Source organism: Desarmillaria tabescens (assembly GCF_030435595.1).
Source record: "Desarmillaria tabescens strain CCBAS 213 chromosome Unknown EV420scaffold_30, whole genome shotgun sequence".
Classification (NCBI taxonomy): Eukaryota; Fungi; Basidiomycota; class Agaricomycetes; order Agaricales; family Physalacriaceae; genus Desarmillaria; species Desarmillaria tabescens.
In genome coordinates this window covers 78,031-179,120 of record NW_026848329.1, presented here as the reverse complement: position 1 = coordinate 179,120, position 101,090 = coordinate 78,031, and the positions used below count along the sequence as shown (strand labels likewise).

Genomic DNA, 101,090 nt, shown 5'->3' with positions numbered 1-101,090 from the left:
TCACATGCATCGCCATTACATGAGTGATAGCCGCCCCTTACCCAGGCCGTCATTCTCTGACTTTCCCGCATGAGAGCTGGGCGAACGTTCTTCTGGAATATGCCCGCCTTTCACGGTTCTTTCCTTCCTTCCTTTGCTATTGACGAAGCGCTGGCTTCTTTTTTAGCTTAAATGCACGTCGGTCGAACATATCGATTACATCGATAAGCGGCTTTTGTAGGGCCCCAAGGGAAAATCCATGGTAGATAACAAGTTATGTATCCAACTGAAAAGGCCATGATGGTGGCGCTGATAATGGCTGGGTGGCGTTTGAGGATGAAAGCTATGAGCGTCACAAAAAAAGATAGAATATAACGACATACCATGATTCACTATCCCTTAAACCGCTACAATCCTAGACGCAAGAGACGGCACACATTGAATAACTTGTATGCCGTCACCCTCGGAGATTAAGCTTGGCTCCAGAATCTAGAACTAATAGGCCATTAACGACGGGCAACATGTTCAGAAGAATGGAAAAGTGCCTTCTTTGTACCAACGGTGCGCTTGGCCGATTCATGGAGCATAGACCGCTGTTGCTGTATAAGAGGGAAGAAACCTCTACGATGACTGTCATTTGATGAGGTTTGATCCCAGCCCTTTATTATCATTGAGGTTAATATTAAAAACATTCACTAACCTGTTGAATGAGAAAACGAACCGCATTTCGTTTTGTCTCTTGCCATACCAGTTGAACGTTGAAAGGGAGTCGCGGCTAGCAGGCAGCCGGCAGGCAATAATCAAGCCTTTTTGGTTGCCGCTACTGACGAATTGGTGACTACCGACGTCGTCAGCACAAGCCTCTACGATGATCGGGACATGCCGATTCCAGTCAATTCACTAACGGCGATAAGTAGTGAGCTCAAACGCCCACACAGGATGTCGTTCAACGACATATACAGCCTATGCGAGATGGAGATAAGCTATTGTCAAGGAGAAATGGCGTATATACGCACTTCTAGGTCGCTACATCGCCCGATTGCTTCACAGCACTTTGTGCACATAATAGCTCCACGCATGGTGGTACAACCTCTCTTGTTTTATGCTGCACGAAGTTATTCTTTTGATGTATCAAGTTCTTGCTGACAATGCCGTGTGCTCCGTTGCGAATCACGATATCTGTATCACGGGAAGGTCGATGGAATAAAAAACGATGTGTGGGCATTATATCGTTTTTGGAGCCTCACTGTAGGATCGGGCAGGGAGGGATTCAGAAAGGGCTGTGGTAGAAGGACAAGAAGCGAATGAAGCGAATTGAAATTCGGCTGACGCGACTGGTCACGGAGGTCACGCGCACGTGCACTGCGTCACGCCTTGGCAGGACCGAGTCAACCCGAGAAGTTCTCGTCGTTGAAGAGGCCCCCAGAAGCTCCCGCCAAACTTTGTCCGGATTTTAGCATATTTTAGGCCCCAAAAACGCAAAAACTTTGTCCGCAGTTAGCATATTTTGGGCCTGGCAGTGACACTATCGCCCTGACATCTGAACCGGTATCAGTCCCGATTTGGATTTCTGACTCCTCTGCGCAATATTTTCCCAGAAAATTCCAACGAAAATTTGTAGTCATGTCAAAAGCAGGTAAAGTCGGTCGTCAGTGCTAGACGGCGAAGTCCGCGGATATAGCCGATTCAGGCGACCAGTTTTGTACGGGCCCCGGCCCGGGAGGCCCGAAAGCGACTTTGTCCGAGTTAGCATACTTTGAGCCCCAAAAGTTGCATATTTGAGGACCAATTTTGGGATTTTTGCCGGACAAAGTTTGGTGGGAGCTTCTGGGGGCCTCGTTGAAGTTTTCGCTTGGTTTTCGCCAATGTCCTCAAAGGGTATATTACCTGAACCACTTCTGGATTCTCCTCTCTCTTGCTCTTCAATCTCTCTAACTGACCAACTTGGTGGCTCAATTTCAAGCTCTCATGACTTGCAAGATGAAGAAGACTTTCCAAACAGCGCGTTCAGTTTGACTCCACCTAATGATATAATTCAACATATTATTTTCTCACAAACGGCGACACGTGAGCTTGTATCCTAGGCTAGAGACCTCATCGATTCTCTCAAAGAATCGTGCCACAATATTCCTTCCTGGCTGACGGACTATGACATTGATTCCGGGACATTCACGCACGAGCGCCTTTTGACTGCGATGGCTGACTTTTCACAACACTTTTCAGGACACGAACACACTGAACGTAGCCAATGATACGTCGCCGTCTCTGTCTGTGCATGTGCCACTTTGGGAAACCTCGGCGCCCTCGCGGTAACATGGTTTGCCAAGTTCCTGTGGATTAGTAAGTCGTTTTCTAATTTAATTAAGCCGTTGTTAACCGTGAGTGTCCAAGTTCGCATGAGGCGCTCCCAGAATAAAAGTACAAAACCTTTCTTAAGAAGGGTGACGATTGCTACAGAATGGTTATACGACGAAACTCAGGGTTATCACGACCCTTCAAGCTCTATTCAGGTTGAAGATACTCATATCTATATTGTGTATCACCTAACCACTCTGAAGGTCATGAAGCGACAACAGTATATCTGCCCAGTCACCGGACGACATTCAACTTATTTCGCGAGCAAGGCCAAAGACCCGGAACAAAGTTTTGCATCCGTGAAAAGCACGCACATACTCAGACCCGCTGTTACCGAGGCTTTCAACGATGTGGGTCATCCATGTTCGCTATAAGACTAACATTAATAAAGATCTGCTCAGGACGAAAAGGCAATACAAATACTACGTGCTTTGACCGGCTCTGAAATGGACGCTATTTTCAATACTATTGCTATAGACGACCCGAGTAATGGGATAGGATTCGAACATAATTGCGGCACCTCATTTGAGCAATTCATGTTTTCCCTTCAGGCTACTGAGGCTAGCTTCCTGTATATCTGGATATGATCCCTGTACTAACTCATCGACTACAGGTTCCAAACGAATATGCCATTCGTACTCACCATCCCTCCCCGAAATTTGTATTCCCCATGCCTCCGACAACAGACCGTGTCGTCTTCAAAGATCACAGCAATTCAGACCCACCCATCCCTATCCCGAGCCCACGCTTGCTTCGTCTCCACGCTGTCGTAGCCAATATATTACATGCTAGCGGCGCTGGTCAAGTCATAAATCGCTTCGAATGGCAGCACGGGGAACACGGATCAGGCTTACTGGTTACATCTGGATACGACTTTGAAACCGTGCTCATGTCTATTCGAACAAGACAAATACTTGCGACAGATCAGTAGGTACGGAGAGCTTCGTTAATGATAAATCATCCACGACAGAATACACCTTCATGACTATCATCTTTATAATTTTTCAAAAGACCTGGAACTTGCGCGTTTCTTTCCGGTCTTCAAAATCATTGTCGATGTTGAGGCTGGAAGTAGCCCGTCCAATTATCGTTTTGCTCAAAATCAACTGGCTAGCTACATGGCGCTACATAGCACCCATTCTTCGTCTCACGGGTCCAAAGACCTGGGCGTCAAAGCTAGAAGAAGGGACGAGGCTCCCGTGTAAAGTACTGTAAAGACTGTCAGACATTCCCCGCCTGGTCACTTTCCGGTCTACTTGAAATCTTGCCCGGTGTGGCCCCGGAAGGAACATAAATTCGTTCCCATCCATCATCAGATCGCAATTTTACAGCACCGGAACCAGGACTAGCCACAAATATTCCCAGGCGTCCATTGTCGTGCCTTGATGCAGTGCTGGGAGCTATCATTAAATAGGTAAACTGAGGTGCGCCTGCTACCTGTAACTCTTCTACGACCCGAACATGTCCTTGTCCCCAGCTCAATCCGAGGTAACGCTAGTTGCCCCCAGCCACGCTCCTGTAAAGGAATTCACACTTGACTCGGATTGCCCCACGGACTGTTCTCTCTATCTTGATGGCAAACCCGTCTATGTCGTCGAATCAAATGATGGTAGCAGCAGAACAGCTATCCGCCGCACCTCCCAACCTGATGCTATCTGCGAAATTCACTGGAATAAATTCTCTCCGGACAAGATCTTGTTCAAGGGAGAAGAGAAAGTGATTAGCAAGTGGTTGCATTCGGAAAGCATGCTCGCTAAGTTGAAGACATCTTGGGTTTCTATATTGTTCGTCATCTCCCATGCACAATCTTTCACTTACTGATCGCATCACTTCAGTCCAGTGACTTTGGAAGAAGACGGAAGGCGATACGTCTTTCAGGGATCTCCAACGGGCAAACTCTCGGTAAAGTCATCCTTCCCCTTTCGAATTGGAATCAAAATTGAAGTAGAATTCATCAACAGATGCTCATTGAAGACCGCCCGGCGATAGCATGGTACACGCCTTCTCGCAAAAGGCTTGTAGAAGGACAGCTTTGCGACATTCCTGCCACGATTTCGCTTAGTACCGAAGCCGCATATATTCAGGATCTTGTCGTAGTTGCTCTCCTTGTGCTAGAACAGAGGTGGAGATCATCTGGTAAAATAGCGCTCAACAGTGGGCTTGCGAGGGCCCATGCTGTTGGAATTAGTGTTCCATTTGTTCGAAATGTGTAGTTGTCTTTCTTGACCGCCGTTCTGAATTTCGGGTCTATTGATTGCGTGTATTCATTTCATTTTATATGCATTATGGTTACTCATCGCATTTAATACATATTTCATAGGAGAGGGGCAAGCACTGAAAGGCTTTCATTCCTCCTTCTGAGCGACCTTGATCTTCAGGCGCAACAAAGAACCTTTCTCGATCTCGCCCTCCGTCTTAGGAGTCATAACGAACGTAGCTTCTCGGCGAATATCCTTATCCTCAGCTAGCGAGAACTCGAAGTTTCCCACTAGTTGGATCAAGAACATGTGCATCTCCAGTACGCTTCAAAACATGATGAGAAACGACCGGAGATCAAACAAGAAGAAGCCTCACGCAAATCTCCAGCCGATGCAGGACCTTGCACCACCAGCGAACGTGAACCTATATTTCATGTTCAATATCTTGATAGCAACAAGACCGGAATGAATACTCACAAGCTCCCGTATACGCCCAATGACGCAGTCGTTTTGGGGACGGACTCGCGGAGCCACCGCTCGGGATTGAACACATCGGCGTCGTCACCGAATATTTCTTTGTTCCTGCAAGATGTGAGTTTCAATGTAAACTCAGCATGACGCCAAAGACAAACCCTATTGTATGCCGCAACAGAGGAAATGATCTGCAGGCCTTTTGGTATAGGCAACTCGTGGAGAACTTTTCCGGACGTTGTAGTAATCGGATTGTTTAGTGGGAGAACGTCGTCTTGACTGGAAACCCTGAAAACATTGTACACCACGGCGTGATACCGCAACGTTTCCTGCGACGTAATTTCAGCACTGCGTATATATATTTATGAGCGGTATAGAAATATGTCAAACCTTGACAACAGCAGAGAGATATGGCATCGAGTCAAGATCTGAGGCTGTAGATTCAGTACGACCGTTATTGCGAATAGCCCGCTCGGCGGCGTGAATTTCTCGACGAAGCTTCTGCTGTATTTCTGGGTGCTTGCAAAATTCCAGAAGACCAAAGCAGAGTGTATTGGAGGTCGTCTCATGTCCAGCCAGAATTATAGTACTAAAGAAACCCTCAGCGTGCAAGACTTGACCAACGAATACGATTCACTTACTTCATCTGAGCAAATAGCTCGCGTGGAGGCAATCTAGTTTTCGCATTCTCAGACGCGTTCGCCTCGACTGATTATTCTCAGTATAAAGATTTACTATTCAATATATTGACTCACATACCGAGCAGGCTCATAATATCTCTCCGGCCTTTCCCTTCAAGTAGGGCCTCAGATTTCTCCTTGACCTAAATCTTTGGCAATGGCAGTCGAGAGCTTGTTGGTCAGCAAACCGTGGGATAGACGACCAGGAAAATTCCGCATCAGAAAGGCAACCATAGCCGGTGGTAAATGATCCATGACTGAGAGGGAAAGAATTGCGGCCTCTGTCGGTATACCAAAGATATCAAAACTACTACACTGAGCGGGAGCCACGATTTATAAATTCGGGACAACTCACAATAGATTGGCATAAGCCTTCGTTAATTGATTATCAGAGTCGTCCAGAGCGCCGAAAGAATAATCAAATGCAGCTAAATATCGAGTTAGTATTGTCGCGTTATGAAAATATAACACAACAGCCACCATAACCAATCGCATCCAGAGTGGCCCTAGATATCCAGGAAGTAACGTCTAGGACGATAGATTGGTCTGCGCTGAGCTCTATTTCATCTTTCCATTTGTTGCACATCTGAACGAAACATGAGTAGCGCCACCTGAATCCAAGTATCCGATCAAACCTTCTCGGCACACTGAGAGAACATCGGGACTGAAGGCTTTCGATTCTGGACCACCAAACCCTGGAAGCATGTCTTTGCGCTGGCGCTTATGAACGTCACCTATATATCATACCTTACAATCAACTCAGTGTCAAGCACTTTAACAGTTTTTGATGCAACTTACCATCCACGTTAGAAAGACCAGGTCCGAATAATAAGTGTGAAATTTGACGTCTCCCTTCGGCTTTGGGAAATCTGTAACTCGCGGTATGATATATATATTGAATAGCCTTTGGGTCTGCGATCATCAGGAAAAAGCCTTTTGCTACGTATCTGCCGCTCAGGTATACATAGTCTACGTATATCCGGTAGCGGCTGTAGCAGGTGCTCAGTAGTACGTAGCAGTACATAGTGTTCCATATGCACTGGTGGGGACTACATAGATAGCAGTATCCTTGAGCAGGAGCTACAGAATACTACCATCACGGCCGGTATTTATGAAGTTTCTTCAGACCTTTTGATAATGAAAGCAGACAATGGTTGCCATGTCGGCTATCGGACTGGAGGAAGTTGTTTATCAGACCACAGTCGGGAGCAGAGGATTGGTCAATGAAGCTTGTAGTGGATGTTTGACCTATGCCCCATAACATACGGAGCAGTTACGATTAGGGATGTGCACCGTACCGTTACGGATACGGCCGTAACAATACGGCCGTAGACCGTATCAAAATTCTTGTTCACGGTACGGTACGGTTGACTTCAAATCCGTACCGTGTCCGTACCGTTGTCCGTATACGGACAGTTTTACAGCGACGACGAATATCTGGAGTCAAGACATGAGTGTTATATACTTCATTAAGATCATCCATACTCACTTCAATGGTATTAGACTATCCCTAGCCACTCCCTCGATGACCGTATTTTAACCGTATGAATACGGCCGTATTTTGGGTCGTCGAAGGTGGCACGGTACGGGCCCGTATCCGTATCCACCGTACGTACCCACCGTAGTACGGATACGGTGCACATCCCTAGTTACGATGGACTCTATCTAGCTTCAGTGTGTACTGCAGCGAGAATTCGGAGTAGCAGAAATTTGCTAAGTCCATTTGAAACTCCGATTGTGCACGTGCATAATCAATAAGATCACGCCATCGGATTTCGATCAAATCCAACCAACCTTTCTTCCTTTCCTCCATTTCCGCGCACTCTTCCCCCTTTACTCTTTCCTCATTTGTGGTTCTATCTTCTTTTCTCTTAGCGATGCAGCTAGCTGATTGATACTTGATGAATCTCCGTACGGAATTTGTGCTCCTTGGATCCATAAGTGTGTCACACAGTTAGGCTTTGAACATCATAGCTACTTTTCAACGTGCGTGCCCTTTCTCTGACACGCTCTGACATGGCTTGTATTTCAGGCAGCAACATCTGGGTAGGATGTCCTGTACTAAAGGTTGCTGGTAAGTGCCTCAACCATAACGCCATGCGTCGTCGCTGATTTCGTGCTTTTCAGAGGAATCTTGTTCTATCGATGTCTTGGACTGGAACGTACGTACCTTGAACCGTTTCAGCATTGATTGTTCATCATTGTCTCCAGGGTTCAAACAAGCCACAGATGCCCAACGGCTGTAAGTGTAATGGTACCAAAGATCGGTGTCTCGCATCGCCCAAGAACCGGCCATCATCACCCCCATCCCCGAAGCCTCCCCCAGCAAACCCGCACCATCGTAAGTTGTTCTGCCGAGCTTTTATTGACCGCTACTCATGCCTCTGTCGGTAGACTGAAAGCCTACTTTATGATGGCGGGATGGATCGAGATGGTACTTACATAGATCGGCTGGGAATCAGAAGTTGTAAGTGGTCTAGTACAGGTGACATTGTATACCAGTGTAGTAGCTAGTTCCAATCTATCGATTTGCATCGTCTTATGGGCTGTATTCACCAGAGTATGTCTTGGTATGTAAGGATACAGTACTGATACAGTTGCGATACGGTAGCTTCAGTGAGGTGCTATCATCTGCTACAGGCTGCTACGTACTCTGAGTGGTCCGCTACAAGCCACTACATATGGGGGACTGTGCTACGGCGCTACCTGTGCTACATAGCCTACGTACCACAATGTAGCGAAGTGGGTTTTTCCTGATGATGAATAGGCGGTCCTCCTAACAAGGAAGCAAAATGAGATCATGAGTCTGCAACCGATGCTATACAACACTCACGCCTAACGGCCCCCGAATCTTGAATACGTCTCCATATTTATCCCGCCATTCGAAGTCCGTCTAATTGATCGAGTGTGAGTTTCTCACATAGACAACGTCGAAAAGAAACCTCATATCGCCAGCTTGACCTCCAAGGAATTCAGGTAAGTTTCCTAGAGTGCAAGTATTATGAATCAAGTAGAATGTAAAGAAGGAGGGACAAAACGAACCGTATAAGAACGACTTGCATTCCGGACCGGGAACGTCAGATATTGAGATTCTTCTCCATCGTCTATAGACCGCACAGGCTAAAGAAAAAGTGACGAGTGCGAGGATGGATACAAGCATGGTCTGTAGGCTTCTCCCTCATGACTCCGCGGGTGGGGTTAAATCCTCATTGCATGACGATCCATCACGGACAGACAGAGCACATCCACATAATGCAGCTCAATAGCAGGAGATATCCTATTGTAGGGTGACATCGATGTGGGATAATAAATCCATGTGAGGAACACTACAGCCCTTTAAAACCGCCTGCCAGACTGGGGACTGGGGTCAAGATCAGCTGGACAGAGATATATAGTGGAACTAACCATTTCCCTGGCTCGTTCGTTATACCGTTTCCGATATGTTTTTTGGAAGTAGCTTTGTTAAGGAAAGATGCCGAAGAGAGCAATCTAAGACGTATGGCATAGAACATGGCGGACAACATAGAGGACCAATGGGAACTATCTAGTTAAGTTCTCCGATTGATCAGAATCATCAGATCACTACGGGGAATTTACGAAGTACACCGGGAAAAAGTTTTCGCTGAAGTACCCACGCCCAGAAACTGACATAAAATCACAGATGATATACGAGCGACTCCGTCGGACGTCGGTGATACTGGATCAAACGTTCCAAGCTCGCAGCAGAAATGTCCAACTCGGCCCGATCCTCGAAGTGTATCCGAGCTCAGTCAGGCTCAGATGGTTCCCTTTACGAGGTGTGCATTTACCAAGAGGTTGGCAGTGAACCTGGCAGTGAAAGAGGCCCATTACTGGCGAGGTGCTTTACCCGTGGGTTCGTATATAACGCAGTCCAATTCATGATGGCAAAAAGAACGTGAAGTGTACGCCGGGACTCGCGTTTATAGAAACGGCAAATTTAGGGTCCAAAAAAGGTGCAGGGATGCGAGGAAGAATTAACGTCATGACGGTAACAAAGGAAGGACCAAGGCACAGCCACACCGCTTCCAGCCACTCTAAACTCTGATTCAAGTCAATAAGTTTATTATATATATAGAGAGATAGTACGGAAGCAATAAAAGTATACATGTGCGAAGATAACGTTTAAACAGTAATTAGGGCCCGACTGCAGCCCTCTAAATGATGTGCAGAAGAAGGAACCACAGGCGCAGGACGTTCTTCCGCTACCTCTTCCTGAGCCTGGATGTCCCTCATAAAGTCTTCTTTCCCAGACTTGAATATCCTGCCCTTGCAGAACGCGATAACTGTGAGCGTGAATAAGAAGAGCCATGTAATACACATGAAGACCGTCATGACGAGATGGAACGTGAAAAAGCCCTGGATTTGAAAGATGTCGCCGAGGGAGCGTGTGGCGTTTATCCATCCCACTGAGAGAACATAAATTTCAGTCAACGTACATATTTATGCAATAGCGCGTACCATTTGGAAATGTCAAAGCCCAGCCTGGATGGTAAGCGCAAGTGAATAAGGAATGAGATGATGCAAGAAAGGCATAGGTACGCACAATCAAGGATGCCGTCCAAATGTCTCCGTAAGGAGAACCGGTAGGGAATAACACCGAAAATGAAGAAAAACAATGCTAGCCCGTAAAGCAGCAGGCTTGCCATCACGCTTGCTGAATACCAGATGTCGCCTGTGGCTTCATTAATGTATCCGCGAGCGCCGAGGCTGTGTACGGATATTAAAACGCGAGGTATGAGATATAAGTTTTCAGCACATACATTGTCCTTGCATGATCACCAAGGCTAATTAATGTAAGGGCGGAAAAACCGGGCGGACTACATGCGACAAAGGCGACATTTGACTGTCTACCGTCCATGAACCCGTTCTAGGTATAGATGTCAGCCCAACACCGGCTTCAGCCCTCAGCACCATAGTACGCACCATCATAAGCCTGTGGATAGTTAGGAAGGATGATTCAACGAGATACTGAGAGCGTACCGAATAATGTAAATGACGAGAAAGAAGAAAGCCAAGAAGAGTCCAAGACCTGGCGCAAATGTTAGTACAACGAGCTCCGTCAGATATTGCGCGAACTCAACCATGAACGACATAGCCTACGAGCAGAATGCCCAAAGCCCTTGGATCAGACGCATCAATCACCTTCAAGGTATTAGCTGACACTAGCCCCGTAAGCATCTGCGAGAACAGACGCCATCAGATCGCTACATTCCGAAAACCTTATTATTATCACCCACCAAAGGGAACACCTAAACAGCTGTTTGTTTACCGTAGCCCATGACATAAGAAATTGGCGCTTACCGGAAACGCGTATGAGGGCGCAAAATGCGGCAGGTCGTGCGGCTGGCTGAAGGTTATTTTTATCATTGGAAAACACGTTGCAATCGCAATGACCAGGTATATGCTATAGCTCCCGGTAAGTCTCTCACGCAAAGCATGCATGTGAGCATATGACTGACCAAAACAGAGCGAAAACTAGGTTTGAGCTAATGTGGCCGTAGTTTAAGTCATAGTCCATGGTGCCGACAACTATGGTAGCAAAGGAAACGACCTAGGGAAATGTTTTTAGGCGAGTTGTCAGCAAATATAGGGATAAGAAAGACTTGCCATCAGCGGTACGAATGTTCCTTGTATTGGATCCTGAAGACGGGACCACGCATGGCGAGGGAAGACTACATGAACACAAGTATCAGCAATGAAGTCCTAACTGGCGGGGAGAGAAAACGCGCAGATGGCTTGTAATAAGAGCATGACGATGTTCGCAAAAAAAAGAGTAATGCTGAGGAAGAAAAACACCGTCTCTATGCTTGACACGAACGCAGGATGGTGCTTCAGGGCTGAGAGCGTCATATAAACCGCACTTGTACCCATCAAAATAGGGAACTACATAGACGACGGATCCTAGTCTCGAGTTGAAATTCCTAGATAGGCTGCAAGACACTTACCGACTGCCATGACCATCCATGGATGCGACGCGCGATACCATGAACTTGTGGCGGTGGCATATCCCTTTGGTTATTAGACTGAGCTGATGCGCCTACGTGTTGGGGATCCAAAGGAGGAATTGGAGGCATAAATTTGAAAAATGATCCTGTGCAGGAGGATATGGCAAGAGGATGTGGGGCTGTAGACTCAGAAAGCAGAGGCAGATCGAGCTTTAGAGTCGAAATTTTGTACTACGCGATCGAGATTCGAATTAACACCTTTTTAAAATGTTATTAAACAGACGCTAACCTTGTTCGATCACAGAGGCTCAACCGGAGGCTGGTTCACGCAAGTGCGCCAGGCTGCATTTGCTAGATCAACCGTCAGGAGCCGTGTATATTCAGATCGATTTCGCTAAGCTGTGAAAGGCGTCTCTTCTCCGCATCTTGTAGTTGATTAGCAGCTAAGGTTTGTCAATTAGATCCGGCTAGGACGAACCGGGATGATATCCATTTATATCTATGTCCGCGGATTATAACCTCGTTGGCTAGCTTAGGCTGAAGCTTGCTTTGTGTACCAATAGACTGTATTGGTGATGTAAGTTGTATACTTGGCTAAGATGATGGAGCTCACGACAACCATTTATGACCCACGAATTTGATGTTCAACGACGAATCGTATGCAGGATCCTCGATATAGACCGTAAGTAATATTACTGCATGCACTCCGTGCTGCTTGCCGTTCAGATTTTCGAGTGATAGGCAGAGTAGCCCAGCATAAGAGATTCTATAGTTTATATGAGATTGACGCCCTTCTGTACGTGTGATTGATGTAGCACGTACCATCCAGAGGGCGCGCAGATGAAACACTCAGCCTTTAGGCTGAGGTTCAGCTTCGGATGGATTTGAGGTATGGTGGAGATGTCATTGCAGGAGACAGAGGGATTGCATGGATCAATGCATGTTCCGTGTTCCGAATCAACGAGGAGTTGTGGTGATTCTTGTGAAAAGTGGCCGAAGTAAACAAGCTGCCCGAGTCCGATGAAACTGAGGAACGAGTTTGAAAAACAACAGAACTAAACGAGGGCCGATTGCTCACTTTTGACCACTGCCCTCCCATCAAGGCATCACTCATCACCTCACCCCTCAAAACAGAGAAATTGTTTCTATTGTCTGTATCATAAGCAGCTATGTTATTACGCATCCGGAAACTCAGCTTTGTATAGCATCCCGTTTATATGATCCCTGCGGTTCCCATGTGTAATCCCTCAAACGAGACTGCACGTCTGCAGGAGACCTTCCTCACCCTCACTATTCTTCAATGAAACGCGCCAACGATCACGACGATCGAGTCTATCCCTGGTGCTTCGTTGCCGCAGTGCAGGGATGCGGCTCGTCTTTTAGAAAGCCGCGGCTCCGAGCCGAGCTGCAGGGACGGCTCAAGGAGGCTTGCCCGAACCATTCAAAGCCGAGCTGTATCTGGGACCAAATATCTAACCCTGCTCGTACGTAAGTTCCCGCTGAATGACCCAAGAGGGCGCCGGCGAGGGAACTGGGTTATGGAGGTAGGGTGGTATGGTCGAGTAGCATCAGGATTGGGAGATGGAGGACAGCAGAGATATTGGGTTACCGGCAATCAACAAACGATGACGCTTCGATGGTTGATTTTAAGTAACTATTAGTACACGACCGAAGAAACCATGGTGATCACGTTGTTGGAGCTAAAACTATGCACGTGATCAGAGGAATCGAGCCGTGCCCAGAGTAGCCTGGCAAGCCGTCTTTATTATATACTCGCGGAACTCGTATCTGTATATAAAGCCTGGTACCCGGGGCGGGGGTCCATAGAGGAACCCTCAAATCTCAACGGATTTCAAACTCAGACGTGATCCGGTTTTTCGGCTCACTAATCCATGATGACACATCACCAAATTTCAGGACTTAGAACTTTGCACCGTCATACCCCAGTATTAAGCATTGATTAGAACATTGAATACCATATAATATTTAACTATGGAGGGGTGGCATAGTATCAGATGTCATTTAACTGAAGAAAACTTTCTATATGGCTCAAAAAGGATGATGTTGTTGATTATTTGTCCATTAGTGCTTCCGTTTCACTATGCTATGTGCAGCAGATAACTAGAGTAATAATGTCCTCATGGAGCGCCTCAAACAGGTGGGAGAGCTAATTGAACAGCTGTTGTTGCGCACAGTAGACTTGACAGTAGATGCACACTACAGCAAGGTAAGGAATATTCGTCACTGTGCATCTGTCTGACGCTTCTTAGATTCAATTCAAGACTTGTTCAAGATCGTGGTACGTACGTAATTCTGATATATATTCACATAATTGCGTCAGATAAAAATTAAAATCACCAGAAAGAGTCAAGATCAAGATGCCATCCCGTTTAATCAATTCATTGTCGTCAGACCTTGGTGGAGTATCCACAGGAGCGACCGTACCTAATCTAATAGTAAAAGTCCTCGCGAGACGGAAATATTCACTTTCCTATACCCAACTACGCGCCGAGATTATATCTGACTACTGTCGTGCTTCTCAGCATTGAATTTGAAAATTAAATCGCAGACTGGACCGTGAAATATGGCTCTCGAGTTCAAAACTTCCCATTTTCATGCCCCATGCACATTCCAGAGAAGGATAAACGTTAAACACTGTGCGAGTCTCTCACTAATTACACGCTTTCTGAAGAGTCGTCTGTTCCCTGCAACCAGAATTCCGACTGTCGAAGACGGTGCAGCAAAACTGTCTAGTTCTAGCTGACATTTCGTATAGTTATCATGCCGTGTAACGCTCTCCGCTACCACCTTACAACGAGGAGCAATCAGTATCAGATGCATACGCAAAATGAAGATTACTTTAAGGCCAAGCTGAACCTTTTACTAGTACATTTTCTCGGATCTCTCACATTCCGGTACTGTCAGCTAAAGGTTAGGTACTAGGGAGCTCTGATGACGCACCTATTGACCTTCGGTGGCACAACGCCGGACCTTAGAGAGACTAAGAGAGATTCTTTCAAATCCAGCGTGTCCATTTTTTCTTGTTTCTCCACAAGTTCCGAATGGCGCGTCAAAGACCCGCGTCAGCTCTACGCTTCTGGACAGTTTCAGGCTAAAAGTCTTCCGATATCGCTGGAGTATCTCATAATCAGATCTAAATGCATTCCATTGGTTGCTTGTTAAGGACACAGGTATAAGGACATTGAAGATATCCCCCAGGACGTCGCAATCTGCCTAGCCTCTCTGTCAATGGTGGGTATTGCTACTCGCGCTTTTCTCGCTCGTCTAGAGGCTCTCTTCCCCAAGCAGAAAAGGGGATTTACCAATCCCTGCTCTCTTGTCACTGCCGCCGCCTTCAGTTCCAGCAACCTACCAGAGGCCGTTCCTGAGGTCTTCAAGTATGCATCTGAGAGCCTGAAAACTCATGAGGAACGACTGCTCCTCGCACGAAAGATGCGCGAGGTGCTCTTCAAAGCTGGGATGCTGTCTGGATTTCCCAAGGTATGCCAGTTCAAAATCAATTTCCCCGGTGCCGCCATCATTGACGTGCGGTTGTAGGCTATCAACGCTCTTGGCAAGCTGCATGCCGTCGTCCCTTATGAACTGCGTGATACTAAACCCCTCCGGTAGGTTGCGTGGTATTTTCCTGTGTTTTGGTGCTCATATCGTCACCCTGAAGTGATGCGTCGATGTCAATAGAAGCTTTAACGGCGAACGGCCAGGGTTACTTTGACCAGACCTATGGAGAAACAGCGTATACTGTTCAACCTTTCCTGCGGGAAATATATCCTGATTTCGGTCAGTGAATTGTACCTTTTTTGAATCAACTGTTTAACCCACGATCACCACAAAGCTCTTTGCACTAGTTTTGTGTACGGTTACACCTACAGCTTTTTCGACATTCTCTCGCCTGCTGAGACTTCGTTTGCCATGGTGGCAGCTCTGATAGCCAACGACACACCACGTCAAATTGACTGGCACTTGCAGGGGTCTCTGAGGAACGGCGCTACACTGGAAGAAGTGAAAGCGGTTCGTCAAATTGCTATTGAGGTCGCCATGGCATCAGGCGTAAAGTGGAAGAATGCTATCCCTGATATCAGCTCCCAGTGAGGATTTCGTTAAGTCAGTTTTCTGTCATACCAGAGGCGTTTCGACGTTCGAGTTAATCGTCGTGTAGTATAACACTTTGTCGTCGTGGATTATAAAACTGGATATTGTCGAATTTACGAGAACAGTAGGATCCCAGAATCATAATGCCGCCGTCTCTACAGTGTACCATGCCATGTAATATGGTGATGATGATGAGCTCCGGATTCAACCGTCATGGTAGCACTGCAGAAGACTCGCCAGAGGCACAGCCACCTTGTACGCACCGCCGAAATCTGATCCGCGAAATTATATACACAAGGCAATTTACATAGTCTACAAGCAACAGAATCGGTATCCAAAAATAGCAGAGAACGATGTCCAGATAGTAACCGTCTGAATGGAACCCTCGGAATGATACCGTATGGTCCGAGCCACTAGATCAAAGAATACGTATCCAAAGATAGTAAAGAACAATGTTCAAACAGTAGCTGTCCGACTGGAACCCTCAGAATGATGTATAGAAGGAGGTATCATGGGGCTGTCTTCCGTCTTTCCTGCAGGCGTCCCTTCAGATTCCTCAGCGTGAATGTCCCTAATAACATCCTCTTTCCGCGACTTGAATATCCTCCCCTTGCAGAACGCGATAACCGTGAAGATGAACAAGAACAGCCAGGTGATGCACATGAGGATCGTCATGACCAGATGAAACGTCCAGAACCCCTGGATTTCGAAAATGTCCCCGAGGGAGCGTGTGGCGGTTATCCATCCCACTAGATATATTCAGCTAGCGTCCTTTCTTGTGAAAGTAAACAGCATCACATACCATTTGGGAATGTCAGAGCCCAGCCTGGGTAGTATACGCAATTCAGAAATGAGACAATGTAAGGAAGGTACGAGTACGCACATCCAAGAATTTCGTTCATATGCCTCCGTAAGGAGAACCGATATGGAATGATACCAAAAATGAAGAAAAATAGTGCGAGCCCGTAAAGCAGCAGGCTCGCTAGCACGCTTGCTGAATACCAGACATCGCCTGCGATGTCAGCGACGTATCCTCGAGCGGATATGCTGCGGAAATGTTAGACGCGGGTGGAAGATATGAGTCGCTTCGACGTACATTGTCCTTGCATGATCCCCGAGGGTGATTAATGTAAGTGCAGAAAACCCAGGCGGACCACATGCGACGAAGGCACCGTTAGCCTGACCACCGTGCATGAACCCGTTCTATATATGTAGCCTTTAAGTCAAGATCGGACGCAATCCTAGATGCAACTTGTACATACCGCCATCAAACTGCAAGCGACGAGTGAGGATGACATTGCAGAGAAAAGAAAGGAAATTCACCGAAGAACATATATAGCAAGATAGAAGAAAGCCATAAAAAACCCGAGACCTGTTGTTATCAGAGTTAGGAAAGAGCTTTGCCAGATGACGGGATTCGGTTTACCGTGTACGATGTAGCCTACCAGAAGAACACCCAACGCTCTCGGATCAGACGCATCAATTACTTTCAGGGTGTTTGCCGCCACGATTCCCGTGAGCATCTACCAATATAAGATCAAAAGATTGTACGGGGGCCATAAACCCGCTTACCAAGGGGAACACCTGTGGAATGTCTATTCATTGCCGGTTTACCAAACAAGAAAGAAACACTTACCAGAAATGCATACGCAGGGGCGAAATGTGCAAGATCATGCTCTCGACTGAACCATATCTTTAACATCGGAAAACACGTTATAATCGAAAAAGCGAGGTATATCCTAAATCCGCCGATTAGTCGAACATGCATAAACCTCCACGCGAATGCGCGACTTGCCAAAATAGAGCGTAGATGAGGTCGGAGCCAACGTGGCCGTAGGTCATGTCGTAGTCTACGGTACCGATAACTATGGTAGCGAGGGAAAGGACCTAGGGAATGGTTCTTAGAAAAGGGTACCCCAGGAGGGGAGGGGAGGGGGACTCACCATTAATGGTACGAATATTCCTTGAATTGGATCCTGGAGAAGGGTCCATGCATGACGAGGAAACACTGCAAGAGCAGGAATCCATTAGCAAGAGAACACGAGACACGAGAAGCCACAAGACGTAGAACGGAAGAGAAAAACGCACAAATAGCTTGCGACAAAAGCATGAAGATATTCAAAAGAAATAAAACGATGTTAAAGAAGAAAAACACCGTCTCTATCCTCGACACAAACGCAGGATGGTGCTTCAGGTTCGAGAGTGTCAAATAGACAGCGCTTGTACCCATCACAATGGGGAACTACACGAAAATGACAAATTCTAGTCTCGAGTTGAAATCCCTGGATTTGCCAATCGGACACTTACCGCCTGCCAGGACCATCCATGGATGCGCCGCGCGAAGCCGCTCACATGAACAGGTATGCCCTTTGCATTATTTGACTGAGAGGATGCACTGACTTGTTCGTGAAGGAAAGTACGGAAAGCGAGCATGAACTCGAGGAGGGGGTGGGTATCGAGCAAGGGGAGGGGGGTATGGAAGACGTGGGCTGGAAGCAGCGGCGGACCCGGGTCTATTAGTATTTGACAAGGCGATCAAGTTTCTTCTTTTGGGAATGCGTCCACGGGCACGTGATATCTGCGCGTCTTAATTTCAAATTTTTCGTCTTCCAGAAGCACTGAAATTGCCTCAAGTGGCCGGTCTGAGCATCAGTTCACCAAAAGAGGACTGCTACGACTCTCGGCTGAACTAAAACCCATTAATCCTGACGGTAACGTATGGCCGAGTATTCTTAGAAGCTGTGCCCTATCAGTAGTCAGGGTATTCTGATTACTGGTCGAGCAACGTGCAGTGCAGTAAGAAAGGAACGGAGTCCCACTGATACAAACAAACCCATGGTCCAGAAATGATGTATGTGAGAGAATCTAACAGGATAAGTAAGGTCAGATATCTCATAAAAATTCCACTTTCTTTGGATCAGTAGAAGCTATTCCGTACAACCTGTTACGCTCTAGCACCGCGACTGTATTCCGTCCGGAACGTAGTGACATGTCATCTCCATTGCTAGGGTGATACTCCACTGACACCAAATATAACAGAAGATAAGAATTGATTCACATTCGCCGTCTTTAGCCGAAGTACTTCACCTGATGCAGGGCAATGATACGCAGGCTGAACCGTCCTGGATCTACAGTTTGCCTCGTAGTAACAGGATTACGACAACGCCATGGCTATTACCAAACCTATACAAAACTGAAAATGGTGAAATGACATTGACCGTCGAGCAGCATACCTATGTACCAAAGGCCCGTTTGGCATGGTCCGTACATTTGTGCGACCTAGCCATAACAGGCCATAACGTCCGGCCTATATTGGTGTGCTACTTCGAGCGTGGCAGGATCATGATTAGATTCTAGGCTGGCGGAGCATACCTTGTAGCCCAGATGCCTGAGGATGCTGTCGATGTACATAGAAATCTTTGATGTGAACATGTCGCAAATGGAAGAGACAGAAACTAGAAAGAGAGCCACTTTTGGACTACAAGGGGGAGATGAAGGAAGCACGGCTCCCAGTTTGATGTTCCGAATATCAGGGCATGTATCATTTCTGCACAGAGGTGCATGAGTTCCTGAAAATACTTGACGATGGGGAGCGAACGACTTACGGACCTTGAAAGCATTCAGAGTGAATAATAATAATAAGCTTATAATGTGCAACACTGCCGGTATCACTATTCCATTCTAAGGCAATGGTGACACGGAAAAAGTGAAGCTGGTCCTTGAAAGACGGCGAATATGTAAAGGAAAACAAAGGAGCGGTCGAGCATAGACCTTGGTTATATCTCTTGATAAATGCTGACAACGTTATCAACCAAGCGCATAGCCGTGAAACGGCAATTTGGCATTCTTCCTCGTCCTATTAATCGAAAAGGTCCATTGTCTGGAGAACCAATCTGTTTCTCGAAGAAGACCAGCTCCTTTACAGCATACCAACAGTCTGGTCTGCAATGTGAATCCATTTTGCTTTATGAGTAAAGCATTGACAACGCCAGAAGTGATAGCATACCTCTTCAACCTAACGCATGCTCTGCGAAATGGGCATACGCCTCCAAGCAACCCTCCCCAGCCTTCAAGGTCTCTAGAAACGCATCCCAGCTCTGGAAAAGCGTCCGCAGCTCGACTATCTTGACAATCGCCTCCCAGTCCGTCACAGGCAAAAAACACAGACCATTATCGATGTAACACTTGGCATGTGTCCCAAATGCCTTGTCCTCCAGCTTGCTGCAGGTTTCTGCTGAGCCAAGAGCGTCTGGAACGAGTGCCTCTTGAAGACAATGCATTGTGTCCACCATCCACGTCTGTCCTTTGGCACTGAGCAAAGAGCGGTCTTCACTGAACTTTGTGCAGAACTTCTCTCCGTAACCGAGAGGGTAGCCAGCTGGACCACAGTGGTACCTCGTTTCCAAGCATGACGCGTAGAAAGAACAATTGTCATGGATAGGTGTTGCACAGGGATAGGTCGAGCCTTGGCTATTAGCTGTATGTCGCCGTCAATACGGCACTTCAAGCGCCAGAAAGGGAAGGAAAACATACTCATTGTACGGTACCATATCCACCCTATAGCGGCTAAAATGATAATTGAGTGGACGATAGGCCTGCCGGTGAGTAGAGCGAGCATGCTTGTGCAGGACCGAGAACACGCGTAACTTCGAAAGCAGATGCTCTGTCGATGCGGCACGCAGCTTAACGCTAGGAGACGCGTAATTAATAGGAGAGAGAAAGAGATAGAGGACAGATGAGGCGCGTTGGTGGTGGTCCCAGGGAAAGATGGGCTTGGGGACAAGCTAAGCACCTTGCCTGAGCGCTTCCTCTTTGAGAAGTACCACGTGGCGGCTGTGCAAGTATTCTTAGCTGCAATCGGTGCCGAGGCCCGAACTTCTCCGGACGTCACCCAGCAATGTTACCGCCGATGGACGTATGATGACACAGATTGTCCTGATTTTCTTGTTTGAGGGTCCCCAGATTGGGAGCGATCTGACCAAAAAATTTCCCTTCTTTTGGAGTAAATCACAAAAATGTGGTCACCACAGCTCGAGACAATCACTCGTTCTTTCTCGTCAGTGTCTCGTTCCTTCAAGCAGAAGAGGCGCGTCAGCATTCTAGGTTTACTGACTTTGGTACCAAAAGCATTGACGAGCGCCGTGTTCATCGTTCGCCATGCAGACAGCATTGTTATTGGCTGTATGATAGTAATACAAATAAAGAAAATAAACACAGCGCTCATTCCATCCTCACCCACATTCCTCCCTAGTAGGCAGTCAGAAATGCACCAAATACAGACGAGTCCGAACGACTGACCTTAGCGAACATAGTGAGATGTGTTCCGAACATAATTTTGTCCCTCCCCTTGAACTGATCTCCTGCTGGGGGCTTCGCCTCCGGTATTTGTGTATCCTCAGCCAGATTGAAGGATGAGAATGTTTGGAGGAGCCGAATGAGAAAGTACGACGCTTCGTTGTACGCGAACTAAGAATAGCACAGCAAGTCAATGACTCGGAAATCAAGACGAGACAAACCAGATCAACGAACCTGTTGACCCAGACAAATTCTTGGTCCGGCGTTGAAAGGCAAGAAGATGAACGGGTTACGTGTTAAATACTTGTGAACACGGGAATCCAAGAACCTGTCGGGGTCGAACTCGAGAGCTATTATCGTACCATAAGTCCGTGTGAAATGTATGAAAACTCAGCACACACCATCGGGACCCCACAGATCGACCCTACGGTGCATCCAGAAAATTCCCCATATGACCCTGAGAGGGGAGTTTCAGGATTGATATTCGAAGATGACGATAGATGTATTCTTACTTTGTACCCTTTGCTACATAGTACGGCCGACCTGTACTGTTGGGCAGCGTCGTGTCCACATTGGCAGTTCTGATCACATATATTAGCTGATTTTCGATAGTAGCGAATGGCACGTTTCCTACCGAGAATCAAAAGGGCTACACAAGTTTTTGCTTGGTGAGCAACGAAAATTGACAGAAACCGGTAGAGGTTCTTACACTGGAGGATAAAGTCTCAAGGTTTCTACGCATGATAACAGTGAGCTCTCGACACAATATTTCAACGATAGATCAGACATACCATTCAAAAACGCCCTCAAATATTTCATTTCGCGAATGTCGGCATAGCTTGGCGGCTTGTCACCTAAAGCTTCGGAAATCTCGTCTCGTAAGCGTTTCACAACGTGCGGGTACTCCGTAAGCGCGTACACGGCGAAGGTGAGTAAAGACGCCGTCTATATGATACTGTTAGAACGTAGATAACAAGGCCACATTCAACTGACCGTATCTCTCGAGGCAACGAGAATATTGATTAGCTCATCTATGATGGCACGCGTATCTAGAGGCCCCAATGGTGAGTAACACTCCCAGAGATAAGACTAGAATATTACCATCGGTGTCCTTGACCAGATCGTCTAAAAGAGAAGCGACCTCTTTCTCTTCAAGCGCCTCGCCAACTTCTGCTCTCTTCTTCTTCCTTGCGAAGGAATCGTCAAGAAGTGGCTGCACAACTTCTTCAATGACTCGTCTATGTGGCATAACCTTGTTTTGCCAAAACTCCGTTAATGGCCACATCGTTCCGGTCCGAGACCTTCTAGCAATCAGCTCCTGTCCTTTTACAAAGGCCCGAACGAAGACATTCGACGGATGATCCGCAGCAACGATTGTGTTCCCGGCCTTCGACCCAGAAGGGTACGGAAGCCCAGCGGAGAGCGAACCTACATCCTCGCCAAATAGAAATTCGGTGGCCGAATCCAACGTAAAGCGTGAAACGACGTCCTGCATGACTGGGGTCAGCAGTCATTCTCAGCGCGCTCATAAAACGTACCTGGAACTCTACTGGATATCCTTCTTCAAGTCTATCTTTTATCAATCTAATCGATTCGACAGCGTGTCTCTCGAAATTATCGAAGTCACTAATCCGGTCTTTGCTAAAGAAAGGGCGAGTCATATTGCGGTGATATCTAAGGAACGGTCATCCCGGGTCAGTGAGAAGCCTGTCATATGCTTAATTCATGGGCGCTCACTTCCACATGTCACCTAGGCACGTTGAAATGAGCATTCGAAGTTGCCCTTATATGGAATGCGCGCTCGTACCATCGGAATTGAATACACCGGTGCCAAGCAGGTCCCGCCACTGAGAACGTAGCCTGTATCCTGAATGCTGGTGATGAGGGAAATGTATCTGATAGTGAGACAACTACTCGCACCCTTCTCGAAGTCTTTGAATTGCGTTGCCAAGACCGCCTATGAAATATTCAGACAAGTCTTCCTTTGATAGACATTGCAAATCACCTTCACATGCTCGGGCTCGATGGTGATGATCTTCATGAGTAAATGTAAGTAACCAAATAAACACAAGCTACCACCAACATACCCGCCTTTCCGAGAATATGTTGATACAGTATGTGTTTCCATATTGTCGATGCCAATCTATAAAAGCCTCGCCTGCCTGTGATGAGAGCGAGAGCAAACTGAAACATTGTAGCCACATACCAGGATATAGGGTTTTTGGTGGTCTCATGAGCCTGCTCATAATAGAGAGACTGCTTTCCTGAACATCCGGAACAAAATCTGCGCCTTTGACGGCAGCACCTCGACGCATATGCGCCAACTTGAACAAGTAAGACATTGTCTGCGAAGCGAGATACAGCAGCAGCGCAGCACAAGGATAAAATATCCACGAAAGGCCATAGCCAGAAAATACTGCGGAAATTCCGGGCTCAGCATGAAAGAGTGCTAGAGCGAAGAGGAAATATGGCAATAATAGACGGAGTAAGAGCAACGGCCCTGGGGGTAGCTGCATGGCTGGAAACTGAACTATCGATCGCAGAGGCTGACGTCTTTTATAAGGATCTGGATCTCGGTCCTTATGACCGGATCACGTTACAACGCGTCTCAGACATCTTAGACATGAGCGATTGTCCCTTTTTGGCTTTCTCCCTCTGTCGAGGAGGAAAAACATCAGGGCCACGCGGAGAAGCAAAAAGGCAACATGAACGTGATTGTACGATCTGTTTTTTTTCCGACCCAATACTTGTGAGGCGGCGTCAATGTTGCATTTTGGAGGTAATAAATAGATTATTCGGGTAACCCGGCGTCTTAGGGTTGGGAAAATAAGCGAGAATGATAATCATAATGATGAGTGTCGATGTCGAACGGATTATTGAAAAGTGTTGATAGCAAATAATAGAAACTCGTTGCCGACAAACTGATCAGGAGGTTTTAAATGAAGATGAATAGAAAACTCACTATGCCGTCACTCATGCATCATAGCAGTGAACAATACAAACCCCACATCTACTTGTTGCTGATATCTCCGGGAAAATAACAAGGGCAGTTCTGCACCGGATTTCTGTAAGCCATATATGATCAACATATGCCACGAACGACGCGTACCATTTAAGAGGGAGGGCGGCAGTGCTCTGACAGTGATTGCTTTCGATTTTCCCAGTGTGTATCTGCCGATACTTCCATAGTCAAACCTGTTTGTATATGCGGGACCATCGAAGCACACTTCATTCAAAATCAATAGTAAGGGTCTCCCGTGATTCTGGTAAGAATCGTCAGCGGTATAGCATACCCGAACTGAGAATGAAGAGCCACCGCCTCATGACGGTATTAGTGTGAGATCGAACATTGAGCATATGAGCGTCGCCTTGTGAAAGTTGGGCGGGAGATGATGGCGAGAAGCAAAGACATTTCGAAATTTACGAGACGCGCTGAGCGCTCGTCCCGCCTGATGCGCACGTGATGATTACCAAAGGCCATCGGAACAAGTCGGACCGCCCGTCGGACATCATCGCTTGCGCCACTTGCCGTAGTTTCGTTAGACCCATTGAAAGAAAGAAATATAGTTGGGGACGTTAGTTTCGTTGTAAATAGTATCAATGTTTGTACGGGACTGCTTTAGTTGCATCGGAAAATATAACATCTCGAAATTATGTTGGGATTTGGCAATCCGGCATCATGCGGAGTCTGCTTATTAAGGTAGAAGTCTTAGGAAAAGCGTGGAAAGTTCTAGTAAAAGTACATTTAGTATAAAAGTAGGTTACTGTAGCGTAGATCCTCATGCGTTTGCAGAGCTCAGCCAAGCGCAATACTATTGGCTTGCTACCGCGCATGTGACACTGGGAACGAACCGATACCCCGTTTTCCAACAAATTACTCTCGATAATTGTCGTCAATTAGTTAGGAAGCGGAGGATAGGATTTTCCACGGGATCTATGCCTCTAGTTTTAAAAGCATTTATCACTGACTCGGTGTATAGCAAAAAAGAAGATACTAAAAGTGGATGGATACAGCAGTAAGTAAAGTTATAATACACGAGAATATGTTAAATTTTGAGATCAAGATATCGAGGACTATAATAACCGGAGGCTAACATCGGTGGTAGGGAATATCGATAAACGTCTTTAGTCCAATCATACATGGACACTTGAACCAGACACAAGTCCGTAGGATTTAGTCCCACTGCCATACGCACGCGAGTCTAGCCCAATCGGTGCACGCAAATCTGGTTCATCCTCCAATTCAAACGTCGTCAAGTCCTTATTACTGTGAGTCATCGTAGTCGTCGTAGAAGTTCCCGTCGTCCCCGTATTTATGTCGTCAAGCTTCACCGTCGCAACATGCAGGTGAGGATGAGTCGCCGCCGTGTCTTTGTGCGTGAGGACGCGCGAAGCGAAATGCAGGAAGGTAGATACCAGTTGTCCTTTCTTAGCCTTGCCATGCTGCGACTCTTCTCGTATTCTTATTGCCGCCGTGACGACCACAGGGATGTTACACACAATCAAAGAAAAGCAGTCCTGATCATGTACGAATTCATTAGCCCCTGGCAGCGACGCATTATTAGGGAGTTACGTACCTCTACTATGGCCGAGATGACCACCTTTGTTGGGGCTGAAGTGAGGATATAGGCCGCGTGGACGAGGGATACTACAGTCGTCACGATGCACGTCGAGAAGATGACCATGAGACGATGTCGAAGACCCTTGTCTTCTAGTCCGGCAAGGAGTTTTAGCGGAGCGAGAATCAAGATGAGATCCGCAATCACGTCGGCTGTCGAACGGAATGGAGTTAAACAGGTATCCCGATGATACTGGGAGCATAATTGACTTACAGACTAGTTGGGAGATAGCCACTTGCTTATTGAGGGTGCATTGGGGGCTCTGCATGTCCTTCCACCGCGGCTCCGGTTCACAGACCCAGTAGAGCTGAGCGATAAGGATTGTGAGAACGAGGATAAATAGAGCAGCGATGCATAGGAGTCTACGTCGTCGGTTCTCGCTGGGATCCAGCCGGATAATCGAAAATAAGATCGAGAGCCGGGCTGTCCTGTCTAGGTATTAGAGAGGTGACGATAAGATAGTACCCCGCTCACCATATAACAACGTAGAAAGTGGTAGCCATGAGGTAGTAAGCTGCTATACGCGTGGACCTCGAGAGGACATCTGCATAAGAAATTAGAAGTGCAAACAAAACGGTATTGCAGGAACAGCGCTTACCGGGATTTGGTAAATGCATAAACACGGCCGCAATCTGGAGAAAGAGAGCAGTCATGGATACCAGCGCCCATGCCTACGGCAGGAAAAAAAAAAACCTTTGAGCTAATGGACCTTTCATCTCCAAGAGCGAGAACTTACATCATCAGCCCAATATCGACCCCTTCGAATGAAGAGACGATGTACAGTAGTCGCAATAGCCACCGTGGAGCACACCGCACAGCTGACTGCCACAAATCACGCGTCAATTACTTCACTCTAAATCAAATACGGACTTAACTTACTTTTCAATATAACGAGGGGATCGCTTGCGTTAAACATGACGGGAAAAGCTGAAGGTAGACCAATACAACAACATGCAAGCCTGGGCCGACGTTATAAAGCGAGGTGGATGCACACCACACAACAGAAGTGTAATGAAGTCTAGTACGCATGGCCTTCCGAGACTCAATCCGAAAGAAGATGTGCATTACCTGTCGTGCTTCTTGAATTCAATCAAAGACCACGCTACGCACGCATATACACGTAACGGCATAGGCTAAGTCCTCGGAAAGAACAAGACGCCGTACCGTATGAATGATTCGTTATCGTCGATGATGATATCCACAGCAAACCACTGTGGCAAGCGACGTAGAACCTAAAGGAAATCAGGGAGCCACGGAGAATGAAGATCACGCTAAAACGAGCTAAACTGAAACTTTCAATCAGAAAGGAAAGATAGTACCCTTGATTCGGATAGCGCAGCCTGGCAGAGAATCTGGAGAGCAAGTAAATGAAACGCAGCTGACAAGCACCTTGACTATCTTTGTCACTTTGCTATGATTAATTATGGGTGGAGTGATCATCACGCGTCACGCGTAAATGAGACTCTGATAATTATCTCTGATGGAGGGATGGAGGTGAAAGAGGCTATTCCGGGTCTTCACCTGTGGCTAGCAAAACTGAGTTTTAACATTTCACGTGACCGTTCCTATTCACAGACAGGGGTAAGTAGCTTAGAGAAAAATTCAAAGAGGCGTCATTGGTAAAAGAAACCGCTATACTTTCTAAGTTCTTGGTTAGAGCACTTCGGGTTCCTGCTTGTTTAATCCAATTAACTTTCGAGCTTTCTGTGTTTCCGAGTGGCCGATACAGCCACACTTGCGGCCACAATTTCAAACTCAGATTCGCCAGTCTTTCTTGGATCTCCCCCCCACGCTTCGTCCATGCTCCAAGGCCTCGAGGTCAATTCTGCGCTTCCGAATTCATAATCGGAGCCAAATCTACTTCTCTGGGTGCTTCTTAGGGTCACCTGTAAAAGAAAATGCTTCCAGGTTTTCACATCGTCCATTGCCATTCTCCCAATGGCTGATATTGCTACTCGTGAATTTCTCGCTCATCTTGAGGCGCTCTATCCCAAGCAGGACGAGGGGGGTTGTCAGTCCTTGGTCTCTTGTCGCTGGCTACTGCCTTTAGTTCTAGCAATTTGCCTGAGGCCGTTCCCGAGGTCTTCAAGTACGCGCTCGAGGGCCTAAAAACTCACGAAGAACGGCTGCTCCTCGCACGGAAACTGCGTGATGCGCTATATAAATCTGGGATGCTGTCTGGATTTCCAAGGTACGTCCGTTCAAAGTGACTTTTGAGTCTGCGGATACCATCGTTGACGTGCGGTCATATTAGGCTATCAACGCCCTTGCGCAGCTGCATACCGCAGTACCTAGCGAACTGCGTGATGCTAAACCTCTCCGGTAGGTTGCGTGGTATTGCCCTTTATTTTGATACTCAGCTGGCATCTTTGCAGTGACGTGTCGAAGCCAATAGAAGCTTTGACGGCGAAAGGCCAAGACTACTTTGACCGGACTTATGGAGAAACTGCAGCTACCGTTCAACCTTTCCTGCGGGAGATCTGTTCCTGATTTTGGTCAGTGAATTGATCTCGTATTAATGGTAGCCAATCATATTTAACCCGCCACCACAGAATTCTTTTCCACGACTTTTGCGTACGGTCACACGTACAGCTTTTTCGACGTTGTCTCGCCTGCTGAGACTTCGTTCACCATGGTGGCGGCTCTGATAGCTAATGACACGCCCCGTCAAGTCGACTGGCACCTACGGGGATCTGTGCGGAATGGCGCTACGCTGGATGAAGTGAAAGCAGTTCGACAGATTGCTACCGAGGGTCGCCAAGGCATCAGGTGTAAAGTGGAAGAATGATGTCCCTGATATCCATGATAAACGCGGTGAACTTGATGGTGTACATAATTGTATTTTGGCTCTGTACCCTTCCGTGGTGTCGGTCTATCCAGTTGTATCCACTGTTTCCCCTACCCAGCCCAGGCACTATTGATGTTTATATTTGTTCCTGACTTCTCGTTCCGGGATCTACCAAGTTTGAAATAGAAGGCGTGCCTAACGACTCCACACCGCTACCCTTCGACCTCTGGCTTTTGCGTTCGTCAGCTGCAATAGGATTCGCAATTTCGGAATCAAAGTGCATGGCACATTTCGATAGCCCGCATTACATGACCATCATCCTTGACGGTTGCACTTTAAGAAGCACGCTACTATCGATCATCAGTAACTAGTGGACTCGATATCCATCCTTCGTCTCAGCGCACCATGTCGGTCACAAATGGATGGGACAGTGAGAAGAGCATAGCCAGCCCTGGTTCAGATAGCGAACTGTTGATCTGGACAAGCGCATACGACGCAAGTTGATCTGAATCTAATCCCCATCATTGCGATCCTCTACCTCTGTAGCTTTGTGAGTTGCTCATTGTTTCTCTCTTCAGATGCTTATTCTTGTTTGAAGGGATCGAGGAAATATTGGTCCGCATGCTTGTTATGTACTCTTTGCCAACGCTAATTAACTCCAAATAAACTATAGGTAATTGCAAGGGTAAATCCGACATCGTGCTGTCTATGGATTCCATTGATATCTGTTGCAGGTCGCGGGGATGGCGAACGATCTGGAATTAACAGGTCTTCGATATCAGCTGGCGGCGGCTGTGTTCTTCGTGAGTTTGAGTATCTCTAATATGCCCCTCAGAATCATTTGACAACATTGTAGATCCCGTATAGTCTGCTCGAGATACCATGGTAAGTGATGTGTAGCTCGTCAATCTGATTCTACTGAGCGAATCGTTTGCACAGTAATGTCATTATGAAACTGATGCAGCCGTCAAATTGGAGTAAGTACTTCGACAGTGCTCAACAGCATCTCATTGATTTTTCCCTGACAGTATCCGGAATTATGCTTGCTTGGGGGATTGTCAGTAAGTGCAGGCCGTAGACCATACCATGCGAGTCTTCTGAAGTTTATTCCCGTAGTGTTCTCGATGGCATTTGTCAAAAGCTATCACGGTCTCGTCATGTAATGTTTCCTTCGCTGTTTGTTGTGGGGCCCCTTGCCTACCTACCATTATGTAGTGCCCGAGTGTTCTTGGGCCTCGCCGAAGCAGGACTACCTCCTGGCGTAGGTACGTCCTTCTCGATCTCCAACTCCGTCTTCAGCGCTCCATGCATTTCTCCAGCATTTCTCATCACCATTTGGTATCGTCGTGAGGACCAGGCGCGTCCGTTATCGCTTTATTTTTCGACCGCGACCCTGTCTGGTAAGTTAAAGTCATGAGCATTTCCTCATACGAGCTTACTCTCCGTTTAGGTGCCTTTGGTGGCTTACTCGCGTTTGCAATTGAGAAAATGGACGGGTCAGTCAACGTGATCTGCGTAGTATCCCTTTGATGCTGATATGATGCCTTGCAGGCTTGGTAACCTCCGAGGGTGGGCCTGGATCGTGAGTGATCGGTATTAATAAATTATTTACTACATCCTGAGTATTGATTCTCGCGCCATGTAGTTTTTGTTGGAAGGATTAGGTGCGTAATTTCCCGAGAAACCGTGGCTGACCGTTCACATTACTAATATCAGTAACTATCGTTGCTTCTCTATTGGCATTCTGGAAACTGCCTGATGTAAGGATCCTCAATAAGAAAATTCACCGTCGTTATTAACTAGCATGGTAGTATCCCAGCACTGCCAAATTTCTCACTCCAAGTGAAAGGATCACCTTGTAGAGGTACTTCGCCGTGATAATGAGGGAGAGCCATCCCATTTCGAGATGCGATTCGTATGGGAAACCGTACGAGATTATAAGTCATGGTTGCAAACTATCATTTATATTGGGTACGGCGCGTTATTTGCGTAAACCTCTCGCTGACTTCGATGCTCAGTATGGTCATGCCATTATACTCTATATCGATATTTCTTCCCACTATCATCAATGCTCTGGGATACACCGCTTCTCAGGCTCAACTGTACGTGTTTCCCTCTTCCATCGTTATGTTTCTCAGTACCGACGCTTTCTATCCCGTAGGATGACAATACCGCCTTACGCCATCGGTTGCCTTTTTAACTATCTTAATTGGTTCTTTGTCCGACCGATTTAAAGGTTCGCGGACCGTTTGTCATGGGGTGCTCGCTATTCGCTATTCTCGGATAATGCGATGCTCTATGCCACGAGTCCGGACAAACCTACCGGGGTGTCGTATATGCGGGTTGTATTTTGATTACATGCGGGGTATTTCCGACGGTTCCTCTGATGCTAATCTGGGGCTCAGGGAACTCGGGCAGCTCGCTGAAGAAAGGTGTGATTATCGGGCTCCAGAGTGGTGTCGGTAATATTGGAGGGTAATATTGGTCTTCTCAGCCGTAGAAAAACATGTTGAGCTTCATTCCTTTAGGATTGTTCTTCGTTCATCTACAGAACACAGGACACTCCAAGATTTCACATGGGTCACGGTATGTAACACTCTTGTTCGCGTCAATGAGATAATGATGACAATAGGCATTGTGCTCGGGTTCTTGTGTATGGCATTCGTCACATCGGCGTTCACAATCTGTCTCTACTACAGACTCAACCAAGCTAAGGAGGTGCTCTGTGCCAAAGAAGGCATTCAAGGGGATCGAAAGGCGGAATTCGCCAATCTAGGAGTCGACTCTCCTTTGTTCAGGTGAGTCGTTGTTCTCCAAGTTCTCTCATGGACTAATCACCGTGATCAGATATGCCTTATAGAAGTCGTGTGTCATTACCGAAGTATATTACGACGTAAATTTCGTTTCGGCTAGTAGCCCATGTATACGACGAAAGATAATCGTCACAATCACCTTATGGTTGATAGCTATAGACGGCAATCAAATTCTTTTCCTTCCGGCCTCCCCGGTCTGACTTGGGTGACGTTGACATCAAAGCGGGAGTTAACGATCTTTACCGCAGGCTGCTACTTATCCACTCAGAAGTCTTCTCTACTAGCTTTCATCTGTAGAGAACCCACTACTTGACTGAGGACGTTCTAGGTCTTCCTCACTTAAATACTCGCACAGCCAAAATTCGTCAGCATATTGCGCAGAAATTAGAATAAGTCTAAATAGATATGATGATGAGAGTATACATATGGTATAATTAATAAAGACATAATACTAGAATAGTGTCTAGGGGGGCATTGAAGCGAGTCCGCAGCTTCTTATTTTGTGTTTATCGCATGCTAAAACATAGGGAGGTTACCGCCTTCGTTCATCCCGGCGCACAGGAAGCTATACAGGTGACTGGGTCATACATAGATTGTCCGGCCTGGTAAGTACCATGATCGCATGAGCTTCGCGCATGAAGAGATAAACGATGCGCTTACGCGGGATGACAACAATCTCTAAAGAAGTACGCGGCCTTCTTCCCAAAGTAGAGTCTAAGACATGGTATTCCCTTTCCCTAGAAATTATTGGTTAATCAGCGAACAAAAATGGTGATCACACGAGCGACCTTGGTTTTCTCATTTGGATCTTGGCCATCGTCATACCACCCCAAACTGTTCGTGCCGTCTGAATAAACAGTGATCCGATCATGAGGATTGCCGGCAAAATAGCCGACATATGAAATGCCGTTATCATCAACGTATGCGTAGAAGGTCATGTCAGAGTAGGTCGTTTTCTGGATCGGTGTGTAGGATGCGAGCATTGAATACCTCGTGCTTATATAGTAGACGGCGAAATCTGATCAATTAATAGGCGACGTCCTAATGTAGCCTGCTGCGACCGTGTAACTTGCACCGCACAGCGAGAAGCGGTGCAGTTGCCCCCAGAATAGGAAAATCAGTGCAGATCGGTTGATCTGACGACTGCCTCAATACCCTAAGCGACGCTCGGGCATGTATGTCATTCCGAGGCGGGAAGTTCTAAGCTCCTAGTTGAGGACATCAATGTTTCCGGCGCTTCCACATGCTCGATAGTCGGGCTTTAAAAGAATTGTCAGCAGGCCTGATACTCGACATCGAGAACCGATGTTTGGCTTGTTGATGATCGATGCCGACTACGACGATGGGAAAGACTATACTAAATTGTCTGATCAAAACACATTAGTTGGCGACATCAAACAAGTCGCGGCGGTATAATCGCGCATATGTTAGTAAGAAAAATACAAGGTAGTAGTGCCCGTTGAAACGTCTCCATAAGCCTGTGCTATGAAGAGTTACGAGTTACTACTCCAAGGTGGCAATAATCGTTACGCACACTGGCATGTACTGCAACACGAGGACAGGATATGAGCAATTTTGGAGACTTGTAGAAGGAACGGTAGATACCAATCTAATGGTTTGAATCTTGGACCGATAATCATATTCAGACTTGAGCTCAGTAAGCATTTGGTTCGAACCGGCATTTCCACGCTATTGACAGTATTCTCAATGATAACCGGACGTAGATGTGTGCCAGCAAAAGTACCGGCAAATAACACGAATATACAACGAGGACGTCCGAAGTTCGAACCTGGCTGTCGACTTGCATGTGGGCCAATTTTAGAAGGAACGCATAGAGGAGGCCGAAGTTCGGATGATCCTGAGGATACACTCCCCGTAACTCAGAAGAGCCTACCAGAGAATCCTGGTCGATTTACTGAATGGCCTGGTGAGGATTTTACTTTGGTTTCAGAAAACGCGACACGTACAAAGGCTTCCAGGGCATCCGTGTGAACGCGGTCCCAATAAGTACAACATACCGATGCAGTACTTCGTGGAAATTCTTCGCATTTGATCATAAGACTTCGGCCCATATCAGCAAGCGCGGTTGGCTGATGACTGTTTACCAGAGGAATGTCGCGAATAAGAATGCAGATGTGCGCTAGAGTAGTTGACAAGATAACAAGTAATACACGTGATTTGATTCCTTGATTTTGGAGAGAATGTGGTCCCAATGGTACTCTATAATACAACGAACGTTGGAGCGTCAAATATGAGCTTACGCTTACGAGAACCCATGTATAACTGCCTCGAATGTGGCAAAGGTCGCCATATTCACTGGTACAGCACTGATGTGACATAGGATCAGACCCGTGAAGATGGCTAAAGGAAGAACTTACCGAATAAGAGTCGGCGCCAATCCTCGAAAGAACACTGCCAGTCCTTCGGCCTGATAGGACACAACTATGGTGGACCACACGGTCCGATATCGATTTGGGGAAGGCGGTAGCAGAGGAGAGTCGGGGCTTGATCTAGCATTCGGTTTTGATATCGAATTTCTATATGAACTTTCGGTGCTTTGCATGCGGGTCTTGACAACATCAAGGGGAAAAGTTGTCACCCAGCCGGCTAAAAAGCAATATACAATGAGTGGCACCATCTTTGATCTCAGTGAGACTCGCCTATGCCGGCAACACCACCGGCCAATAGCATTGCCATCCATGAAGGCGTGCGAACCTGGCCATCGACTTGTGATAGGAAGAGTTGGATCTCAGAGGGATGGAGAGGCGATTCAGGGGTTGGTGTGAAATATCGGGAAGTTGCTTCGTACTACGATTCCTGTTAGATACTTATCGGCAGCGAGAGGTGAAAATTTACCGCAAAAAGTAGGATCCGTAGCCCAAATCTCTTAGTGCAGTCGCCCCAATGCCGCGGTACAGTCCACGAATTCCATTCCTTCGCAATATATCCATGGCTACCTCATAAGTTGAGCTTGGGACAAGAAGGGACTGTTGACGAATCTTAATTAATTCTGTAGGTGTCGTCACAATGCTATACGATCAGACAGTTAAGATTAGACACGGTTCATTGAGATATAGTACGTACGAGGATACAATGCCGCTTCCAGCTCCAGCAAGAGCAATTTGGGTAAGCGTAGGAATTGAACTGCTGTTCTCTAATTGAATCTTCATAAAAAACCGGTACGACGCGAACACTAGACCGTTCATGAGAGCAGCAGTGGCCTGAAATAGATATTAGTGTATCGAGAGCTAGGTGCGCAGTCAACATACCAGTGGCGAGGTGATCCCTTTATACATCCCGATGAATCGTTCCTCCTTAATGATTGTCGCAAGCGCGTGCATTGTCGAGCGATACTTTCCCGTCATCTCCGGATTCTGAAATCGAACTTTAACTGCAATTCAATGATCAGCCATTGTGCTGTAGTACCGCGTGTTAAATTACCAGTGTCAAAGGGGTATCCAACGACAAGACCAGCTATGCCCTTCGAGATAATCAGTCAATTGCCGTATGTCTAACGGCCCACTTACACTGATAGTTCCGGCCAGGAAGTCCAGCAGCGGATTAAGCTCGACTAGAAGGATAGATAATATGTTGCATAACGGACGGAGAAGAAAAGCAAAGGAATACCTTCACTCATGGCAGTAACATAAAGAGATGCGGCCCGATCCGGAACGCGGATGGTGATCCACGCATATTCCCACGCCCCTAATCACCCTCGTTACAATTCGCTTCCACTCCCGTTCACTTTGACACTGACCATGAGGCGCTGGGGTGCTGAAGGAATATTTGGACTTGGTGGTGGCGCCATATCCAAGGAATCACAGAGCAAGTGAGCGCGTTTTTATCCATCGTAGAGTGTTTTATTCTCAGTGCTAATATTCTGATAATACAGCTTAGACAAAGGACAGGAATGGATGAACAAAAAAAAACCTGAGAAAGCAATACCTTTTCTTTTGAAGGCTATGGAAGACCCCCGTAATTTGGATGCATGCATTAGTCTCGCTCTAGCGATGCCGCCCGATATCGCCATCGAGTTCTTGAAGAGAGGGGAACAACAAGGCTCGTCGTTATTCCGGTTTTATCTTACACGTTCTTTGTATTGACTTCTGTCTAGGTCGTGATGGCCTGAAGAGGTCGCTCGGAGAGGACTGCTTTGAAGACAATGCGCGGTATGGTGCGCCTAAATTCTGGAGTATACTTGAAACTCGGCCGTATATGCGTCTCCTTGGTACCATGACGCGTATATATGTTCAGTTAGAGGACTGGACCAAAGCCATGTATGTACAGTAGTTTTTTCTGTCGGTCATTGGCTAATTTGCGATACGCTGCGCAGAGACTTGTCACTCGAGATTCTCCGCATCTGCAGTTCGGACAATATGGGACAGCGATATTGGGTCGGGTCGCTGCTCTTACAAGCAGGGCGTCCGGCCGACGCACTCTATTTTACTCAGCAATGGATTAACTCTACTGACGGTACTCCGCCCGGAAGTGGAATGGACTTGAAGGAGCCGTCTTCGGCACCCCTAACTAAGAAAATTAAATGGGTTCATGACGAAATGGTCTACCCCGCAGCTTTGGCAGCTTTTACTCTCTGGGGCGACTGCGAGCTTGCTCGACAATATTTACATGCCGCTGTCAAAGCAAACCCTCAGGTGCTCATCAAAGTAGGTCTCCCTCTCGCATAATGGTATCTGATCCTAACGCTGTCAACGTTTAAAGGTGCTTGCAAATTCCAAGAGACCATGTAATTCCAGATCCACCATAGGCTTCTCAACCGCTCCTGATGAAGATTTGTTGTATTAATGCAGCCGACCTTAAAGCCACTCCAACCCGTTCAATGAACGGGCGAGAAACGGCTCATGACCACCTGTGGCTTACGCAGGACTTATGGTCGAAGCTAGATGTCGTGAGTTGGGTGGACAACGACGTCTTCGTGAAACAGCATGTGTTAAGAACATGCAGCGAACCAGGATGCGGAAAGAGGGAAGAAACCGTGAAGCAATGGCAGCAGTGCTCTGGCTGTAAGAAGGTGAAAACTCTATTTCCCTCTACATCTCGAAAAAGAAGTTGATTTTATACTTGTCCAATAGGTACATTATTGCAGCCGGGCTTGCCAGAAGGATCACTGGAACGCGCACAAAAAAAGTATGTCCTAAGAATTCAGCGCATTATTATGCGAACTGATCGATGTCGATACTCTTAGTGTGTAAAAGTGAACAGCAGTACGCTCTGCTCTCAAAGATGTATTGATGCAAGCTACGAACTGATTGATTTTTTTGGTCGGCGGAAGAGCAATTTGAGATCAATTGTATGCATCAATGGACTCCACACTATGTACTGCTTAGGCATTATTGGAATCTATACCAAATACCTAGTGTCTGCGCGTATATCCATGAATTGCGAAGCTCAGCTCATTGGATACTTAGGAGTTCCGCGAGTATCTATTGAAGTGGCTTACCGGCTACATTGGAACGGCATGTCGGTCCGGACTGCGAGGTCTCGTGATGCGTCAACAAGAACCACGTGACGGTATAAGGGCGCGTCTGGACTTGAATTAGATTTTTCACCAGTCACTGCCATCTTGCCTTCTATGCCATACAAGCATAAAATGTCGATTAACGCCTCTCTTCACGTAGGAAACGGTATTGCTTGTCGTTTCTATAACCACGAAGGCTGTATCAAGGGCGACAAGTGCGCCTACTCGCATTCTGCCGACTCTGATAGTATACAGGATTCGCGGTACGTAGCTCTTGTATCAAGGGGAAGTTTGTCTTCTTATCTGGATGCTCTAGGGGGAAGAACGTCTGCTTGCAATTTCTCAAAGGCTACTGCCGATTCGGCGACTATAAGTGCCGTTACTCTCACTCACGCAACCACCTCACGCAGGAGGACATAGACTCCGCCTCCGCCACTCCCGCAGCCTCAGAAAAGGTTACACCTGAGGCCTCCAAGGTCTCCTCCGATGTGCCCGAGAAGAAGTCAAAGAAAAAAGGGAAGAAAACCTCCAGTGGCAAAACCCACGCCCCTCGGACGGCGAATCGCTTCCGCCAAGACTTTGGGGGTGACCTCGATTGGGATTTCGAAAATGAAATGGAAGAGAGGATGAACAATAACGGATTCACTGACGATGAAGTGCAGGAGTTGTTGTGCCAGGGTGTCAAGCCATGGGACGATGATGCTAGGGTCAGTCTCCGTCCATGATATGGTAGACGTACTGGTTCAAGTTTCTTTCAGGATGTCCTCAACTTCCTGTACAGCTGCTCTTAGGAGCGGCTGCGCTTTAGGTTTTTCTGTAGTACGTGGCGCTAAGTTCGCCTGATTTCTGGGCCTCGTGCTAATGAGTCAACGTTTAGGGATAACGGACCCATTAACTCATGTCATGTCCCTCTGTAACCAACGATACGCTTGCTCTAAAAATATATTGAACCCGCGTTGCCGGTTGCCGACTGTGGCGCTTTTATTGCACCTGTGTGAAGACAACTACGGCAGACTCCCACACTGTCGCCGACTCTTGGGAGTTTTCACGGGATATGGTAGCCACGTATTTGGCACGTGTAGTCAAAGAACCGAAGATCTTGGAATCCATTAATGGAACATCATGCGGAGGGCGTGCTAGTTCGCTAACTAGGACGAATATCTCGTGTCTTAGTACGGAATCTGCCTTTTCCGCGGACGTCTTGCTGTGGCAACATGCTTCTAGTCAATCGAATTTCGATTATCTCCGCGTTCAAATTTCTATGTTCACGTATTGATGAGGAACTGAGATTTAAAGATCAGGTCCTGCATCGGCACCGCGTATTCACAGCGGCAGATAAATCTGGCTCCCAGATCCTGGATGCGAAATATTCTGCTTGAATACTTTGGTGAGCTCAATTCTCGGGTTATGTGGATTCACTCTCGAGTATTCACAGTGCTTATCATCGCGACGATTCCCAGTCATGCCATATGTTCAACAAATCAAATACATAGGAATCGGAAACTCGGTTCGCATTAGATGTGTGATAGTGCTCAAGAGGCGATGGTTCCACTAATCCGCTTCCTCACGTTATCGACGATCTTGGTGCGCATGAGAAATGTGCTTTACGCGCCGTGAATATGAGTAACACAAACTTCCCTAGGAAACGGAGCCTCCTGTCTTCCTCGAGGCTTCACAAAAACGGGCCCCGTTCATTGTTTTACGAGGTTATAAAAGGCGCTTCTGAAAGTATGAATTACCAATCTCAGCTCTTATTCTCTCAGCGAAAATGCCTCTAATCTGGTTCCACTTAGAAAGCGACGGTCTAATATTTGTCGGTCATTGGCTGGGCAATGGCTTAGACGTCTATACAGTATGTTGCACCTTTCGACTGCTTTTTCGTCGTCATTCGTCTTGTCTCTAACCAGACGAGAAGGATGAATTAGGAATTCATTATTACCAGCTTCACTTTCTCAACAATGAAGTTCTGTGGTGGCCACAAATTCTTTGTCACCCCGTGTTAGTTTTCCATATCTGTTCCATCTTCTGTTGATTGGCAACTGACCATACTTGTACTAGAATAGCCCTGGACGTCACAATCACAAAGGCTCCAGGGGAGGCTACTGTCCTCTCCAGTTTTGGACCCCACGTACAAAGCGCGTGAGCTTATGGTTCTCACAGCCAAGAACCTACCATACATTAAATAACGTCTATGTTATTCTGGATCGTGATATACTACTGCGGTCTTGTTGAGATGCGTATTAACTGGTACCGAATTATGTTCAACTATATCAGGACGTATAATACCATTAGTCTACTTGTCATGGTCATCAGTTGAGTCATACACAGCGCCGGACACCAACCTGTCAATGGGAGGCCTGCTTCCCACATGCATATATTGCTAGCACCATCAATCTTGGAACCACAATCGCGAATATTTGTTCTTCCCAGCAACGACTGGCGTCTGGTGGCGCGAGCGAGGCAAGGATTGTGCAAGGTCGACATATGTCGATCCTTCTCCCAAGTGACCAGACTTGAGAGTGCGAACAAGGTCCTGGGTGAAAATCCCGTTGAACCCAACCTTTCCTCGCTGCTCCTTTGCGAACTCGTACTCCCTGCACGCCGCCAGTACCACGTGAGAATTCATATCCGGGAGCCAGTCCTCTGCCAATACGGATCTATAATTAGGGAAGTGCTTCAAGGTCTCGTCTGCGGCAAGGAGCATCTCCTCGAGCGAAGCAAGTGGGGAGACGGTGCGAACTCCTGGTTCAGGCAGGTCCCGGGTCATACCACCGGAGTGACAACAGTCTAGGATAAGAGTAATTCGATGTCCCTTGATGCGAGAGATCTGGAAAAGGATTGTGTTGATCTCTCGGTCGCTGATGTCAGGGACAGGGATACCGTTGGTGTCGAGAGTGTTACGGTCCATCGGACAGAGGGCCTCAATAGATCCGCTCCCTGCAGCAGAGGATTCCTCATCGTCAGAGTCCGTGTCCCGACTCTGGAAGTACTCTGAACAGGAGTAGTGCGAGCCGTGTCCAGAATAATAGACGATGATGTTATCGCCATACTCGATCTGCGGGTTGGTCATGACACTGAGAAGGGTTCGAATAATATTGACACGGGAGGGAATAGAGGGATCGTCTGGGAATGTATTTGCCTGGGTACCGATAAGGCGGCGAACCCGTATTTTGGGCACGCCAAGGTGCTCCGTTAAGAATTTCTCCATTAACAAAGCGTCTGACACGCAGCCGCGCAGTGGAGATACTCTGTATGCATCAATGCCAATGACGACCGCCCAAAATCTAGAGGCGTCAACGCGGCACGGGGTCTACAAAGCTGTCGATGAATATCAAGGAGGATGTCCAAAAATATAATCTTACCGTAACGCTTGTCATCAAGGGCCATTCACGTTTCACTTTGTAGCGAAGCGCGCGCTGCTTGATTGCAAATTCGAGGCGGAGCTCGTAGAGTGTATTGAGAGCCTTGGATGCCGAAACAGATTGCGCGTCTCTCCGCGATAACGCTCTGGCCTTGGCTTCTTGGAAGACATCCACAGAGTCGAAGACGCTAGTCATACCATACTGTTTGGCCAGTCGAGTCTCCAGCTTTTGCAGCGGGTCGATCTTCTCTGCAATTTCTCTCAGCGCCTGATCTAAATCAGTCTGCCCAAGAGTCGAAATGAGGAGCTGAACATGCTAAGAAGATCAACACAAACCTCAGGTGCTTCGCCCGCTGTAAAATATCGTATCGGAGGGCTGGTTGGGGATGGACAATAAGGCCCGTATCGAGCATGACGAGGGTGAAAAAGGTCGAGGCGTTGTAAGTCGAAAGATAGCGGCCACAGGGTTGGGTACATTCACTCGGTCCCCGATAAGGTAAAGCAATTACTTTGCAACGGTTAACCGGCGTTTAGGCTTGGGCCTTTGGAAGAGAGCCGCTGAGCTGGAAGAAAGGAAGAGAAGGAACTAGGAGGAGGGCGAGGGGCAGGTTAAAATCAACGGCTACGATATTTGTGGTGTCAGTATCAAAGCCAGCCCAAGATTATAAAGGAAGGAGTGAGGGCACCCGTGGCTCAAAGTCAGGTTATCGCCAGGAAAGAAACCATCTGATAACCTCGAGGACTTGAGACTGCCTAAGCATAAAACGGCACATCATTTGTCAGGAACCAAAGCAAGCGCCAGCCGCGGTTTCGGTTTAACTAGGTTTGCGTATCTCAAACACTGATAACTGAGCTTGTTCTCACCCTGATACGGCTTGTAGATCGTCGTCACATTCTCGTTGGTGGAACTTGGAAAACACCGGAGGCTACGTCTAGCCTTCGTGCTCTTTTGGCGCTTTTATTTCCCTCTGGACCACTGTGGTGCGGATTAGGCCGCCACTCAGCTTAATCAACTGATAACAGCAAGGATTTGTTCAGCAATTCGACGAGGATTTCAATGGCCTCAGTATACTCCTGCAAAGGACTTAATCGTTAGTTAAATTCGCCCATAACTTTCTGCTCCTTAAATTGAATCTTGGGCACTTGGCTCTTAGGCGCTTGAGTACTACGGAAGGAGCCTACCTTGAGTTCCCGAACATCCGATTATTGAGAAGATAGATTTCATGCAGTAGAGGGATTGACATGCAACGTTCAGCTGATCTGATCTAAAGGATCCTACCCGTTCACCAGGTGACTTATATCGATGTTGATGCGGGTCTGCGGCGCTATTCATGACGGTATGCCTCGCGTTATCCCGTTCTGAGAACCTCCTTTTAAATTCAACTGCTCTCCAGATCCTTTGCATATATGCATCGTGCAGACAAATCTGGTATATATCCACTGTTCCGTGTGTTACTTCCTAGTACCCTAGGTGAATACAGAGATAATCTCATATCATTGCTTATCGTCGGCCATCATGGGTCTTCAACTTTACAAGGTTCGGTTCGATCATACTGCTCTTTATGCTCACTGAACTGTGTCATCAATGTCATCACCGGGAAGCTGGGACAGAAAACTAAACTGCCGGTTACTGCCGGGCCCTGGACGATCTCTGTTGTGTTGATTAAACTATCCGACTGAACAGTGAACGGGATGAATTCATAGCCTACACCAAAACTGGATCTGAACGACTTTTCTGTGAACAGCTTGCAAACAGAATGCAAAGACGTCATTGCCATGTTTTCAAGCGGGTTCTATTCCAATTCGTTTTATTTTGAACTATCTTGAACTTCGCATAATCCCGAAAATACTAGAGTAATTTGATCTTGCCCGGAACTATTCCGACACAGCATATCGCAAGTCGGCGCCAACCTGCGCCAACTGACATCAATCGCATCGGCAGTTTATCCCCGGCTAGGCTTATCAGTGTAGCCGCCGTGCTCAGCCGGAACACAACTTCGTTCGCTACAAAATAACATGAACATCTTGATCCTCGGCTGTTTTCCAGAAGGTACATTCTGCCTTGTTTAATACAATAAAGAATACAGTAACATCAGCATATCAATCGTCATCGTACCAATAGCTTCTCTCTGAGTTCGCATCTATTTTCCTTGTGGTTGGTATTGGCTTGGCATCCCTCCTGTCTTCCGGATACACGTTTCCCTGCTCCACAGGCAAAATAGGTACTGATATCGTCCTCCTACCACCTTCCGCAACATCGTGTGGCACTGAACGCATGATTATCAACGTAGGTGTGATGCACTGTGACGAACATGAGTAACCAGTTAAAAGAGATGCTAATGCTAAACCCACAGTAATGGCGAAATGAAACACATCCGCATACGTCCGCCACGACTCATCCCGTACGAATGCAACGAGGTAGACGATCAGTGAGATGCAGTACGCAGAGAAGAGTGCTACAAAATCAAAGAAGCCAAGATATATGACGAAGCAGGTGCAATAGATGCTCGCTGCAAGGACCAAGCAGAGATATGCGACTGCCGCTTGAGCTTGGACATCGTTAGGGTAGCATGTGAGAGTATAGAAGACTACGACGAAAGAAGGAGGAGGACATCAGAGAAGATGGTATCGAGGAAAGGAATTGCACTAATACGAACCGGTTGCGCAGACCATTAGTAGGATGGGAAGTAGGATCATTTGCCAGCAGCGATCCCAGGCAGTCCAACATCGCCAAATCTGGTCAAATGATATCAGACGATTATTTCGTAACAAAGGTTCGACTCACCATAACACTAGTGGCCGAGATGGTGCATATAGCACTCGTGATGGAATATACATAGTGTTGAGGGAGAAGATTGGCAGCGGAGAGCGACTCCAAGATGAATGCCTGTCGCTCCAAGTACCACAGGAAGGCAAAGTGGAGAGAAGAGAATACGTATAAGACAATGATTGCGGCAGTCATGACAGTAGTGTTCGTTCCCTTGGCACGTCGAGACACTGGAACGGAGGTATTCGTATAACGTGTGCGAATGTTCCAGGCAGAAATAGCAAATATTGTCGTATATACACCTGAAGATCGACGGTCAAACCAATAATACACAATTTTATCGACAACAACGGGCTTACCAAACATAAGACCGCCGACGATGCCCGTATTCAAGAGTTCGACCATGACTGACGTAGCCATATCCTGACCATTCGGAAGTTCGCGTTCAAAGTGCATTAGAGGTTGCTGCTGTCGTGAAGAATAGAGACCCTTTAATACCTATGTGTCGGTATAGCAACATTGGGATCTCCATGATTAGATAGGGGGAACGGAACAGTGTGAGAGATTGGAGAATTCGTGATACCAGGGACCTGGCGCCGGTAACATCGCCACCACCAGAGGCAAGACCAATGAAGACGTCGTGAGGTATGAACCACATCAAGGGATCCTAGTCAGTACGGGCTACGCGGATGCGGAGTTTTTCCAAGTTTGAAGCTGGGGGTCTGTCGGTACTTTGTATCAGCGTCGAGCATTCCTCGGAACGAGATTCTTGTCTGGAGAGCGCTATTAGTCCCACGGCTTCGGGCGATCAAATGAGCGTGATCTGCGAACGGGGTTATGATGTGTATCTGAGGTAGAAATTGTCTCACGGAGTAGTAGTCAATGTGTAGGTATACTGAGCTTCCAAATAACCAACTTCGACAGGTTTCACGTAGATCTCGGATATTTCTATCGGGACACGCCAGAGCTAAGTATAAACGAACCCCGCATTGTAACTCTTGAGAATTTGAAAATAACATGAGGCAGCCAGTAGTCTCCGCAAACGTCTGCGGTCATTCTACTATACAACAGGTGGATGTCGGAACCTGCTTCCGTCGCCGCTCTCATTGGCTACACAACTCGCCCTTCTCATTGGCTCTTCCATTTTTAGGCCTGATTTCCAACTGAGGAGGAAAGAGGGGAGGATAACGTGCTGATGGTGGTGGTTGGTGGTGGTGTTACCGGCGCCAGGTCCCAATAAGGAATGGCCGGGTCCACAGCCCTGACATGGCGAACCATGCGCTGTGGCTGCGAAGGCTCATACCGTTGTAATCACACTGTTGAGTGCGTCTCGCGGAGTAGAGACTCTTCGCAGGGTGCATGATTGAATGAAAAGTGATGGGGATGAGACAGAACGTAGATAACAATGCGCGATGGTAGGAAGAAAAAGATTCTATTCTCAGCAATTGCCGGCATTGACACCTTGAGTTAACGTATACTTTTGCGTATATCAACGATCATCGTTCAATTTGAGTCTTAGTGTTCACTCCAATTTAACGCCGATAACTTTGAGCTTCAGTGAGCACGCTATAGCTACACATATCATGCTGATTCTTTTCTCTGGCTTATACTAAGTTCTCTCGATATTGCTGACTAGATAGTGCCTACTTTTATACTAAATACTATTTTCATAGAACTTTCCACGCTTTTTCTACTGCTTCGCGAATGCCTCCCCGCTTGTCCAGGATTATGGTCAACCCAATTGGTAGAAGACGGATACAAGACGGATATGGGGGACCGGGGTGCTCTCTCCAGTCACACGTCAAAGCAATCATCGAATGCTACTTTACCCTTCCCTTCACTTCGTCATCAACCAACAGCGTCTCAGTGAGTAAGTGCTCTCCATTGGGCGGCACTGTCATTCTTTGTGAACTTTTTTTCATTTAAGTTGACTTCTATGGCTACCACCCACCGTCTCACCCACTTTGAAGTTGGTGTTCTCAAAGCAAGGTCCACGTATATGCATTACCTTCAAGCAGTAAAATGGAAACATTCATAGAGACGTGCAAAGCAGTCGGCTTCCGTGTTAACCGAAGTCTCAAGCGACAATATCCTCCCTTATTTCATTCCCGTTTTCGCACGTCACCTACATATTGGGAAAGTACCCGCCTATCTAAATGAGGACACATCCGATGCGCTGCAGTGCTTTATTGAAATATATCATGGGATTCAGACAAAGGAAGACAGGAAATGCCTCGTAGTACTCTGGCCTGACATTCTCGCTTGGTCCATCTATCTGCTCAACCACGAATGCCATACGTATCCGTTGCATGCTGTTCGCCTCATTGATAAACTATCCTTCGGCACATATGAAGAACTTCAGGAATTGATAGCTGAATCAGACGAACTTGGGCCTTTGATATACCGGAGTTGGAAGTCGCGACATTCATGCGCGGTGGAGGAGACTCGGCTTTTGTATCTTTTCCTTCCCCTGGACAAGCATGACACGCGGCACAATCCTGTCCTGAAGGAAATCCATCAGGAACCATCTCAGTATGTCAGACTCTGCATGCTATCCGTCATCGAACAGGCTTGCCGAACCCCAATCGACTCACGCGCCTTTTCGGACCATTTCGCTCTGGTTAAGAGGGGATGTTCATCGACAATATTATGTCAGGAATTCATGGACAACGACATCCTTGGATGGACTCTCTACGCACTTCGCCGATTTATAGACATGGCAGGCCGAGAGCCAGGGTCCAGATGGGATCCTTCTAGTGACATCTTAAAGACACCCGGTCTCGCCCTGTGGGAATTGTTCGATTTCGTCGAAACCCGCCTACGGTCAGACTCCACGATTGCTAAGGCGGCAAAACTACTTGATCTCGGTATTTTGGAGTATATTGTTAAACTATCAAGGTTTATGACGGATGAGGAATCGATTGGTATGTTCGGCTCAAAGACGTGCAACGCAATGTCCTCCATCGTTGATGTTTATCGTTGCCTGGCCTGAGGCTATCGCACCTTGCTGCGGAAAATAAACCGATCCATTAAGGCGGTAGAAAGACGGACGGCTGAGATTCCCGATTGGCTGAACGATTCGTGGAGCGAATTGGAGGAGGCAGCAGATTTCTATACTTTCGTCAAAGTTGAGCATGATGAGAGAGAGGGAAAAAGTCACTGCTCCTATTCAGAGGTGCTTCGATTTCCTAACTATTTTATGGATCGTTCTCATCAGCACACAGTGTACGAATACTTTACAAGCGTCAGCGCACCCCTTTGCCACATGCTCAGGATGCAAGAACGTGGAGTATTGTTCATCGGAATGCCAATCTAGTGATTGGAGCAACCACAAGAAGTCATGCCTGGAACTACGAACTGGTATGGATAGCATCATTTTTGGTTAAAGCATGTTACGACTGACACATTTTCCCAGCAGAGGGCTCCAAATTCATGCAGATTTGCTCACGCGACTACGATATGCTCACTTTTATGGCAAGGCAAGCCATCCGGATTAACGATCGCAAGCGGGAAGCCATGCTACAAGATATTCGTGAGCCTGCTGGGCGTGATTTTTGGAATACACCCATAGACACCGTGACCATCGCCTTACCGCCAAAGGCCAAGGTGGTAAGGATGTCTGAGCTTCACAGCATGTTCCCGAAGAACGGGGTTACGCACCGAATTTCCGAAATCAAGGACTTTATTCATCGTTATGGACTAGGAAGGGCCAGGATCATTGGCCTGTGCGCACCACCATACGCCCCATGGCATTGGCAAGAGGATCATCAATGGCGCCTGGAGTTCGTGATGCAATGATACATGGATGTTCATGTGAAGGATCGCGAAAATTGGAATCGTTTCTTTCTAAGACTGGACCTGCGAACTTGTTACCCACAGTGAGGCGTCCACTTCACGAATGAGGAGTGCCGAACTGATAAGTTTTTGGGTCCTGAAGAGAGTTGGGTCAAATAACGAGGTGAATATTCCGAAATGACATTTGAGCATAAATAGGATCGGTAACAACGAATTACGGAACAAATACTAAATTCCTCCCCTTAATACGATCCACCGGAGATCTAGGGGCAGCATTCGTTTCATGACTCCCCAAAAAGAGACAGAAGAAAAAGACGCACAGTAGCATCGTCACTGGAAATTGTTCCTTCCGAACCACCAGTGATCGTCAGTTTGGAGAAATCCCACGTTCTATCGTATTATATCATTAACGCACTGCAAGAAATCACACAAGAACAAAGCTTACCCAGAGCAGGAACCGCAGTCGACAACCAGTCGTTCGGCGTCATCTCCAACCCTGGAGATAAGAAGCAACAGGTGAGGACATTAAAGAAGAGATACACGGCACGAGACTTACACGACGGTAGTAGCGCTCCCAGTGAAGTTCACGTCCCTATCAAACGACATCAAGCATCGACTCGAATTCCTCGCATGAAGCTGACTCACGAAATGGGTCCGCCAGTTCCGGGGGTACCATCATCGTCAGGGTAAGACTGAGTGATCAGAACGCCGTATTCATCGATACCGCTGAGGGTGTTGCTGTAGAAATAGATTGCCTTTTAGTTTTCCGTGAGACCACGAGAGATCGACCGGTCCTCACCCAGAATATGTGATACCGGATACAGACGCATCTGTAGCTGTGGCCTTGACCTTGATTCTGCGCATAGTGAGTCTCACTCAGAAATCGAGTACAGGTGGACAACAAAAAGCTTTACCTGAATCCATACATCGAGTCGGTGACGGTGTTTCCAGAGATGGTAACGCCAGAGACGGTTGCATCGCTGGAGATGGAACCAATAGAGATACCATGCCCGCCAGAGCACTTGTTGTTCTCGAAACTAAGAGACTTCATGAGAGACTATTTTCACAGGTGGAATGACTCGGCGTACACGATAGTCGAGCCAGAGTTGATAGCAATGCAATCATCCTGGTTCTTGACGACCGAGTTTTTGATAGTCACATTATCAGCGGAAACGTCGAAACCCTGCAGAGCATCAGTTTTTTAGTCGCAGCTAAGTCACATTTACTTCTACTCACGTCGGTATTGTGGCCTAGGTCATCGGTATCACCGTCGCTGTCGTCGACCTAGAAAGCACTTGTAAACCCAGGAAGCTGACACGAAATTGGAGCGTACAGTGATGCTATCAAAGACAAGGCCGTCACTGTTTCCGATGGAAATAGCCTGAGCGGGACTGTTCAAAACCTATTGTTCCCTATTCAGCAGTATTCCGGAGTAGAGAACATCTAGCTGACCGTGAAGTCAGAGTATGTGCCGGAGCCCTTGAACCTAGGGAACACATCAACTTAGGCATCATCAAGAGACGAAAAAAATCTACTTCAAGAATGGATGAGGCTTGTCAACACCACCATCTGTGCCTTCACCGTCCCAGTAATCAGCGCCATTACCCTGAAAGATGGGTTGAACTACAGAAAGGTAAGAAATAATCCGTTTCTGCTCACGTCAAATGTATATCCCGCGCCGTTGAATGTGACGTCATCGCCATCGATGGTAAAGAGCGGGCCGTCACCTAGGAGTGGATTCAGTAAGGATGCACTTAACAAGAATACTACGAAAGATACTCACTAGTGGTTTTGGCGAAGGTGATATCACCAGCCATGGTGATAGTCGCGCCCGACATCGGCTAGTGTCGTACGTGAGATACAGTTTTAAAGGAAGGATATTCGATATGCTACTCACAGAGAGGGTCAAGGTACCTAAAACGTACGGTCGTTAGTAAGAAACACCGTAGAAGGAATAACGGACGTTGACTTACTTCCACTCGGAACGGTGAATGCCTCAATGGTGACCGAAGAGCAACTCGAGATGGACGCAGCAGTGGAGACAGAGGAGATCGTGCAGCTTGCTCGCTGTTCGAGCTCCCCAGTCGGGATAGCCGACACAAGTGCGAGAACAGCGGCGGTGAAAACAAACTGGTAGAAAGCGTGCTTGAACATGTTGTGATAGGAAAGCAGACAAAGGATGCTTGCTTCAACCTCGACATGTCCAGGTTTATATACGGTTTAGAGGGACTGTGCTGGATGAACCACGGAGGAAAATTAAGTAGGCGACAAATTCTAAGAGAAATGCGTGAGTGGTTTCAGTGCTAAAAAAAGAGCAAGGTAAAAACCATTGGCGTGTTGGGCGGATCACAGTGACTTGACCCAACCCGATTAGTTATCATTGTCTTCAGTGCTCACGCAAAATCCGAGTCAGTAAAGAGCATCTAGAACGCCATGTGACGTTGACCGTCGCTTGATGAACCCTTTTGTTTATGCGGTCTCGACGGTTTACAGTCTCAAAAAGGCATTACGCGTCTCCTGCGTAGCTAGAGCATTCGGTTCTCTACGCGACGCAGCAGATCACCAGCCCCATCCCCTACGAGCCGTCAAGACGTCAGCTCTTATAGCTTCAGCCGATACTCTGACTGTACATTTAGTCGTTTTTGCACGCCCGTGGGGCTGGACATAAGTTTCTCCATCGTCTCTTCCAGCCTTCTCTTCTAGATCATTTCCACAATGAAACGACGTGTCTTTCATTTCCGTTAGAAAACGGCGGTAGTAATTGCATCCAAAATAGCACGACCTATATTTATCACGAAATGGAGGGCACCTGATCCCGCGAAGCTCCCGACGAATGGCCGACACTTGGGAGGATCACGTCCGGGGATATGGCTGCTGTAACACTGGATGGTGTGTCATTGTGCTCAAGAAGAGGGACCAGAAGGATATATTGACCATCATCAGTCACTCGAGACAATATCGCACAGTACGTAGGTTGGACGGCGATACCAAGTGAGTGAAGAGCAATTCATCTTGCCTAAGAACTAAGAGTCAAAACCACTACATGGACATATATGAATAGAACCCACCGAACAACATATGACCAGCCCTGGCCTGGCTCCCGCCAGCCACTCTCCGTACAGGGCCGACTGCGCAAGGCGAGATATAAATAACTGGTCGCCGCATAAAACTCGTCGGACTCTGGCAACCGCATACTCTCGCGTCGCGATGTAGAACCAAAAGGAGCGCGGGGACCTCGTCGAGAAGTCAGGTGGGAAGGATGCAGCCTAACTGTGTACGATGCGGCGGCGGTAACCAGAAGAGATCACGAGTTTCCTGGTACCGTGGTCACAATTTCCCTCTCGATCGCTGCCGCCCTGTTGGCCGTGTCGTTGGCGCCATGGAAGACAGCATGTGAAACCGACATTTGTCCTCAGTGGATGGAAGCCTGCGGGGATGATCGAGTAAAAGGTGGGCGACCGATGATGGCACCGTCAGCACCACCATTTCCAGCAGCAGGCTTTCATGCCACGAAGTCTCAGATACCTCAATCCAGCTGATACGGCTAACCTATGGAAACGGTAGTGATGCAGCTAATGGAGAGGCGACCAAAATGGTCACAGAGGAAGATGCCTTCAAATTGACGTGTCCATAGACAAGGCTAGACCCAAATGACCAAGCCTCCCACCCGTGAACAAAAAAAATGTGTTCCTTCCACTTTCGCTCCGGACATTATATCGAAACCAACAAGTCCTCGTCCCCGACGTACTGTATGGAAGGCCCCCCACGTATTCCAGAATGGGGAAGCGCCTTTTCTTCCACTTTTGATGATGTCAGGTGAATCTATGAAGACGCGTGTAGAACCGTTGTAGTTGTTGATGAAGGCACAGATGGACCAGCGTCTTCGGAAACCAAGGCCCTGCGAGAGAAAAACATAAGCGCATGTATAGACTTTTACGAAGGCAGACCTACTACGACACCATCGGGAGCGTCTTCATGATAATCGGGATACCGGGCGCGCACGCGCGAAGGGAAGTTTGCTTTCACCGTGACGCGTCGTACATAAATGCCTGCGCTGGCTCGACTGTCTTCAAGGTGAGCTTGTGACTAAGATGTTGACCTAGACAAAGGTCTGTGAAAGGTGGCGATCCCTCTATCCTTTCTGCAGATATAATCAGCACAAAAAGCTGGCGGACTATCAAGGCGCGCACCTTCCAGCTGTCCTTGCCTCCAAACCATAGTACCGACAGACTAAATTGAGATCATTGGCTAACAACACGAGGAGGCATGCATAAAGATCCAGACGTAGAGCATCCTTACGGCTCCTCCAAGCCCTAATTGTGGTCGAGAGGTGGGTCGCCTGTTCTTCACGTGCATATAATGGGCTCCAGTCGTTGCAGTCACGTTGGGTCATGCGGGCGACGGTTTGGGCAGCAGTGGGCAGGTTTGCAGCCATTTTTCTGCTGCAGATGCCACGAATCTATCCTACACACCGAGTCGATATCCTGCAAGATTGTCCCTACCAGAGGTCGATGTTAAAGGTTGATGGATGACGATACGAGCGCGCCTTACCCTTGAGGCTGCCATTGCCATGTTCCAAAGGCATTTCATTCCAAATAAATTGAGGTTCGAAAGCGAGAATGCCAGTCAGTCACTAAGGTCCGCATAGAGCTGAGTTCAATTGGGTGGTGGGTAAAGAGGAAGAATGATCGGCCGATAATTGCCGACTCTTTCGTTCCTTTCTGGAGGTTATCTATAGCTATCTTTAGCTTCTGACCATCACCGCCATCTTTCCCCAGCTTTGTGTAGATTCGGATGGTATATTCTTCCAATAAGCTTTTGGGGGAGATAATTATTTCTTGAACGAGCTTGAATTCAATCGACGTGACGTTCACCTCCAGCCGCAAGATCGGTCCACGGTATTAATCGCGACGGAGTTCGTACTCCTCCCAATGGTAAGAAGGCGGAGTTCTAATCTTCCGACGGTGACTGTTGAATGTCAGAGACCATTCATGATAATCTGAAGATTATCACCACCTCGCTCGCGCTCCCAATCCATGACGCATCTCGAATGGCCAAAGACACTACAGGAATGGCGCGACAGATGCTGGAAATTAGAAGGCAGCTGGCCATACGACCTCTGGAGACGTGAGCCACTTCGAAAATTCTTCCAGGAAAACGGTTATACCTTGTGGATAAATCTGAATGTATGGGGCTTGGGAGGTGATTTTCGAGACCATCTGGAGCTTTTCCCGCCAAACGACGAACCTCGTCGACCTGACGGTTACACCTTCGTGAGTCGTTATCAATGTGAACCAGGCCTCGACATTGGAAGAATGATCTTTGGCCACCTCGTACGTTCAATTTTTGGGAGCTTTCAGTTCCCCTTACTCATTACCGAGCATTTAGAATAATATCCACTGTCCGGCGCGCACCGCTCATAATCAGGACGTTCTCATTCGTTTAGTTAGTATTGACGGCGATGCCACCGGGAGCGGGCACCATGAAACCCTCCGACGCCTCTCTGAAGGACAGACTGCTTCCGAGGAGATAACTACTCACTTCCTCTCTTGAATGAGCTTGAATTCGATGGGCTTAGATTCGCTGTTTTCCCTCTTCTTTCTCACGGCGATTGTGAGTCTATACCGTGGTTCTACGACGTGGAAGAGATACTTGATTATCTGGTGCAAATATTCAGGGTATGGCGTTCGTCTAGACATTCTGGAGTTTAACTGAATCTGTTGTTTTCTTTTTGCCAGGGCATTAAGTACTGCCATGACAACATGATTGCGCATCTCGTATGTTTTGCCACTGGTCGCCTATATCACACTGAAAATACTCCAGGATCTTGACAGCGATAACATCCTGTTCAATTTTATTGGATACCAAAAGGAGCCTGATGGAAATAAGGATGCTTATGTCACTTGGCCATTTCGATCTCAATTCCCTATTCGATATTATATTACCGATTCCGAACTGGCGGTTTGTTTCGATAAGGACTCGGATCCTGCGAGCAGGAAAATCACTAGCCTACCCAACGTCCGAGTGGGAAGAATGGGAGAGTATGCTCGAGAATACGCACCAGAAATGCTCGTTGGCGATCCCTATTGTCCCTTCAAGGTGGATGTGTGGTATTTAGGCCGGATGCTTAACGCTGACATGTATACTGAAGTGAAAGGCTTCATCAAAAAAGTGTGGAGTATCTCGAATTGACGATATGTTAAAGCTTAACCTTCTCGTGCAGCAACTAAAAGCTACCCGAGAGGATGCATCGTTCGATGATGTATTCGGGAAATACTTCGCCGAGGCAGGTGGAGAATGTCGTGTCCATTTGACGTGCTGAACCTCTGCCCTAGGACATCTTAGATACGGACAAGATGGTACATATCATACCCTGCGAGAGACCATAACGATGAGAGCCAAAACCAGGGAGCGCCACGGGGAAATGCCATTATGCACGACTATTCAGGTCAGTGTGGGACTCGGTGCCTTCCTCGCGGCCTCTTACAGCCCGGCACTATACCCACTAAAACCCCGCTCTGGTCTAACCAGTCCTCCGGTAAGGCTTTCTCATTCAGTAATGTACCTTTCCACATTGCTAATACTACCGCCTTCGTCAGCGCTTTTGAGCCATATCTGCGCTTATCCACTAGCATGCGGTCGATCATCAATCTGCGGTTCATCGCAGTAATCCATAGACCCCGGATTTCTTCTCTTGTGTGCCATCCCGAAGGGTCGTCATCTCCTCTCTGGATCCGGCGTTGGCACCGAATCTTCCAAATTAAATGAATCGTCTCTGTCATGAGGATTCTGTACATCCTGGTAGCAGCTTTGTCTACGTCTCCTTTTCTATTCTGGATCTGTATCAGTGTTGCTCCCAGCGCAATACCTAGGCTTGGTTGAATCCACTTTTGGCCTTTGCCTTCCCACAGTTCTCGTACTAGCTTCCACAACGTGGCTTGGCCTTCGATATTACACTCTAAAAGAATATGCTCCATTGATTCAGGCACCTTACAATGAGGGCACTCGCCTCGCACTGCATACTGAGGTCCCAAACGTTCCCAAAAGATTCCAATCTTGAAAGTATTCTGGAGTGCCTTCCGCAGGAAGCCTCGTATTGGCCTTGATACATCTTTGTGGTGAATTGACGTCCAAAGCCGGGTGGCCATCGGTTCGACGCCGTTTATCTCTTTCACTGCTGCCATTACTTGCGCGACTATTCGTTGGGATGACGACCGTTCTTCCTTTGCAGCCGCCATTCGCAGGAGATTGTACGCTTGACTCTGGGTCAGGGTTGATAGCCTTGCCCCGTCAACATTGAACTCGTGATCAATATCAACATTTGCTGGGGATGCTTCGTCTTCCCCAAGTTGTGCTCCTCGCCCAGCTAGCTCGTCTGCTCCTTCGTTTCCAGAGTCCCCGCTATGGCCCTTTACCCACTGGAAAAATATTGGGGCATTATGTTGTCGGAGTGCAGCCACCGTAGCTTTCCATACATCACTATTCGAGATCCCGATCCAGCCTCTATTTTCCCAGCATTTTAGGTTGAAGCACAGGCCACCTATCACGTACTTCGAGTCAGATTTCGTCAGCATCGCTACTCTCTGGACGGCTGCCAGGGCTCTCTCTAGGACGGCCCGAATTTCTCCTGAGTTGTTCGTCTGGTGCGGGCCTGGTAAACGTATGGAGATATTCCGTTCATCATTGTCTCCAAACCACACTCCAGCACCAGCTCGCGCCTCAGCGGTTCCATTATTGTATGCGCTTCCATCTGTGTAGGCTACTGATATGGTGCCTGCATCCTCACCATTTGTTTCAGGCCTGCCATTCCTGGAGGCTTGTCTGGGGCAAGTATCCCATCCCGAGGTGAATATCCTTATTCCATCTGTGAGGGAGTCTTCGTTATCCATGCCTGGGTCAAACCTTATGACACCGTTGTTTTCACTTTCCTCTAGATTATGCTCCTTGTCTGCAGGCGACAATCCCTTTTCATTGTCGACATTTGGGCGACGCGGATCCCATTTCTCCACCAGTTTGTCCAGGACGTTCTTTGCCGCCACAGCACATTTGTGTGGGTTTTCGCAGCCTCTTTCCATTCTATCCCGTCTGCAGCTGTCACACTTGCAGTTCTTCTGGCTAGTATGTGTCATGTCAGATAGGCATTTTGTTGCATCTGCAGCCTCCCCTGCTGTCTCGACACGGTGGTTCATTGCCAGACATTTGTATGCCTTCGAACCATATCTCTTCTGCGTCTTCTCCTTGAACCCTATATGGTGCCATATAGGAATTTGCCGGTGGACCTCCTGCGACGGCATCTGCATGTCGAGTCGCATATTCAATTCTCCGGCCACTCGCAGCATACCTGCAATGTGACGGGGTAGGCGAGAGTTAGGTCGTACGTTTACATGCCATGTCTGCAAGACGGTGTTGGCCATCACGTTTGGGCTCGGCTTCCCATTTTTAACGTGTTTGTTGATTATAGCATCTTTCACAAACCCAGCAAGTGGTCGATCTGCATCAAAGTTCAGGTATGATTTGAGCTTCATAACTTCGATGGCACGGTTCCTCATTTTGATGTCTAGGACTTGCATTCCTCCTTCTGCTATGGTGGCTGCAGCAATTGTCTTATTCACTGGTGTTTTCCCTTGATTATCCCATGCGAATTCACTTATCATCTTCTGTAGTTGGTGTAGGATTGCATCAGGCATTCCCTGTGCCCTTGTCAAGAACTGCGTCATCCCCCCTGCATACATCTGCACCAGTAGTCGACGACCTTCAATCGTAGGGTGCGTGTCTTCCCATGTCTCAAATTTCTCTTGTATACGGTCGAGTATCAGGGTCCATGGGGCAGCTGTGTCAACCTTGTTGCCTATAAAGGCACCCAATATCCTAACTGCCTCTCCGTCTCGTGCTATATGCACATCGTTTGGAATCTGCTCATTTCCTCCACCAAGTTTCCTGGTTTCCAGGACCACTGCTCTATATTCTGGGCTGCCAATGGGTATAACTTGTGTCTTCTCAATATTAAATTTCGCGCCTGATGCCCAACACCACAAACTCAGTATTTCCTCAAGCTCTGTCCAACTATCTTTGCTTGACAAGTAAACTGTTGTGTCGTCCGCAAAGAGCATTGCTATCAGCCGGTCCCTCACATTAGGTATCCTGTAGCCTTCCAAGCTCGAGTCACGCAACATTTGAGCCAGGAGTTTGATGGCTAAGTTGAAGAGAAGGCATGAGAGTGGGTCACCTTGCCACACCCCTCTTGTAACTCTGAAGGGGGTGCTCTTTTCTCCATTTATGATGACGACTGATTCTGCTTTTTCATACAAGTGCCTTACTGTCAACATGAAGGCTGTCAGTATCCCCACTGTATCTAGCACCTCCCATAAATAATCGTGTTTGATCTTGTCGTATGCCTTCTCCTGGTCGAGGGCTACTATGGCTCCGTCAATCTCTTCTGCTTCAGCGAAATGAATCATGTCTTTTGCCAGGTCTATCTGGTCAAAAATACTCCTCCCTTTCATGAATCCCGCTTGGTCTCGATGTATTACACTATTCGCAACATCAGCAAGTCTGTTAGCCAATGCCTTAGTCATTATCTTATAGTCCGTGTTTAGCAGAGTTATTGGTCGATAGTTGGTGATTTCCCTCTTGTCTTTCTTCTTGTACAAAGGACAGATCCATCCGTCACAGAATCCTGTCTCTGCCATGACCCCGTATGCCTCGATGTCATTGAAAATCATGTGGAATATTTCTATTATGTCAGTGCGTTCTACACCTGTCGCCCATGTTCATGAATCTGTTCCACAGCATAATCCAGAGTTCGTAAGGGAGGCCATCTAATCCAGCTGCCTTCCCTTTTGCCACTGCTTTTAGTGCTTTCAGGATTTCTTCGTACTGTAAAACCTCCACCAGTATGTCTGTCTCGGGTTGTCGTAGATTCATTCGTATTCTCCGAAGGACTGTCCTTTTTGCTCTCGTGCGTTCATCCTCTGACATGTCTGGGAAGGTCTCTATATTCTGTAGATCATCGTAAAAGTTTCAGGCACTCTCAGCCATCTCATCAGATCTGGTAGTGTAGGTGGGTGGGTTGCTTCCTATTCTTCACAGTTCTTGCACAGTATCTCAGGGTTTCCTTGGGTTTCTGGCTCGCAGCCAATACTTGCTGATAGTCTCCATCTCAAGTCTGGCCTTGACTAGTCCCATGGTGCGTCTGTTGTTACTTATTTCTCCCTGAATTTGCTGTATCCTTTGTTGGATCAGAGCTGCCAAGAGGAGACGGTCGTCTTCCGGAATGGTGTCGTCCTGCAGCATCATGTCGAGCTCAGCCCGGAGGCTCTCCATCTTCGCTTTTTTGATTGGTATACTGCAGCCAGCATAGTGTTGCAGAACTGTAATTATCTCTTTCTTCCCTCTAGCATAGACTGTTTGCGGGTTCTCCCCATCGTTTCTATTGCTTGCAGAAGACCTCATATCTTTGGCCATCTGTCTTACTATCTTTTCCACCTCTCCAATTGCCTTCTTGTTGTTCAACAAGTGCAGCGGCATTGACCACCTTCCCTTGCCAACATGTGAGGCCTTCGGATGGGCCATTCGAACATAGACAGCTCAATGATCCGTACTTAGGGGCGGGTCTCATATGTCCCATTGTTCACAGTTCTTAAAAGCATTTTCCAAAACATAGATTCTATCAATTCGCGATCTGGAGAAATTCCCGGACATCTGTGTGTAAGTGTAATCCTTTCTATCTGGGTTTGTCCTCCTCCATCCGTCTTTTAGCCCTAGACATGCACAGAAAGTTTTGAAAGCTTCAATCGTCACACAGGTGTCTTCGTGGACTGGGAGTCTATCAATGGCATCTTCCACGAAGTTGAAGTCTCCACTCATGCCGTCTATGTTTGGGAGACGTTGTTCATCCCATATCCTCGTCAGGTCTTCCCACATTTCTTTATTTTCATTTTCCCTGTTTGGCACATAGATCGCAAGCCAGTGGAAAGTTGCCCCTCCATGCCAGGGGGCTTGTACTAGCAGTGCTCTTCCCGGCAGTAAGTTCGTTGTCACCACATCCTCAGTTTTGACGAGATCTTTATTTAGGACTATTGCTACCCCTGATTTCCCTGTGGGGTTCTGCTCATCAGAGGAGAAGTGTATGCTTAGCTGTTTTCCATGCAAGGCTAAAACTTCTTTTGTGTAAGTGTCTGACAGGTGGGTTTCCTGCAAAGTCATAATACTGATCTTCTGCTCCTTCATCATTAGGCTTATATCTGACCATTTGCTTCATTCTGGATTCTGGGAGCCCCTTCCTTTCATATTTAGGGAGGCTACTATCCACCATGCCTTCGTACGCTTGCCTTGTCTTTTTGTCGGCTCTGTGGTGTAGCTGTTTGGCCCTTCAGGTGAGATAGCACGATTCATCTCATTCATCTGCTCGTCAATCGCTTGTTGATGCAGGGATGTTTGATTACTTGGTCGTTGTTGCCGTCTCGACGCCTCTCGTGGTGGCTGGCGTCTCCGTTGTACAGGGTATGGTGTATCTAGTAATGGCACATTATACATGTTCATTCCTTCATGTTCATTCTCAGGTGCGGGTGCTGCGTTCCAGGCCAGGGTATCCAGGGTATATATTTTGGGCGCATCGTCTTCATTTCCAGTGAATCCATCTTCCCCTCGGGGGGCCTGTTCTCCAAGGGGTAGAGGGACTGGATCTTCCGGTACGCCCTGGGAGAGAACAGGGTGATCCATCGCATCTGTCAGATCAATCATGCTCTCGATCCCCATCATATGAGGGGCTTTGCCAGCCGTGGCCAGCTTGGGTGGTCACGGGCACCAGCATAGTTGTGTTTTCATTATGTTTTACAAATTTCATAGTTGGTTTTTTGGTTTTATAGCCTGTGAGGGCCATGTATTTGGGTCTCGAAGGGTTTCACCACCAGTACAGGGTATTCCCTTCCCACCCTCAAGGTCGGGGCCCTATTCTCTTATAAGCATACAACAAGGGATCATATCTATCGTGTTGCAATCAGGTTCATGTACATTCCGTAGCTAATATCTAGTTCTCATAGAATCGCCCATCATAGCCACCTGACCTGCCTCTGCAGTTTCCATGGCCTCCCCAGGCTCTAGTTGCATTTCTCCTATGTCCATCTTCTCGTGGCCTTCACAGCAGGTCTCCTAGCTGTTCCTTGATAGGGCATTGCATGGTAGGGTGGCTCGTGCCCTTGCAGCCTTTGCAAAAAAAGGGGACTTTGATAAGGCGAGCCGTTCCTCCAAAGCCTGATCCAGTCCGGATGGGGAAGGCGGATTTCAACATGTTAAGCCACTCTACATGGTGGCAAGGTATCTTTGAGGGATGAGGGATCCAGATGTTCCACCCCTGACATCCTGGCTCACCACATCTTCCTTCGATCCATATGCTTCTCGCGATGAGAGAGAGGATGACCATGGCCAGTACTTTGTCGTCATGAACTGAGGGGGGGATAGCGTCATGGTGAGAGCTGAGGAAAGTCCATACTTTGTCTGTCATGTACAGTTTGTCCTTGAGGAGTTTCTCGACCATCTTTTGCCCTTGTTCGGTTGGGGGGGCATTGAGCCCATCTATGGTGAACGCAAAATCCGAGATGAAATCAGTCGGATCAAGGATCATGTACGTTTCAAAGTTAGTGGGGATCACCATATCTGACAGAAGTCTGGTTCTCTGTTTTCCGGATAGCCCATGCAGGTAGAACATGAACGGAGTTCCCGTGTGGTCCTTTATAAAAGGTTGCTCCTTTGGGCCGGCGATACCGTTGGTGAAGTAACAGGGGGGTGGGAAAGGAGATGCGATCTTGTATTCAACCTTCGCATCACCTGCAAAGTAGGTCCGAAGGGTTGCGTCCAGTCGTGCCTCGTGCGCCGACCTCAGGTTCCGATATTGAGGCCCCATATGATGACTAGGACATCGCTTGGTTTCTGATTGCTGTACAGATTGTTGATCTGTTCCCAATTGTAGTTATGGAAAACATGGGGTGCAGAAATGGAGTGTGGGGCAGTACTTCCCAGCATGTTCCCCATGTATAGTGATCATGAAGCCCTCCTGGTGGTCCTGCGATGATGGTGTGGTCAGTGCAACAGGTGCGATCATTCTCGCAAAACTGGGCATGGGATCTCCCTGAGTGTGAACATTTGTAGGGTCTCCTTCACTGCTGATGGGCTGGGCAAATGAGGGGGCAGGTGCTGCGACCTGGAATCGAGGTTCAGTTGAAAGGGTGAGGTCATCGGTCATATCATTCTGGTTGTCATCTGGGAGGTGCCTGGCAAATGGATTGCCATGTGGAGGGCGGGTGTAGGTCTTGTAGGATAAGCGAACTCATTTCTGGGGGCTTTCACTGTCAGAGTACAGGCTTCCGTTGTGATTTCGATCGTGTCATGGTCGCTGCCATTGCCCATGTCCTGGTTGGCACCGTCTTCATCATCTGATACTGGGTTGGGCGTCGACTATAGCAGTCATGTTGGTTAATTGTTTGTGCATATATGTAAGGTACCACACCTGTCTGGATATTACTACTCCATCAATCTGGTCCTCCATCTCATTCTCTCTCTCCATCTCGCATCGTTTTCTGGCTTTCTTGGATGCAGTGCGCTTTATGTTCTGACAGCAACGAGAAGCGGTTTTGGCCCTGGCATAAACTGTTCATCTGACATCCTCCAAATCCATCTCGGATTTTCTCTTCTGGAGACGTGGCGTGCTATCTTGCTCAGCCATAATGGTGTCCTCATTGGAGGTCGGACCTGCGAGATCTTCAGGTTGGCACGGAGTGTTTGGCCTTTCCATGTTTGATATCATTGTGACGTTCTCTTCAGCAGCTTGCTGTTTTGCATTATCAATGAAATATTCTGTTGCGCTCATGGTGGACTTACATCGATGCCAACTTCTTTTGGGGCTGCATCTTCTTTCACCTTCTCGGGCCCCACATTGTTAGGGCCAGTCATGTTAGGGTTGTTCTACATCATGGTGAGCTTCGTCTTTGCAGCATTGTGTATACAGCACACCTTTTTCTCTATGTCAATGGTAGCCACTTGTTCTTCGACTTCAGGCTGCTTGGATGGGGCGCTACTCTGGGGTTTGGGGCCTTGTTTCTTCTTATTCGTGGCTGCCCTCCCTTTCGCAGGCATTGAGTTCCTCAGTTTTGGCTCCGACGCATGTGGCGGTGGGGCACAGCTTGATTGCATTGAGGTTGGAGTAGGAGTCTGATAAGGTTCCGTTCGTGTCTGTCGTGGAGCTTTTGGTGTGGATGATGCAGTTAGCGGTGTTGGCTCAGCTGGACATATTGGTGGTAGAAGGGGTTGTATGAGAGTTTGGTCTGTGCTTTAGTCTGGGGTTTCATTTTCGTGAGTGCATCCATGCCAGTTGGAAGTACTTATGTATGAAAATCAGGTGGACCAGGGTTGAAAAAACGAGGATTCCTTTTTTCCGTTTTGAGTTAGTTTGTTGCTTTGTGTCCAGCATTGTATGATTCGTGTTTGTCGTTCTGCATCGGCATGGCTGCTAGTCTTGTCTTTATAGTCAGCTCGGGTGGGTTGTCTTGCTGAGGCCTGTACTTCTGGTCTTCGATATGTCTTTGGGCAAGCCAATCTCCTTGCATTGTCGAGGGGGAGGCCCATTCCTTTGTTGGCTGGAAAAGGTCGGGGGCTTGTGCGATGGCTGCAGTATCATTCGATCAGTTGTGACCATCACAGTGGCATGTCACTCCCTTACTTTGTTCTCAGGTTCTTGGCATAATGCTCCTTTGTACTGTTTTAAAGCCCGCTATCTTTTCATTCATGGTGGTCACCAGTGGCTTCAAAATTTGAAACTGGCTTTACTTTGTTCAGTTCTTGTTTTGGTGGGTTTTCTAATAATATCTATTGCGAGGCTATCATGCCTGATGGGGTGCAGTGAGTGGCACATTCCTGAGTTCATAGATGTGGTTTAGTGGACGTTTGGTCTCTTAGGTAGGGTTCAGTACCGGATATGAGACAGTAGTCCTAGTCTAAGCTGACTCGTAGGATTTTGTCGCATCTAGCATATTCCTTCCATTTCAGAGGGCCAGAGGAGTTTGCTACTTCCTTGCGCCACTCAGTTGGGGTGTGACCCACAGGCAGTCCTATACACATCTCTAGCCTTCATTGTGCTGGGAGGCTGATTCTTAAGTCTCTAGCTGGTTGGTAAACACCAGTAATGCATGCCAGACCTTGCCTGCCTGCCTCGCAGGACCATCCAAAACCAATGACCACAAGTGGCCACATGGTGGTTTCGGATCAAGGAGCCTCTTAAGTGGTAACTTTGACTGTTGTCAATAGAGACAGCCAGTCCCTGATAAAATTCAATACCTTCGCTGTCTCTTTACCACAGAAGAAGCCTACAGAGTATGTATTTATTGACAGATGGGGATGGATCACTCGTCATCTAAGACCTTCATCGACGAGTCCTTTTTCAGTTTCCATGGCAAAGCAAAAAATTCCAGTTACAGCATATGTGATGCGGTGTGGTCCTGGAGTGGTGATAATGATATTTTATGTGCTCATATGGCCACCGGAAGCACACCAATGAGGGAGAACTGTACTGTCTGTCTTGATAATATAGGGGAAGTTTATGGTATTGGTCATGGAATGGACTTTCAGAGATGCCTCGGCCTTTGATGGCAACTAACAATCCTGCATAGGAAGGTTGAGCTGTTTCCGATGCAATCTGGTGACTAAGGCTTCGAAGGTGCCAGCTATTCACGGTAGCAACAACCTGCATCCGGACGTATCATGTCCCCACAGGTTCCTCCAAGGTGCTAATTGTGGTTCGAGGGGGGAGTCTTCCGTTATTCATACACATACAAAAGGCTTCAGTCACTACATTCTAGCTTCCATATTCTGTGAGATGATCCTACCAGAGATTAGTGCTCATTGAACATTGAACAGTAACAGATGACGACCCGCTCCCCGTCTTGTCCCGAATCTCCATGCTGCCTTTGCGGTATTTTGGACATCATGATTTGTAGAAGTTTCATAATGAGGGATCTGATAAATTAAATCAAGAACAATGATCAACAGAGATGGTGATGGAAAGCATCAGGAAATTTGGGGTAGCCTCAAACCACTTTGATCGTACCGGGACTGGAAGGGAGGATGAAGCTTGACTGTAGTAACGTAATAAGATTCGATGAAGAATTGGTGAGTGATGTACTATGATAGTATCCAGCCACCTTAACAACCTGTGCAAAGGAGCTGAGCTTTCTCCCAAGTGATCCCTAGCTGCACTTACGGGCCGGCTCTGAAGTGAGCAGCACTTGTTCTATCTTCAATCTCGAGGGGCCTTCCAAGGGTTTTTCGTACTACATACGTCAGTTTATTCCGTAGCGAGTTCCTATATCATGTTTCCACAGATGTAAGCCGCCTTTTCTCCTCACTAAGTACTCTTGATCATGTCTATGTGATACCAGGCCTCAAAATTCATGACAACTTTTCCTGCCTACAACGATATCACCTCATTCATGGTAGCTCTGAACGTTGTCAATTCCACCACTTGGGAATACTGACCAACGGAATCGGAAAAAGCCTGCTTCCGAAGACCGAGAAGCATACAATTCATTGTAACACTCATAATGGTTAAGCCCAAATGAGGGTCCTGTATCCCAAGAGAGTAGTCAAAATTTGTTGATTAGAACAGTTATATCAATGTACCACAACTGTCATAATTAAAATAGAGGAAAGCACCCTGGAAACAGTGAACACTGAACATACACAAGGAGGCATAACAAAGAAAGATGCTCACGTTGCAAAGTACAGAACCGTGTCTTGAAATAGTAGACGCATGATAGGCTCGGGGCCATACTGAAACTGGCCTGTATTTCAGAACAAGAGCGACCTCAGACCTCCTGATTGCCTGATTCCATAACGTGCTGCAGTGATGAAGATGATAATCTCATATAGCATGGTCGGTGATCTGGACAACAATCACAACATGGATCATAGTATGTGGTGAAACACTCACAGGTAGAAAAGGCCTGCCATACCGGCGGAAAAGTATACAGAAATCATAATAGATGCAGTCGTGCTGCAGGCAAGCAAGCCAAAGAAAATCCACAAGATGCATCACCACTTGCCCATCATTGCCCAAATTCGGAGGACAAGGATACTTTTGATGACAAAGAGCTGCAATATCACTGTAGGACATAAATCCACGGAAATGTTAAGCATGTAATAAATGAAAGCATACCGTATATAACTGAATAAGTTTCAGTGCTCATAAAACAGGTGACATCTTCTGTATAATAATGAAAGTCACTAGGTGCAGAAAAAGTGCTTTTTTCGCAGCTACACTTGAGGCTCAGCAAAGAAGTCAGACTAGCTGAACTAGACTAACTGATATGGATCCCACACCTTACATTGGCCAATGAAAAGTTAGAAACTTGAAGCCATAAACATAACTCACTATATTCTCAAGTACTTCATCTAGTAGGGCACAGATTCAATAGCCAGAGACAACAATACCGGACATGACAGCACTGACGACATCCCAAATTCACAGAACGAGTCCCAGATAGTGATTCTGAAATATTAACCTCAATGACTTGTGTCTGCTACCTAAAACAACTTACGGTAAAGAATAAAAATGTTATCCATGATCTTCTTGAAAACTGTCCACCATGTTGTCAGGTGCTATACAGAAATAAAGCCTTGTTAGAATGAGTATGTACCCAGAAGAGAGTAATCTTCAAGCCAATCAAGTGAGAGTTCGCTATGAGAAGATCGGTCAGAGCAATGAACCTCATTGTCAATAGTTATAAGATAGTCCCATGAGATCAACTGTCCATGTTACACCTGCGCTTTGGTCAGAGAAATCCGAAAGAAGAAATTATACAACCCAAAATTTACAACTTCAGTGACAGATACGTTTGAACTCATTTGGTTGTCGATAAAACAAATGCAAGGTCACAGACATGCTCTTTATAGTGCATTGCAAGGATGATCACAATGAACATGGCCACAGTGATTCAACGTTCAACCATGGGAACCCAAAGGAACAAACGCTGTATGATTGATTAATGTTGCACAGTGTGTATCGAATGTAGCTGAGATTATTTTCATCCCATATGTCTTGTAACTATAAGATTGACACTGCACCGTCAAGAAGGGGGAGCAAAGGAATCACCGGTGGGGCCTCTTGAGGCAAGGAGTGAGATGAAGTAGTTCCATGCTTTGATGACCTGCACTGTAACAATCACTAGAGTGGAACTAGGTTGATCTTTCGGCACAGTGGACACAAGCAGGTTCTCAGACTTGGTCTCAGATTGTCAACTTGTTAGAATTAGAGAGAACATATCTCTAGAGACTGAGTATACATGGAAATTCATGAGACAAGACTGTGTAATGCACTAACTTGGATTGAACAACGTTTGCCTCTAAACTGTCACTCATGTTCGGTGATTCAGTGTGATAGAGGGCATTGCAATCGCTAGGTCAGGGACGATAGTTCTTAGGCATGAAACAGGGAGTTTCTGCATGAAAAGTTAGGAGTGTATAACTTTAGCTGAAGCTGGGGTGTAAGACCACAGCAAGGCTCGTTTAAATACATTGTGGTATTTACTAGTATGTACTGCTCCTGCGTCTCAGTGCACAGTGTCCCAATGCATCGCTGTCTTCTGGTTGTATGGGACTTGGTATAGGAGAAGCTCTCCTGCGAGTAAGAAGGCAAGCACCCATATGGCACTTGATATGGTAGAAGCATATCTGCGAGTCAGAGGGATGGTGCTATCCTTGGATGAGCATACGTGGATCCCTGTCATCCTAGGAGAAGCCTTCCTGCAAATAAGAAACCTGGCATCCATATGGCACCATCCTCTGAAGGAGCATACATGGTGGCTTATCCATCCTAGGGTGTGACCAGAGTCAACCTAAAGAAGTATGACTGGGTAAAGGAGGGTTGGGCCCATAGTCGTGTGATCAGATCTATGGGCCATCAAACAGATCATGCATGTGAGCAGTGATCCAGGGACCAATCAGGTGGGATTGATGGTTGTGTTGTGGCAATGCTCTGGTGATGCAGTGTGAGCATGATAACATGAGAAGTGTTCCTGCGAGTAAGAAGGGTAGCATCCGTATGGCACTATGTTCTACGATGTATGGCAGCAAAGCCCATGACAGAGTCCCAGTGATGTGGTCCATGGTGCAAGGTAATATGGTGTGGGCATGTGATCCAAGCAGGTCATGAATGATACAGATCATGTACAAGGAATGATGACGAGAGTCGAATGACGAGTTGCCCAGATAAGATAAGATAAGCAAAAAATAGAGGTGAATTCATGACATTACCCCCTCACTAAGACTTGGTCGTCCTGACTGAGTCAGTGTATGGTTCGTGTTCCCATTCAGTATTCGATAGAGGAGATACAGAATGCTCGGATGCGTCTGAAGCTGGACCCAGGGAATCCAGGAAGAAAGTTGAGTTCTTGGTCCATGGGGTATCAGATCCACCTTCTGAATTGAAGGGCTTTCCTCTAGTGCGTCTCATCATGGAGGTCTCATGGATGAGTCGTCTTCCTCTTCTTCAATAAGTTTAGGTAGACTTATTGAATCGATTTGTGGATTTCTCCATTCCACCAGTAAGCATCGTTCATATGCTTCTAGCCATTCTTTTGCAAGGATTTTGAAGGGTCTGGCTCGCTTTTGGCCCGTTTTTGGCTGGTTGTGGTAAACTTGAGTTGGTGTCTAACCCTGTCACCTTAGTCGCATATTGGCTGTGGATGTTTTTGATCAGGATGTTATAGGTTTCCTGTTGGACAGAGCCTGCTGCTGGTGGGGTTTTTATAGAGTCCTTCCATGCGAGTTACTGCTGATTCTTTTCATGCAGCAAATAAACCTTTGTAGCTAGTTCAGGTGAAGCGACTGTCGGGTTTTCGATTCTTGAAGAGCCAGGAGATGATATGGTGTTATCCCTCTGCTGCTTCAAGTGTTGTAAATCATGATCGTCTTCCAACGAATGGTTTAGGTTCTTGTTTCCCAATTGTCCTTGGTTCAGGATGTTCGTAGGGCTTTCTAACCATAGTTTGGTGTCCCGTCTTGATGTTGGTGGTGATGAAGGTGCTCATCATACAATGATGGGTGGCCTTGATCCCTGTTATGGCATCAATTGCACCCTGCTAGAGTCCACTTCCTGGTGGAACTCTCTTCTTCGTCGTTTGGGATGGCAAGCATGATGTCAAGCAGAGCTTGTTTCGATGTAGTGGTATGGTGTGGATTGCACCCTTGCACTGGAGCTTCGCTCCCAGTGTCATTTCTGTGTGATACACCTGTGTCCAAGGTGTAGTGATTTCGGCATTGATTTGGTGTCCCTTGACCTCTTTTTGGTCGATGAGACCTTCTTTAATATGGTGCCCTTATTGCCTCCTTCATTTGAGGGGTAATGCTTTGGCATGACTATCTGCAAATTCATTGCTGATTAGTGACTTTGACTGTTCTCAGTCACTGATCTTTTAATGAGGTAGTTCTCAAAGGTAATTTGTGGCTTTAGATCATCGATCCTTAACTTGGATTGGACAAGGCTTGTCTCATATCGGTAACATGTGTTAGGTGACTTCGATGTTGGAGACCCTTGCAATCGCCAGGTTAAGTGAGGTGATCTCTTGGAGTTAATTTCCTCTGTTGGTGTCCTTGTTCCAATCTCCTTCCTGATATTTGGTATCCATGCCTTGTGTACGAAATGTTTATTCAAAGTCGATTACAAGGATTCTGCCTCCTTGTTCGTTTTTGGTTTTTTCATCTTGGCAACTAGGCTAGTGGTTCTGGGCACATCTTCTTGAAATTGATTACAAGGGTTCTGCTTCCTTGTTCAATTTCAGTCTTGTGTCTTTAGTCCAGATCTGCTGTGGGTAGTCGGGGAGAGATATGGATTTTGAGGAGCCTTTGCTTCTGTGAAGTAATCTGTGGTTTCTCTACCACTGATTAGTATTGTTTGCATGTTCTCATGCAGCAATTTTTGATATAGGAGGTCATTCTCCTTTTTGGCCTTTGCATCAATATTGATCATGGCCCTGATCCTCGATCTCTAGATTGAGATCAGTCAGTTCTATCCCAGCCAGGGGTGACATCCTGGCCTGGTTCTCTGGGCTGTTCTCAGCTAGCGATCTTTGATGAGGTAGTTCTCAGGCAGTGGTGATTCGAGGAGGTGGTAACAGTTCTTTATCGTGATCATTCTTTGAGCATTGTTCGCTGCAAATAGAGACATACTTCATTAAAGAAGTCCTCCTGTTCAATTTATTGGCATTGCTCGAATGCTGGCTGGAAAAACGGTTGGTTGTCCTCTAAGGTAATTTCATGGCCTTAGATCATCGATCCTTAACTTGGATTGAACAAGGTTTGTCTCGCATTGGTCACACTCATTGGGTGACTTAGGTCTTGGAGACCCTTGCAATCGCTGGGTTAAGTGAGGTGAGCTCTTGGAGATGAACTCCTTCGTTGGTGCTCCATCTTCTCCCTTATAAGAGGAGAAGGTTGTGCATGGGCACTACTATCTGTGAATGTTGCTGATTAGCAACATTGACTGTTCTCAGTCAATGATCTTTTATCTAGGAGGTTGTTCTCCTGAAGATTCATAGAACCCGAATGTAGAGTGCCTTTAAACTCTGGGATCCTTCTGTCTTCGAGGTCACATACCATCCCAACCCTTGTGTGGGTGGTATTGACCATGCTTGTCATAAATATGGGATTTTTATGAGGTTTACTCCTCTAATAATGGTTGACTGTTCTCAGTCACCGATCTTTTAACGAACGAGGTAGTTCTCGTTTTCAGTTGATTTTTATGAGGTTTACTCCTCAATTTGAAACCTTGATAGATTCCTGGTATATTGGTTGTGTGGCTTCCATAGCCTCGCATGTCCCAGCGAAAGGGATTGGCAGTACCTGTATGGGCAGGGTCCAACAACTCTGGTTTAGGTGGTTAACAGTCATGAGCAAAGTGTCAGTTACTGTTGTGGGTATTCAATGATGTGAATGGGGGTAGTTTCTCCTTGCAGTCATTCTTTGAGCATTGCTAGTCACCAATAGGAATATACTTCATTGAAGAAGTCCTTTGGTTCAGTTGTAGGTATTGCTCAAATGAAAGTTAGGAGTGCAGCCTGGGGATGTAACCGAGCTGCCATGTGTTGGTCTTCAATTTCTTGACACATCTTGTATTCTCGTTTTAATGACTTATATCTTGTTGCATTCTTGGAATGTTTCACAGAGATATGGTCTAGGAGGTTTCAATTTCAACTCGCATGGATGGGTTTCATGACATAACTTTTGTTTTTAAAGGTTTTCTTCCTTCCCTATATTCTAGGATGAAAGGGATTTATTGTCCGTAATTGGTCCTAGGAACCTTTCAGGTTCCAGGTCGCCAATGATAAGTTCTCCAGTGAATGTTTGCCATTTTGGCATTGTCACCGTTGATCTGATCCGCCCCAGCAATTCAGCATTTTCCATGGTGGAGGTCAGTTTCTCCACCTTGGAGGCTGAAGTTTCCAGGTCTCTTTCCAATAATCCAATTTTTGTGTCTTGGATTGGTTGGTGGGATTCCAACTCGCATGGATGGGTTTCCATTATTGCTATTTGATCAGGGTCATCACTGAGGGATGGTCCTTGATCAATTGGTTAGGATGTGGAAGATCGGGATGGTTGGTTAATCCTGAATCCTTTGGTACAGCGCCTATACAGCCGTGGTATTGTCCATTCAAGGCAGTTATTATGGCCAATAACTCTCTTTTTGAGTACTATCTGTGCTAGCCTATGATGGTGGGGTACAGACCACTTCATACATGAGTTCTGATTTTCACGTTTTGCGGGTCCATCGCCAATTGGTTGGGATAGGATTTTAGCAGATTCTCTCCACAGGCAGGTTGTTTAGGCTGCGCATTAATCGCCTAGTTTTCCTGCCTGTTAAGGGTATATCCATTATAAGTGGGTTTTGCAGTCTCTGATTTGAGGTGCATGGCCCTTCGTGTCCACATGGGTGTATGGGGTTTTTTGGTATCGCTGGTCCTGAAGGGTACTCCTCCGATGAGTACTCGAGGTTTCCCTCTTTCAGGCATCAGGGACTTCTCCCTGTCACCATTCACTGCAGAACTTGTGGCCCTTTGGTCTTCTGCAGTTACTGAGCTTCCTGCCTGTTCAGCTTGCGCTACTAAGGTCTTTTCCACTCGGGGATGGCCCTGCACAGTCTGGATTTTTTAGAGTTCCATAAACTCTGTCAACAGCTAGAATTACTTTATCGTCAGCTATTCCTTCAAGGGTTACCTTGAATGGGAGGGGGAGCCTCTCTCCCCTGTTCAGCCTGCTTGATCCTTGTGGGCGATTGAGCTTCTTCGGTCCTGACTAGTCGGGGGATGCTTGTCGCCATGCCTTGCAACCTCCTCTTGCAGCATCAGGTGACATGATGTTGCCTTGATCCCAATGGTACTAGGTGGATTAGAGTGGTGCACAGTTGCCTCGCCACAGAGCTCTGCACCTTGGGTTGCATCCTTAAATTGACGGCCCAAGGTGGGAGTGGTCCCTGAGGGTCCTTGGCTCACCTGCTTTTTCTGTGCTATATCTGCTGTCCCCAGCTTCTTCCTAGGCGAGAGGGCCTCTCAGTTGCATCCTGAACCTTTCCTGCCCATTGAAGATGCTGGCTGTGGGCACCTGTGGAATAGTGAGTGGGCTAAAAGGCGAACCTCAAAAACCCACACACACACTCACACAACTACACAAACTACAATCACCCTCGTAAGTTCTAGGGGGAGCGATTATTTCTAATGCGATCCACTATACTTCAATATCTCGAAGAGTTTCTCTTATTCTCAGTGCTCTTAGCGAAGCTAAGCTTTCTCTAATGAATTCCTAAGTCTAGGAACTTTTTACAGGAAGGTCGTTCACTGGCGCGACGCAACCTTCAAGGCAGATTTGAGTTATAATACACAAGGGACACTGATCCCGACAGAAACAGAGGCAATACATGCTGAAACTTTAGTGAGCTCACTAAAAGAACACCACAGGCAAGCACTGACTTAGCCCGCTCACTACACAACTGTATGTAGGGGTTCTCCAACTAACTCCAGCAGGTTATCTCGACTCAAGAACACTTCAGAAGCGCTCAGAAACAGATTCAGAAATGGAACTTCGAACAGAACTGACACAGAACAGACTGAAACAGAACAGAACAGAACAGAACAGAACAGAACAGAACAGAACTCAGATTTCCACTTCAACACATTCTCCGAACAGACTTATCACACTTAACAGAACAGAAACAGCGTCACTGATTCGTATTCACTCTGACTAAGTTCTCAAAAGTCTTATCAAAAGGGTATCTCGTATTTCTCTGAGTGAGCTCACTAATTCTATGCACAGCTCAAAGTCACAAACTGATCCTTTGTTACAGTACCGCCTTCAACACATGCACAGGAACTCGGGGGCTCAAAACTTGCCCTCTACCTACTGTAACCAGGCTACTTATACTACAGGGGAATTAGAATTACAAACGTCATGCAGTACCCAGACTCCTACATGTGTAGCATGTTGCCACCACTGCCTTACTGAGCATCTGAGTTGGACTTCCCAGTTTTAGTCTCATTTCTATAGTGAACTTGCTAAATGTGTGCCAAGAGGTGCTCTCCTGACACCCACAGGCTTGTTCTCTAGCGACCAACAGGTCTAGGCACATGGAACTATCAGTCCTGGCATATGTCATTCAAGACTTCTTTCTTGGATTCACAGAGGCTTCTCATAGACATGGCAACAAGTGAGTCTTCGAACAATGGGACTCAGAACAATGGAATGCGGGCTCATGGACTTTGGCCGAAGCCCATTGCCCAAGCTTGTGCTGGTGATATCTGTCATCTTGCTTAAGGATTTCCCTGGATTTTTAGGTATGACGCGTCACAGTTAGCAAGCATGCTAAGTATTCTCAGTGTCAGTGCAATCTTCAAGGTTTTATCTAGCTCCCATGAGTGTGCTTGTAAGTTAGAGCCTAAGGCGTTGGGGATAGGGTTTGGCCTTCTCATCACGCATGCCCATCAGGTACAGTGCCGTGACTAAGTCCTGTTTAGAATCCCATTGCTTATGCCATAATTTATATTCCATATCATTGCACCGCGTAGCATTAGTGTTGACACATAGTTTTAGTCTGCTTGCTCACTATATCTCAGTATGCATGTAAGACGTGTTAGATTGCAAAATTACATGTGTAAATAGGCTGCAGTCGCAACACCATCAAGGGTATATCCATTATAAGTGGGTTTTGCAGCATCTGATTTGATGTGCATGGCCCTTCATGTCCACTTAGGTGTGTAGGGTTCTTGGTGTCACTGGTCCGAAGGGTACTCCTCCGATGAGTACTCGAGGTTTTCCTCTTTCAGCATCGGGGACTTTCCCCTGTCGCCGTTCGCTGCAGGATTTGTGGCCCTTTGGTCTTCTGCAGTTACTGAGCTTCCTGCCTGTTCGCTTGCGCTACTAAGGTCTTTTCCACTCAGGGATGGCCTGCACAGTCCGGATTTTTAAGAGTTCTGTAAACTCTGTCAGGTAACTGTACAGTGTCCTCCTCGTTAGTGATTTCTTCAAGGTGAATATGTACCCTTTCCATAACTGGGTTGAAGTTATGGGAGGGGGAGCCTCTCTCTCCTGTTCGGCCCTCTTGATCCTTGTGGGCGATTGAGCTTCTTCGGTCCTGACTGGTTCGGGGGACTGCTTGTTGCCATGCCTTGCAACCTCCTCTTGCGGCGTCATGTCCGACACAATGTTTTTTTGATCCCGACAGTACTAGGTGGGGTAGAGTGGCACACAGTTGCCTCACCACAAAGCTCTGCACCATGGGTCATGTCCTTGGTTTCACAACCCAAGGTGGGAGGGATCCCTGAGGGTCCTTGGCTCACCTGCTTTTTCTGTGCTATGCCCGCTGTCCCTGGCTTCTTCCTAGGTGAGGGGGTCTCTAGGTTGCATCCCAAACTTTCCCTCTGTGCCTAGGCATTACCATCCCTTGGGACGGCTTCTCTGGGATTTTGGCCATTAGGGCTACTCATTCCTAGTGAAGAGTCTCAGAAAATGAGCATTAACTTGGTGGCGAGTTGGTGTTCATTTTCCGGTACTTCTCCTTGTCGTCTTCTGGTTGTCAGGGATCTTGTTCCAAGGTTGGGCAGTTGCTCTTACTTCTGGGGATGAGGGAGGTTACTGTCAAACCTTTTGGAGCTCTGTTACTGCTACAGGCCTCCAACATCCCTGCGGCTTGAATATCCACTTTCCCAAGGGGTTCACCGCCATCACAGCAGTGCCTACTCATTTTTGATCCCATACCGCCAGCAGCAGTACTTCGCTTGCTCGTTTCTGAAGTTGCGCATGAGTTGTGCTTTTCTGAGAGTCTGGCCCCAGTTCAGCCTTTGTCTTGACCTCTCGTGTTGTCAGCGCCCCAGTCAAGGGGCATGTCCTGACAGTTGGGGTTTGTTGCCAATTTGGTGGTGGGGGAAATCCCTCGTACCCCGTGTCGTCCAGTGGGGTTGGAAGTGTTTGTGTCATTCGAGAGGTTCTCTTTTTGTGTCCTAATGTGTTGCTTCCTTCCAGATTGGCTGTGTTAGTATACGAGAGGTGTCCCAACCGAGCAGGTCATGAATGATACAGATCATGTATAAGGAATGATGATGAGAGTCGAATGATGAGTTGCCCAGATAAGATAAGATAAGCAAAAAATAGGGGTGAATTCATGACAGACTGCAGAAGAAGGGGGGAGCTAGTTGTATTGGAAAAAACAGGCAAGATGGAAGGAGAAAACATGGTGCGTCACGTGCACAGCCAAAAGCTGCTTACATCACCAGTTTGATCCAACATTCAGGACCCAGGTATCTATCTATCTTCTGAAGATGATCAGCCACAGGGTTGTCCTGTTTCACTCAGTTAAACTTCTGATTGATAGTGCTATGTCCATTGTAACGTTGCCCCAAAGTCTCGCTGTTCTGAACGTCCTGCTGCTTTGTCGAATTACATATTTGCCTATAGTCACAGATGTCACTTAGTATTTTGCCCAAGGCTCCTGCAACTCAGCTTGCCTTGGTCTCATAATGCAATTTTGAACATAAGATGATCATATGGACATTTCTACAGAGCCATTTTTTGCTTAGTCAAAAATTGAGTCAAAGTGCTATAAGTTTGGCTGTTGGGTGGCTATGCAATTATTATGTAATACACCAATATGGCAATCGAACTCGAAAAAAATTATTGTAAAGTTTGTCAAGTCCTGCACATAGCCATGCCTCAACCCAAGGGACCTAAAAGGGACTCAGCTGGATGATTTAGAGCCACTGCCACTGCTGCATATCCTACCAGTGACAAACCCAATGACTCAGACTCTAATTTTGATGTGCTCTCAGACTTGAACTATGCTCATGATGCCGACACAGAAGACAGGCAGCAGAGCTAGAGTGGAAGTTCACCACAGGGCCTCCAAATAGGTAGTCATGATGTCATTGATCTCACAGAAATTTGGCTGTTTGTACCTCTCAAAATTCCCATGGTCCAAAATGGCAGGATTTGGCCTTAAACATACCTAGTTTCCTTCTAAAAAAGTTGAAATCTGGGTCAAAATATTAAAATTGCAGTTTGACATGAAGTGACATCCTGCAACCATAGCAGAATCTGGTAAAAGTGTGCTGTAAATATCTTCTTGGACTCTTCAGTCAAAATATCCTAGCTGCTCACATGCTAAACCTCATCTTACTACAACTGATTCATTGAAACAAAAGTGAGACCTAGGCTTACCATCAGAAGAACAGAGCCATCACCCCTTAATTAAAAACTAGTGCCGATGTATTTAGCCAAAGAGGAGAGAAGAAAATTTGGTAGACTTCAGGTAGAGCTTCATCAAGTATCTTAAGAATACATTTCAGGCCACAGGTTGTCGGATTGACAGGTAGAACTCAGGGAATATTAGTAGAAAGAGATACTGAAATATTATGCACCACATAAATTATACTATCATCAACCTAATACAATCTGCCAGAAATCTGTTCTCAGTGTCAGTAGAAAGTTGAAGCAGACAGGGGAGTGGATTCTTACAGTAGCATTGTCACTATCAACTGTTCCCTGCAGATCTGCCAGTGATCTTCAATTTGGAGAAGTCCCAAGTTCTGCAGACAAATGGATCAGAATACATCATTCCTACATGAGTATGAATGTTTACCCAGAGCAAGCTCCACAGTCAACGGCCAGATGCTTGGCATCATCTCCAACCCTAGCAGAAATTTACATGAGTACAGGGATGGTATAAATGGGATGGTGGGCTCACTTGATGGTGGTGGTGCTTCTAGTGAAGTTTATGTCCCTGTCAGGTTACATCAAAAGCTGTACTAATAGCCTGGACATGGATTTGACTCACAAAATGGGACCACCAGTTCCTGGAGTACCCTCATCATCAGGGTAAGACTGGGTGATCAAGACACCATACTCGTTGATGCCACTGAGGGTGTTTCTATGCAAACAGGGATAAGGAAAAAGCTTGATGAATGTAAATTAAGTAAATACTTACCCAGAGTATGTGATACTGGACACTGACATGCTTGTTGCAGAAGCTTTGACCTTGATTCTGAGTACCAATTTAGAAAGAGTGAACACACCAACTGAGCATTGGAAGACTTACCTGAATCCATACATTGAGTCCATAACAGTGTTTCCAGAGATGGTGACATCAGTGACTGACTTGCCACTAGAGATGGAACCAATCAAAATACCATGGCTGCCCAAGCACTTGTTGTTCTTGAAGCTAGCGAATGGATGGGGTAAGGACATGCTTCCACGAATAGAATGACACGTACATGATATTCGAGCCATCATTGATGGCGATACAGTCATCCTGGTTCTTCACGACGGAGTTTTGGATAGTCACGTCATTGGCTGAAACATCGAAACCCTGTAAACTATCAACCTTTGGCCATAGTGAGAATGGAATGTACCAACATCGGTGTTGTGACCAAGGTCATCGTCATCACCATCGCTATTGTCCACCTATGGAGATCTGGTAAGCTCCTAACTGCCAAATGAGAGGAATTCGATGTATGGTGATGCTGTCAAAGACAAGGCTGTCACTGTTGCCAATAGAGATAGCCTGGGCAGGGCTGTTCAAGACCTGCCATTTATTTCAGCATCGTAACAAAAGATGAGATTACAGTGGCTCACTGTGAAGTTGGAGTAGGTGCCAGAGCCCTTGAACCTATGCCCAAAGTGAAGCCGTTGAACACTATTGTGAACATAAAAAGAACCTACTTCAAGAAAGGGTGAGGCTTGTCGACACTGCCGTTAGTGCCTTCACCATCCCAGTACTTGGCACTGTTTCCCTATCACAAATATTATAACACTGAAGCAGGAAAATCATGAAAGGTAGCTCACATCGAATGAGTATCCCATGCCATTGAATGTGATGTCATCACCATTGATGGTGAACAATGGTCTGTCACCTAGAAAGACATTCATGGTCAGATTTCAGCCAGATGCCTATAGAAGGTACACACTAGAGGTCTTGGCAAAGGTGATGTCGCCAGCCATGATGATAGTCATGCCTGACTTGGGCTAATAGAATTAACCGCAAACATGAGCTCAGAAGAGTGACGTATAAAGAGCATAAGAGTGCCTAGAAATAAAGTCATCAAATTATGTACTAAGACAAATTTGTCCTTGACCTACTTCTGCTGGGTACAGTGAAGGCTGAGATAGTGACAGACGAGCAGCTCAAGATGGATGAAGCACTCAAGACAGAGGAGATCATGCAGCTTGCATGCTCCTCAAGCTCTCCAGTTGGGATAGCTGACATGAGTGCAAGCACCACGGTGGTGAAAACAAATTGGTGGAAAGCATGTTGGAACATGGTAACCAGAATGCAGGATATGAAAGACAGTAAACAAACAAGAGATGCTGCTGGGCTGCCAACCTCTACATTTCCTGGTTTTTATACCATTTGAGAGACTGTGCTGGAAGATTTGTGGAGGCAGATGTATAAAAATAAACTTCTGCAAAGAATGCCTGGACAATTGGTATAAAGAAGTAGGGCTTGGCATAATATTGCATGGGACATTTGCATAGCGACCCGACCTTCGAAGCTCCATTTGGTTCACCAGACATCATTCAAAGTCTGTGCATGTGGTCAGGTGTGCACACATCTAAAAAATCATGACTTGTATATCTGCAATTCTTGTCGAGTTTGAGGTAGGGATTCCTTCAAATGATTTCTATGATGAACAAACAGCTAGAAGGACATGAGATCTTGGTAAAATTCTGGACCATGAGAACTATGATCACCCATCTGTGGCACATCTTTAACAGCAAGTGGGTGTGGCATGTAATCTTTGTTGGGTACTCGTGCTCTTCTTGTTCGCCTTTCATTCTGCAGAAACATCTAGACTATCCTGCTAATAGGCTGTCGGAATCCTGAGGTTTCACAGTGGGTAGACTAGTGGCTGGTAAAGCCAAACTAATGAACTTAATTCTCTGGCTCCTACAGAGCCAGTATTTATACTACAAAAGTATCTAGAAAGTTCTACCAAAAATGTCCATAAACAGTAACTATCTGATTAAAGCTCACCCAGGCATCATGCCAGGCTTGAACCTTCTATCATCTTCTTGTGGCTTCTCGCTGATATCTCCAACATAGGCAGTGCAGTCAGTATTTCCATTAGACAATCTGTGCACTGGGGTATACATACAACCAGTCTTTTTTGCAACTGTTGTCCGATGCGAAGGAGATACATTTCCAATCTTGACTGGTTGACTGTAAAAGATGTAAGAGTCTGCATAGGAGAGACCACCGACCAAATGCCGATCAGTGATATGAGTCAGCATCTGTACAACTTTGATGCGCCATCCTATAAGCTTAAAAGGAGCTCGACCAGCTGGCTTATCATATAACTCCCATATTCTATCAATGCGAGCAGCAGTCCAGACTGGCTAGACACTGACACTCAACACCAGAGCATGTAAGCAATGCAATGCTCACCAGAACCTCCTGGCATAGATCTTGCTGACTAGTGTATTGGTGGGAGAAACACAGATGTGCCATTGTTTTCTGCCAGCAAAGCTCTGTGAGAGACAAACACGTCAGCAAAGTAGGGATTTCCATTAGGGTACACTTATGAGGGTTTTATTGATCAGGCCATCACTATCAGTTACCCAATGCTCCTTGTAGTACTTTCCTAAGATGGCGCTCAGTGGAGTGCCAGGACCAAATTCTGGTGTAATTCTTCGCAAAGATGTTGTGGGAAAGATTAATGCCCAGATGGAGGAATATCAGGAAATTACAACACAAGACATAGAGGTGAGAGGATTTTATGCAAGTCAGGCTGGTGGCCGAGGCCTAGATCCAGATGATGGTCATGGTGATGAGCTGTAGAGAATAGGCTTCATGTTTAGCGCAGACAAAGACAGGAGTTGTGAAAGCATATATACCTTCCTGGTCACCTTCACCTACAGAACTAAATTGAAGAGACCTGACATCCTCCTTTACTGCACACATAGTCAGGCTGTATCAAGATAGGCCTGGGAACATCAGGAGCTCCTCTATCGGCTGAGAACCAGCTTGACCATTATCCACTGACATCAGGTGGCAGTCAACAATATGGTTTTCCACTGTAGATTGCATACATGGTCCTAAGCTATGACAACGGATGATATGCTCGACATCCAATGCCATGGTTTCTACCAGAGGTCAGTGTTGGCATACAGTGACTGAACAGCACCTCACCTCACCTCCATGTTCTGAACTTGAACGTGTCTCGAAGAAGTCAAAACTGATGTTTATAAGCAAGAAGTTGGCAATCTGTTGAAGAACCTTATAGAGAGGAGACACAGAGTGGGATGATGGTGGTAAGAGGCAGAATTCAAAGGCACCTGTCAGAGGTACAAAATGATGCCAAGTGTTGCTGTTATGTTGATCGATGATCAACATTTCTTTTTCTTCTTGACCATGACTATTGCTATGGCTGCCATTCTCTCTGTGTGCACCTCTCCATCACGTCATTTTGTAGCCTTGTAAAGATTCAGAAAACTAGAACCTCGCCAATATCTCTCAATGGCCTTTGACACAATGCTCTTGTGAAGGAAAAAAAAGGTCTACTGGATGCTGCCTGTTTCAAGCTTGAGAAGCAAGCAAATGCTGATGGCAAGGGTTGTATGAATCGACACCGAAAAGCATGGAAAAAGAATAGTAGACTGAACTATCTTATGAACAGGTACATGCTGGGCCTTTCTATCGATTCTGTCATGCTGATTCGTGGGTTTGTAGTATCAGACTGCGGGTTGAGCGTTTGCTTTCTAGAGCATGTCCATGATTTCTCTGGTGGTCATCAAAATAGCTTGCAGTGCAACCCTTCAACGTAACAGCCAGCATACCTTCTGCCACCACTGTTTGACATCAAAGTCAAAAGGTAAGCATATCTTGCTATACCTCGGCCTTGGCTCTGACCTGTTGTAGGATGCTTATAATGGCAATGGCCATAATCGAAAACAACAGCTACAGACATCACCTGGTACAAGCTTGCATGTTGGACACCCTGGTGGTGAAGGATTACTCAGTCAACACCTGGGCATTCCCAGGCATCACATCCAGTCACTTCTCCTTTCCTCCGAGGAATAAATATCATTCTGCTCATATTTTGAGAACTACCATTGCTTCCAATGTCAGTATCATCAATGCGCTTTGCGCCTTCACTGCCAGCAGCTGCAAGGTTGGCACCATGCTCTGTTTTCCAATAACCAAAGTGGCATGAGAAGGGTCAAAACCATCATTGGCCTTGAGGAGTTTCAATCGCTGTTGCTTGCTTCACTTTTCAACCAAAATACCTTTGCTCATGTCATGACTGATGTCGAATGGCCTAAAATGATAGCAGAGTGGTATGACCAATGCCCTGAAGGCCGAGGGCAGTCAAACATATGACCTCTGGAGGCATGAGCCAGTTTGAAATTTCTTTTGGAACATGGCTACAGCCTGTGGCTCTTGGAAAACGAACTTGGGATTGCATCTGAGTCATGGGATGTAGAGCTTATCCCATTAAATGATGAGCCTCACCATCCTGATGTCTACACTTTTGTTATTTGTTATGAATGCCAGCCTGGTATGATCTTTAACAGACTGAATTGTGGCCAAACAGTATGTTCGACCTTCACTCCCTTTATGTTCTTTTTTTTCTCATTGCCAAGTATTCAGAACAATATCTACTGTCCTGCCCATTGTTGCGACTGCAGCCTATTTACGCATGTAATTTTGCAATCTAACGTGTTTTACATGCATACTGAGATATAGTGAGTGAGCAGACTAAAACTATGCAGCGACACTAATGCTACATGGTGCAATGATATGGAATATAACTTATGGCATAAGAAGCAATGGGATTCTAAACAGGACTTAGTCACAGCACTGTACCTGATGGGCATGTATGATGAGAAGGCCAAACCCTATACCCAATGCCTTAGGCTCTAACTTACAAGCATGCTTGCGGGAGCTAGATAAAACCTTGAAGATTGCAGTGACACTGAGAATACTTAGTGTGCTCACTAACTGTGATGCATCATACCTGAAAATCCAGGGAAATCCTTGAGCAAGATGACAGATATCACCAGCACTGAGCTTGGGCAATGGACTTCGGCTGAAGTCTGCGAGCCCACAGTCCCATTGTTCTGAGTCCCATTGTTAGAAGACTCACTTGTTGCCAGTGTCTATGAGAAGCCTCTGTGAATCCAAGAAAGAAGTCTTGAATGACATATGCCAGGACTGATAGTTCCATGCACCTAGACCTGTTGGTTGCTAGAGAACAAGCCTGCAGGTGTCAGGAGAGCACCTCTTGGCACACGTTTAGTGAGCTCACTATAGAAATGAGACTAAAACTGGGAAGTCCGACTCGGATGCTCAGTAAGGCAGCAGTGGCAACATGCTATGCATGTAGGAGTCTGGGTACTGCATGACATTTGTAATTCTAATTCCCCTGTAGTATAAGTAGGCTGGTTACAGTAGGTAGAAGCCAAGTTTTGAGCCCCCAAGTTCCCATGCATGCATTGAAGGCAGGTACTGTAACAAAGGATCAGTTTGTGACTTCGAGCTTTGCGTAGAGTTAGTGAGCTCACTCAGAGAAATACAAGATACCCTTGAGAAAAGACTTTTTGTGCACTTAGTTCCGAGAGAATAAGAATCAGTGAAGCTGTTCTGTTCCATTGAGTGTTGATAAGTCCAGTTCAGGAGTATGTTCTGAAGAGGAAAAGTGAGATCTGTTCTATTCTGTTCTGTCTGTTCTGTTCTGTTTCTGTTCTGTCTGTTCTGCATCTGTTCTGTTTCGAGTTTCTGTTTTCTGAATCTGTTTCCGAGCACTTCTGAGGTGTTCTTGAGTCGAGATCATCTGTTGAAGTTAGTTGGAGAACCCCTACATACAGTTGTGTAGTGAGTGGGCTAAGTCAGTGCTTGCCTGTGGTGTTCTTTTAGCGAAGCTCACTAAAGTTTCAGCATGTATTGGCCTCTGTTTCTGTCAGGATCAGTGTCCCTTGTGTATTATAACTCAAATCTGCCTTGAAGGTTGTGTCATGCCAGTGAACGACCTTCCTGTAAAAAGTTCCTAGACTTAGGAATTCATTAGAGAAAGCTTAGCTTCGCTAAGAGCACTGAGAATAAGATAAACTCTCCGAGATATTGAAGTATAGTTGGATCACATTAGAAATAATTGCTCCCCCTAGAACTTACGAGGGTGATTGTAGTTTGTGTAGTTGTGTGAGTGTGTGTGTGGGTTTTTGAGGTTCGCCTTTTAGCCTGCTCACTATTCCACAGGTGCCCACAGCCAGCCTCTTCAACGGGATCTTTGCACTGCTCTGAAACTGAAAGAACAACCTCTGGAGTAGATACTCTGGACTGACACCCTCAACCTTCATGAGATTCAACACCATATTGTATCTGACATGAAACGCTGAATCCAGTCAATCTGCTTGACCAGTAATCATCTCCCTTGCAATGACCGGCTCAATATTTTCATCGCACATCATTATCACGATATCCCTCTCATCCAATCCTTGCCTCCCCATGTGACCAGACATCTGGATGTACTCCCCTGATGGCAGGCTTTGCCGTTCCTTCCCATCCCGCTTGGTAGTCCTGGTGAACATGACAGTCTTGGCGGGCATGTTCAGACCAATGGAGAATGTCTCTGTGGCAAAGAGGACTTTGATCAGACCTTCCTGGAATAGAATCTTGATAACCTCCTTCAGGATGGGAAGTAGACCTGCTGTGGTGGATGCTGATGCCTTGTTTTAAAAGAGGAAGAAGGACTGTGATTTGAGGTAGCTGTCTGTCTTCAATAGAGAGGTTCTCAAGGGTGTTGTGGAAAATGGTGGTGGTGAGATCTTGTTCTTTGGCTGAGGTGAACTGAAATTTGATCATCTCGAGTGCATTCCATTTGCATTCCTGCTTGTTGAAGGAGAACACAATGACAGGGTTGCAGTTCTTCTGCATGATCATCTGGATCAATCTTGAGATGTCTGAAGACTCTGTACTGATTTTAGATACTGAAAATTGGAAGAAAAGAAGAAAAACAATGCATATTTTTTGTTCCCACCCTTCTTAGACTTGCTCTTCTTTTCTGTCCCACTTTTCGGATCTGCTGGATCCTCTCCGAGATTGTGCTGCAACAACCCCATAGCCTTCATAAAGTTATCCTCCCTGAACTCCCCCTTCTCATTCACCACCATATAAATGCCTTTGCTACCCACTGGAAACAAGTAATGCTGGAGCGGTGTCAGGCAGAAGTCTGTGTAGACAACATGTCAGGGCTGATCGTGAGACTTGCAGATCCATTTGGCGAACTGCATAGCATTGGGAATGGTGGCTGACAAAAAGACATATCATATGGCATGGGGCAGGAGAATAATGGTTTCTTCCCAGACGATGCCTCGCTCTTTGTCTCGCATGTAATGGATCTCATCAAAGATTACCCAGACAACTTCCCATATGATTTCAGAGCCATGGTAGAGCATGGAGCATAGGATCTGGTATTGAAAAAAAGAGTTATAAAGAAGGAGCAGCAGGCTGATATGAAACTGACTTTGATAGTCATGACTAGGCATGTTGCGGATGAGTTGATGGTTACATCCCCTGTCATGAGGCTGACATTGCCAAATTCTACCAACATTTCATGATACTTTTGATTGCTCAAGGCCTGCCAAAAGGCAGCATTAAGTGCTGAAAATTCGGATTGAGAGGCGACTTGCCTTGATTGGACTAGTATATATGACCCTCTGCTTACTCACCAAACATTGTGTGATGGCGTATTCTGCCACCACCATCTTCCCTGCACTAGTATGCATGGAGACAAGGACACTTTCATTCCACTGGATCACATATACAGAAACTTTTTGGAAGAGATCAAGTTCAAACTTATATTCGTGATGTGGCTTTGCAGGAGGAATGTGCTGGGATATTGGAATGTAATTGTAACTGGGAGGTATGGTGACCTGATGTCTAACCTATTTGTCGCAGGTTGGCATTACTGACAGATATTTATTGGTTTACAGATGCACTTGATGTTTCAATTCAAGACCTCCTCCAGCTTCAACCGCATTATCCAGTCCAGCGCTTGCTGCAACCTCCTGTTTTTCCTTGGTTTCGAAATCATCAAGCAGAAGAGATGGAGTCAGCCTAGGATTCTTCGCCGAGTCCTGCTGGTCACCTGCTTCCTCAGGAGCAAATGAGTGAACAGCAAGGCTGGGGTAAACCACTGCAAAAGCCTTCCATTTTTGACTTACAAGAGTTGACCTGTCATTCTCGTCAACTGCCATTGGAACATTTTTTTCATTAGGTGAATCCATTGTCAAAGTGTCCTGGTTTGTGGCCGAATGTTCGAGAACAGAGAAGAGGTCGTTCTTGGCCATTCTGGACAAGGGTTTGGTTGGGAGTTTGGAGAGCATGCCAGGTGCACCTTACTGTAATTCAAATTGCCAATGGCACCTTCGTCTTCCTACCACCACCCACTCCTAATGTCCCTTGCTCATCTTGGCAACTGAGGAGTGACTACAAAGACCAGATACAGCATCCCACTGGAACTGCTTCTAGGAAGAACAGATATATCTCAGCTCTGCAAAACCAAAAACTTTGCTCTGCAACCTCTGCTTCCTGCCAAGGCCCGAGATTTAGCTTGCACCTTGGAAGGATCATAGACAAACTGACAAAACAATGGATGTACTTGCTAATGAAAGAATTGTCATAGGTGTGTGAGATGTCTCTGCAAAATATGGCTCATCCTTGATTCTCATATCCTCATTAGATGTTAGTTATTCTCAACAACTATTATTCTACAAATCTATGGCATCAGCACATGGTTCATGCTTATTCCCTTGCTATTGGTTTGCCTATCATTTTGGCTTTGGCCTTTCTGCCAAGGTTACCCTTGCCTCTTGATGTAACCATACTGGAATCCTTGTGTCAGGCATGGAGAGATTTCAATGCTCTCTGTGCATCTAATGGTATGCTACAAGCAATGAGTGGACCTCTGTTGGGGAGTCTCTGTCTTTCACAGCACTCCAGGCAAATTACGTGGCGATGCTGGCCTCAATGTGCAAGTCCTGCTCTATGTCTTATTTGCTTCTCACCAACTTGTACAGAAATTGAAACAGATCAGATCAACCAGACCCTCACCAGAAGCTTCATCCCTTCCACCTTGCAGCTACGCATCCTCTGAGTCCACCTATTCCTCAGTGATGGGCTACTTCTGAACATCTATACAGTAGTCTGCTTATGAAGGGTATGTCCGGTTGAGCTAGGCTCATCAATCAATCAAGTAGAAGGCGGAGTTTCAATCCTTTGCAAGTGCAATGTTGAAGTTGATCAGTTCAGTCTTGACCATCTTAATTCACCATCTAGTGTATCCTCATCATGACGTCTTCCGAATGGCCCAAGACATTATACAAATGGCACAAAAGGTGCTGGAAGCCAGAGGAAAGTTGGCCCTATGACCTCTGGAAGCCCAAGCCACTTCAGGATTTTTTCAAGGAACACGGTTACACTTTGTGGGTAACCATGCATGAACTTGGCTTGGGAGACTCAGGCCACCACAACTTAACGCTTCATCCACTGAACGACAAACCTCATCGACCCGATGGTTATACCTTCATGAGTCATTATCAATGTGAGCCCAGCATTGTTGTTTACAAACTGGACTTTGGCCAACTCGTACATTGGCAATTTCCTATGTTTCCAATTCTCTCTGCTAATTACTGAGCATTTAGAAAAACATCCACTGTCCAGCATGCACCATCCACAATCAAGACATTCTTATCCATCTAATCAGTATTGATGGCGACACCACAGGGGACAAGCACTATGAAGCCCTCCAATGCCTCTCCCAGGGACAAACTGCTTTTCGAGGCAATAACTACTCTCTTCCTCTCTTGGATGAGCTCAAATTCAACGGTCTTCAATTTGTCATCTTCCCTCTTCTTTCTATCAGATATATACTATGGTTCTACAACGTGGATGAGATACTCAATTATTTGATGCAAGTATTTAAGGTATGCTATCCATTGCAGTATTTCATTCAATGTCTGACTGAGTCCTGTGTTTTTCCAGAGTGTCAAGTTCTGCCATGACAATTTGATTGCACATCTCGTATGCACCATATTCAATGATCTACATTACATTGACAATTTGCCTGGACCTCGATAGCAATAACATTCTTTTCAACTTTCTAGGTGCTCGAACAGAGCCTGACAGGACTACGGAACCTGATGTCACTGGTCCATTTCAATCTCACTTCCCTATCCGATACTATATCAGCAATTTCGAATTGGCAGTTTGTTTTGATAAGGACTCTGATCTGGCAAGCAGAAAAATCACTGGCCTGCCTACTGACCGAATGGCTAGAGTTGGAGAATATGCTTGGGAATATGCACTGGAAATGCTTGTTGGTGATCTTTATTGTCCCAAAGCAGATGTGTGGTATTTGGGCTGAATGCTTAACCTTGATATGGATACACAAGTGAAGGGCTTCATTGAAGAGGCAGGGAGTATCTTAAGCTGATGGTGAATTTATTCTTAACCTTCTCATACAGCAATTGAAAGATGCATCATTTGATGATGTATTCGGAAAATACTTCACCGAGGCAAGTGGAAAGTGTTGAGCTCATTTGATGTGCTGAACCTCTACCCTAGGACATCTTAAAGACTGACAAGATGATATGTATCCCACTCTTACCTTACCTTACCTTCGTTACTAATCCAAAGCCCAGATGAAATCATTCGACAAGGTGCATTGTATCACTATCTCAGCCCACCATATCTCATCAACATGATATTGACAGTATATGAGTAAAACCAATGAAGTGAGTGCATTGTGCCTTTCCCCAGTTACTATTTATTCAGCTACAATGCAGGGAACAGACCTCCTATGTGTGCAGACTGCAAGGATGGCATATTACCTCCTCATCATGATCGCTCGAATGAAGTTGTCGAAACCTGAACAAAGACCGATGCTCCAGGACCTTTTAGATGATCTCATGACTTTGCAGAAGAGCTGCTCATTGGAGGTATTGTCTGATTACATCAGTATCAAAAGGAGGGCGGTGGAATGAGAGAAGTATTAATATCTACCACTTGACTTCTTTCAGGCTCAACCTTGGGAAGAATTTGCATATTAATGATGAATTCTAATCAGCACTAAAGACGTAACAATGAATGCATGTTCTTTCAATATACTGCTTCTGTATGACATGAAGCATTTACAAAATGTATGATAAGTATGCTCATCACATATATAAAGTTGTTGTGGTATGCTGCAAGATTTGCATCATGCAGAGTTCTAATTGACTGAGGGTGGCATGTTGTCGGTACTCCATATCCTGGTCCTTACCCTATACATCTCTTCTGATCAAGCGGACTAGTACCATCATGGCACATTTCAAATAGCCCAAGACAGTGACAGAATGGCGCATCAGATGCTGGAAGCCTGAGGGTAATTGGCCATATGACCTCTGGAAGTGCAAGCCACTCCAAAAGTTCTTTCAAGAACATGGCTACACTTTGTGGATATCTGAGTATGAACAAGGCATGAGAGACATCTACAACATACAGCTTCATCCTCCCAATGATGAACCCTGCTGGCCCGATGGTTACACCTTCATTTCTCATTACCAATGCCAGCCTGGCATCTTCATTCACAAACCAAGCTTTAGCCAAGCCATATGTTCAGAGATTTCTGTCTTTTCAGCTCAATTTGCTCATTATAAAGTATATAGAACAACATCCACTGTCTGGCACACACCATCCACAATCAAGACATCCTTATCCGTCTGGTCAGCATCAATGGCAATGCCACAGGAGATGAACACTACAAAGCCCTCTGATGCCTTTCTCAAGGACAAACTGCTTTTCTCCAGCATATATGTCACCAAAGTATGAAATCTGTACAGTGCTTGGTTTATGTGATTGTGGTCTGAGTCATCTGGTAGATACTTCAGTCAGCTTGCCTAGAAGATGGTTCGCCTCCCTTTGCAACAAGAGACTGGCCATCATGGGTTTCTTGCTTGGAGAAGGCAGCAAGGTGATTTCCTCTGTTTAATTTTATAAAGAATTTGAAAGGTATTTCGTCCGCATTTAGCATGCTCTTGTAGTTTAGTGGCTCTTGGCATCATCTGGATTATTTGTGAATATTTTGGGCACTGAATGTTCGACCCCTTGGCATCTACTAATTTTTTCTCCTGCTGTCATCACTACTCGTACCTAAAAAATTGTTTGCTGAAAGAAGGGAAAGTCACTCACCCACCATTCAATGCTGAATAATTGGTGTTGGCTGACCCTCACAAGTGTTCAATGACCACTGATGAACCATATAGAGGTCTTTGTTCACAGGCTGGTAACTTTGCTGCCAAATTCTGTGCATTATTTGGGCTACATGAAAATAGTCTTGAACCATCTGGTAGACATTACCACTTCTTCTCCTCTATGGCCCTCCTTTGAATACCAATATGATCTTTTAATACCACTGCAGAGGAACATTTCTAACAAGTTGTGAGATCATCTAAAAGTTCCTGAAGCATTAGTCTTTGCTCAGGGTTTGGGCAACCGCATTTGAGAGATCATGATGAGAGTGAATATGCTGGTCTTGTTGTCTGGGCATGTAGCAGGTCTGTTTCCTGCAATATATGAGAAATAGTGAGAAAACATGGAATTCACTCACTTTAGTGGTTTTTCTCAGGTATTGCTAATGTGTGTTAGCTTATATATCAGGTGCTGAAGGCAAATCATTTGAATGGTTCTCTGTTAAATCCTTGCTGGCCATCCGTTCTCATGCCACTACTGCGTTTAGGGGGACTCGTCGTAGGGTTGATCTTGAATGCATCACAAATGACTACACACGATAACTAGCAGGAGTCTGTCTTACGATATGCTTCACATGATAAGAACAGCTGAATAGCCATGGGAATGCTGTAGTATTCGGAAATGACTCAGGCTGAAGACGGGTATGTTGCAGAAACATTTGCTATACACCTGGCACATGCCTGATGCACGATGCCCTATTTCTCCATGTCTAGTAATGTGAATCACTCTATATCTAATACCATGAGCCCATGAAAATAGTTTTAGATTAGTGGAGGTTTACCACCTCTCCCATTCCACTGCTCTCCTTTGAGTACCAATACTGTCAGATAGCACAGCACGGAGCATCTCTTCCAAAAGCCAGGATAAAATCTAACAGTTGCAGTATGCTCCATTGTAGATCAGGTTTTGGTCATTGCATTGAAGCACTCATTGTGAGCAGTGACAATGGTAATGTCCGAATTATGAATGGCATGGTGAAGAGGCTGGCTGTGGGCACCTGTGGAATAGTGAGCAGGCTAAAAGGCGAACCTCAAAAACCCACACACACACTCACACAACTACACAAACTACAATCACCCTCGTAAGTTCTAGGGGGAGCAATTATTTCTAATGTGATCCAACTATACTTCAATATCTCGGAGAGTTTATCTTATTCTCAGTGCTCTTAGCGAAGCTAAGCTTTCTCTAATGAATTCCTAAGTCTAGGAACTTTTTACAGGAAGGTCGTTCACTGGCATGACACAACCTTCAAGGCAGATTTGAGTTATAATACACAAGGGACACTGATCCTGACAGAAACAGAGGCCAATACATGCTGAAACTTTAGTGAGCTTGCTAAAAGAACACCACAGGCAAGCACTGACTTAGCCCACTCACTACACAACTGTATGTAGGGGTTCTCCAACTAACTTCAACAGATGATCTCGACTCAAGAACACCTCAGAAGTGCTCGGAAACAGATTCAGAAAACAGAAACTCGAAACAGAACTGATGCAGAACAGACAGAACAGAAACAGAACAGAACAGACAGAACAGAACAGAACAGATCTCACTTTTCCTCTTCAGAACATACTCTGAACGGACTTATCAACACTCAATGGAACAGAACAGCTTCACTGATTCTTATTCTCTCGGAACTAAGTGCACAAAAAGTCTTTTCTCAAGGGTATCTCGTATTTCTCTGAGTGAGCTCACTAACTCTACGCAAAGCTCGAAGTCACAAACTGATCCTTTGTTACAGTACTGCCTTCAACGCATGCATGGGAACTTGGAGGCTCGAAACTTGGCTTCTACCTACTGTAACCAGCCTGCTTATACTACAGGGGAATTAGAATTACAAACGTCATGCAGTACCCAGACTCCTACATGCGTAGCATGTTGCCACTGCTGCCTTACTGAGCATCCGAGTCGGACTTCCCAGTTTTAGTCTCATTTCTATAGTGAGCTCACTAAACGTGTGCCAAGAGGTGCTCTCCCGACACCTGCAGGCTTGTTCTCTAGCAACCAACAGGTCTAGGTGCATGGAACTATCAGTCCTGGCATATGTCATTCAAGACTTCTTTCTTGGATTCACAGAGGCTTCTCATAGACATGGCAACAAGTGAGTCTTCTAACAATGGGACTCAGAACAATGGGACGTGGGCTCGCAGACTTCAGCCGAAGTCCATTGCCCAAGTTCATGCTGGTGATATCTGTCATCTTGCTCAAGGATTTCCCTGGATTTTCAGGTATGATGCATCACAGTTAGTGAGCACACTAAGTATTCTCAGTGTCACTGCAATCTTCAAGGTTTTATCTAGCTCCCGCAAGCATGCTTGTAAGTTAGAGCCTAAGGCATTGGGTATAGGGTTTGGCCTTCTCATCATACATGCCCATCAGGTACAGTGCTGTGACTAAGTCCTGTTTAGAATCCCATTGCTTCTTATGCCATAAGTTATATTCCATATCATTGCACCATGTAGCATTAGTGTCGCTGCATAGTTTTAGTCTGCTCACTCACTATATCTCAGTATGCATGTAAAACACGTTAGATTGCAAAATTACATGTGTAAATAGGCTGCAGTCGCAACACCGTGTATGGAGGAAGGTGAGTCTCTGGTTGTCCAGATGGACATGGTTACTACGGAAGGAGGAAGAAGTTATGGCGAAAATAACTATTCTGGATGAGGATCTCGTCAGCCAATATTATGAGTATCGGCACCCGCTTGACCAGATGGTGTCTGAAATCAGAGCGGTCGCCACACATCCCATGTACTCCTTGCTATTCTTATCCTGGGCATCTTCTCAGAGTGACGCACAAGAAACTTGACTTTGGTTGGGGAGTTGTTGTCAACTGTGAGAAAATTCGCCATACAAAAGTATTGTCAATGCTTCCTTACTTGTCCAGTATGTTTATCTTCTTTCCATCTTACAGAATCGCCCTATCCCCATTCTCAATGATGGCAATCTCCCTCCACATGAACAACATGTCATTGACATCATCCTGAAATGTGTGCCACAGGTAGTAACATATCAAAAGATCGCTCTAGGCACACTGCCACTCCACCTAAACTATTACCTTGCTCTCTAGGACAGAAGGGAGTCGTCCTCATCATTCCCATCCTGCTTTCTGCAATCAAGAGTATCAGTTCTCTATGGGTCTACCTACCTAAGGACTTCACACAAGTCCAGCAACGAGAAACAGTGTAGAAGAGCATATCTGAGATCCAACAGATGTTTCCAGGTGGGATCCCACTTGTCAACCCATTGTGACATATGGGAATCAAGGATGAAAAAAAAAGTTGGCTGTTCTCATCAAGGTGCGTCCAGGTCCTACAATTGTTCTTAATCTCACTGCATTCACAGAAAATTGAGGCGATGGAAGATAAGATGCTCAAGAACCCATTGCATTCCAATCCTCATCTTCCTGAACTGTATGTTGCCTATGCAAAAAAGGTCAAGGTGCAGGAGCAGGTGCGATCATTGAAGAAACAGATCTGGGCATCACAGGATGTCCTCCAACTTGACAAGCTGAAGTGTCGGAAATGTGTCCTTCGGCAGTTGGGTTTTGTCACCTCGGATGATATTGTTGATGTCAAGGGATGTGTGGCTTGTGAACTCAGCTCTGGGGATGAGTTGTTATTGACAGAGCTCATTTTCAATGGCATCTTCAATGCTCTCTCTCTGGAACAGTGTGCTGCTTTGCTTAGCTGCTTTATATTTGATGGAGAGGTATGTCTGTGATGAATTGGTCATGTCATGATGACTGACTAGACACATAGAGCAAAGAGGAAACCAAAGTCAAAGCGGAACTTGCTGCTCCACTCTGTGTCATGCAAGAGACCACCAGGCATATAGCGAGGGTATCAAAAGAGTCTAAATGGCCCATTGTGGAAGAGGACTGTCGCATCATTCAAGGTGGAATTGATGGATGCAGTGATGCAATGGTGCAGAGGCACATCGTTCCAGGACATCAAGAAGGTCTGATCTCCCCTTCCTGAGCACTTCTATCCTGACTGACCCTTCCTCTCTATGTAACTCACTGGCATCTTCAAGGGCAGTATAATCCGAGTCTTCCATCGACTTGAAGAGCTATTTTGACAAATGGCCAATGCTTCCACAGTCATCAGGAATGCCAAGCTCCAGAAGAAATTCCACAAGTCTTTGGAACTCTTAGAGTGGCCTGGTTCAGTTGTTTTCTGCCCTTTGTTGTACCTCTAGGTGACTGTCTGGGTTGGGGCCATGCCTTGAAGATGGTTCAGCCTCCCTGTACAACAAGAGCCTTCGGTATTGGCTTCTTCTCAGTATTTGGATCACAGGTGAGTTATTTATTTCATTTGTTTGTTCAATTTGTTGCATCCAAAGCAGAAATTGCAACAACTATACTGATGCACTTGTTGGCTGTTGAGCATTCAATCCTAAGTTGGTGTCTACTTACTATTTATCTGACTATCCTTTGTAGTCACCACTGATTAGCCCTTTTCTCTCCAGTCATTCATCCCAAAAACACATCATGAATTCAGATTGCATTGGCTGTCTCTCACAGACAATGAGCCAACCATGCCTCCTTTTCTTTGCTGTTGACAAATGAAGACTTCCAGTTGGTGGCCTTTGAGCTGTAACAGACAAATAGGAGTGAACAATGGTATCGGCTCATTGGAGTCCAGCATATATGTCACCAAAGTATGAAATCTGTATGATGTTTGGTTTATGTGATTGTGATCTGAGTCATCTGATAATACTTCACTCAGCTCACCTGGCAGATGGGTTCATCTCCCTTTGTGACAAGAGACCAGCCATCATGGGTTTCTTGCTTGGAGAAGGCAGCAAGGTGATTTCTTCTGTTTAATTGTATAAAGAGTTTGAAAGGTATTTCGTCAGTATTTTGCATGCTCTTGTAGTTGAGTGGTTCATGACATCATCTGCTGTTTACAAACATTTTGGCCACTGAATGTTCAATCTCCCAGCATCTACTATTTTTTTCCTGCTGTCATCATGACCATTGACAATCCAATGAGGGACAACATGGCTTGTTTTCAGATCTTTGTTCACAGGCTGGTAACTTTGTCACCAAATTCTGTGCATTATTTGACCTACAGTATATACTATAATTATAGTCCTGAATCATCTGGTAGACATTACCACTTCTCCCCCCTTTACAGCCCTCCTTTGAATACCAATATGTTCTTTTAATACTGCCATGGAGGAACATTTTTGCCAAGTCGTGAGATCATCTAAAAGTTCCTGAAGCATTAGTTTTTGCTTAGGTTTGGGCGACCGCATTTGAGAGATCATGACGAGGAGTGAATATACCAGTCTTGTTGTCTGAGCATGTAGCAGGTCCGTTTCCTATGATGTATGAGAAATGGTGAGAAACACATAATTACCTTACTGTGGTGGGCTTGCTAGTGCACTGGCAACATTGAATGTGCATTAGCTTAAGTATCAGGCACTGAAGGCAAACTATTGCTTGGTTCTGGCTGTCCATTCTTATGCCACTGCCGCATTTAGGGAGGGTTGTTGATTATGCAAGATAACTAGCAGGAGTCTGTCTTATGGTAGGCTTCGCATGATAAGAACTATGGAAATGCTATATTATTCAGAAACAGGCTGAGCATCAGTACATCACAGGAATGTTTGCTATATGCCTGGGGCATGCCTGATGCACGGTGCCCTATTTCTCCATATCTAGTAACATGAATCATCTTACATCCAATACCATTGGCCCATGAAAATAGTTTTAGATCAGTAGAGATTTACCGCCTCTCCCATTCCACCACTCTCCTTTGGGTATCAATGCCATCAGAGCACAAAGCATTTCTTCTACAAGACCAGGATAAAATCTAACAGTTGCAGTGTGCTACATCATAGTTCAGGTTTCAGCAATCGCATTGGAGCATTCATCATGAGCAGCGACAATGATAATGTCCAAATTATGAATGGTGCAGACAGGACAGTAAATATTGGTCTGAATACTTGGCAATGAGAAAAAAAAGAACATAAAGGGAGTGAAGGTCGAATGTACCATTTGGCCACAATTCAGTTGATTAAAGATCATACTGAACTGGCATACATAATGAGTAAAAAAAGTGTAGACATCAGGACAGTGAGGCTCATCATTTAATGGGATAAGCTCTACATCCCGTGACTCAGATGTGATTCCAAGTTCGTTTTCTGAGAGCCATAGGGTGTAGCCATGTTCCAACAGAAATTTCAAACTGGCTCACGCCTCCAGAGGTCATATGTTTGACTGCCCTCAGCCTTTGGGCATTGGTCATACCACTCTGCTATCATTTTAGGCCATCTGATGTCAGTCATGACACAAGCAAAAGTATCTTGGTGGAAAGGTGAAGTGAGCAACAACAGTTGAGACTCCTCAAGGTCAATGATAGTCACGGTTTTGACCCTTCTCACACCACTTCACATTATTAGGGTCCAGGCATTGGGGAGTGGGGACAGTCAGTTCTGCTGACATCAGATATTGGGTTCATCACAGGTGCTGAGTCGACTGCAGGACCACCATTTTCTCATCCTTTGACACAAGAAGATATGTCTCCTGCAAAACAGAACATGGTGTCGATCTTGGGGCTGGCAATGAAGGCGCAAAGCGCATTGATGATACTGACGAGGCAGGCAAAGGTAGTCTGCAAGAGCAGAATGATATTTATTCCTCGGAGGAAAGGAAAAGTGACTGAATGTGATGGCTGGCAATGCATAGGTGTTGACTGAGTAATCCTTCACGACTAGGCATCTAACACGTAAACTTGGACCAGGCAATGTCTGCAGCTGTCATTTTCGATAAGGACTGCTACAACTATCGACGTTGTAAGCATGCTACAACACGGTCAGAACCAAGGCCAATGTGTAGTGAGATATGTTTACCTTTTGACTTTGATGCCAAATGATGGAGAGGGAAGGTGTGCTGGTTGTTGAGGGGTTTCAGTGCAAGCTATCTTGATGACTGCCAGATAAATCATGGATGCCCTCTGGAAAGCAAACAGTTGATCCGCAGTCCAATACTGCAAGCCCAAGAATCAGCATGGCATAGTCAATAGAAAAAGCCCAGCCCATACCTTGTAACGCACTAACTTGGATTGCTTGACGTTTACCTCCAAACTGTCACTCGTGTTTGGTGATTCAGTATGATGGAGGGCGTTGCAAACACTATGTTAGGGACAATAGTCCTTAGGCATGAAACAGGGAGTTTCTGCATGAAAAGTTAGGAGTGTATAACTTTAGCCGAAGCTGGGGTGTAAGACCACAGTGGGGCTTAACTAAATACATTGCAGTATTTACTAGTATGTACTGTCCTAATGCATCGCTGTCTTCTGTATCGTATGGCACTGATATAGTAGAAGTCCTCCTGTGAATGTCAAGGCTTCCATTGGTATGGTGCTTGGTATAGGAGAAGTGCTCATGCGAGTAAGAAGACTAGCGTCCATATGGTGCTTGATATGGTAGAAGCGTGTCAGTGAGTCAGAAGACGAGCACCTGTGTGGTGCTGTCTTCTGAGGAGCGTATGTGGCATTCTATCCATCCTGGGATGTGACTTGTGTCGTCCCACAAAGCATGATGGAACATCAAGGGTGGGGCCCATAGAAGTATGATCGGATCTATGGGCCATCAAATGGATCATGCATGTGAGCAGTGATCCAGGGACCAATCAGATGGGATTGAGGGTTGTGTTGTGGCAATGCTCCGGTGATGTGGTGTGAGTGTGATGATGCAGGAAGCACTCCTGCAAGTAGGAAGGGCAGCATCCGTATGGTGCTGCCTCCCATGATGTATGGCTGCAGAGCCCATGACAGAGTCCCGGTGATGTGGTCCATGGTGCGAGGTAATGCGTGTGAGCGATGTGACCAGGTGGGTCATGAATGATGCGGATCAGGTACGAGGAATGATGATGAGAGTCGAATGATGAGTTGCCAAGATAAGATAAGATAAGCAAAAAATAGAGGTGAATTCATGACATACCTCTTCAAATGACAGGACCAGTCTACTATTCCATCGCCAAACTTTCCAATGTTGGTTTAGTCAATCTCTCATCATCAGCATTTGCTTGCTTCTGAAGCTCGAAGCAGGCAACATCCAGTAGCCCTTTTTTTCCTTCACAAGAGCAATCATGTCAAAGGCCAGTGAGAGAGATTGGCAAGGTCCAAGTTTTCCGTATCTTTATGAGGCTACAGAATGGTGTGCTGGAGAGGCATGCACAGAGAAAGTGGCAGTCATAGCAATAGACGTGGTTGAGAAGAAAAAGAGATGTCGATCATCGATCAACATAACGTCAACACTTGGCATCATTTGTTCTCTGACAGGCGACTATGAATTCTTCCGCTTACTGCCATCATCCCACTTTGCATTGACACATGTGCTGATGTGCTTGGTAACAGGCAGCATGCAAATGAAACAAGTGTCTAGATCATCAATCTAGATACTACATCACACACACACACTATCACCAATGTACATAAGTTCAAGGGTGAGTACGATAGAAGCACTTGTGATGTACTTATATTTAGATAATCTAGTGGGGTTTTGTCTGAAAACAACTTCAATTCTTCTTTTGATGTGTTTTGCACAAAGTACACTAATCTGCGATAGCGGGGTTTATGAACTTGTTTTGCAAGGTATAGTCGAGCAAGTTATACTCGTTTTGATGTCATCTAGAAGAGCTTCTAGCGGACACTTCAAATAATCAAACAACCAAAGACTCTGAGGTCTACAAAGAGTGCAAAATCACTCTACAAAGAATGCACAGGTTCTGACTTCAAGTACAAGACTTGCAAAGAGTACACAGACTCTGGAGTTCCTTGAACTCGACGATTGTTCGAACTTAAAGCATTCTAGGGCTTATTTTACTTCAACTAGATGAGGTCTTTTGACTTAAAGTCGACTCAGCACGTCTAGATCGCTAATCTTGGAGAGAGAGAGAGCATGAGGCCTTTGTCCATGGAGCAGTTCAATTAACTAGCAAGGCACAAACATGGGGATGGCTCTACTTCCTACTTAACTCTTCTAGATTACTGTAGTCACCCTTATGGGTTGACTTTGGTAACTTAATTCACTTCAGTCAAGGATATGTAATAAAACCAGTGATTGATTAGGTAGCTATACAGGCTACTAGCACAAACACAGGGGAATGCTTTCCTGCCGTTATGCATCTAGTCACTGCTAATTTATACAATTCATGTTCTAGGTATAGGAGCCCATATCTACAGTAATTATGGTACAAGCTTTGGAATTAATACAAATGGTGAGTCACTATCCTACAAGTATCGCGCCATTCTGTAGTTTCTATTCAGTTCAACATGACTGCGCCAGTTTATTCTGTCGCTGAGGAGTGCCCTACTGGTCCATGGGTGCTCCTTCTTCCATCTGCAAGGCTTGCCACGCGCCATATGAATTGAATACTGCAGTCTGTGCAGGATCTCGAGGATGTAACCACTGATTGCGATTGGTTGCAGGTCCGAGATTATATTCTGTTGATCACTGCATGATCAAGGTTGGTCATCTCGGTACCCAATGCGGCTATTCATTCTTCCAAGGTTATTCCTTTCCTAGCCTGAGTTGATCTCGAAAGCTGATCTGTTTCTTGACTTAGCAATTTTTCTTGACAGGTTCTTTCTACTTGTCGAGGTGACGAGGCATCTAGTTCATTCCATTCTTCAACTTCTTGGTTTTTATACTTCATACAGACGAGTCCCCAAGATTTGACTGTAATAGTCTTGTTTAGGTAGGGCTTAGCTTGGCGTGTTGTGTTACGGTTTATTCATTTTTTCTTCGTTTTACTCAGCAGGATTACTCATATGCGATCCCTACAGATTATTTCCCACAGTACTATTTTTAGCGTATCCACTTGTATTTAAGTAGAGCCTCAGCTGGTTCAAACCCCAGCTTCGGCTAAGGTTTAATCTACCTAACATCGAACTCCGTCCTTCGTGACTATCTGTCCCATCGACTTTCATTGCCTTTGACTTGCTAGAGTATCGTCTACCGAAGTGCGAGTAGCGATCCTAGTACGATCTAAGTCGATAGAGTTAGTGGCTAACATTTAGCCGAAGCTCGTCCTTTGTTGCCCAACATATTCCCTTTCATTCTTTTCATCGTCCTAGCACATTGCATGCTACAATTTCTAACCAATGATCCTCTGGGTTTGGTCATAATAACCATACTCCGAGTTTTCCTCATCTGCGTATACATCCCATCCCCATTATTTGCAGGACTAGTCCTGCTATTCTGGGTCGGATTTCTACGCCATTTCTAAAAACATGAATCCCTTCATTCTCGCCCTCCAGCTCGCTGCCATATTAACAATCTTGTTGTTGATATTGACGAGCACATCCGAAGATTGTGAGATCTTGTTGATGAACGGTTCAAATTACGAAACCGACCTCAGCCTGATCATCGCGATCCTCATCGTCCTCACCATACTTGCTGTCTATCAGCTTGCATGGTCAATCGTCGACTTACGCCGAGGATAGATCCACTCACGGATGCCCTGGTCCGAATCCATTCTCGCCGTCTTCGCGACTTTTATACTCTTTTTCTTGTCCATTATTTTGTACCAACTACACCGCTGTTTTCGACAACAGAGGCGGGTCCGAGCACAACTCCCTTTTCATTACGTACCCAGCACTCCCGCATATCCCCCGCCAGTAATACACATTCCCACGGCATCTCAACAAACGATAAGAGATGTCGAATCCGACAACTCCGGGGAACCTGGAGGGTCCCTCTACGGATCGTCACGACCCAGCTCATGATACTCAGGGTCGAGCACCAACTCCTACAGAAGCGCTACCAACGAGTCAGTCGACTCAGTCGACATCACCGATACCCGGGGCATACTCCTCGACTGAGGAGACTCACCCATACCAGGCCTCTTCGACCAGCCTTCAGTCGAAGGCGAGTCAAGTCCCAACCGAGGCCAAGGACAAGGCACCAGGCCTCTGGACGAGGGCGAAGAAAGCCCTGACACCGAGTACGAAGGGGACGACCTCACAGAGTGGGAGAGAACTCGACTCGACGACCTCTACCTAAACACGGAGGAAGATGCGACCTATACCGGAGATAACTACAGTGGAAGGTCAGGAAATAGGTGGATGGATGCCGTCTGGAGGAGTGAAAGCAGGAGATACAGAGTCGCCCAGGAGGACGACTACGACAGCGATTCCGGAGAGCTTGCCCTTGGGGCCTCCACCGCAACTACCGCCCGTTCAGATGGAACAAGATCCGTTCTTCCTAACTGGCCGATGAACAGAGGACCCCTGATCGGCTGGCACCCCAGCACCAGTTGGGTCTACGCAGAGCCAGGGGAAGAAGCTCCTATGGCCCGAGAGTCGTCCCCGAGGAGCATCCCTATCCCCGAGCGCTCAGAGACCTCGACGCTCACTCCCACCATCGCCAGGGCTGAACCGACGGATCAGCAGCTCTGGAGCGAGTTCCCAGACTACGATGCCGAGGAACTTGGAGCAATTGCCAGGGCCGGAGACCTCGCCCCAGTCCCCTTTACACCATTGGTGGCAGGGCAAGTGTTCGCCAATCCCGTCCCCAAGACCCAGCGTCCGTGGACGCTCCTCTATCACACCCTCGTCGAGTCACTCGACCTCCCTCGAAATGCCCGGGAGTCCCCAGAAATCCAGGCCCGAATGGACAGAGCAAGAGCGGCAGACCTACGCACTCGACGTGCCGAGATCGCCGCCCTCATCGGGCCCAATGGCTTCTACGACCTCCCCGTCGAGCCTGACGCAACCCGCGCTGAGATCGAGAACCGGCAGCGAGCCACCGCCCTTCAATACTCGGGACTCACTGAGCGGGCAGGAACAGATCTCGAGGCCCGTCGACAAGCCTGGCAGGCCTATGAGTCGGAGATCAGCGACCCCGACTCCGACATCGGGCGGTGGAGAAGAAACCAGGAGATCGAGAGACTCGCCCGAGAGAGGAAGGAGGCCAAGGATGCCGAGTCGACCGCCCAACAGCGCCCTCGAAAGGGAGGTGATGATGGCGGTCCAAACCCTCCTGGTCCATCCGCTGCACCCCCGGCCAACAATCTTTAACATATTACCATGGCACGGACTATACGAAATCATGATGGAAGACATGGAGAAGGACTCCCAGTGGCTCCTAACGGAGGCGGGAGAAGATTACCGAGACGCGAAACGGTCGGGAGACGTCTACCTCATGAAAAACATCTTGGAGGTAGAAACCTGGCATCGGGCTGCGCTGGTGTGGAACCTGGCGAACCCTGAAACCCCGAAACAAGAATGCGCGGCCTATCGACAGCCGCAACCAATGCCTCACCTGCTCGAAACCGAGGAATTCTGGGCGGGCACGGGGCCGGACGACAACGACATGGACGATCCTGGTGCAGGACCCTCGGACAAGGGGAAGCAGTCCACGGTCCTGCCTCTGCCGCCGACTCAGCCTCCGCGTCGACCAGGTTACCCGGGTGACTACCCTCCGCCCGGGGAAAACTATCGACTACGGTCGCTACCGCGACCTCCGAACCCTCCGGTACCACCCAGGGCGCCTTCCCCCCCGGACCCTATACCGCCATGGACGCTAGCGACAGGAAAGGATAATAATCCTTGGAACGACGTAAAACCCAAGTTAATCACGCAGCCCGAGTACTTTACCGGGGAATCTACGGACATTAACCGATTCCTCCATCACTGCGAGATGTACTTTCAGGTGTTCCCGTTGCACTTCACCATGAACGATCAAGGCCAGAACCCCTACCGAATAACCTTCGTGCAGGGCTATCTACGGGAGAAGGCCAAGGAATGGTGGGGCGACCAATACTACCGTTATCGGGACGACCAGGGGCACTGGAGGTTTCCCATGTGGGACGAGTTCTCCCATGACCTCACGGTAGAATTCTGAGAGGTTGCGGAGCTTGCAATCTGGAAGGCGGAGTGGAAGAAGGTCCGACAGTCGGAATTCAAATCCGCAGTCGAGTTCTTCGCCAAATTTGAAAGATTGGCCCACAAGTGCGGAGAGTTTGGAGACGAGAAGCAGATGTTCGAAGCGGTGGAAGCGGCCATTTGGCCAACGGTGCGCAAAACGGTTATGCATGGGGACAATGAGCACCCCACAACCTACGCGCAGTGGAAGGCACGAGTCCTGAGGATCGACGCCAACTACCGGTATGACGTGGCCCAAGGCCTCGCCAGTAAGACCTCCCCGAACCAAGGCGGCTCGGGTCGAGGCAATCAAAATCAATCGAAGGGAAGCAGCTCCAGTGGCGATAAGAAGGACGCCACGGGAACCACCTACGGAGGTGCCGGGCAGCCGATGGAAATCAACAAGCTGCGGTCTGACAAGCGGTGCTTCAAGTGTGGGAACACCGGGTGGAGCCGCAGCCATAAATGCCCCGACGACAAATCCAAGTGGCTTCCTGTCAAACTCCCACCTCGCAAGAAAAAGCCCAACGTCCAGCGCCTACATCAGTTACTCGAAGAGGCTGAGAAGGAGGAATTGGGAGAGAATACAAAGGTCGAGGAAGTAAAGGAGGAGAAGTTGTCAAAAGACGAGCCGGCGTCGAAATAAGCGATTCGACGGCGTCGGCCAAGGACTTAGTTTCATCTGGTGCACTCCCTTGTAATAGTAGTCGGACTTATTCCCCGTATGTA

General features: G+C 46.6%; 30 protein-coding genes across 30 annotated transcripts; 11 read left to right on the top strand and 19 right to left on the bottom strand.

The window, feature by feature from the left end:
* The first annotated feature begins 2,294 nt into the window (after nt 1–2,294).
* EV420DRAFT_1558299 (uncharacterized protein) lies at nt 2,295–3,391 on the top strand. Its single transcript, XM_060473734.1, has 5 exons — nt 2,295–2,319; nt 2,371–2,489; nt 2,538–2,684; nt 2,736–2,894; nt 2,948–3,391. The coding sequence occupies exons 2-5, from the start codon at nt 2,376–2,378 to the stop codon at nt 3,263–3,265; spliced, it is 738 nt and encodes a 245-aa protein (XP_060328095.1). The 5' UTR covers nt 2,295–2,319; nt 2,371–2,375; the 3' UTR covers nt 3,266–3,391.
* A 361-nt stretch (nt 3,392–3,752) lies between these two features.
* EV420DRAFT_681495 (uncharacterized protein) lies at nt 3,753–4,613 on the top strand. Its single transcript, XM_060483068.1, has 3 exons — nt 3,753–4,118; nt 4,170–4,236; nt 4,296–4,613. Exons 1-3 carry the CDS (start codon nt 3,796–3,798, stop codon nt 4,545–4,547), a joined length of 642 nt encoding a protein of 213 aa, XP_060328094.1. The 5' UTR covers nt 3,753–3,795; the 3' UTR covers nt 4,548–4,613.
* Nucleotides 4,614–4,679: 66 nt separating this feature from the next.
* EV420DRAFT_1621662 (cytochrome P450) lies at nt 4,680–8,843 on the bottom strand (the record flags this gene model as incomplete). Its single annotated transcript, XM_060475722.1, has 15 exons — nt 4,680–4,857; nt 4,909–4,956; nt 5,010–5,114; nt 5,142–5,332; nt 5,394–5,592; nt 5,645–5,711; nt 5,763–5,795; nt 5,827–5,993; nt 6,039–6,111; nt 6,170–6,239; nt 6,281–6,417; nt 6,482–6,587; nt 8,517–8,576; nt 8,604–8,668; nt 8,726–8,843. 15 exons carry the CDS (start codon nt 8,841–8,843, stop codon nt 4,680–4,682), a joined length of 1,617 nt encoding a protein of 538 aa, XP_060328093.1.
* Nucleotides 8,844–9,826: 983 nt separating this feature from the next.
* On the bottom strand, nt 9,827–11,709 carry EV420DRAFT_1273762 (voltage-dependent anion channel; the record flags this gene model as incomplete). The annotated part of the gene is made up of 13 exons (XM_060467784.1): nt 9,827–10,110; nt 10,163–10,186; nt 10,248–10,411; nt 10,465–10,571; nt 10,628–10,637; nt 10,685–10,733; nt 10,786–10,882; nt 10,942–10,953; nt 11,006–11,108; nt 11,164–11,255; nt 11,324–11,376; nt 11,413–11,587; nt 11,650–11,709. The coding sequence occupies 13 exons, from the start codon at nt 11,707–11,709 to the stop codon at nt 9,827–9,829; spliced, it is 1,230 nt and encodes a 409-aa protein (XP_060328092.1).
* Nucleotides 11,710–14,861: 3,152 nt separating this feature from the next.
* On the top strand, nt 14,862–15,759 carry EV420DRAFT_1749833 (AhpD-like protein; the record flags this gene model as incomplete). The annotated part of the gene is made up of 4 exons (XM_060480300.1): nt 14,862–15,150; nt 15,208–15,275; nt 15,329–15,447; nt 15,503–15,759. Exons 1-4 carry the CDS (start codon nt 14,899–14,901, stop codon nt 15,757–15,759), a joined length of 696 nt encoding a protein of 231 aa, XP_060328091.1. The 5' UTR covers nt 14,862–14,898.
* Nucleotides 15,760–16,215: 456 nt separating this feature from the next.
* On the bottom strand, nt 16,216–18,192 carry EV420DRAFT_1273724 (voltage-dependent anion channel-domain-containing protein; the record flags this gene model as incomplete). The annotated part of the gene is made up of 13 exons (XM_060467782.1): nt 16,216–16,508; nt 16,562–16,585; nt 16,643–16,806; nt 16,856–16,962; nt 17,022–17,031; nt 17,083–17,131; nt 17,186–17,282; nt 17,332–17,343; nt 17,396–17,498; nt 17,522–17,646; nt 17,703–17,767; nt 17,848–18,001; nt 18,067–18,192. The coding sequence occupies 13 exons, from the start codon at nt 18,190–18,192 to the stop codon at nt 16,216–16,218; spliced, it is 1,329 nt and encodes a 442-aa protein (XP_060328090.1).
* A 1,176-nt stretch (nt 18,193–19,368) lies between these two features.
* Nucleotides 19,369–20,533, bottom strand: EV420DRAFT_1558261 (uncharacterized protein). Its single transcript, XM_060473733.1, has 3 exons — nt 20,293–20,533; nt 19,767–20,236; nt 19,369–19,715 (listed from the first exon to the last, which is right to left on the bottom strand). Exons 1-2 carry the CDS (start codon nt 20,375–20,377, stop codon nt 19,770–19,772), a joined length of 552 nt encoding a protein of 183 aa, XP_060328089.1. The 5' UTR covers nt 20,378–20,533; the 3' UTR covers nt 19,369–19,715; nt 19,767–19,769.
* A 251-nt stretch (nt 20,534–20,784) lies between these two features.
* On the bottom strand, nt 20,785–23,845 carry EV420DRAFT_681028 (cytochrome P450). Its single transcript, XM_060483067.1, has 17 exons — nt 23,261–23,845; nt 23,142–23,212; nt 23,060–23,089; nt 22,975–23,011; nt 22,862–22,921; nt 22,792–22,804; nt 22,593–22,728; nt 22,156–22,543; nt 22,048–22,103; nt 21,846–21,999; nt 21,764–21,788; nt 21,689–21,703; nt 21,567–21,635; nt 21,456–21,511; nt 21,289–21,404; nt 21,058–21,225; nt 20,785–21,006 (listed from the first exon to the last, which is right to left on the bottom strand). The coding sequence occupies exons 1-17, from the start codon at nt 23,568–23,570 to the stop codon at nt 20,980–20,982; spliced, it is 1,731 nt and encodes a 576-aa protein (XP_060328088.1). The 5' UTR covers nt 23,571–23,845; the 3' UTR covers nt 20,785–20,979.
* A 994-nt stretch (nt 23,846–24,839) lies between these two features.
* On the bottom strand, nt 24,840–26,575 carry EV420DRAFT_1558250 (uncharacterized protein). The gene is made up of 5 exons (XM_060473732.1): nt 26,272–26,575; nt 26,148–26,217; nt 25,887–26,101; nt 25,632–25,825; nt 24,840–25,572 (listed from the first exon to the last, which is right to left on the bottom strand). Exons 1-5 carry the CDS (start codon nt 26,324–26,326, stop codon nt 25,189–25,191), a joined length of 918 nt encoding a protein of 305 aa, XP_060328087.1. The 5' UTR covers nt 26,327–26,575; the 3' UTR covers nt 24,840–25,188.
* A 1,036-nt stretch (nt 26,576–27,611) lies between these two features.
* Nucleotides 27,612–28,461, top strand: EV420DRAFT_1482057 (uncharacterized protein; the record flags this gene model as incomplete). The annotated part of the gene is made up of 4 exons (XM_060469844.1): nt 27,612–27,688; nt 27,730–27,864; nt 27,949–27,995; nt 28,226–28,461. The coding sequence occupies 4 exons, from the start codon at nt 27,612–27,614 to the stop codon at nt 28,459–28,461; spliced, it is 495 nt and encodes a 164-aa protein (XP_060328086.1).
* A 405-nt stretch (nt 28,462–28,866) lies between these two features.
* Nucleotides 28,867–31,263, top strand: EV420DRAFT_1621655 (MFS general substrate transporter; the record flags this gene model as incomplete). The annotated part of the gene is made up of 17 exons (XM_060475721.1): nt 28,867–28,891; nt 28,947–29,011; nt 29,196–29,257; nt 29,401–29,438; nt 29,490–29,526; nt 29,677–29,726; nt 29,781–29,861; nt 29,912–29,957; nt 30,013–30,043; nt 30,107–30,125; nt 30,178–30,221; nt 30,273–30,303; nt 30,324–30,432; nt 30,480–30,618; nt 30,770–30,919; nt 30,990–31,047; nt 31,094–31,263. 17 exons carry the CDS (start codon nt 28,867–28,869, stop codon nt 31,261–31,263), a joined length of 1,155 nt encoding a protein of 384 aa, XP_060328085.1.
* A 1,925-nt stretch (nt 31,264–33,188) lies between these two features.
* Nucleotides 33,189–34,127, bottom strand: EV420DRAFT_680871 (uncharacterized protein). Its single transcript, XM_060483066.1, has 4 exons — nt 33,653–34,127; nt 33,542–33,601; nt 33,242–33,459; nt 33,189 (listed from the first exon to the last, which is right to left on the bottom strand). The coding sequence occupies exons 1-3, from the start codon at nt 33,973–33,975 to the stop codon at nt 33,348–33,350; spliced, it is 495 nt and encodes a 164-aa protein (XP_060328084.1). The 5' UTR covers nt 33,976–34,127; the 3' UTR covers nt 33,189; nt 33,242–33,347.
* EV420DRAFT_1645597 (mitochondrial carrier domain-containing protein) lies at nt 34,127–34,911 on the bottom strand (the record flags this gene model as incomplete). Its single annotated transcript, XM_060477801.1, has 6 exons — nt 34,127–34,304; nt 34,359–34,495; nt 34,544–34,665; nt 34,716–34,755; nt 34,802–34,845; nt 34,902–34,911. 6 exons carry the CDS (start codon nt 34,909–34,911, stop codon nt 34,127–34,129), a joined length of 531 nt encoding a protein of 176 aa, XP_060328083.1.
* Nucleotides 34,912–34,995: 84 nt separating this feature from the next.
* On the top strand, nt 34,996–36,686 carry EV420DRAFT_1558230 (uncharacterized protein). The gene is made up of 8 exons (XM_060473731.1): nt 34,996–35,103; nt 35,167–35,333; nt 35,389–35,551; nt 35,608–35,938; nt 35,994–36,018; nt 36,083–36,303; nt 36,365–36,419; nt 36,478–36,686. Exons 1-8 carry the CDS (start codon nt 35,033–35,035, stop codon nt 36,522–36,524), a joined length of 1,080 nt encoding a protein of 359 aa, XP_060328082.1. The 5' UTR covers nt 34,996–35,032; the 3' UTR covers nt 36,525–36,686.
* Nucleotides 36,687–36,882: 196 nt separating this feature from the next.
* Nucleotides 36,883–37,541, top strand: EV420DRAFT_1645595 (uncharacterized protein; the record flags this gene model as incomplete). The annotated part of the gene is made up of 3 exons (XM_060477800.1): nt 36,883–37,013; nt 37,067–37,457; nt 37,509–37,541. 3 exons carry the CDS (start codon nt 36,883–36,885, stop codon nt 37,539–37,541), a joined length of 555 nt encoding a protein of 184 aa, XP_060328081.1.
* A 1,505-nt stretch (nt 37,542–39,046) lies between these two features.
* On the bottom strand, nt 39,047–40,038 carry EV420DRAFT_1558223 (uncharacterized protein). The gene has a single exon (XM_060473730.1). The coding sequence runs from the start codon at nt 39,956–39,958 to the stop codon at nt 39,140–39,142; it is 819 nt and encodes a 272-aa protein (XP_060328080.1). The 5' UTR covers nt 39,959–40,038; the 3' UTR covers nt 39,047–39,139.
* A 2,065-nt stretch (nt 40,039–42,103) lies between these two features.
* On the bottom strand, nt 42,104–43,510 carry EV420DRAFT_680654 (uncharacterized protein). Its single transcript, XM_060483065.1, has 5 exons — nt 43,238–43,510; nt 42,897–43,180; nt 42,769–42,847; nt 42,464–42,699; nt 42,104–42,412 (listed from the first exon to the last, which is right to left on the bottom strand). Exons 1-5 carry the CDS (start codon nt 43,332–43,334, stop codon nt 42,212–42,214), a joined length of 897 nt encoding a protein of 298 aa, XP_060328079.1. The 5' UTR covers nt 43,335–43,510; the 3' UTR covers nt 42,104–42,211.
* A 3,405-nt stretch (nt 43,511–46,915) lies between these two features.
* On the bottom strand, nt 46,916–48,827 carry EV420DRAFT_1482050 (glycoside hydrolase family 28 protein; the record flags this gene model as incomplete). The annotated part of the gene is made up of 16 exons (XM_060469843.1): nt 46,916–46,936; nt 46,994–47,063; nt 47,119–47,169; nt 47,230–47,265; nt 47,319–47,411; nt 47,473–47,529; nt 47,588–47,710; nt 47,762–47,856; nt 47,910–47,957; nt 48,007–48,075; nt 48,126–48,159; nt 48,209–48,279; nt 48,333–48,400; nt 48,457–48,514; nt 48,571–48,587; nt 48,647–48,827. 16 exons carry the CDS (start codon nt 48,825–48,827, stop codon nt 46,916–46,918), a joined length of 1,092 nt encoding a protein of 363 aa, XP_060328078.1.
* A 1,395-nt stretch (nt 48,828–50,222) lies between these two features.
* EV420DRAFT_1645591 (uncharacterized protein) lies at nt 50,223–51,108 on the bottom strand (the record flags this gene model as incomplete). The annotated part of the gene is made up of 5 exons (XM_060477799.1): nt 50,223–50,369; nt 50,422–50,571; nt 50,625–50,736; nt 50,773–50,814; nt 50,864–51,108. The coding sequence occupies 5 exons, from the start codon at nt 51,106–51,108 to the stop codon at nt 50,223–50,225; spliced, it is 696 nt and encodes a 231-aa protein (XP_060328077.1).
* Nucleotides 51,109–51,709: 601 nt separating this feature from the next.
* Nucleotides 51,710–52,865, top strand: EV420DRAFT_1645590 (uncharacterized protein; the record flags this gene model as incomplete). The annotated part of the gene is made up of 5 exons (XM_060477798.1): nt 51,710–52,006; nt 52,062–52,118; nt 52,292–52,351; nt 52,412–52,450; nt 52,497–52,865. 5 exons carry the CDS (start codon nt 51,710–51,712, stop codon nt 52,863–52,865), a joined length of 822 nt encoding a protein of 273 aa, XP_060328076.1.
* Nucleotides 52,866–53,122: 257 nt separating this feature from the next.
* On the bottom strand, nt 53,123–54,247 carry EV420DRAFT_1273683 (uncharacterized protein; the record flags this gene model as incomplete). The annotated part of the gene is made up of 1 exon (XM_060467778.1): nt 53,123–54,247. One exon carries the CDS (start codon nt 54,245–54,247, stop codon nt 53,123–53,125), a length of 1,125 nt encoding a protein of 374 aa, XP_060328075.1.
* A 36-nt stretch (nt 54,248–54,283) lies between these two features.
* Nucleotides 54,284–55,198, bottom strand: EV420DRAFT_1223420 (uncharacterized protein; the record flags this gene model as incomplete). Its single annotated transcript, XM_060466482.1, has 1 exon — nt 54,284–55,198. A coding segment is annotated over one exon (915 nt), but the record flags the coding sequence as incomplete, so codon positions are not given.
* A 1,579-nt stretch (nt 55,199–56,777) lies between these two features.
* On the bottom strand, nt 56,778–57,902 carry EV420DRAFT_1700739 (Endonuclease/exonuclease/phosphatase; the record flags this gene model as incomplete). The annotated part of the gene is made up of 3 exons (XM_060479491.1): nt 56,778–57,137; nt 57,171–57,259; nt 57,308–57,902. The coding sequence occupies 3 exons, from the start codon at nt 57,900–57,902 to the stop codon at nt 56,778–56,780; spliced, it is 1,044 nt and encodes a 347-aa protein (XP_060328073.1).
* A 907-nt stretch (nt 57,903–58,809) lies between these two features.
* Nucleotides 58,810–59,574, bottom strand: EV420DRAFT_1645587 (uncharacterized protein; the record flags this gene model as incomplete). Its single annotated transcript, XM_060477797.1, has 1 exon — nt 58,810–59,574. One exon carries the CDS (start codon nt 59,572–59,574, stop codon nt 58,810–58,812), a length of 765 nt encoding a protein of 254 aa, XP_060328072.1.
* A 2,987-nt stretch (nt 59,575–62,561) lies between these two features.
* Nucleotides 62,562–64,432, bottom strand: EV420DRAFT_1482043 (uncharacterized protein; the record flags this gene model as incomplete). The annotated part of the gene is made up of 14 exons (XM_060469842.1): nt 62,562–62,678; nt 62,770–62,797; nt 62,923–62,992; nt 63,198–63,285; nt 63,342–63,375; nt 63,433–63,502; nt 63,533–63,603; nt 63,652–63,714; nt 63,757–63,823; nt 63,877–63,944; nt 64,024–64,040; nt 64,093–64,112; nt 64,259–64,319; nt 64,358–64,432. The coding sequence occupies 14 exons, from the start codon at nt 64,430–64,432 to the stop codon at nt 62,562–62,564; spliced, it is 849 nt and encodes a 282-aa protein (XP_060328071.1).
* Nucleotides 64,433–65,363: 931 nt separating this feature from the next.
* Nucleotides 65,364–66,386, top strand: EV420DRAFT_1482042 (uncharacterized protein; the record flags this gene model as incomplete). The annotated part of the gene is made up of 6 exons (XM_060469841.1): nt 65,364–65,537; nt 65,628–65,663; nt 65,707–65,833; nt 66,033–66,160; nt 66,221–66,262; nt 66,288–66,386. 6 exons carry the CDS (start codon nt 65,364–65,366, stop codon nt 66,384–66,386), a joined length of 606 nt encoding a protein of 201 aa, XP_060328070.1.
* An 8,341-nt stretch (nt 66,387–74,727) lies between these two features.
* On the bottom strand, nt 74,728–76,512 carry EV420DRAFT_1273603 (glycoside hydrolase family 28 protein; the record flags this gene model as incomplete). The annotated part of the gene is made up of 14 exons (XM_060467773.1): nt 74,728–74,782; nt 74,836–74,886; nt 74,941–74,976; nt 75,031–75,123; nt 75,181–75,237; nt 75,292–75,414; nt 75,467–75,561; nt 75,609–75,645; nt 75,683–75,777; nt 75,828–75,861; nt 75,915–75,985; nt 76,038–76,105; nt 76,160–76,207; nt 76,332–76,512. The coding sequence occupies 14 exons, from the start codon at nt 76,510–76,512 to the stop codon at nt 74,728–74,730; spliced, it is 1,044 nt and encodes a 347-aa protein (XP_060328069.1).
* A 5,081-nt stretch (nt 76,513–81,593) lies between these two features.
* On the bottom strand, nt 81,594–83,540 carry EV420DRAFT_1645583 (P-loop containing nucleoside triphosphate hydrolase protein; the record flags this gene model as incomplete). Its single annotated transcript, XM_060477796.1, has 8 exons — nt 81,594–81,875; nt 81,943–82,178; nt 82,229–82,420; nt 82,477–82,498; nt 82,557–82,658; nt 82,715–82,851; nt 82,916–83,135; nt 83,190–83,540. The coding sequence occupies 8 exons, from the start codon at nt 83,538–83,540 to the stop codon at nt 81,594–81,596; spliced, it is 1,542 nt and encodes a 513-aa protein (XP_060328068.1).
* A 1,000-nt stretch (nt 83,541–84,540) lies between these two features.
* Nucleotides 84,541–85,329, top strand: EV420DRAFT_1645582 (uncharacterized protein; the record flags this gene model as incomplete). Its single annotated transcript, XM_060477795.1, has 3 exons — nt 84,541–84,837; nt 84,894–85,175; nt 85,234–85,329. 3 exons carry the CDS (start codon nt 84,541–84,543, stop codon nt 85,327–85,329), a joined length of 675 nt encoding a protein of 224 aa, XP_060328067.1.
* A 4,792-nt stretch (nt 85,330–90,121) lies between these two features.
* On the top strand, nt 90,122–91,560 carry EV420DRAFT_1621649 (YJL050Wp-like protein; the record flags this gene model as incomplete). The annotated part of the gene is made up of 5 exons (XM_060475720.1): nt 90,122–90,154; nt 90,826–91,191; nt 91,242–91,322; nt 91,357–91,440; nt 91,516–91,560. 5 exons carry the CDS (start codon nt 90,122–90,124, stop codon nt 91,558–91,560), a joined length of 609 nt encoding a protein of 202 aa, XP_060328066.1.
* Nucleotides 91,561–101,090: the final 9,530 nt, after the last annotated feature.

Coding starts and splice junctions, on each gene's coding strand:
- EV420DRAFT_680654 (XM_060483065.1), bottom strand. CDS start 43,334: ATGCACTTTGAACGCGAACTTCCGAATGGTCAGGATATGGCTACGTCA. Junction 42,848..42,896: donor TCTCGGCCACTAGTGTTATG/GTGAGTCGAACC, acceptor TCATTTGACCAG/ATTTGGCGATGTTGGACTGC. Junction 42,700..42,768: donor ACTAATGGTCTGCGCAACCG/GTTCGTATTAGT, acceptor CTTTCGTCGTAG/TCTTCTATACTCTCACATGC.
- EV420DRAFT_681495 (XM_060483068.1), top strand. CDS start 3,796: ATGTCCTTGTCCCCAGCTCAATCCGAGGTAACGCTAGTTGCCCCCAGC. Junction 4,119..4,169: donor ACATCTTGGGTTTCTATATT/GTTCGTCATCTC, acceptor GCATCACTTCAG/TCCAGTGACTTTGGAAGAAG. Junction 4,237..4,295: donor CTCCAACGGGCAAACTCTCG/GTAAAGTCATCC, acceptor ATTCATCAACAG/ATGCTCATTGAAGACCGCCC.
- EV420DRAFT_1558223 (XM_060473730.1), bottom strand. CDS start 39,958: ATGGAGAAATTCTTAACGGAGCACCTTGGCGTGCCCAAAATACGGGTT.
- EV420DRAFT_680871 (XM_060483066.1), bottom strand. CDS start 33,975: ATGGATGGCAATGCTATTGGCCGGTGGTGTTGCCGGCATAGGCGAGTC. Junction 33,602..33,652: donor TTGGCGCCGACTCTTATTCG/GTAAGTTCTTCC, acceptor ATGTCACATCAG/TGCTGTACCAGTGAATATGG. Junction 33,460..33,541: donor GCAGTTATACATGGGTTCTC/GTAAGCGTAAGC, acceptor TCCAAAATCAAG/GAATCAAATCACGTGTATTA.
- EV420DRAFT_1558250 (XM_060473732.1), bottom strand. CDS start 26,326: ATGACTGCTCTCTTTCTCCAGATTGCGGCCGTGTTTATGCATTTACCA. Junction 26,218..26,271: donor TATGCATTTACCAAATCCCG/GTAAGCGCTGTT, acceptor TTTCTTATGCAG/ATGTCCTCTCGAGGTCCACG. Junction 25,826..25,886: donor GGCTATCTCCCAACTAGTCT/GTAAGTCAATTA, acceptor TCCGTTCGACAG/CCGACGTGATTGCGGATCTC.
- EV420DRAFT_681028 (XM_060483067.1), bottom strand. CDS start 23,570: ATGCAGCTACCCCCAGGGCCGTTGCTCTTACTCCGTCTATTATTGCCA. Junction 22,104..22,155: donor TCTGGTCAAGGACACCGATG/GTAATATTCTAG, acceptor TGGGGCCTCTAG/ATACGCGTGCCATCATAGAT. Junction 21,226..21,288: donor GAATTTGTCTGGGTCAACAG/GTTCGTTGATCT, acceptor TGCTATTCTTAG/TTCGCGTACAACGAAGCGTC.
- EV420DRAFT_1558230 (XM_060473731.1), top strand. CDS start 35,033: ATGAGGCGCTGGGGTGCTGAAGGAATATTTGGACTTGGTGGTGGCGCC. Junction 35,104..35,166: donor TCCAAGGAATCACAGAGCAA/GTGAGCGCGTTT, acceptor CTGATAATACAG/CTTAGACAAAGGACAGGAAT. Junction 36,019..36,082: donor TGCAAATTCCAAGAGACCAT/GTAATTCCAGAT, acceptor GTATTAATGCAG/CCGACCTTAAAGCCACTCCA.
- EV420DRAFT_1558299 (XM_060473734.1), top strand. CDS start 2,376: ATGAGGCGCTCCCAGAATAAAAGTACAAAACCTTTCTTAAGAAGGGTG. Junction 2,490..2,537: donor ACCCTTCAAGCTCTATTCAG/GTTGAAGATACT, acceptor ACCACTCTGAAG/GTCATGAAGCGACAACAGTA. Junction 2,895..2,947: donor TTTCCCTTCAGGCTACTGAG/GCTAGCTTCCTG, acceptor CATCGACTACAG/GTTCCAAACGAATATGCCAT.
- EV420DRAFT_1558261 (XM_060473733.1), bottom strand. CDS start 20,377: ATGCTCGCTCTACTCACCGGCAGGCCTATCGTCCACTCAATTATCATT. Junction 20,237..20,292: donor GATATGGTACCGTACAATGA/GTATGTTTTCCT, acceptor GGCGACATACAG/CTAATAGCCAAGGCTCGACC.